The 144179-nt window shown below is 42.9% G+C and overlaps 2 protein-coding genes across 7 annotated transcripts; both read right to left on the bottom strand.

Annotated features, from left to right (window-relative positions):
* Positions 1–75662: 75662 nt before the first annotated feature.
* FUT11 (fucosyltransferase 11) lies at positions 75663–81168 on the bottom strand. The gene is made up of 3 exons (XM_063434113.1): positions 79994–81168; positions 78236–78861; positions 75663–76575 (listed from the first exon to the last, which is right to left on the bottom strand). The coding sequence occupies exons 1-3, from the start codon at positions 81155–81157 to the stop codon at positions 76428–76430; spliced, it is 1938 nt and encodes a 645-aa protein (XP_063290183.1). The 5' UTR covers positions 81158–81168; the 3' UTR covers positions 75663–76427.
* Positions 81169–87142: 5974 nt separating this feature from the next.
* SEC24C (SEC24 homolog C, COPII coat complex component) lies at positions 87143–141827 on the bottom strand. Of its 6 annotated transcripts, none has more exons than XM_063434665.1 (25): positions 141723–141827; positions 138986–139179; positions 133999–134088; positions 133521–133665; positions 132564–132730; positions 130936–131379; positions 129460–129614; positions 120307–120375; positions 116880–116991; positions 116452–116579; positions 114620–114758; positions 113571–113686; positions 112270–112394; positions 111528–111719; positions 111194–111287; positions 110993–111109; positions 109945–110115; positions 103193–103289; positions 95196–95341; positions 94865–95003; positions 93707–93825; positions 91796–91975; positions 91475–91666; positions 90263–90352; positions 87143–89280 (listed from the first exon to the last, which is right to left on the bottom strand). In XM_063434665.1, the coding sequence occupies exons 2-25, from the start codon at positions 139149–139151 to the stop codon at positions 89140–89142; spliced, it is 3534 nt and encodes a 1177-aa protein (XP_063290735.1). In that variant the 5' UTR covers positions 139152–139179; positions 141723–141827; the 3' UTR covers positions 87143–89139. The 6 variants fall into 6 exon arrangements, with proteins under 6 accessions (XP_063290735.1, XP_063290737.1, XP_063290736.1 ...); XM_063434667.1 differs by having other exon boundaries at positions 120307–120351; XM_063434666.1 differs by lacking the exon at positions 141723–141827 and adding an exon at positions 141604–141692.
* Positions 141828–144179: the final 2352 nt, after the last annotated feature.

Raw genomic sequence — 144179 nt, 5'->3', positions numbered from 1 at the left:
TACTCAATACCGATAAAACAAGCCAAGTCAGGGAAACCAGAGATCAGAATAACCAGGGAAACGCCAAGGATCAGGATACCAGGAAATCAGAATCACGGAAATAGCACTCTCAGGAAATCAGGAAACTGAAACCACGACATGGCAAAGTAATGGGAAAAGCTAGGGGTTTAAATACCCCTCTCTAGGCTATGATTGGTCAGAGGGCGACCTCTGACCCCAAAACGTGCGTGTGCGTTGACGTCGTGACGTCACGCACACGTTGGTATAATTTTCGGGGGCGGAGCTACTCTTAGGCGCGACCACGTGGTCGGCGCCATGTTTGATTCGGGCGTGATGTCCGGAAGAACGGAAGGAGCGGTTCCCGGCTCGCCGACGAGCAGGTAGGCTCGTGTTGTCGGCGTGGCCGTGCCGGTCGGGCACGGCCGTGAGGCTCGGCGGGACGGTGACCGCAACAAAATGAATAATACAGACAAATATAGTGCAGACTATCTGAATAGTACAGTGTACAGTAAGGGGGAGAACTCACATGTATCAGAGCCCTATCACCCCTGGCTCTGGGTTTGCAAAGCTCTGTTTGAAAGGGAAACGTCCCACACTGTGTAAATGTAATCTGGATGGTATATTCTCTGCTGCATTGGGAGCACGAAGATTTATCACCGGGTGGAAGTCCTCCATCTCTTTCCGGACAAGAAAGCTGTTGCTCAGGAAGGTAGGTGGGCCCTGCACCGGTTTTACCGTGCCTTTCTGTCGAAGTGCAACCATCTCCGTGTTGGTTCCACTCCTGCGCAACTACTGCACTAGGCACAACAGGAAATCAATCCAGAAATCATCTGCAGCACCCAGGAGGAGAGCTTCCCACTGTGGAAAAAAGTGAGACAACCTGCCAGCAATAGGTAAATGTGGAAAAGAGTGAGGGACTCTTACCTGAGGCATTTCTACTCTGGGAGAATGATGTACCGTGACCTCTGCAGGAACCCCTTGGGAACAATGGGTGGTGCTGGTATTGGGAGGACAATAAGGGGAAGGACTCTAAAAGGTGGGGCCTCGTGCCCCAGAAGGCAGCTAGTAAGGCTCAAATGCCAACCAGTTCTGGAGGAAATATGGTCAGTCAACCAAAAAACTTTCTTGTGTGAGAGCTGGACCTTGTCGAGTGAGGTGTAGATAGACACGTACCTGTTCAACTCCTTCATTTAAAAAGAAGACAAACTACCACAACAAGAAAACATAGTCTTAAATTAGAGGGGTAAAGGTTTAAAAATTATTTCAGGAAGTATTACTTTACAGAGAGGGTAGTGGACGCATGGAATAGCCTTCCAGCTGATGTGGTAGAGGTTAACACAGTGAGGGAGTTTAAGCCTGCGTGAGACAGGCATAAGGCAATCCTAGAGTTAAGATAAGGCCAGGGACTAATGAGAGTATTTAGAAAATTGGGCAGACTAGATGGATCGAATGGTTCTTATCTGCCGTCACATTCTATGTTTCTATCATAAATGCATCCCTGAAGAAGAGACCCTTGGGACCAGCCTTTTGCCCACACACTATGGATGGGGGGCTTGTGATGGTAGCAATTGAAAAACATTCAGTTATTCATTGTTACTTGATAACGCTGCAGCACAGCGCTCTCTGCTGACAAAATGACTATATTTACATAATGCTGGTATGCAAATTGGCGCAACCAAATACGTCGTTAAATGCATATAATGTTGCTTTTTTGATTTTTGCTGTGTTACTAATATTGTATACTTAATTATAATTGCTTGTTTTCCAATGTGCTGTATATTTATATTTTAAATGTCTGTCACCACATGTTTAAGGTCTGCTACCCAGTACAATTGAACAAACGGGTTAGGGAAGCAGGAGGGAGGAGGAAATTACATAGTGGGTGGGATGGAGATCCTGGCATCCTGGTGTTTCATTGTGCCTCTTTACCGTCTCATGTGTCTCATCGTGCTTCTTTATTGCCAACTGGATCAAATATTTTTGTTAGATATCAAAAGGGAAATTAAAATCTTTTTTCCATTACAGCATATCAGCAATTTCCTTTTTAAAGTAGCCGTGGGAAGTTGTTGGTAGCTAGCTGGTAGGGTCATAGAGCAAGGTCAACAGTTGAGGACTATTTGTGCAAAGTCTTTAAGTTCAATACATTTCAGAGTCAAAACAAACAGGAGATAAAATGTGCCCCACTCACACCAAAGTGTTAATTACATAGACGTACAACCTGGATTGATTGAATAGGAGATTCAGAGAGACCTATAATCTCCAAATAAAACATTATATTGTGTAATACCATAAGTACAAGGAAATGTGGGGAAGGGGTGGTAGCAAACTCACTAGAAGGCTGGAAGTTCAGGCATATCTCCCTTGCGTAGGGTAGCAATAAAATGTACTGTAGTTCTTCCTGGATATTTTTTCTTGTTCACTCAGATAAACAAAAAGAGAATATAGTGCAGATTGTGTAAAACGTATAACTTTATTGGTACAAATGTGCGCGTACAAGAATTCAGAAGGCAGACTGGGATAATACCGGACCAGAAGGGGGTGGGGGAAGGCCCATGCACATAGATTCAGCTTGTTGCGGCGGTGGGAAAGCGGCCATCCCTCCCAAGCCTGCCATGAGTGTCGGCCTCTGACATTTGTCGAGTGGATTATGCTCGTAATGTTGCTTGGGTGGTATCATATTGTTCCTTTCGGTGTCTTTTCTTTCTACCCCAGCCCCTCTCTGTGTCTCTTTCTCCCCAAGTTCTTTGTGTGTCTCTTTCTACCCCAGCCCCTTTCTGTTTATCTCCCACCAGTGTGTCTCTTTCTCCCCTTCCCAACTCCTCTGTGAGTATCTTTCTCTCCCAGCCCCTCTATGTCTCTCTATGTCCACTCAGCCCCTCTGGGTGTCTCTCCCAGTCCCTGTCTGTCTATTTTGCCCCTTTCCTTGCCTCTGTCTCTTTCCCCAGTCCCTCTGTGTCTCTTTGTGCCTCCCAGACCCTCTGGGTGTTTCTCTCTCAACCCCGTTCTGTCTCTATTGCCCCTTCCCCAGCGCCTCTGTGTCTCTTTTTGTCCCCCGAGCCCCTCTGGGTGTCTCCCTCTCAAGCACCGGTCTGTCTCTTGCCCCTTCCCTAGCCCCTCTGTGTCTCTTTGTGACCGTCCAGTCCCTCTGGGTGTATCTCCCCCAATCCCTCTGTCTCTTTTGCCCTTTCCCCTGTCTGTCACTTTTGCCTCTTCCCCAGCCCCTGTGGCTCTATGCCCCCTCCCAGCCCATCTGTGTTTCTTTCTCTCCACAGCCCAATTTGTATGTCTCTTTTCCCCAGCACCTTTTCTCTTTCTCCCCAAGCCGCTCTATGGCCCTTCTACTAAAACTAAACCTTGGTCCGGCGGAATTAAAAATTCTATTAATAGAAAATAAACTCATAATGTAGGACTGATGAGATATTTGCTTGCATGGCCTCACTGCAAGGTCTCCTGACATGTTGAGTTTGAGTTATATTCTTATTTAAAGGCTAGATTTAGTATTTATTTAGCTGTAAGTCATAAACTACTGGCTACTACTGTACTAAGAAATCATTAGTCCCATATGAAATCAGTAGAGAGGATACAGTTAAGGTCCCCTCGATCATTGCTACATAGAAATGTGTAAGTGTAGACTGAGTGAGTGATAGACTGGGCAGTCTGCATGCTAACACATGAAAATTCCCTACACTACACTATACAGTGCACTGTATGACATCATTCATAATGCCAACAATTATTCAATCATTTGAAACTATGGGTTGTCATGGCAACATCAATGAACACAACTCAACTTTGGCTGCCTTGTTTACAGCAGGTGTGAACATCTACAGGAATCGACTTAAAACCACGCCGGATGAAATGTCTTATGCCACCAACCAGAGAAAGCCAAAGGAAGCCTGGAGGAAGTGACCTGGAAGAACTATTTTAAAAATGGGCTAATATGCAAGAGAGATTGACTACTCAGGAAGCAGGGAAGAAAGGATTAGTAAGGTAAGGAAAGTGCATTGTGGGTATTCCCCACTGTTTTAATTAATAAAACAATGCAGACTTTCCTTACTGCTTATCATTTGGGAAATATATACATACATTTATCTATTTGTGTGTCTAAAATATGTATATAGTGTGTACATCTATATAGTGCGTATATGTTGGACACGTAATAAATATTTATTTACACTTTATTTGAAATATATACATATAAAGATATATACAATCATTATTATATGCAAGTATAGATTTTCTATGGCGCATAAAGTATATAATGTGTGTAAATGTAAAGTGTATATTTTGGATATAACATTTATAGTGTAGATTTCATACACAATGTATGTGTGTGTATATAGTGTATACTTTTTTATATCATATATATATATATATAGAGTATATAGCATTCATAATTTGTATAATTATACAGTGTATTTATATTGTGCGTTTAGCTTATTTATGTATATATAGTAGATTTGAACATTGAACCTGCTGCACTGAAGCAAAAATCATATCTCTAAACCAATAAGCATTAAATATATAAAGTATATTGAGTTTATATATATTATATTAAATGTATATAGTTATCAAATATGTAAATCTATTGTATATATTCATGTCTATATATAAATATATAGTGTGTACACAGAGTTTAAATTGTATATGTTTATTATAGACAGTATGTATTGTATATGTATGTAATCTTTATAGGGTGCGTATTAGTTCTTATTTTTTAGTGTGTTATATATATATCGTATATATTGAATATACTGAAGTTAGTTTTAAAGTGTAATTATATTATTTATGTGTATATATAGTGTGTATATTTATACAATCTATCCATGCATAATATGTATATGCGTATATATATATAGTTTACATATAGTGTATAGTTATGTATTCTATATTCCATATGTGTACATAGTGTATATAATGTATGTTTATATGTTGTATATATGCACTTCTATGTTTATTGGATATATAAATATGTATATGTATGTTTATAGTATGCCTTTGTGTATTGCCTAGTAGTGTATATAATGTATATTTATGTATTGTATATATGCACTTCTATGTTTATTGTATGTATAAGTATATATCTGTATGTTTACACATATATACAGCTTATAGTATGTATTTGTATAATGCAGAATGTATATGTATATACTGTATAGGATATATTGTATATAAGAAACAAGAGTCATACTCTAGAGTCGAAACCAATGAGCCTGGAAAACGTATATAGTGTATGTATATAGTTTTAGTTTGAATATGTATATAGTTTATGTATTGCTTTTATTATATATAGTATATTGATTTAATATATATGATGTACATATATATATATATATATATATATATATATAGTATCTATTCTGTGTATCTATGTATATTTTGTATAGTACAAGTAAAGTAAAAGTAAATACTTAATATTGTTAGGATGGGGTTGCATATAGATTCATGTACATAGAGAAAATAAAAAAGTAGATAATAGTATAGTCTGTATAGCAAATATACAAATATTTAAAATATATGTAATAACAATTTATTCCAAAAAAATATAAAAACAAATAAAAGCATCAACTGTGCAGCTGCTTACAGAATGAAAGAAAGTGAGTGTATGCTCACACAAGCTGGTATGGCAAATAGCCAAGTGCAGAAGGATGTCACCAGCGATGTTAACCCAGTCCGAACGTGGATAAGGGGTTCCAGCGGCTTGGTGCTCGTGTGTGTGCCCTCTCTGCTGCTCGGTCAGCAAACAGCTTAATCAAATGACAAACTCCCAGTGGAAAGTTTACGGGATTCAAGGTCCGCTCACAGCGTAACGTCAGTGCATCTACGCGTTTCGCCTTCCGGCTTTGTCAGGACGTCAGTGAGTATCGGCCATTGAATATTTGGGCATAATTTAAGGGCAAATTGCGTCCTACCCTTCTAATTTGATTGGACGGTTATACAGTCTCTAATTTGCATACCATGAAGCCCATAAATGTCAATGTATCGATACAATATGGATTAAAACAAATCTAAACAATTTAATAAATAAATACAGGCTACTAGATTAAAAACAACTAGACACATGCAGCCTAATAAAACAGTTATAATGAAGACATAGCTGACAATTAAAAGCTAGAAAGGAGAAGAAAAATATATAATTAGAGATATACACAGCCACAATAAACTTTTAATGAAATGCAAATGGATGGTCTATCACTGGATAAATGGCTGGTAAAAAGGTTGTAAGTGCCATATACAGTGTAACAGCTAGGGCATTAAGGAGATGGAATATAACCAATAAAATACCATAAGGAAGAATCTCTAATAATAAAATAAAAAAATAATAATAATACAAAATACACTATGGTAAAGTGGAAAAATACCATCAAACATAAAAAATACTGGTAGAAATATTCCCCCCAAAAACCCTCAAAAGATACAGACTCAAAAAATAAAAACCTAATAATATGACACTTAATCCAGAAAATGGCAGAGCTCAAAATCTTTACTGAGTTCATGTGGGATTAAAGTGTTAAATTCAAAAATATATTTAATCTCTGTCTGCCCCAGTTTATTCATATATTCATGGTTCACCTTTTGAAGGCCCATAAACTACAGAAGAGTTGGATCAGCATTGTGATGGCTCTTGAAATGAAGGGATACCTGATGCTGCTCAAATTTACGTTTGATGTTATATACATGCTCCGCTTTTCTCATGCGTAAAGGTCTGGTGGTGCGTCCAATGTAGTTAAGGCCGCATGGGCATGTGAGCATGTATACAACACCACTAGAGTGGCAAGTAATGCACTCTTTAATATTGTAGCTGTGACCATTACCTACATATTGTATAATGTGGCATCTTTTAGAGTTTGTCATTTGGCATACTTTACATCTACCACAACCAAAGAAACCTTTATATTGAGTTAAAAAATTACTTTTATTCTCCTCCCTACTTTTTAGAAGAATGCTGTTGGGTAGACCTCTATGTACAATGTTTGGTGATGATGGTAAAATCTCCTTCAATACTGGATCATTTAATAGCAAATGCCAGTGTTTCTGAATAATAATCCTAACTCTAGCATTGTAGTTACCTGAAAATTGGCAAATAAAAGGAACCAGATCGGCTTGGCTATTGGTATCTTTCGTTTAATATTTTAATAGATCCTCCCTTTCGATGTGATCTACAGAATGTAATGCCTTCTGTAAGAGGTGATCATTGTAGCCTCTTTACAGAAATTCTTTTGTGATTTTTTTTGTCCTTGGTTCATAAAGATTTCTCGTTCGTACAATTGCGTTTGAGTCTGATAAACTAACTCTTTGGAGCACTCTGTGCGAACCGCGAGCCGAGCTGGACGTGCTGTAGCTGAGCTCCGACTGGGACCGCGGGTAATCCACTAACATCGGGCGAACAACGCAATATGGGACACCCCAGAAAAGGTACCAACCCAGCTCAAACCTCCCAGAGGCAGTCCGCAGCAAAAACGGGCGTTCTCACTAAATTCTTTAAAGATAATCCGGCGAAAAACGCCGATGAAGTAGGCCCCAAAATGGCGGCGGAAGTTTTAAACGAGCAATCTCCATCCTCACCCCCATTAAGCCCAGCCAGCTCAGACACAGCTTCCACACATATCGATGCAGATCTGAGAGCTATACTGAACAACCTGCCTACAAAACAAGATATTCATGCTTTAATCCAGAAAATGGAATCCTCATTCCAAAATAAACTAGACAATATGGCGGCAGAGGTTAAAGGGGTAGAGGAAAGATTAGAATCACTTGAAGATAACCAAGACCACACACTCACCCAAGTTCAGCAGGTTCACCAGGCCCTAGAAGCACAAAATACACAGATGGCCATGATGTACAGGGCTATTGATGATATTGATAATAGGGGAAGGCGCAACAACCTGCGACTAAAAGGCATACCAGAAGTTGAAGGGGAAAACCTTCCTAAATTACTACAGGAGCTATTCAATTACTTACTCCACAAAGATCCAGCGGAGCACATTCTGTTTGATAGAGCTCATAGAGCACTGAGACCGCGAGGCCCGGCCTCTGATGCCCCAAGAGACATAATTTGCCGTTTACATTACTTTGGGACTAAAGAAGAAATACTGCGAGAACTAAGAAAAACATCCCAACCGTTACTATTCCTTGGGGCCCAAATACAAATTTACCCTGACCTTTCCTGGATGACACTACAAGCAAGACGGGTTCTTAAACCCCTGACAGACTTACTACGTGCCAGAAACATCAAGTACAGATGGGGTTTCCCCCTCTCGTTGACGGCCACGCACAACGGAACCACCGCTACCGTGACCACTGCAGAAGATATCGCCACATTTACGTCTACTTTAAACTTACCCGACGTGCAGATTCCCGATTGGTACGGCCCGATTCAAGCGCCCCATAACTAACCCCGCCCTCAGAGATCGAGATGGCAAACACCGCCAAAGAGACGTCGCAACGATCACCAACTTCCTCAGCGAAACTCACAAGGGCAACAAGCTGAACTGCACCGAAACTGACACCCGAGACAAGATTACACCAGAAGAGACCGAAAAATCATATAAACGACCAGTAAGACATTACCTATATTTTGTTTACAGACCACCATTCTGTTTATGACCGTTCAGGAAAATCAGCAAAACAGGACTCAGACATTGGTTTCACATTGTATGAGGCCCCTCCTGCCTCTTCCCAGAAGCAACAAGGACTCCAGCACAAAGGTCTCTCTAGTGACTCACAAAAGGACTTTACCACTGGGTCAACACCGAAAGACAAGTCTGTGCAACCCCAAAAGGACCTACCGACCCAAACCAGTGACTCTCACCGCCAGAATGGGATAGGTAACACACAACTTGTATTTGGGAGTACCTCCTCCTCCTCAGCACATGCTGGGAGCTGGGGTTACCTATCTACCTAGTGATTTTCCGATTGTGTTGGATTACTTTAACATGTTATTGATCAGTTCTGCCTCTGTATTCACTCTCCTACCTTCCCTCCCCTTGGCTAACCTACCATCCCCCCTCTGAACCGCTTCCCCCACCTGCTTTGACCCTCAGGGGTGACCGGGGGCTGGAGGGACCCAAAGGGGCGACCCAGGGTCCTCTCCCCCACAGCGTGCTCTTTCTCCATCCCCACCTTTCTATCATTGTATTACAACATGTATTAGAGGGATATTGAAGGGGAGCGAGTGTATGGGGGCGGGGTGGGGGTCAAGGGGAGCTACGACCAAGAGAGAGCGAGAGAGAGTGCTAATCTAGTTTGAAACCTTACACATCCCTGTATAAGTAAGCTGCTCTAAATTACCCTACGGGCCCAGAGGCCCAATTGCAGCGCATAGAATGGTCCCAATTCCTAACAGAAATACTAAGCCCGAAACACACTACCATTCATAACTAGTCAGGTGGATTACCCGCCACCATCCCTACTTCGCACACACCAACCTAGACTTCCTCCCCCACCACAGATAGACTGTGGAACCCTCTGTAGCAGCAATACAAGCCCAAGCGGTGCCTTACCTGCCTCCCTGCGCTCACCTAGCACGCAAGGGGAGAAGCCACCGGCTAAAGGGGCTTACCCATTCCTAAAACTAAAGCACTCTCATTCGCTAGCTCCAGAGTTTATCCTAAGTCTTTGTATATAGTTGGATTTAATCCGGTTTATTTTTTCTTTGTTTTTCTTATTGTTACATTGATAATTGCACCTAACCTAATTTTCTTGGAATCACCTCTCCTCACATACTAATATCTGGGCAACCGCTACCCTAACAACCCTACTACTCCACACTCTTTGAAATAGGGAGCTCTTCCCTCTCTCTGACTGTCCCACCATGGCAACTATTCAGATAACGACACTGAATGTGAGAGGACTTAACTCCCCTCTCAAAAGATCTCTGGCTCTCAGGGAACTTCACGACCTTAGAACAGATATAGCGTTTCTACAAGAAACACATTTCAAAGCAGACTCAGCCCCAACCCTACGCAATAAACATTACCCACTAGGCTACTTTAGCAATTATGAAGGTTCCAAATCAAAAGGGGTGGCCATTCTAATAAATGCACACATACCCTTCACGTACTTGTCACACCAATCAATCGCAGATGGCAGGCTCCTGATAGTCAAAGGAAAGATAGGGAACTCAGTAGTGACCCTCGCCAACCTATACCTCCCCAACATAAAACAATGCACATACACCCGCAAATACCTGGCTGCAGTAGACAAAGTCACGGAAGGGTTACTTATTTTAGGGGGAGACTTCAACATTTCAATAGACTCTGATTTGGACACAACCTCCAAATACACCAAGTACAATGCAACCTCCAGGTCCAGAATTGTCCAGCTCCTAGACGAGCATCATCTCTTTGACTGTTGGCGTGTGACACACCCCACCTCCCGAGACTATTCCTTTTTCTCAGCGGTTAAACACACATACTCAAGATTAGACATGCTTTTTCTCCAACATAGACACCTACACCTCATACAGTCCTGCGAATATGGCCCTATTACCTGGTCTGACCATGGCCCCCTCTCCATGACAATTCAGATACCAAACCTGATCTCATCAAGATCACAGTGGAAGCTTAATGACACACTACTTAATGACCCGGTCAATGTAGCCTCATTACGCGAGACAAATACAGTAAAAGGGTGGGTGGTGGAGGTGATGATAAGTCACAAAGCTAGTGTAGGCAGGCCACTGTCACGAGGTCACTCTCAACCTCTAAACATAATAAACACAATGCCTGAATATAACTCCAGACTACAGGGCGCCACAACCACTAGAGTATATATAAATGCCAAACAATGGAGAAATAACAATGGGTGGAAATCCAAACAATCCACTTTATTTTGGAACAATAAATAAAATAGTAAAATGTAGTAAAATATAACCTGCGCAATATATGCAGGAAAAAAACAATATAAAATATTAACCGCCAAATTGGCCAAGAACCCCTAAGGACAGCAGCTATAAACTCACAGAAGCCTTTAAGTGTAATAAGGTGCCAAGTGCTAAAGTGCAAACAATGCAAAGTGCTTGATGTAACTTCAAAGAATGGACACCAATACTGAACAATAAAGTGCTTACAGGAGACAGAAAAAACTGCTGTGCCGAAAATGCAGGGATCTTGTGGGTGCTCAACGCGTTTCGTCGATCTCGACTTCCTCAGGAGCTTGCTGGGTGTGCACTGGTCCTCTTCTTCTTTTAAATCTGCCGGTCCGACCGCCATTCCCCGGTTGCGCATGCGCAGATCGCGCCGTACGTGCCATCATACGTAATGACGCACGGCCGGTCGATGTGCGCATGCGCAAACCAAGCTGGAACGCAAAAACAACTTTATGTATACTTTACACAGCCGCATGACGAGCAGCCCGAATTAATCGAGCGCTCGATGTGGATGCGGTCTGAATTTACAGACCTGCCTATCATGCAATCCTTAAAAAATACACAAGATTGGCAAATTAGAGTATGCAAATAGGACCATGGGCACTGGGATTTGGCTAATGGGGCAAAAATGAAATTAAATTGATATGCAGGCGCTCTGCAAATGTATATAAAAGGAGGATCTAAACTTAAAAAAGAAAAAAATAGTGAGTACTAAAAAAGGGACATATAAAAAGGACAATCGGGTTCATTTGCATTGCTAGAAACGCAATATACAGATTACATATGTATATGAATAAGGCTAACAGAGGAATCTAATATTAACCAGATGTAACTGACACTGAGATACTTCAATATGTCAGTATGGTGTGACAAAGATACGGAGGATTTCAAAAGAGATACAAACTGTTCTAAACAAAGTTTTTTGGCATAATACATACATACATAAAACGGTAAAAGATGAACACTGGGGCATCTCTTAAAAAATAATAATGATAATAACGATTATTACATTAAAAAATGTAAGTATTTGGAGACAACATATTTAGTATTCCAAACTTTGAACCATAAAATGTAAGGATTCTAAAGCATTTCAGAAATTCCAAAAAGGAGGGAGAGATATAGATAAGGTGCACAATACATCGAGAAATAATAAAAATTGATAAAAAATGATGAAAAATGATAAATGATAAAATGACCCATATATACTGGAAAGAGAGAACAGGTAGACGATGATCTTATAGAGTCCCAAAGGTTTCCCAAGCTTGATTAACATCTCGTCCTTCACTTCGACAACCGGGACCAAATGGAGAAACAGAACACAGTGGGTTAATATAAACATAAACAACATGCCAATTTAATCAATAAAGACAAGTATATCGAGATCAGTGTTAAGGCCAGAGGGAACTGATGACTTCATTTTATAAATCCACTCGGTTTCCCTCATGGCTAGCATCTTCTCAGTATTTCCCCCTCTCCAATGTGGTATAACCAAATCGATCCCGATACATATAAAATCTTCCCAATTAAAAACATCACAAGTGGTACAGTGTTTCGGGACACTATGTTTCATATTCTTATTGTTAATTCCATAAAAATGTTCCCGTATTCTGACATGTAGTGCCCTGATGGTCCGTCCTATGTACTGAATACCACATTTGCATTGCAATAAATATACAACATTCTTACTTTGGCAATTGATAAAATGTTTGATCTTAAAAACCTCTTTTGTAACTGAGCTTCTAAATTCCGTGGTTTTACTTGTCTGAAATTTACAGGTGCTACACCTTCCACCTTTAGGTTTTTTGGATAAAAAATGGTCGTTCCCTTTCCCCTCTTTAGGTAATATGCTAGGTGCTAAAATGTTTTTCAAACTATTATTTTTCTTGTACAGCACTTTTGGTCTTGATGGTAAAACCTTTTTTAAAAACTGATCTTGTAATAGGATGGGCCAATTTTTCCTGATGGAACGTTCTATTAGATTTGCCCTACCATTATATTTAGTAAGGAAGGCAAATTCGAAATCATTCTTGTGACCTCTACTAGTCATATTTCTTTTCCCATTTCCATTTCTATTTTCATTTCTATCCTTATCTCGCAGGAGGTTATTTCTTTGGAGTCCTTCTACTTCCTGTTGTGTTCTAGATAAAAGGTCATCAGGATAATTTCTATCATAAAATTTCTTATTTAAAATCTGTACTTGTTGTTTAAAATCGTTTTGATCAGTACAGTTTTTAAAAATCCTCATGTGTTGTCCTTTTGGAATGTTCGTTAACCAGTTACGGTTGTGACAACTAGAGAATTCAATGAACCCATTCCCATCAGTGGGTTTAAAATAAGTCTTACTTTTGACTTTCCCGTCTTTCACAAATAGAGTAAGATCTAAAAAATTAATATGAGTATCATGGATCTCTTCAGTGAATTTCAACCCATATTCATTAGAATTGATAAAAGATAAAAATTCATCTAAAACACCTCTCTCTCCTTTCCAAATAATAGACGATGTTTTAATGCAAATGAACCCGATTGTCCTTTTTATATGTCCCTTTTTTAGTACTCACTATTTTTTTCTTTTTTAAGTTTAGATCCTCCTTTTATATACATTTGCAGAGCGCCTGCATATCAATTTAATTTCATTTTTGCCCCATTAGCCAAATCCCAGTGCCCATGGTCCTATTTGCATGCTCTAATTTGCCAATCTTGTGTATTTTTTAAGGATTGCATGATAGGCAGGTCTGTAAATTCAGACCGCATCCACATCGAGCACTCAATTAATTCGGGCTGCTCGTCATGCGGCTGTGTAAAGTATACATAAAGTTGTTTTTGCGTTCCAGCTTGGTTTGCGCATGCGCACATCGACCGGCCGTGCGTCATTACGTATGATGGCACGTACGGCGCGATCTGCGCATGCGCAACCGGGGAATGGCGGTCGGACCGGCAGATTTAAAAGAAGAAGAGGACCAGTGCACACCCAGCAAGCTCCTGAGGAAGTCGAGATCGACGAAACGCGTTGAGCACCCACAAGATCCCTGCATTTTCGGCACAGCAGTTTTTTCTGTCTCCTGTAAGCACTTTATTGTTCAGTATTGGTGTCCATTCTTTGAAGTTACATCAAGCACTTTGCATTGTTTGCACTTTAGCACTTGGCACCTTATTACACTTAAAGGCTTCTGTGAGTTTATAGCTGCTGTCCTTAGGGGTTCTTGGCCAATTTGGCGGTTAATATTTTATATTGTTTTTTTCCTGCATATATTGCGCAGGTTATATTTTACTACATTTTACTATTTTATTTATTGTTCCAAAATAAAGTGGATTGTTTGGATTTCCACCCATTGTTATTTCTCCATTGTTTGGCATTTATATATACTCTAGTGGTTGTGGCGCCCTGTAGTCTGGAGTTATATTCAGGCATTGTGTTCATTACGCGAGACACTTACTAAATATTTTGAGGAAAACTGTACCCCGGCAGTATCGCCCACAGTTGTGTGGGAAGCTCACAAAGCTGTAATAAGAGGACACATAATTGCCATAGCTTCCAGACAAAAGAAAGCGAGGGAGGCTCAGATTACATCCCTCACGACAGACATCAGACACCTAGAACGCACCCACAAACATCACTTGCACCTAGATACCTACAAGGAACTAACGGACAAGCGTTCCTCTCTCCAAACACTACTGAATGCAAAAATCCAGAAATCTCTCTTTTACTCCAAACATAAATACTACACCCAGAGCGGAAAGTGTGGCCGCATGTTGGCCAGGGCGATACAAAAAGAGAGGCAACAAACGTACATAACCCATATTAAAAAATCCGCTGGGACTATGACTCACCTATTACCTGACATAATGGAAGAATTCCACTCCTACTATACGAAATTATACAATCTCAGGTCCCAACCGCCAGACCCAGAGGACATCCAAAACTTTCTCACCCAGAGATTAACACAAACGATACCACCCAATGCCAGACAGGCACTGGACTCTCCACTCACACCAGAGGAATTCTCACTAATCACACGACAGTTGCCATTAGGGAAAAGTCCAGGGCCTGATGGATTCTCGGCCAAATACTTTAAAACATTTTCCGCGACCCTGAACAAGCCGTTCCTACAGGTTTTTAACTCCTTAAACCAAGGTCACACCCTACCGCGAGAAACACTTGAAGCCCATATCACACTCATTCCCAAACCAGGCAAGGATCTGACGGAATGTGGCAGCTACAGGCCCATCTCACTAATAAACGTAGACTTAAAAATCTTCACCAAGATACTGGCAGTCCGTCTCAAGCCCTACCTACAGGGACTTATCCACCCAGACCAATCAGGGTTCGTGCCGGGCCGAGAAGCCAAGAATAATACCACCAAAGTATTAAATCTCATATACCATGCAAAGATGGAAAGTGACCCGAGCCTTATCCTCACGATCGACGCCGAAAAGGCGTTCGATAGGGTGGACTGGGCCCTGTTAAAAGCTACATTGCAGGCCATGGGCTTCGGGCCCAACTGGTTAACTTGGCTCTCAGCCATTTATTCCAGACCGGGGGCTAAAATAAGAATAAATGGCCAACTCACAGACACAGTCCACATCTCCAATGGGACGAGACAAGGGTGTCCCCTTTCCCCCCTTTTGTTCATCCTAACACTAGAACCCTTCCTCCAGGGAATCAGAGACAACCCGAATATTCAAGGTATACAAATAGCGGACAAGGAGTATAAAGTACCTGCTTTTGCGGACGACCTTTTATACACAATACGAAACCCTGAAACCTCGCTCCCTCACCTGCTACAGGAAATTGACCAATATAACTTGGTGTCCAACTATAAGATGAATAGCAGCAAAAGTGAGATCTTGCCTTTAACCATCCCAGAAGAGCTAGGGGCCCGACTTAGGCAGACATACCCCTTCCACTGGCCACAGAACTCAGTCAGGTATCTAGGAATACAACTCACAAATACACTCAACAAAACATACGAACTCAACTTCCCCCCACTACTGGCTAACATTGATAGAGACTTAAAAAATTGGAACAAACCCCAATTCAGCTGGCTATGCAGAGTACACATACTAAAAATGGCCATCTTGCCGAAATTTCTATATGCACTACAAACACTGCCTATAAAAATACCAGCTGCTTTCTTTAAGACGGTAAAACACATCCTCTCCACTTTCCTTTGGGCTGGTAAACGCCCGAGAACCCAATATGCACAACTGACGAGACATAGGTTCCACGGAGGCCTAGGAGTACCGGACATAGAGACATACCACAAGGCAGTGGTCCTGTCCAGAATCTATGATTGGACTAATGCCTATAACCAGAAACAATGGGTACAAATAGAAGCGACAAGCCTAAAAGTTCACATCAACACAATACCCTGGCATGAAACGGGCCTACCATGGATTAGACAAGACCACTCAGACCACCCGACAGTAATCCCTACTCTGAAATATTGGAACACTATCAAAACACTTGAAAACATTGCCCCCTACCCCTCCCCACTATACCCAATAACTAAAAACCCATATTTTAAACCGGGCCTCTCACAACACGCCTACAGTAACTTTGGGAACCAACAAGAACAACTATATCTGAAAGATGTAACCAATAGGCAGGGAATAGTCCCACTGGCGGATCTAATTCAAACGCCCACACACACACCTATGAACTAAAGATTACACTGACAACTGACGAATGGGAACTGATATTTAAAAACACCTTTAAGTCCACTACTAACACTATTGCCCAAGAGAGTAATTATAAGCGCATCTCTAGATGGCACTTTACCCCAACCAGGTTACGCAATCTCTTCCCGAACGCATCCAACCTCTGTTGGAGATGCAAAACCGACATAGGGACTCCGGGCCATATCTGGTGGTTCTGCCCCATAATTCAAACATACTGGAGCAAACTAACCACCATAATGCAACTTATAACAAAATATGCGGTTCCGCAGTCTCCCGAGGTCCTCCTTTTCATGTTGTATCCCACCGTTCTACCAAAATCAACACGCCTCCTGCTTAACCACCTGCTTACAGCAGCAAATGCCCTAATTCCTCTCAAATGGAAGCAAACCAGACCCCCATCTATTAGGGAATGGATCACCAAGGTAGACTCCATCAGGCAGATGGTGGAACTCTCGCATTCCATAGCAGGCACATATGATGTATTTACGTACACCTGGGCACCCTGGGATACTTATATCAAGGACTCAGCACTATCCCCTCTCCACAATACTTAACCCACAGTGATAACCATGGGCGAGTTCGACGAAGGCCCTCCCGGGCAGAAGTCATCTCTTAGAGTAACGCTATTGATACCTCACTGTATGTATACCTTTCGCTATCAATACTGTACTAGTGGTGCTTAAAAGGTTAGACATTCCTTAAATATACAGCTATACACAACTGTCATTGTACCCCAGAATACTGTTTGATATAATATGTTCTGAACTGTATTGACTCATATGTTCACGTATTGTAAAGTGCAAAAATGAACAATAAAAATTTAATAATATCAAAAAAAAAAAAAAACGAACTCTTTGGTACGTTATTGAGCCACGGGCTGAAATGACAACTGGTTTTCTCAATGTAACTATTTACATCGACAGTTTTGAAGAAGGTTTTAGTTTTAATTATGTTGTCTTGCATATAAATGGACAAATCTAAAAAGTCTATTTCTGAGCTACTATATTTAACCCCTTAACACCGCAGCCAAATGTACAAGTTGTGAACGAAACAAAACGTAAACAAAACCTGGCATTTGCGCTATATGTCTGTCCAACCGTAATTCACCTCTTTCATATTAAATGCACCCCCCATTATTATATATCATTTTATTCAGGGGAAACAGGGCTTTCATTTAATATCAAATATTTAGCTATGAAACATAATTTAATATGAAAAAAATGGGAGAAAATAAGATTTTTTTTTATTTTTTTCGTTCTACATGACATTTTAACTGTCAATGTCATAATACTGTTTGCTTTTACTGCAATAAAATACACATATTTGTATTCAACAAAGTCTCACGTGTAAAACAGTACCCCCTATGTACAGGTTTTATGGTGTTTTGGGAAGTTACAGGGTCAAATATAGCGTGTTACATTTGAAATTGAAATTCGCCAGATTGGTTACGTTGCCTTTGAGACTGTATAGTAGCCCAGGAAATAAATTTACACCCATAATGGCATGCCATTTGCAATAGTAGACGACCCAAGGTATTGCAAATAAGCGATGTCCAGTCTTTTTTAGTAGCCATTTGGTCACAAACACTGGCCAAAGTTAGCGTTCGTATTTGTTTGTGTGTGAAAAATGCAAAAACCGCCAATTTTGGCCAGTGTTTGTGACTAAGTGGCTACTAAAAAAGACTGGACATACCCCATTTGCAATTCCTTTAGTTGTCTACTATTGCAAATGGTATGCCATCATAGGGGTAATTTTCATTCTTGGGCTACCATAGGGTCATAAAGGCAACGTAAGCAATCTGGCGAATTTTAATGTGAAAAAAATTAAACACAAGCATTATATTTGACGCTGTAATTTTTGAAAACACCATAAAACCTGCACATGAGGGGTACTGTTGTACTCAGGAGACTTCGCTGAACACAAATATTTGTGTTTCAAAACAGTAAAAAGTATTGCAGCAATAATATCGTCCCTGTAAGTGCTGTTTGTGCGTGAAAAATGCAAAAAACGTCACTTTTACTGGCGATATCATGGTTGTAATACATTTTACTGTTTTGAAACACTAATATTTGTGTTCAGCGAAGTCTACCGAGTAAAACAGTACCCCCCATGTACAGGTTTTATGGTGTCTTGGAAAGTTATAGGGTTAAATATAGTGCTAGCAAATTAAATTCCCTATACTTTCGGCATGGGTGGTCAGGCAGGTCCCGCTAATTGTAATTAATTAGGATACCTAATTATGTAAAATTATTACATAAATATATGTGTAGAATTAATATATGTATATATATACATATGTGTATATATACGTATATATATATATATATTTTTTTTTATATTTTTATTTATATATAGGTATATATATAGTGATATATACGTATATATTTATGTATATAGATATATATATTATTTCGTTCTACGTGTATTTTGATATAAATATATATATATTAATATCACAATACAGTTAGAACGAAATAAAACACATCTATATATTTTTTAATATTTTATTTTTAATTATTTTTTTTATTTTATTTTTTTACGTATTTACATATTTTTTTTTAATATTATTTATAAATATATATATAACAATAATTATATATATATATTTAATCAGTATCAGTCTACGTGTAATTTGATTTTAATATATATATATATATATAATTATATATATATTAATATTAAAATACACCTAGACGGTGTATGTGTGTGTATGTATATGTGTATATATATACTTAGATCATATATATAAAATATATATATATATGATCTAAGTATAATTTTTTTTTTTTACACTTTTAACATTATTTTTATTTTATTTTCAGCCAGCAGGGGGACCAACTGTCATTACAGTTGGTCCCCCTGCTGGCAATGCCTCAGCCAGCTATACCGGCCATGTGATTGTGAGGTCCTCGCAAGGACCTCACTCTCACATGACCGGGAGGGACCGGAGGAGGAAGATGTGCCGCGGGGGGGCTCCCTGGGAGTCCCCCCAACCGCCATCGCCGGCGTGGGACCGCCGGCGACCGGGTAAGTTACTAAAAACCGGAGGGCGTACTATTACGCCCTGCGGCGTTTAGAGCCGCTTTTAAAAGGACGTAATAGTACGCCCTCCGGTCTTAAGGGGTTAAAAGACAAAGTAATACCTAATCAATTGTGTTAACAAAACTAATACATTCTTGGAGTAATGTTTCTCCAACTCTCCAGATAAAAAGCAGATCATTGATGTATCTCTTATAGAGCACCAGGTTTGCTGGCCAGCTACTCCTCTCGCCCAGGCAAACTGATTCCCAGTGTGCCATGAACAAGTTGGCGTAGATGGGGGCAAACCTGGTGCCCATCGCTGTACAACATTTTTGTAGGTTGAAGCTATCATAGAACCAGAAATAAATATTGTTCAATATAAGCAATATGGCTTCCAGAACAAACTGTCTCTGTATATCTATGTGCATACTGGGTATTCTCCCAAAAATCCCAAGTTCATGCTTAATCACAGAATACAATGAAGGAACGTCTGCTGTGACCAATAAAAAATATTTTTGCCATTTAACTGTATTTAGAACTTGTAGCACATTGGTCATATCTCTTATATAGGAAGAGCAGCTCCTTACCAGTGGCTGAAGGATATGGTCAACATATTCCAACAGTCGACTTAACATGGCGTTAATGCCTGATATCATAGGTCTACCTGGCGGATTAGAAATATGTTTGTGCATCTTAGGCAGAAAGTAAAACACAGGTATCCTAGGGTGTCTTATATCCAGATATTGACGTTCCTTTTTATTTAAGATTCCTTAGGTAAAACCTTTCTCAATAAATGTTGAGAACTTCGTTTGTAAATACTTGGTGGTATCTAATAGCAATATCTGGTAGGTGGCACTGTCATCTAGAAGCCTGAAGGACTCTCCAGGGTAGAACTCACGGCTGATGATGAGAATGCCACCTCCTTTATCTGCCGGTTTGATAACTATATTGGTGTCCTTCCTTATGTTATCTAAGGCCTTACGTTCATGTACCTTAGATTTTGTTGATATTTATTCAAAGGTTTAATTAGATTAATTTCATGATTAACTACTTTCTGAAAAGCATGTCATCTAACATATGCCACTTTGGAAAAATTTGTGATCTGTCCTTAAGAGTAGTGTGCACAATAGTGGGATCTTTCAGAAAAAAACTTTTTGAGGCATAGACTTCTATTGAATTTTTGGACGTCTACAAAAAAATTGGAATTTATCGATTCCCTTTGATGGGGCAAGTTTAAGACCCTTATTAAGTAGACTGATGTGATTACTGTCTAAATTTTTATTTGATAGGTTAAAAATTCTTATCAGTTGAATGCTTGTTGTTTTTTTGCTATGCCCTCTTCTACCTGCCCTGTTACCCCTCCCTCTCTCTGTCTCATTCTTTTTGTTTGTGAGGGATGGGTGGAAAAATCCCAATTCCTCCCTCTCAGCTCTAAAAAAACATTCCTTTCTTCATTTTTTTGGGACAAAGGAGCGTATCTATTCCTCAAAGGAATCATGTTATTTCTTTCAGGGGTATTGTAATTGACCTTATTGGGTCTATTTCCATAGCATTTTTTAACCTGCCAGTTCCATGGATTCCATGGATTACGCCATTATTATGGGGGTGTTCCTCTTGCCTATTTCTATGAGTGAAATTCTCTGTTATTCTTTCTCTTTGTTTAAAGTGATTGTTAAAATTCAGGTTAACAGGTCTAGTATTTCTCCCTGTACTTTTAAAATTGTTGAATTTTTTAATGTAGGCTGTTTTAGTAGTGTAGTCATGAACATCCCTGTGTTTTACTTTCTGCCTAAGATGCACAAACACATTTCTAATCCTCCAGGTAGACCTATAATATCAGGCATTAACTCTGTGTCAAGTCGACTGTCGGAATATGTTGACCATATCCTTAAGTCATTGGTAAGGAGTTGCCCTTCCTATCTAAGAGATATATACCAATGTGCTACAAGTTCTGAATACAGTCAAAAGGCAAAAATATTTTTTAGTGGCCACAGCAGACGTTTCTTCGTTGTATACTGTGATTAAGCATGAACTTGAGATTCGCACAGTTAACAATTTTTTTGAGAATACCCAATATACAGATATTCAGACACAGTTTGTTCTGGAAGCCATATTGCTTATATTGATCAATAATTATTTCTGGTTCTATGATAGCTTCTACCTACAAAAATGTGGTACAGCGATGAGCGAGGAGAATAGAAGTAATTATTTTAAACTCAATATAAAGGTTTCTTTGTTTGTGGTAGATGTAAAGTATGCCAAATTACAAACTCTAAAATATGCCACATTATACAATATGTAGTTAATGGTCACAGCTACAATATTAAAGAGTGCATTACGTGCCACTCTAGTGGTGTTGTATACATGCTCACATGCCCGTGCGTCCTAAACTACATTGGGCGCACTACCAGACCTTTACACATGAGAATAGCGGAGCATGTATATAACATCAAACGGAAATTTGAATAGCATCAGGTATCCCTTCAATTCAAGAACCATTACAATGCCAATCCATCTCTTCTGCAGTTTATGGGCATTCAAAAGGTGAACCATGACTGGAGAGGTGGCGATTAAATGAATAAGCTGGGGCAGACAGAGATGAAATATATTTTTGAGTTTAACACTTTAATCCCACATGGACTCAATAAAGATTTTGAGCTCTGCCATTTTCTGGATTAAGTGTCATATTATTAGGTTGGTTTTTTGGGGGGTCTTTATTTTTTGAGTTTTTGGGGGGAATATTTCTACCAGTATTTTTTTATGTTTGGTAGTATTTACCACTTTACCATAGTGTATTATGTATTATTATTTATTTATTTTTTATTAGCGATTCTTCCTCATGGTATTTTATTGGTTATATTCCATCTCCTTAATGCGTTGTGGGTCTACTCGTTTCGCCTTCCGGCTTTGCCAGGACGTCAGTGAGTATAGGCCATACTTAAAAAATGTATTTACATGATATGTTTTTTAACTCACACTGTTATTTTACTTTCTAAGAGGTATAAAAAAATGTTACATATACAATTAACCTTGCTGGTGGGGAGAAATACCTACATAGTAAATAACTACTTGTGTATACAATAACATGAACTAAACATATATAGTGTTAGTTTAGTTGTGTCTTTCCTGGTTAGGAGTGAGTTTTGTCATACTGATTATTAGACAGTTGCAATATTATTATTGAAAGTGTTGCCACTACTAAAGGGATGAAAAAGGTATGGGTAGGTGTCATATTTCGCCCTGTGCGAAAAATCTTCACAGCGCCCCCCCCCCCGTCATCCATGTATGCTGTTATGTTTGTGTTGTCTGTGTATGTAATAGTACGTGTGATGACTGTGTGTGATATGTAGGCTATGTGTGATAATTGTAATGGGTATATTAACAGTGTGTGATATGCGTGTATTGGTTGTATGTGACACACACACACACAGACACACACACAGAGTCAGACGGCCATACACACACAGGAAGACATACACACACACACAAGCAGACAGTCATACACACACACACACACACACAGGCAGGCAGTCACACACACACACAGACACACACAGGCAGACATACACACACACACACAAGCAGACAGTCATACACACACACACACACACACACACACAGGCAGGCAGTCACACACACACACAGACACACACAGGCAGACAGTCAGTCATACACACACACACACACAGACAGTAATACACACAGACACACACAGAGGCAGACAGTCATATACACACACACACACACACGCAGACAGTCATACACACAGACACACACAGGCAGACAGTCATACACACAGACACACACAGGCAGACAGTCATACACACAGAGGCAGACAGTCATACACACAGAGGCAGTCATACACAGTCACACACACAGAGGCAGACAGTAATACACACAGACAAACACACAGATGCAGACAGTAACACACACAGACACACAGTGGCAGACAGTCATATACACACACACACACACGCAGACAGTCATACACACAGACACACAGAGGCAGACAGTCATACACACAGACACACAGAGGCAGACAGTCATACACACAGACACACAGAGGCAGACAGTCATACACACAGAGGCAGACAGTCATACACACAGAGGCAGACAGTCATACACACAGAGGCAGTCATGCACAGTCACACACACAGAGGGCAGACAGTAATACACACAGACAAACACACAGAGGCAGACAGTAATACACACAGACACACAGTGGCAGACAGTCATATACACACACACACACAGACACACAGAGGCAGACAGTCATACACACAGACACACACACAGAGGCAGACAGTAATACACACAGACACAGTGGCAGACAGTCATATACACACACATACAGTCATACACACACACACAGGCAGACAGTCATACATACACACACACACACAGAGACACACACAGGCAGACAGTCATACACACAGACATACAGAGGCAGACAGTCATATACACACACACACACACACACACACACATAGGCAGACAGTCATACACACAGGCAGAGAGTTACACTCACCTGACAATCACACAGTTACCTGTGGAGTTCATTGTTGAGGCAGTGCAGCTCCTGGTGACTGTTTGGTGGGGAAGCAGGGACTCCTTCCTGCTTCCCCTGCAGCCGTTTTCCGGCGCTTTTAGCTCCGCCCCCGCTGCAAATTTAAAAAAAAAAAAAAAAAAAAATTTTTTTTTTTTTTTTTTAAATCGGCTGTGCGGCCGCACGGCGCCCCCTGCTCCATGGCGCCCTGTGCGGCCGCACAGCTCGCACACCCCTAAGGCCGGCCCTGGTAGGTGTGTATTTCTAGATAAAGAAAATAGATTGAGCTAAAAAATGTTTGAAGTATGATATAATAAATGTAAATATATGTGAGATAATGTGGAATATACTAGAAATAATCTGAATACCATAGGACTAACAGGGAATTTATGAAAGATATTCATGTCTAGTATTTTCCATACATTAAAAGGCTGCCAGATCTAGGTCTTTATTTAGTCCTCCATTATAGAGAGTACCCAATCAAATTAAAAGGGTAGGATGCAATTCGCCTTTAAATTATGCCGAATTGTTCAATGGCCGATACTCACTGACAAAACCGGAAGGTGAAACGCGTAGACGCAGGACGCACTCACGTCACGATGTGGGTGGAGTTTGAATCCCGCAAACTTTTCACTGGGAGTTTGTAATTTGATTATCTGTTTGCTGACAGAGGAGCAGAGAGGGCACACACACGAGCACCATGCCGCTGGAACCCCTTATCCACGTTCGGACCGGGTGAACATCGCTGGTGACATCCTTCTGCACTTGGCTATTTGCCATACCGGCTTGTGTGAGTAGCGGTGTGTTCAAACCGCCTACGCTCACTTACTTTCATTCTCTAAGCAGCTGCACAGTTGATTTTTTTGGGGGTTTTATCTTTTTTTGGAATAAATTGTTATTACATATCTTTTAAATATTTGTATATTTGCTATACAGACTATACTATTATCTACAAAAGATAACTGGAGAATGGAACTTCTCAAGTATATATATAAACTGCGCAAAATATATATACTGCCAATAAATGGCAATTGTGATTTATTATTTTGGCTATTTTCCGAATTAAAAGTGTTTTAAGGAAAGATTCACTTAATTTTAGGTGTGGCTAGAGTGAGGTATGTGAAGGTTTTATAAAGCTGCTTCCTTTTGAGGTAGTATTCCTAAACTATCTCTATAAAATATATAACCAATGATAATGAAAAGAAAGCCCAAACATAAAAATCCTTACACATACAGTAAAAATAAACACATTTATTTGTCTTATTTTGTCATAAAAGGTAGTAAAAAGCAAATAAATATATATAAACACTAGTTCCTTACTGGAATATATTGTTTGAAATAATTGATACCTAGTTAAGAAACAATAGAATATATAGTGTGCCCACTTGTATTCTTTATGGTAAAATAAAAATGAGAGGGGGGGCATGGTCTGCAGCCGGAGCAAGATGGACGTGTCCAAGTGAAGCTCCGCTGGGACCACGAGGCCAATAGCATACTACAGCAAAGGAAAACACTTATCTTACCGAGGTAACGAGCAGGGGAGTCGATATGGACAAGCGAGCCCCGAAGAAACAGACCAAAAAGCCGACGGAGCAGGGAGCAACGGCGTCCGATATGTTTGCGGCCTCCCGCGCCTTGCGATCTAACACTCAAGATGGCGGACGGGAGAGCCCGATGGCGCCACGCTCAGCTCACAGCCCCGGCGCGGCGGTGTTCTCAGAGGTATCGGAAGCCAACACTGCACAAATCCTGGCCAAGTTAGCGGAGGTTCGGAGCTATTTGGCAGCCGAGATCACCAGGAACACCCACGAAGTTAAGGCCGAGATACAGGCCTTGGGTGTGAGGACGGCGGTGCTTGAGCAGCGAGTGGAGTCCACGGCTGTGGCCCACAATGCTGCTACGGCCCAGATTAACCGGCTTTCCACCAGAGTAGCCACGGTGGAGTCTGCCCTGGACGATCTGGGGAACAGATCCCGGAGGAATAATGTCAGGCTTCGGGGCCTACCTGAACAAGAGGGAGAGGGTCCACTGCTGGATGTGGTGACCAGGATCCTCAGGCCTCTGCTGCCCGAAGTGCCGGACCACCAATGGCACATAGAGAGAGCGCACAGAGCCCTCAGGGCGAAGCGGGCAAATGATACCCGCCCGAGGGATGTTATTATCAAATTCTTGTTTTACAGGACAAAGGAAGCCCTCATGAAGCGTAGCAGGGAAGGCCCTATCCGGTATGGTGGGGCGGAACTTACCTTATTCCAAGATTTGACTTCTGCTACCCTCCAAAAGCGGAGGCTTTGGCGCCCGGTGACTGGGCTTCTGCAGAAACATGGAGTGAAATACGCTTGGGGCTTCCCATTCCGGTTGCTGGCATTCCGGGATGGTCGCACCAAAACCCTGAACGCTGATGGAGACCCGGTGGAGTTCCTGAGGAGTCTCGGCATCCAGGATCCGGTCACGATGGCGGAGCTGCCCCCGGCTGAAGAGGCGCTCTGTCCCCTCCCTCGCGAGTGGTACGCGGCGGGAAAATGAGGCCCACGGCTGTCGGAAGGTCAAGTTCCAAGGGAAGTCGGCAGCAGGGTGATCGCGACGGCTGTAACACTTGGGGAGGGTATGTAGGATGCGTATGGGATGGAGGGTTTTGGGGCCTGGCTCACCCCAGGGAGCCCTCTTGGGGTGCTCAGCTTGGGAGCAGCCATTAGGGCTGCGCGGGAAGACCCTGGGTCTTGGCAGGGCTAGGGGGGATCTTCTCCCCTCGTTGGGTGGGCTAGGGTTGCACTATTATGCCGGTTAATTTTTATGGCATGTATTTGTTTTTTTTTTCTCCCTCTCTCTTTTTTCGAGGGCAACGGTATTGGGAGGTGTTGTTTTGTTTTTGTTTTTTTCTTTTTGTGGGCGGTGGGGTTATCGGGAGGAAGGGGAATCGGGGCCGGTTTCCACCTTTTTGCTCTACGGCCGACATGCAGTGGGTCCCGGAACTCCCGCGTAGTGCGGCATTGACTCCCCTTGGGGAAATGTATATTTTGGCATTCACGTTTGAAGGGGGGTGGGGGCGTCGGGTACCCGGATGTACTTGTATGCATTACACTGTATTTTTGTTTGTGCAGCTATGGCGCTTTAATTTGGATTGCTTCGGCGACAGTCGGATTCGGGGGGAACATGGGTGGGAGGGATACGGCTTACGTCGGGAGGGGGGGACAGCTTAAGCTTGCACCATCAGCTTGGCTCGGTCCTGAGCGGCACCCCCCACCAGGCTAGCTGGAGGGGTACAGGGGCTACTTGGTAGAATCCCTTATGGTCGGGTGGAGGGAGGGGGGGAGGGTAGACGAGGCCGGGGGCCCGGTAACTGGAGCTCTCTTTCATCCGCCCGTGGGCGGGGGGAGGGGTACCGGAATAGCTCAACTGTACTAAGGTTCCCTTCAATGGTTGGCGTAGCGCATTCCCGATCCCTCTCGCCCCTTGGCTTTCATACGACCAGCTCACTGCTAGAATATAGTACCTGGGAAAGCCCCTACACCCCGGTGGCCGTCAAACTCCTGCTCTGTTAGGTGGTTAGGCTCTCTATGTGTTTGCCCATATAGTTCTTGGGTGTGTGGAAGTGGGATTGTCTTTCATGTTCCTACCATCGCCATATTTTGTCTTGATCCCATCCCCCCTCCCCCCAGGAAGGAAAAAGGGAGAAAAAAGTATAAATAAATAAGGAGAAAAAAAAGGAAAAAAAAAACTATTTAAAAAAAAAAATAAGAAAAAATAAAAAATATAAAACGTTATAGCTATTTAGTGAACTATATTTGACAATCTGATTTTAGCTATGACGATATATGCCTAGATAACTCTTTCATGGCTGCCCTATATACTCTGCGTAGGGGCACAGGTTATAATGTGTTGTTTTTTATTTATTTATTTTTTTCTTATCAAGATTCAGATGGCACGCTAGTAAACATACTCACCGTTGCAAAAATTCTTCTGGCCCAAAACTGGAAGAGCAAAGCGATACCCACCATGGTGGCAATCATGGAGAGAATGGATGTCATCAGCTCTTATGAACGTATGGCCAGCAGAGTTCAGGGTCAGGGGGCTAAATATGACAAAGAATGGGCAAGTTGGAACCTTACGCCATAGGCCCAGCAACCAATACAATGCCCCATGCATCAGGACACACTGACCACTAACCGGATATGTCAAACTGATATGCTAGTACCCGAAGACAAGCAAAAAAAAAAAAAAATAATAATAAATAAATAAAAAATAATTTTGTTAAGGTGGGCTACCTAGCATGTGCATGCATTGAGTAGTAAGGCTAGGGACTCCAAGTCTCCACTCCAAGTTAATCCCTCTCCTCCCCCTCCCCCTTCTTCTGTTCCTGTTCCCCCCCCAAAAAATGGCCAACGCATCACCAATTGCACAAAGTCCGAGCCTCGGCAAGAAGCCGAACCAGCTCAAGAGCAGATAGCTGTCAAATTTTTGTTGGACTGCGTGTGCAGTAACCGCTTCCTGTTATATAACCTGTACCAAACGTATGACTGTAATGTCCGCATTGCCATATCGTGTAAAACCAGTGTAACCAAAACTGATTGTACTGTATGCTTATTCCTGATGTTGGCATAATAAAGATTATATATGAAAAAAAAAAAAAAAAAAAGATTCAGATGGCACTCTAGCAGTGCCTTTATTGGCTGGTCCATGTCCCTCACGTCCCAGAGATCTCTTGATATTCTGGGGGTGTCGGGACATCTACCCGAACTGCGCCTGGCGATAGGTAAGCCCAGGCGATACATGTACAAAGTGTTTGGTTTCATTCTTCTTTCTTCCTTTACACTTTTTCTGCCCTTATTCCCTACTGTTCCTTTTCCTCATATTTCTCCACTGGGGGGGGAGTCGGAGGGTGCTCAGAAAAGTTCGATAACGATCAGAGGTGTAGGACAGCTTAAATACAGAGATATCTTACAGGATAAGTCATGCCTGTGAAACTACTATCCCTTAATGTTAAAGGCCTAAATGCCCCTAAAAAGAGACGGCTCATGTTTAGGGAACTAAAACGCATGAACCCCGACATTGCCTTCCTGCAGGAGACGCACTTGTCGAGATCAGCGAAGTTCGCCCTAAAGAATCATTTATTCAGGACCACGTATGAAGCTAGAGCCCTCAATAAGAGGAATGGGGTCGCCATCCTCGTGCATCATAGATGCCCGTTGAGGGTTAGCAAGGTCAGTGCAGACCCGGGGGGGGGCGTTACGTATTAGTGTCGGGGTCCTTACATTCTCAGGCTATGCATTTCCTCAACCTATACGCTCCTAACGATCCATCCAGTGAATTCTGGACGGAGCTGACACACATAGTGCACACGCTACCACACGGCATAATTGTTGTAGGGGGGGATTTTAATGCTGCACCGTCCCCGGCGATAGATAGGGGGCCATGCAGGGGAGTCCCTCGGTCCCATAGGAGGGGGGGACAAGATAAATTATTGCACGCATTCATGCAACAGTCAGGTCTGATAGACATATGGAGGGCTCAGCATCCTGACGATATTGACTACACGTTCTATTCGTCACCACACGATACATATTCAAGAATAGACCTTTTTCTGGTAAACTCACTTGCTATTCCCAAGGTTTCGGACTCTAGAGTGGGATCCATAACCTGGTCAGATCATGCAGATGTCTCCCTTACCTTGGATAAGCTGAGCGTTGCATCCCCTTGGTCCTGGAGGCTTAATAGATCCTTACTTCAAGACCCTGTAATCGTCCATATCATTCGTAAGGAACTTAAGGAATATTTTCTCAGTGAAGCGGAGACAGGGATCTCGAAAGCCACGGTATGGGCAGCTCATAAGACTGTTATTAGGGGTGTGCTGATCAGAGAAGCGACATTGAAGAAACAACGCAAGTCTCAATTATTGACGTCATTATTGGAAGCTTTGAGAACGGCAGAACAACGGCATAAGTCAGGCCCTACACCTACTAACTTAAGGGCGGTGCAAAACATACGGCATTCGATTAGGGAAACGCTCCTGGACGACACCGCGAGAGCTATCATATGGTCCAAACGAGCCTACTATGAAAAGGCGAACAAGATGGATACATTGTTGGCAAGATCCCTTCGACCTCGGTAAAGGGGCACACATATCACGAGGATCAAAAACGCAGCGGGAGAATATCAGACGAACCCCACAGAGATAGCTAAGGTGTTTACGGAATACTATACTTTAGGCTCTACAACCACTCTACAGCTGGCACCGCGGTCACAGGACAGTAATTAGATGGGATACGGGCGTTCCTCTCTCGGGCGCATCTCCCCAAGTTAGATGTGGCTGCCTCGGCAGCCCTGGGAAATCCTGTCACAGCTGACGAAATAGATGCGGCGATTTCCGCCTTGAAAAGCAATAAGGCGCCGGGACCCGATGGCTTAGACGGAAGCTATTATAAAACCTTCCGAGAGGAACTCCTGCCTCACATGGAACCCTGGTTCAACGATTTGATGGATGGGGGGACGCCTGATAGGGATATGTCTTTAGCGAATATCGTTCTATTGCCTAAGCCAGGTAAAGACGACTCGGCCCCGGAGAATTTTCGCCCTATCTCTCTAATTAACCACGACTCCAAAATTTTTGCGAAAGTTCTAGCAGGCAGATTGAACCCAATCCTTGCAGGTCTGATACACCCGGATCAGGTGGGTTTTATACCAGGCAGACAACTGTTTGAGAACACGAGACGCAACTTAGACCTTATAGGGAGACAGGCTACGAAGGGCACCCCGTTACTGATGCTGTCACTCGATGCCGAGAAGGCTTTCGATAGGGTCAAATGGCCTTATTTATTTAATTTATTTATTTATTTAAGTCTTACACCACTTCGGCATGCCGGCCAAGTTTGTAACGACTGTTCAGGCTATGTATTTCAACGTTAGGGCACAGATTCAGATCTCAGGAGCGCGAATTATACCGTTTAATTTGAGTAACGGTACGAGACAAGGTTGCCCCCTTTCACCACTTCTGTTCGTCCTCTCGCTGGAACCCCTCCTGCAAGCTATACGGGAGGCCCCAGATATCAAAGGTGTTACCGTGGGGGACACGCAATATGTAGTTTCGGGATTCGCAGACGATGTATTGTTGACGCTCACAGACCCGAGGGCCTCCATGGAGGCTCTAACCGAGATCCTGACGGAATACGGCGAGGTAGCTGGCTATAAAGTCAATTTATGCAAATCGAGCGCGATCCCCATAGGCATGACGGAAGTTGAGGCATCGACTATAGGGAGGACTTATAATATCCGGATGGAGAGGGACCGGATCAAATACTTAGGCATCTGGTTGACGGCAGACCCCTCCCAATTATATCAGCAAAATTATATCCCGCTGATTAGACAGTTAATAAACGATATGGAGAATTGGGTTGACAAACCGATCTCATGGATCGGAAGAATACATTCAGTGAAAATGAATGTGCTGCCTAGGATACTCTTCTTATTCCAAGCTCTTCCGGTCCACCTGACTAAATCTAACTTAGGTCCGCTTCAACAGGCTATAGGCAAGTTTATCTGGCAGAACAGAAGGCATAGGGTATCTCGCAACATCCTCTATAGAGCTAGGGATCGGGGAGGCCTAGGCCTTCCAAATCTTTACTATTATTACGCGGCGGCCCAGCTGGCCGAAATCGCTTTATGGCACTCACCCCCGGACGAGAGGATGTGGGTGGATCTGGAATCCTCCATGATGGGCCCAGACATGCCCCAGTTCCTTATGTGGACCCCTAAGGAACAAAGACCTATTGATCAGGTGGTATGCCCAGCGATACGCAACTCCCTTAAGATTTGGGACTCCGCTGCCATCAAATACGGGCTGACTTCAGCCCTGTCGCCCATGACCCCATTCTTACGAAACAAAGCATTTACGCCGGGCTTGCAACCCCGAGACTTCAAAGGTATCGAAAGCACGGGGATGCAAAGACTGTGCGAAATGTATGACAACGGCTCCTTCATCACGTTCAATACGCTTCAAAGCAGAGCTTCACTGCGCCCTTTGATTATTCCTTAGGGATTTTGCTAGAGACCCCCGGGTCAAAGCGGCCGCGCTGACACAATTGACGTTTTTCAAAAAGATGTGTAAGAGGGAACAATTCCCAACTGGCCTCATTTCCTGTTTGTACTCCCATTTGAGCACACACACACTTGAATGGGGAGATCTCACATATACAGATCAGTGGGAAGCGGACCTCAAAGAAGTTTCGGAGGGTGTAGACTGGCAAGATATATGGGAGGCTGCTGCAAAATCTTCAGTGTGCGTTTCCTCTCAGGAACAATCCTATAAGACATTATTTAGGTGGTACGCCACCCCAGTGAAACTGTGCCGAATGGGTATAAACCCGACGGACCTGTGCTGGAGAGGCTGTGGTCTGAAGGGAACATATATACACATGTGGTGGGAATGCCAGGAGGCACAAACCTATTGGAAACGGATTGCTGCTTTGCAGCAAGAAGTTTTTGACAGAGAGGTAAAATTGGACCCATGGGTGTATCTGTTGTCCAGATCCATGGATGGATGGACAAAAATGGAACAAACTCTTGTCCAAAAAATAAACCTAGCGGCTAGAAGAGCCCTGGCGCAGGTGTGGCTGCAGAGGGAGACGCCTACCATAGAGATGGTAAAACAGAAAATTAAAGATACTTTCCTGATGGATAAGCTAACGGCTCAGGTCAGGGGGACACTGAAGAAATTTGATACAGTTTGGAACCCCTGGACAAATAGCACTGCGAACGTCTGAGATGGGTTGGGTGAGTTAGAGCACCCACACGCACCTCTGGGGACATCTAAGAAAAGCGGTGCACTTTATTAACTCGAACTGGCCACAGGGACAGTCGATACAGACTCATATGAAGGAAAGCGAGGACAGAATAGCAAAATATTCAAGTCACCCTTTTATCTGACAATGTTCCTCGGACTCACCCCCCCCCCCCTCCCCTACCTCCTTCTTCCCCTTTTCTAAGTCCTCGGACCTTCGGGGCACCTCCTCTATTCTATTTTTCTCTTTCAATTCTTTAATCTTTATTTTTGGGCCCGATCGCACATGTTGGAAGTACGAATGGGATGAGACAGAAGTATGGGAGAGTGTTGTGCTCTTGTACCACGCACAGTCGTACTATCCCTATTAATCTCTTTGTAACATAAGCGTGGTCATCACTTATCATTTGTTATCTGTTTACTGTTTTTATATACCATTAAAACCCAGGCGGGATATCCAAGCTTCCATTGAGCTGCGGTATATTCTGAGGATCGTAGACATACTGGCACTTAGCGGTCTCTGGATAAGGGATTTGGGCGAACCTGACTGAACTCATTTTGCTAATGTAACATATTATTGTCACAGTATTCATGCTTGTTTACTCGAACTAATAAGCTGCTGTATGTGTACTGCTTGTGATGTCTTGTGCTGGAATAAATAAAGAATTAAAAAAAAATGAGAAATAATATGTTGAAAAAGTGACAAAAACTATATGATAAACAAATATAAAAATAAATGAAAAAATAAAAAATTGAAAAAGATAAAAAGTGGCAATAAAAAATAGAAGTAGAATGAAAGTCCAACCTTCTAATAAGAAGAGAGGCTCAATGCTCTCTCGTTCCGTTGGTCTCAGATGTTGCTGTGAGGATAAGGGTGGAGGGGGGCTGGAGCAATACAATATGGACCAATTTCCACCTTGTCTGTATAGATGCAGATGGTTATGGCATGTACTAGACGTGCAATTAATTTCGGTCCGAATATGAATTCGGACGAATTTCGGACAATTCGGGCATCCAGGTACTTCCGAATGTCCGAATTGCCAAGGTCCCGAAGTTCTGAAATTACAGAATTTCCGAAGTGTTGAAGTGCCGAAGTTCCGAAGCACAGTATTGCCTAAGTACTAATATACTTACCCAGTGAAAGAAGAAGAATGTTACATTGTAAACAATTTTAAATAAAAAGTATACAAACATAGCCAGGATTCAGCTGTTTGCAACACTTACAACAATCAAGTAACATACATTCATTTAAAATGTAAGTTACTTGGCCAGTCAATGTAATGACAGGAATGAATAAGTAGATAACTCCCTAATTCCCACGGTATTAGGGAGCTATCTACTAAAAGGCTGAAAGACCTAAATTGGTCTTTCAGCCAAATTTACTAATACAAAGTAAAGATTACTTAGTATTATTAAATTATGCCCCTACTCGCTATACCGCGAGTAGGGGCATGTCTATTAAACAGTGAGCAGCCTGTGGCCTAATGTCCTCCCCCCTGGCCCTCACCCCTGAGTGGTGGGTTGGGGCCCCAATGTAAAATAATGGGGGGGACCTATTGTCCTCTTCCCTGGCTTCCACCCCTGAGCGGTGGGTGGGGGCCCTAGATCAGAATAAGGGGGGGGGGACCTAATGTCCTCCCCCTGGCCCCCACCCCTGAGCGGTGGGTGGGGGCCCTAAATTATAATAAGGGGGGGACCTAATGTCCTCCCCCCTGGCCCCCACCCCTGAGCGGCGGGTGAGGGCCCTAAATTTGAATAAGGGGGGAACCTAGTGTCCTCCCCCTGACCCCCACCCCTCAGCGGCGGGTGGGGGCCCTAAATTATAATAAGGGGGGGGACCTAATGTCCTCCCCCCTGGCCCCCACCCCTGAGCGACGGGTGGGGGCCCTAAATTGGAATAAGGGGGGGACCTAATGTCCTCCCCCCTGGCCCCCACCCCTGAGCGGCGGGTGAGGGCCCTAAATTTGAATAAGGGGTGGGGACCTAAGGTCCTCCCCCCCTGGCCCCCACCCCTGAGCGGTGGGTGGGGGCCCTAAAAACAATGTCCCCCCAGGGGAGTAGGGGTCCCCAAACCCCTAGTCACCTCTCCCCCTCAATAAAAATTATCCCCCTACCTATCCCCCTCACCCTAAAAATAATGAGGGGGGGACCTTTAACTAAGTACCTGTAAAAAAAAAAAAAAAACTTACGATTCGATGTTTTCTTTCTTCTAAAATCTTATTTTTTCAGCCCCCAAAAAGACCAAATAAAAAAACATAATAACCGACGCAATTATATATAAAAAAAAAAAAACGAGCACAAAAAATAATAATCCTTCTTCACCCATGGAGGGCTCCGCGCAGACTGAGCTCTGCAGGGCGGGGGAAGGCTTATAAAGCCTTGCCCCACCCTGCAATTAGGCTCAGAGCACTCTGATTGGTGGGTTTAAGCCATCCAATCAGAGTGCTCTGACAGGTAAATGAAGAGACTGACAGGTAAGGCTCTACATTTACCTGTCACAGCACTCTGATTGGTTGGTTTGAAATCCACCAATCAGACATTAGGTCCCCCCCCCCCTTATTAGTATTTAGGGCCCCTACCCGCCGTTGTGGGGTGCGGGCCAGGGGGGAGGACACTAGGTCCCCCCCTTATTACAATTTAGGACCCCCAGCCGCCGCTCAGGGGTGGGGGCCAGGGGGGAGGACCTTAGGTCCCCCTTATTAGTATTTAGGGCCCCCATCTGCCGCTGAGGGGTGGGGGCCAGGGGGAGGACACTAGGTCCCCCCTTATTCTTGTTTAGGGCCCCCACCCACCGCTCAGGGGTGGGGACCAGGGGGAGGACACTAGGTCCCCCCTTATTCTTGTTTAGGGCCCCCACCCACCGCTCAGGGGTGGGGGCCAGGGGGGAGGACATTAGGTCCCCCCATATTAGTATTTAGGGCCCCCACCCGCCGCTCAGGGGTGGGGGCCAGGGGGAAGGACAATAGGTCCCCCCCATCATTTTACTTTAGGGCCCCCACCCGCCGCTCAGGGTTGGAGGCCGGGGGGGCACTATTTTTTTATTTTATTTTCAACAGTGAGCAGTCACAGGCTGCTCACTGTTTACTAGACATGCCCCTACTCACGGTATAGCGAGTAGGGGCAAAATGTACTAATACTAAGTAATTTTGACTTAGTATTAGTAAATTTGGCTAAAAGACCAATTTAGGTCTTTCAGCCTTTTGGTAAATAACTCCCTAATACCGTGGGAATTAGGGAGTTATCTACCAAGCGGCTGCAAGAGAAGTTCTGAGGTGCCGAAGTCCCGAAGTTGCCAAAGTCCCGAAGTTGCCAAAGTCCCGAAGCTGCCGAATTTCCGAAGTGTCGAATTTCCGAAGTGCTGAAGTTCCGAAGTTCCGAAGTTTCCAAGTTCCGAATTGCCGAAGTCCCGAATTGCGAAAATCCTGAATTTCGGAATGCCGAGCCGAACCGAAAATTTTCCCCATGCACATGCCTAGCATGTACAGGGGATTCCTCCGTGGAAACTGATATGATGAATAGTGGAACTGCAGATATGCCGGTCCGTGTGTGGTGAAAGGGGGTCCCCCTTCACCTGTGTGTTACCGTAGCTGAGCGCGCTCGAGCGGCTGAACTGAGTACAGTGTCTCACTGTAAATCTTCATGTGAGGTCTTAGTTCGATGTTCTTCCTAATCCTATGTGTTTCGTGAGTCTGTGCTTACTTCCTCAGGGAGTATTGATGAATAGGGATAGGGATTTTCTTTTATACATTTCTGTTCTTAATTTTCATAATTATTTTTGTACAGGTGAAATGAATACCAAATTTGTAGCAATCATATTACATGTTGCAACAATTAATTAATTATACTTAAAGGAACACTATAGTCACCAGAGCAACTACAGCTTATTGAATTTGTTCTGGTGAGTAGAATCATTACCTTCAGGTTTTTTGCTGTAAACACTATCTTTTCAGAGAAAATGCAGTGTTTACATTACAGCCTAGTGATAACTTCACTGGCCACTCCTCAGATAGCCGTTAGAGATCCTTCATGGGTCATGGCTGCCTAAAATGCATCCAAACATTCAGTATCTCCTCCCTCTGCATGCAGACACTGAACTTTTCTCATAGAGATGCATTGATTCAATTCATCTCTATGAGGATATGCTGATTGGCCAGGGCTGTGTTTGAATCATGCTGGCTCTGCCCCTGATCTGCCTCCTTGTCAGTCTCAGTCAATCCTATGGAGAAGCATTGTGATTGGATCAGGCTACCACTTCTATGATGTCAGCAGACCTCTTGTTTTTCTGAGTCTAACAGCATGCAGAATTACAGCTTCAGGCTTGAATACAGTAAGATTTTGCTATATTTATGGAGGCATGAGGGGCCCAGGGGGGCTAGATGGTGGTTTTAACACTATAACATGTATTCCTGACCCTATAGTGATCCTTTAAAAAATGTATGTACATTATATGTTTTTTTAACTCACACAACTGTTTTTTGTATACAAATTTTCCTTGCCTTTTGTTATTTTACTTTCTAAGATGTATAAAAAATGTTACATATACAATTAACCTTGCTGGTGGGAAGAAATACCTACATAGTAAATAACTACTTGTGTATACAATAACATGAACTAAACATATATAGTGTTAGTTTAGTTGTGTCTTTCCTGGTTAGGAGGGAGTTTTGTCATACTGATTATTGGACAGTTGCAATATTATTCTTGAAAGTGTTGCCGCCACTAAAGGGATGAAAAAGGTTTATATAGGTAGGTGTATATTTCTAGATAAAGAAAATAGACTGAGCTAAAAAATGTGTGAACTATGATAAAATGAATGTTAATATAAATGAGATAATGTGGAATATACTGGAAATAATCAGAATACCATGGGACTAACAGGGAATTTATGAAAGATATTCATGTCTAGTATTTTCCATACATCAGAAGGCTGCCAGATCTAGGTCTTTATTTAGTCCTCCATTATAGAGAGTACCCATCTTGAAAATCCAATAGGATTCTCTTTGTCTTAAGATTTTTAACCTATCTCCACCTCTCTTTGTTGGTTGGATGGTTTCTATTCCTTTTACTGACCAACCTCTGGGGTCTCCATTATGCATTTCCAAAAAGTGTAATTGGACTCCATGATTGGTACATGTTCTTTTAACCCCTTAATGACACAACTTCAAAAATAAAAGGGAATCATGACGGAATATTTATGTCATGTGTCCTTAAGGGGTTAATTGACCTTATGTGTTCACATATTTTCATTTTCAATTTCCGGCACGTTCGACCTATGTACTGTTTGCCACAAGGGCATTCTATAGGATAAACGACATATGATGTGTTACAGTTAATGAATCCATTTGTTTCATACTGTTTTCTTTCATTGTTATGATTGCATGAGAAATACTTATTCTTTTGTTTTATGAATGAACAGGTCGTATAGTTGTTCCTTCCACATTTGTACATTCCTTTAAATGATAGATGTCTAAGTGGATTATTTTAATTATTTTCCTTGTTCTTGTATGACATACTGGTTGCTACTAAATTTTCAATTGTTGGATTTTTTTCTAAAGTATATTCTGGGTTTGGTATTGTTGATGCACATGGCTTTATCCTGAGTGATAATGGGCCAGTATTTCCATATAATTTTCTTAATATTTGCTGCTGCTGTATTGTAGGTAGTTACAAAAACTGTTAGTGGTTTATTTTCCATTATGTTGGGAGATTCTTTATTATTTTCTGCTATTGCTTTCTTTTTTTGTAGAATAGTTTCCCTATCTATTTTCCGGACTTCTTTGCATATTTGCTGTAGATCACTGTAATTGTAATGTTTTTGCACAAACTTGGTAGTCAGGTTGTTGAATTCATCCTCTAGTTCTTCAGGTCTGCTACAGTTTCTCTTAATTCACATGTATTGGCTTTTGGGAATATTTCGGCATCCAAAAAGCCATTGCAGTCAACTATTTTCTGATGGTTGCTGGTTTGGAGAATACCATTTTCATCCATAAAAAATTGAGATCTAGGAAGGTGATGTTCGTGTTGCTTGCTTCGTGAGTAATTTTCAAGTTCATGGTGTTGGAGTTGGTATGATTTACAAATCTAATAAGGTTTTCTTTTTCTCCTCGCCATATTATTATAATATCGTCAATAAAACGCTTGTAAAAAAATTAATTAATCCTAAAATGGTTTTTGTTCCAAATATATTGGTGTTCCCACCATACCATAGTTAGGTTGGCATATGAGGGAGCTAGTTTTGTCCCCATGGCTGTTCCAGTGGTTTGTAGATAGTATTTATTCTAAAAGAGAAAGTAATTATGTTCCAGGACAAAGCTGATACCCTGAGTGATTAATTCTTGTTTATCTTTATTTATTTCATTGAATAGTTCCAAAAAGTGTTGGGCTGCCTTTATTCCCACATGATGTGGGATGTTAGTGTATAGGGCAGTAACATCCAGGCTTACTAGAAGACAGTCTTGAGTCCATTCTACATTAGGAATAAGTTGTATTAGGTGGGTTGTGTCTCTGCAATATGAGTCTAGTCGTGTCACCATATGTTGTAGATAAAAATCGACATATGCTGATAGATTACTGATGAGCGACTCTATACCGGAGATGATGGGTCTACCTGGTGGTTGTTTTTGATCCTTATGGATTTTCGGTAGATGGTAAAAGTTTGCTGTCTCTGGATTTTCTTGGGACAGGAAACTAAGTTCCTCCTGTGTGATTATTCCTTTCTCCTTTGCTTCTAGAAGTAGTGAGAGTAGTTTCTTTTTGTATTCTGGAGTGGGATCTTTATTTAGGTTTTTTTAAGTAGTAGGATCGTCAAGTAATCTATATGCTTCTTTTCTATAATCCTCTATATTTTGTATGACAATTGCTCCTCCTTTATCTGCTTCTCCAATTTGAATGTTCTCATTCTTTTACAGATTTGGGAGAGCTTCCCTCTCCTTCTGTATCAAGTTTGATTTAAAGTGTTTATGTTGGGCACATAGATCTTTTATGTCTTTCAACACCAAATCACTATGTACTCGAATATAATCTCCTTGTGCGTGACTAGGATAAAATGATGATGTAGGTTTAAATTTGGAATAACTGAAATGGACAGATAAATCTGGCCTCTTAGAGTGGAAATTGTGGAATAAACAGAGATTTCTAACGTTTAATAATGAGTATCTAACAGGTGGTCTCAAATAGTAAAAGAAAGCCCCCATATAGGCTTTAAAATAAAATAGAGTAAACATAGATAGTAATATAGAAATCGATACGTACTAGGAAATCACCCAAAAGATAGCTCTTAGCAGTCTATAAATAAATTTAATAGTGCTAAGGCATTAAAACAAAATTGAAAAAATCTTCAATGATCGTTTGAACACTAAAGTGAGCCAATAATGACTTGAAAAGATTGCTCATATCGGGACTCGGTTAAAGAATCTGGTATATTGGCAACTGTGGACATGTGTAGCCTAATAAAGCTAACTCAAATACATATATATATATATATATATCTTGTGTATTTATTATATATATATATATATATATATATATATAAACAAATTCAGACACGAGCACTCGCTTGGATTTTCCAATAGTGTATTATAAAGTGTTCATCAATCTACATCAACGTTTTCAACCCTTCAGGGTCTTTATCAAGATAAACTAAGCATCTTTGCTTAGTTTATGCTTCAGAATCAAACATTTTCTGTCTTAGAACAGTTCTCTATTGAATGTTTTAGTTGATTAACAAGAATGGTGTGGTTCTCAAATATGGAAATGGTGGTTCATCATGAGTTGTAAGCATGCTTGTCATTGGTGATGACACAACACACCCCCTCTGTTGACCCACATATTTGCTTGCAGGGTCTCACAGCAGGGTCTCCTGATAGGTTGAGTTTGATTCTAATCCCAGTCTAAAAGTTATAGTTAATATTTTAGATGTAAGTAAGAGACTACTCGCTGCCACTGTACTAAGAAATACTTAGTTTGATACAGAATCAGAACAGAGGATACAGGTAGGGTCCCCTCTTTCATTTCTACATAGAAATGAGTCACTGTAGATTGAGTGAGTGATAGACAGTGCAGTCTGCATGCTGAAACATGGAGATTCACATCATAATGCCAACAATTATTCAATCATATGAAACTATGGGTTGTCATGGCAACATCAATGATCAATGGACTCATCTCTACTTTGGCTGCCTTGTTTACAGCTGGGGTCACCTACACCTACAGGAGTCAACTTAAAATCACAATTAAATGTGTGGCAGACACCCCGATGGGAAAAGGGGTTACGCCACTAGAGACGTTCTTTTCCTGTGACTGCTCACAGTAAAAAAAAAAAGGGGGGGGTCCCCCCTCCCGACTAAAGAAGGGACCTATTGCCCACCGCCCTGAGCGGCAGGTGTGGGCCCTAAAGTAAAATGATGGGAAACGGACGGACCTATTGTCCTCCCCCCCGGCCCCCACCCCTTAGCGGCGGATGGGGGCCCTAAATCAGAATAAGGGGGGGGACCTAATGTCCTCCTCCCTGGCCCTCACCCCTGAACGGTGGGTGGGGGCAATAAATACTAATAAGGGGGGGACCTAATCTCCTCCCCCCTGGCCCCCACCCCTGAGTGGCGGGTAGGGTCCCTAAATTAAAAAATAACCCCCCCTCCCCAGGTGACTAGGGGTCCCCAAAGCCCTAGTCACCCCCTCCTCCAAAAAACTAACCCCTACCTACCCCCCTCACCCTAAAAATAATGAGTGGGGGACCTTTAACTAAGTACCTTTAAAAAAAATTAAAAAATAAAACTTACCTTATCTAAAATCTTCTTTTTTCAGCCCCCAAAAAGGCCAAATAAAAAGCCATAATAACCGACGCACTTTGAAAAAAAAACCCCAAAAAACGAGCTCCAAAAAAATAATAATCCATCTTCACCCGGCGAGGGCTCCGAGCAGACTGAGCTCTGCAGGGCGGGGGAAGGCTTATAAAGTCTTGCCCCGCCCTGCAATTAGGCTCAGAGCACTCTGATTGGTGGGTTTAAGCCAACCAATCAGAGTTCTCTGACAGGTAAATGTGTGAAGCTCCCCATATATTTTTATATTGCTATTTAATTTACATTATCTGACCTACCAGTTTGTTTTTATTTTTCTCCCCAGTTGCTGATTTCAAACCAGCAAGAGGAGGTAGAGGTAGCCAACCTCACTCACCAGCGGCAGATGAAAACCCAGCGGCTGATTTCAACCCAGCAACAGGAGGTAGAGGTAGCAGGCCTCCCTCCCCATCAGCAGAGTGCAACCCAGTGAGAATAGGTAGATGTAGCTGGCCTCCCTCCCTAGCAGCAGATGAAAACCCATTGAGAGGAGGTGAAGGTAGCAAGCCTCCCTCCCCAGCGGCTGATTTCAACTCAGCAAGAGGAGGTAAAGGTATCAGGCTTCCCTCCCCAGCGGCAGAGTGCAACCCAGCGGCTAATTTCAACCCAGCAACAGGAGGTAGAGGTAGCAGGCCTCCCTCCCCAGCAGCAGATTGAAACTCAGCAATTGGTGGTAGCAGGCGTCCCTCCCCAGAGGCAGAGTGCAACCTAGGGAGAAGAGGTAGTCTGCCTTTATCCCCAGTGGCAGATTTCAAATGAGCCAGAGCAGGTAGAGGTTGCTGCTCTCCCTCCCCAGTGCAAGATGGAAACCCATTGAGAGGAGGTGAAGGTAGCAGGCCTCCCTCCCCAGAGGCAGAGTACAACCCAGGGAGAAGAGGTAGTCTGCCTTTCTCCCCAGCGGCAGATTTCAACCCAGTGGCAGATTTCAACCCAGCAACAGGAGGTAGAGGAAGCAGGCCTCCCTCCCCAGCGGCAGAGTGCAACCCAGGGAGAATAGGTAGTCAGCCTCCCTCCCAAGCAGCAAATTTCAACCGATCTAGAGGAGGTAGAGGTAGCAGGCATCCCTCCCCACAGGCAGATGAAAATCCAATGAGAGGAGGTGGAGGCAACAAGCATCCCTCCCCAGAGGCAGATTTCAACCCAGCGACAGGAGGTAGAAAGCCTCCATCCCCAGCGGCATATTGAAACTCGGCAAGTGGCGGTAGCAGGCCTCCCTTCCCAGCATCTGAGTGCAACCCAAGGAGAAGTGGTAGTCTACCTTTATCCCCAGCGGCAGATTTCAAATGTGCCAGAATAGGTAGAGGTAGCTGCTCTCCCTCTCCAGCGGCAGATTTCAACCCAGCGACAGGAGGTAGAGGTAGCAAGCCTCCTTCCTCAGCAGCTGATTTCAACCCAGCGAAAGGAGGTAGCAAGTCTCCCTCCTCATCGGCAAATTGAAACCCAGCGGGTGGAGGTAGCAGGCCTCTCACCCCAGCGGCAGAGTGCAACCCAGGGAGAATAGGTAGTCTGTCTTTCTCCCCAGCGGCAGATTTCTACTAAGTGAGACAAGGTAGAGGTAGCTGGCCTCCCTCCCTAGCAGCAGATGAAAACCCATTGAGAGGAGGTGAAGGCAGCAAGCCTCCCTCCCCAGCAGCTGATTTCAACCCAGCAAGAGGAGGTAGAGGTATCAGGCTTTCCTTACAGCGGAAGAGTGCAACCCAGCGGCTGATTTCAACCCAGCAACAGGAGGTAGAGGTAGCAGGCCTCCCTCCCCAGCGGCAGAGTGCAACCAAGGGAGCATAGATAGTCTGTCTTTCTCCCCAGCGGCAGATTTCAACCCAGCGAGACAAGCTAGCGGAAGTCGGCCTCCCTCCCAAGCAGCAAATTTCAACCGAGCTAGAGAAAGTAGAGGTAGCAGGCGTCCCTCCCCAGAGGCAGATGAAAATCCAGTGAGAGGAGGTGGAGGCAACAAGCATCCCTCCCCAGAGGCATATTTCAACCCAGCAACAGGAGCTAGAGGAAGCAGGCCTCCCTCCCCAGCGGCAGAGTACAACCCAGGGTGAATAGATAGTCTGTCTTTCTCCCCAGCGGCAGATTTCAACCCAGCGAGACTGTAACGGATCACCTGGCACCCCGACTGGGTACCTCCGTTGATGGATGCTCCTAGCACTTCTTGAGGATTCCAAGCACTCTAGCCGACAACAGAACCACCGCAGGACGAACCTCTCTTCCTTCCAGAGCGAAGCAGGAACGAGCTCTTAAAAGAGCTTAGGAGTGATTATAGCAAGGGAATATGCAGAGCATAGCAATCCCTTGTAGCAGATTCCCCCAATAAGAGACAGGACTCCAAATTGAGGGTGAAGTAGAACTGACAAAATCTTTATTTTACTTGGGACTAGCCCATTTGGTCATTACATTAACATTGCTGTGAAAACTCAATAAAATTACAAACAGTCAAATCATAGCAGGCAACATTCAGTGACTTATTATAACATAATTACATATTTATAAATAGGTGGGGAAGACCATAATTAACACAAATGTCTCTCCTGCATGCAGAATTAGCGATATGCAAATCTACCCGAATATGCAAATTACCAGTCTTGCTATTCAGGTAGTGCATATTACTGTTGCTACCAACAGAGGGCACTACACAAGCTCCATAGCCAAATCCACCTAAGGGGTAGCAATCCTCAGCAGTACAGGAGAGCAGGCAATACATCTCAGGGGCCATAGTCACATGGCAGGAGGCTGGCAATCAGTCTTCTCCAATGCCCAGTGGCAAGGCTGGTACCGCCACATTTCTCCCCTTTTCCAAACAGACTAACAGGGTATCTGACCTCCTGCCGGTCAGTGCCCTGGTAAGTCCAGCAACCCACCCACAAAGCACAAACAGTAATACAGCCTACCCACAATACATGGTTACTACACCTGGGTAAAAGATTAGCTCGTCCATGTCCAGGTGCCTCAACAAGGCTGTGTGGGGTACTGATAGGCTGCCTTGGTGGGTTGCTGAGTGCCAGCGCTACCACGGGAGTAGCCTGGTTGGAGCCATGCTGAAAAGAAGAGTTGGTAGGCTCCTCTCTCGGGATCTGGGGCTGCTGCTGGAGGGGGAGACCGACTGTCTCCCCTTTGGTTACATAGTCCTGCTGCTGGTGGACAGGACCGACTGTCCCTACCCCTAGTGGTGCATGTGCAGAGACCACGGTCCCATCTGCACTGTTGTGGAGCTTACTGTCTCCCCTTGGTGGGTTAAGCTGCTGCTGGGGAGAGGGGGTAACAAGCTCCTCTCCCATACATACTTTCAGCTGCTGGGGAGAGGGGGTAAAAAGCTCCTCTCCCATACATACTTTCAGCCGCTGGGGAGAGAGACTAACTGTCTCCTCTCCTAATGACACACACTGCTGCTGGGGAGGAAGGACGACACCTTCAGCTCCCTGTAACACACACTGCCGCTGGGGAGGAAGGACTGCACCTTCGGCTCCCTGAGACTCACTGGACTGCTGGGGAGAGGGACCAACTGTCTCCTCTCCTAAGGACACACACTGCCGCTTGGGAGGAAGGACTGCACCTTCGGCTCCCTGAGACTCACTGGACTGCTGGGAAGAGGGACCAACTGTCTCCTCTCCTAAGGACACACACTGCCGCTGGGGAGGAAGGACGGCACCTTCAGCTCCCTGGGATACATACTGCCGCTGGGGATCTGGGCCGACTGCCCAGCATCCCTGTAGGGCCGGTAGAGAGACCTCGGTCCCATCTCCACCTGCCAGCTGGGTGTCTTCCCAGGACAAGTCAATAAGATCTTCCATCTCTGGTGCTGGTTGGGACATATGTGGTACAGTACCAAGGTCCCCTGATAACAGGCTTGGTTGCTGGGGAGGAAGAACTAAACTCAATGCTTCCGGTGGCATACAGTCAATAAGCCCCATCATGTCAGAGACAGGCGGCGTTATACATTGGAATAGGCAAACATAATCCTGTTCTAGTTCCCACTCCCGGTTGGCAAGAAAAGATAGATCTGGCTGAATGGCATTGATCTCCGTAAGGTCCCAGTTGTCTGCCCGCTCAGCTCGGATGGACCAGAAGCGAGCAATGTCGGTGTCTCCGAACCAGAGACTAGTTTCAATAGTATCCCACAACAAACCAGGGCCATCGTAGTCTTCCCCCTCAATACACTTGTACTCGATCAGCCATGGGTAGAGGTGGTAAGCATGCCACCGCAGGGCCCGATAGGAATCATCCAGCCACACCTCAGTCTCAACTAGCGTCTCCAGTTCGCTTACCCATTCCTCTGAGGGCTGGTTTCCCAATAATGGCATCCGCAGCTCTAGTTGTTCTGCTTGGCGCTGGTTAGTGGTCAGGATTTCCTCGAACCGGAAGGGTCGAATTTCGTCGATGTCCTCCTTCCAGAGATCGGTACGAAGCGCCACCCTCCACTCTGTCTCTTTTTCCTCTGGGATAGGATACTCCATACTGCGCATCACATCCTGTAGTCGCTGCTGGAGCCTGGCATCAAAGGGAGATACTGCACGGCCTTCCATCTCTGAAGTAGTGCTGGTTTTCCCAAGGCTAGGAAGCCATCCCACCGCTGCCACCAATGTAACGGATCACCTGGCACCCCGACTGGGTACCTCCGTTGATGGATGCTCCTAGCACTTCTTGAGGATTCCAAGCACTCTAGCCGACAACAGAACCACCGCAGGACGAACCTCTCTTCCTTCCAGAGCGAAGCAGGAACGAGCTCTTAAAAGAGCTTAGGAGTGATTATAGCAAGGGAATATGCAGAGCATAGCAATCCCTTGTAGCAGATTCCCCCAATAAGAGACAGGACTCCAAATTGAGGGTGAAGTAGAACTGACAAAATCTTTATTTTACTTGGGACTAGCCCATTTGGTCATTACATTAACATTGCTGTGAAAACTCAATAAAATTACAAACAGTCAAATCATAGCAGGCAACATTCAGTGACTTATTATAACATAATTACATATTTATAAATAGGTGGGGAAGACCATAATTAACACAAATGTCTCTCCTGCATGCAGAATTAGCGATATGCAAATCTACCCGAATATGCAAATTACCAGTCTTGCTATTCAGGTAGTGCATATTACTGTTGCTACCAACAGAGGGCACTACACAAGCTCCATAGCCAAATCCACCTAAGGGGTAGCAATCCTCAGCAGTACAGGAGAGCAGGCAATACATCTCAGGGGCCATAGTCACATGGCAGGAGGCTGGCAATCAGTCTTCTCCAATGCCCAGTGGCAAGGCTGGTACCGCCACAGAGACAAGCTAGCGGAAGCCGGCCTCCCTCCCAAGCAGCAGATTTCAACCCAGTGACAGGAGGTAGAGGTAGCAGGCCTACCTCCACAGCGGCAGAGTGCAACCCAGGGAGAATAGGTAGTCTGTCTTTCTCCCCAGCTGCAGATTTCAACCCAGTGAGACAAGGTAGCGGAAGTCGGCCTCCCTCCCAAGCAGCAAATTTCAACCGAGCTAGAGGAGGTAGAGGTAGCAGGCCTCCCTCCCCAGCGACAGAGTGCAACCTAGGGAGAAGAGGTAGTCTGCCTTTCTTCCCAGCGGCAGATTTCAACCCAGTGGCAGATTTCAACCCAGCAACAGGAGGTAGAGGAAGCAGGCCTCCCTCCCCAGCGGCAGAGTACAACCCAGGGAGAATAGAAAGTCTGTCTTTCTCCCCAGCGTCAGATTTCAACCCAGCGAGACAAGCTAGCGGAAGCCGGCCTCCCTCCCAAGCAGCAAATTTCAACCGAGCTAGAGGAGGTAGAGGTAGCAGGCCTCCCTCCCCAGCGACAGAGTGCAACCCAGGGAGAATAGGTAGAGGTAGCTGGCCTCCCTCCGTAGCAGCAGATGAAAACCCATTGAGAGGAGGTGAAGGTAGCAAGCCTCCCTCCCCAGCGGCGGATTTCAACCCAGCAAGAGGAGGTAGAGGTATCAGGCTACTCTACCCAGCGGCAGAGTGCAAACCAGCGGCTAATTTCAACCCAGCAACATTAGGTAGAGGTAGCAGGCCTCCCTCCCAGCGGCAGATTGAAACTCAGCAATTGGCGGTAGCAGGCGTCCCTCCCCAGAGGCAGAGTGCAACCTAGGGAGAAGAGGTAGTCTGCCTTTCTTCCCAGCGGCATATTTCAACCCAATGGCAGATTTCAACCCAGCAACAGGAGGTAGAGGAAGCAGGCCTCCCTCCCCAGCGGCAGAGTACAACCCAGGGAGAATAGAAAGTCTGTCTTTCTCCCCAGCGGCAGATTTCAACCCAGCGAGACAAGCTAACGGAAGCCGGCCTCCCTCCCAAGCAGCAAATTTCAACCGAGCTAGAGGAGGTAGAGGTAGCAGGCGTCCCTCCCCAGAGGCAGATGAAAATCCAATGAGAGGAGGTGGAGGCAACAAGCATCCCTCTCCAGAGGCAGATTTCAACCCAGCGACAGGAGGTAGCAAGCCTCCATCCCCAGCGGCAGATTGAAACTCGGCAAGTGGCGGTAGCAGGCCTCCCTTCCCAGCATCAGAGTGCAACCCAAGGAGAAGTGGTAGTCTACCTTTATCACCAGCGGCAGATTTCAAATGAGCCAGAGGAGGTAGAGGTAGCTGCTTTCCCTCCCCAGTGGAAGATGGAAACCCATTGAGAGGAGGTGAAGGTAGCAGGCCTCCCTCCCCAGCGGCAGAGTACAACCCAGGGAGAAGTGGTAGTCTACCTTTGTCCCCAGCGGCAGATTTCAAATGAGCCAGAGTAGGTAGAGGTAGCTGCTCTCCCTCCTCATCGGCAAATTGAAACCCAGCGGGTGGAGGTAGCAGGCCTCTCACCCCAGAGGCAGAGTGCAACCCAGGGAGAATAGGTACTCTGTCTTTCTCCCCAGTGGCAGATTTCTACTAAGTGAGACAAGGTAGAGGTAGCTGGCCTCCCTCCCTAGCAGTAGAGGAAAACCCATTGAGAGGAGGTGAAGGCAGCAAGCCTCCCTCCCCAGCAGCTGATTTCAACCCAGCAAGAGGAGGTAGATGTAGCAGGCTTTCCTCCCCAGCGGCAGAGTGCAACCCAGCGGCTGATTTCAACTCAGCAACAGGAGGTAGAGGTAGCAGGCGTCCCTCCCCAGAGGCAGATGAAAATCCAGTGAGAGGAGGTGGAAGCAACAAGCATCCCTCCCCAGAGGCAGATTTCAACCCAGTGACAGGAGGTAGCAAGCCTCCTTCCCCAGCGGCAGATTGAAACTCGGCAAGTGGCGGTAGCAGGCCTCCCTTCCCAGCATCTGAGTGCAACCCAAGGAGAAGTGGTAGTCTACCTTTATCCCCAGCGGCATATTTCAAATGAGCCAGAGGAGGTAGAGGTAGCTGCTTTCCCTCCCCAGTGGAAGATGGAAACCCATTGAGAGGAGGTGAAGGTAGCAGGCCTCCCTCCCCAGCGGCAGAGTACAACCCAGGGAGAAGAGGTAGTCTGCCTTTCTCCCCAGCAGCATATTTCAACCAAGCTGCATATTTCAACCCAGCAACAGGAGGTAGAAGAAGCAGGCCTCCCTCCCCAGCGGCAGAGTACAACCCAGGGAGAATAGATAGTCTGTCTTTCTCCCCAGCGGCAGATTTCAACCCAGCGAGACAAGCTAGCGGAAGCCAGCCTCCCTCCCAAGCAGCAGATTTCAACCCAGCGACAGGAGGTAGAGGTAGCAGGCCTCCCTCCCCAGCGGCAGAGTGCAACCCAGGGAGAATAGGTAGAGGTAGCTGGCCTCCCTCCCTAGCAGCAGATGAAAACCCATTGAGAGGAGGTAGAGGTAGCAGGCCTCCCTCCCCAGTGGCAGAGTGCAACCTAGGGAGAAGAGGTAGTCTGTCTTTCTCCCCAGCGGCAGATTTCAACCCAATGGCAGATTTCAACCCAGCAACAGGAGGTAGAGGAAGCAGGCCTCCCTCCCCAGCGGCAGAGTACAACCCAGGGAGAATAGAAAGTCTGTCTTTCTCCCCAGCGGCAGATTTCAACTCAGCGAGACATGCTAGCGGAAGCCGGCCTCCCTCCCAAGCAGCAAATTTCAACCGAGCTAGAGGAGGTAGAGGTAGCAGGCGTCCCTCCCCAGAGGCAGATGAAAATCCAGTGAGAGGAGGTGGAGGCAACAAGCATCCCTCCCCAGAGGCAGATTTCAACCTAGCGACAGGAGGTAGCAAGCCTCCATCCTCAGCGGCAGATTGAAACTCGGCAAGTGGCGGTAGCAGGCCTCCCTTCCCAGCATCAGAGTGCAACCCAAGGAGAAGTGGTAGTCTACCTTTATCCCCAGCGGCATATTTCAAATGAGCCAGAGGAGGTAGAGGTAGCTTCTCTCCCTCCCCAGTGGAAGATGGAAACCCATTGAGTGGAGGTGAAGGTAGCAGGCCTCCCTCCCCAGAGGCACAGTACAACCCAGGGAGAAGAGGTAGTCTGCCTTTCTCCCCAGCGGCATATTTCAACCCAGCGGCATATTTCAACCCAGCAACAGGAGGTAGAGGAAGCAGGCCTCCCTCCCCAGCGGCAGAGTGCAACCCAGGGAGAATAGGTAGTCTGTCTTTCTCCCCAGTGGCAGATTTCTACTTAGTCAGACAAGGTAGAGGTAGCTGGCCTCCCTCCCTAGCAGCAGATGAAAACCCATTGAGAGGAGGTGAAGGCAGCAAGCCTCCCTCCCCAGCAGCTGATTTCAACCCAGCAAGAGGAGGTAGAGGTATCAGGCTTTCCTCCCCAGCGGCAGAGTGCAACCCAGCGGCTGATTTCAACCCAGCAACAGGAGGTAGAGGTAGCAGGCGTCCCTCCCCAGAGGCAGATGAAAATCCAGTGAGAGGAGGTGGAGGCAACAAGCATCCCTCCCCAGAGGCAGATTTCAACCCAGTGACAGGAGGTAGCAAGCCTCCATCTCCAGCGGCAGATTGAAACTCGGCAAGTGGCGGTAGCAGGCCTCCCTTCCCAGCATCTGAGTGCAACCCAAGGAGAAGTGGTAGTCTACCTTTATCCCCAGCGGCATATTTCAAATGAGCCAGAGGAGGTAGAGGTAGCTGCTTTCCCTCCCCAGTGGAAGATGGAAACCCATTGAGAGGAGGTGAAGGTAGCAGGCCTCCCTCCCCAGCGGCAGAGTACAACCCAGGGAGAAGAGGTAGTCTGCCTTTCTCCCCAGCGGCATATTTCAACCCAGCGGCACATTTCAACCCAGCAACAGGAGGTAGAGGAAGCAGGCCTCCCTCCCCAGCGGCAGAGTGCAACCCAGGGAGAATATGTAGTCTGTCTTTCTCCCCAGCGGCAGATTTCAACCCAGCGAGACAAGCTAGCGGAAGCCGGCCTCCCTCCCAAGCAGCAGATTTCAACCCAGCGACAGGAGGTAGAGGTAGCAGGCCTCCCTCCCCAGCGGCAGAGTGCAACCCAGGGAGAATAGGTAGTCTGTCTTTCTCCCCTGCGGCAGATTTCAACCCAGCGAGAGAAGGAGCGGAAGTCGGCCTCCCTCCCAAGCAGCAAATTTCAACCGAGCTAGAGGAGGTAGAGGTAGCAGGCGTCCCTCCCCAGAGGCAGATGAAAATCCAATGAGAGGAGGTGGAGGCAACAAGCATCCCTCCCCAGAGGCAGATTTCAACCCAGCGAGACAAGCTAGCGGAAGCCGGCCTCCATCCCAAGCAGCAAATTTCAACCGAGCTAGAGGAGGTAGAGGTAGCAGGCGTCCCTCCCCAGAGGCAGATGAAAATCCAGTGAGAGGAGGTGGAGGCAACAAGCATCCCTCCCCAGAGGCAGATTTCAACCTAGCGACAGGAGGTAGCAAGCCTCCATCCTCAGCGGCAGATTGAAACTCGGCAAGTGGCGGTAGCAGGCCTCCCTTCCCAGCATCAAAGTGCAACCCAAGGAGAAGTGGTAGTCTACCTTTATCCCCAGCGGCAGATTTCAAATGAGCCAGAGTATGTAGAGGTAACTGCTTTCCCTCCCCAGTGGAAGATGGAAACCCATTGAGATGAGGTGAAGGTAGCAGGCCTCCCTCCCCAGCGGCAGAGTACAACCCAGGGAGAAGTGGTAGTCTACCTTTGTCCCCAGCGGCAGGTTTTAAATGAGCCAGAGTAGGTAGAGGTAGCTGATCTCCCTCCTCATCGGCAAATTGAAACCCAGCAGGTGGAGGTAGCAGGCCTCTCACCCCAGCGGCAGAGTGCAACCCAGGGAGAATAGGTAGTCTGTCTTTCTCCCCAGTGGCAGATTTCTACTAAGTGAGACAAGGTAGAGGTAGCTGGCCTCCCTCCCTAGCAGCAGATGAAAACCCATTGAGAGGAGGTGAAGGCAGCAAGCCTCCCTCCCCAGCAGCTGATTTCAACCCAGCAAGAGGAGGTAGAGGTATCAGGCTTTCCTCCCCAGCGGCAGGGTGCAACCCAGCGGCTGATTTCAACCCGATTGAAACTCGGCAAGTGGCAGTAGCAGGCCTCCCTTCCCAGCATCTGAGTGCAACCCAAGGAGAAGTGGTAGTCTACCTTTATCCCCAGCGACATATTTCAAATGAGCCAGAGGAGGAAGAGGTAGCTGCTTTCCCTCCCCAGTGGAAGATGGAAACCCATTGAGAGGAGGTGAAGGTAGCAGGCCTCCCTCCCCAGCGGCAGAGTACAACCCAGGGAGAAGAGGTAGTCTGCCTTTCTCCCCAGCAGCATATTTCAACCCAGCGGCATATTTCAACCCAGCAACAGGAGGTAGAGGAAGCAGGCCGCCCTCCCCAGCGGCAGAGTACAACCCAGGGAGAATAGATAGTCTGTCTTTCTCCGCAGCGGCAGATTTCAACCCAGCGAGACAAGCTAGCGGAAGCCGGCCTCCCTCCCAAGCAGCAGATTTCAACCCAGCGACAGGAGGTAGAGGTAGCAGGCCTCCCTCCCCAGCGGCAGAGTGCAACCCAGGGAGAATAGGTAGAGGTAGCTGGCCTCCCTCCCTAGCAGCAGATGAAAACCCATTGAGAGGAGGTGAAGGTAGCAAGTCTCCCTCCCCAGCGGCGGATTTCAACCCAGCAAGAGGAGGTAGAGGTAGCAGGCTTCCCTCCCCAGTGGCAGAGTTCAAACCAGCGGCTAATTTCAACCCAGCAACAGGAGGTAGAGGTAGCAGGCCTCCCTCCCCAGTGGCAGAGTGCAACCTAGGGAGAAGAGGTAGTCTGCATTTCTTCCCAGCGGCAGATTTCAACCCAGTGGCAGATTTCAACCCAGCAACAGGAGGTAGAGGAAGCAGGCCTCCCTCCCCAGCGGCAGAGTACAACCCAGGGAGAATAGATAGTCTGTCTTTCTCCCCAGCGGCAGATTTCAACCCAGCGAGACAAGCTAGCGGAAGCCGGCCTCCCTCCCAAGCAGCAGATTTCAACCCAGCGACAGGAGGTAGAGGTAGCAGGCCTCCCTCCCCAGCGGCAGAGTGCAACCCAGGGAGAATAGGTAGAGGTAGCTGGCCTCCCTCCCTAGCAGCAGATGAAAACCCATTGAGAGGAGGTAGAGGTAGCAGGCCTCCCTCCCCAGTGGCAGAGTGCAACCTAGGGAGAAGAGGTAGTCTGTCTTTCTCCCCAGCGGCAGATTTCAACCCAGTGGCAGATTTCAACCCAGCAACAGGAGGTAGAGGAAGCAGGCCTCCCTCCCCAGCGGCAGAGTATAACCCAGGGAGAATAGATAGTCTGTCTTTCTCCCCAGCGGCAGATTTCAACCCAGCGAGACAAGCTAGCGGAAGCCGGCCTCCCTCCCAAGCAGCAAATTTCAACCGAGCTAGAGGAGGTAGAGGTAGCAGGCGTCCCTCCCCAGAGGCAGATGAAAATCCAGTGAGAGGAGGTGGAGGCCACAAGCATCCCTCCCCAGAGGCAGATTTCAACCTAGCGACAGGAGGTAGCAAGCCTCCATCCTCAGCGGCAGATTGAAACTCGGCAAGTGGCGGTAGCAGGCCTCCCTTCCCAGCATCAGAGTGCAACCCAAGGAGAAGTGGTAGTCTACCTTTATCCCCAGCGGCAGATTTCAAATGAGCCAGAGGAGGTAGAGGTAGCTTCTCTCCCTCCCCAGTGGAAGATGGAAACCCATTGAGTGGAGGTGAAGGTAGCAGGCCTCCCTCCCCAGAGGCAGAGTACAACCCAGGGAGAAGAGGTAGTCTGCCTTTCTCCCCAGCGACAGATTTCAACCCAGCAACAGGAGGTAGAGGTAGCAGGCCTACCTCCCCAGCAGCAGAGTGCCACCCAGGGAGAATAGGTAGTCTACCCTTATCCCCAGCGGCAGATTTCAAATGAGCCAGAGGAGGTAGAGGTAGCTGCTCTCCCTCCCCAGTGGAAGATGGAAACCCATTGAGAGGAGGTGAAGGTAGCAGGCCTCCCTCCCCAGCGGCAGAGTACAACCCAGGGAGAAGAGGTAGTCTGCCTTTCTCCCCAGCGGCATATTTCAACCCAGCGGCATATTTCAACCCAGCAACAGGAGGTAGAGGAAGCAGGCCTCCCTCCCCAGCGGCAGAGTGCAACCCAGGGAGAATAGTTAGTCTGTCTTTCTCCCCAGTGGCAGATTTCTACTTAGTCAGACAAGGTAGAGGTAGCTGGCCTCCCTCCCTAGCAGCAGATGAAAACCCATTGAGAGGAGGTTAAGGCAGCAAGCCTCCCTCCCCAGCAGCTGATTTCAACCCAGCAAGAGGAGGTAGAGGTATCAGGCTTTCCTCCCCAGCGGCAGAGTGCAACCCAGCGGCTGATTTCAACCCAGCAACAGGAGGTAGAGGTAGCAGGCGTCCCTCCCCAGAGGCAGATGAAAATCCAGTGAGAGGAGGTGGAGGCAACAAGCATCCCTCCCCAGAGGCAGATTTCAACCCAGTGACAGGAGGTAGCAAGCCTCCATCCCCAGCGGCAGATTGAAACTCGGCAAGTGGCGGTAGCAGGCCTCCCTTCCCAGCATCTGAGTGCAACCCAAGGAGAAGTGGTAGTCTACCTTTATCCCCAGCGGCATATTTCAAATGAGCCAGAGGAGGTAGAGGTAGCTGCTTTCCCTCCCCAGTGGAAGATGGAAACCCATTGAGAGGAGGTGAAGGTAGCAGGCCTCCCTCCCCAGCGGCAGAGTACAACCCAGGGAGAAGAGGTAGTCTGCCTTTCTCCCCAGCGGCATATTTCAACCCAGCGGCACATTTCAACCCAGCAACAGGAGGTAGAGGAAGCAGGCCTCCCTCCCCAGCGGCAGAGTGCAACCCAGGGAGAATATGTAGTCTGTCTTTCTCCCCAGCGGCAGATTTCAACCCAGCGAGACAAGCTAGCGGAAGCCGGCCTCCCTCCCAAGCAGCAGATTTCAACCCAGCGACAGGAGGTAGAGGTAGCAGGCCTCCCTCCCCAGCGGCAGAGTGCAACCCAGGGAGAATAGGTAGTCTGTCTTTCTCCCCTGCGGCAGATTTCAACCCAGCGAGAGAAGGAGCGGAAGTCGGCCTCCCTCCCAAGCAGCAAATTTCAACCGAGCTAGAGGAGGTAGAGGTAGCAGGCGTCCCTCCCCAGAGGCAGATGAAAATCCAATGAGAGGAGGTGGAGGCAACAAGCATCCCTCCCCAGAGGCAGATTTCAACCCAGCGAGACAAGCTAGCGGAAGCCGGCCTCCATCCCAAGCAGCAAATTTCAACCGAGCTAGAGGAGGTAGAGGTAGCAGGCGTCCCTCCCCAGAGGCAGATGAAAATCCAGTGAGAGGAGGTGGAGGCAACAAGCATCCCTCCCAAGAGGCAGATTTCAACCTAGCGACAGGAGGTAGCAAGCCTCCATCCTCAGCGGCAGATTGAAACTCGGCAAGTGGCGGTAGCAGGCCTCCCTTCCCAGCATCAAAGTGCAACCCAAGGAGAAGTGGTAGTCTACCTTTATCCCCAGCGGCAGATTTCAAATGAGCCAGAGTATGTAGAGGTAACTGCTTTCCCTCCCCAGTGGAAGATGGAAACCCATTGAGATGAGGTGAAGGTAGCAGGCCTCCCTCCCCAGCGGCAGAGTACAACCCAGGGAGAAGTGGTAGTCTACCTTTGTCCCCAGCGGCAGATTTTAAATGAGCCAGAGTAGGTAGAGGTAGCTGCTCTCCCTCCTCATCGGCAAATTGAAACCCAGCAGGTGGAGGTAGCAGGCCTCTCACCCCAGCGGCAGAGTGCAACCCAGGGAGAATAGGTAGTCTGTCTTTCTCCCCAGTGGCAGATTTCTACTAAGTGAGACAAGGTAGAGGTAGCTGGCCTCCCTCCCTAGCAGCAGATGAAAACCCATTGAGAGGAGGTGAAGGCAGCAAGCCTCGCTCCCCAGCAGCTGATTTCAACTCAGCAAGAGGAGGTAGAGGTATCAGGCTTTCCTCCCCAGCGGCAGAGTGCAACCCAGCGGCTGATTTCAACCCGATTGAAACTCAGCAAGTGGCAGTAGCAGGCCTCCCTTCCCAGCATCTGAGTGCAACCCAAGGAGAAGTGGTAGTCTACCTTTATCCCCAGCGGCATATTTCAAATGAGCCAGAGGAGGTAGAGGTAGCTTCTCTCCCTCCCCAGTGGAAGATGAAAACCCATTGAGAGGAGGTGAAGGTAGCAGGCCTCCCTCCCCAGAGGCAGAGTACAACCCAGGGAGAAGAGGTAGTCTGCCTTTCTCCCCAGCGGCAGAGTACAACCCAGGGAGAAGAGGTAGTCTGCCTTTCTCCCCAGCGGCATATTTCAACCCAGCGGCATATTTCAACCCAGCAACATGAGGTAGAGGAAGAAGGCCTCCCTCCCCAGCGGCAGAGTACAACCCAGGGAGAATAGGTAGTCTGCCTTTCTCCCCAGCGGCAGAGTACAACCCAGGGAGAAGAGGTAGTCTGTCTTTCTCCCCAGCGGCAGATTTCAACCCAGCGAGACAAGCTAGCGGAAGCCGGCCTCCCTCCCAAGCAGCAGATTTCAACCCAGCGACAGGAGGTAGAGGTAGCAGGCCTCCCTCCCCAGCGGCAGAGTGCAACCCAGGGAGAATAGGTAGTCTGTCTTTCTCCCCAGTGGCAGATTTCAACCCAGCGTGAGAAGAAGCGGAAGTCGGCCTCCCTCCCAAGCAGCAAATTTCAACCGAGCTAGAGGAGGTAGAGGTAGCAGGCCTCCCTCCCCAGCGGCAGATTTCCACCCAGCGATAGGAGGTAGCAAGCCTCCCTCCAAAGTGGCAGATTGAAGCTTAGTGAGTGGTACTAGCAGGCCTCCCTCCCCAGCATCAGAGTGCAACCCAAGGAGAAGTGGTAGTCTACCTTTATCCCCAGCGGCAGATTTCAAATGAGCCAGAGGAGGTAGAGGTAGCTGCTTTCCCTCCCCAGTGGAAGATGGAAACCCATTGAGAGGAGGTGAAGGTAGCAGGCCTCCCTGACCAGCGGCAGAGTACAACCCAGGGAGAAGTGGTAGTCTACCTTTGTCCCCAGCGGCAGATTTCAAATGAGCCAGAGTAGGTAGAGGTAGCTGCTCTCCCTCCTCATCGGCAAATTGAAACCCAGCAGGTGGAGGTAGCAGGCCTCTCACCCCAGCGGCAGAGTGCAACCCAGGGAGAATAGGTAGTCTGTCTTTCTCCCCAGTGGCAGATTTCTACTAAGTGAGACAAGGTAGAGGTAGCTGGCCTCCCTCCCTAGCAGCAGATGAAAACCCATTGAGAGGAGGTGAAGGCACCAAGCCTCCCTCCCCAGCAGCTGATTTCAACCCAGCAAGAGGAGGTAGAGGTATCAGGCTTTCCAACCCCAGCGGCAGAGTGCAACCCAGCGGCTGATTTCAACCCAGCAACAGGAGGTAGAGGTAGCAGGCCTCCATCCCCAGCAGCAGAGTGCAACCCAGGAAGAATAGGTAGTCTGTCTTTCTCTCCAGCGGCAGATTTCAACCCAGCGAGACAAGGTAGCAGAAGCCGGCCTCCCTCCCAAGCATCAAATTTCAACCCAGCGACAGGAGGTTGAGGTAGCAAGCCTCTCTCCCCAGCGGCAGATGGAAATCCAGTGAGAGGAGGTGAAGGCAACAAGCATCCCTCCCCAGAGGCATATTTCAACCCAGCAACAGGAGGTAGAGGAAGCAGGCCTCCCTCCCCAGCAGCAGAGTACAACCCAGGGAGAATAGATAGTCTGTCTTTCTCCCCAGCGGCAGATTTCAACCGAGCGAGACAAGCTAGCGGAAGCCGGCCTCCCTCCCAAGCAGCAGATTTCAACCCAGTGACAGGAGGTAGAGGTAGCAGGCCTCCCTCCCCAGCGGCAGAGTGCAACCCAGGGAGGTAGTCTGTCTTTCTCCCCAGCGGCAGATTTCAACCCAGCGAAACAAGGAAGCGGAAGTCGGCCTCCCTCCCAAGCAGCAAATTTCAACCAAGCTAGAGGAGGTAGAGGTAGCAGGCGTCCCTCCCCAGAGGCAGATGAAAATCCAGTGAGAGGAGGTGGAGGCAACAAGCATCCCTCCCCAGAGGATGATTTCAACCCAGCGACAGGAGGTAGCAAGCCTCCATCCCCAGTGGCAGATTGAAACTCGGCAAGTGGCGGTAGCAGGCCTCCCTTCCCAGCATCAGAGTGCAACCCAAGGAGAAGTGGTAGTCTACCTTTATCCCCAGCGGCAGATTTCAAATGAGCCAGAGGAGGTAGAGGTAGCTGCTCTCCCTCCCCAGAGGCAGAGTGCAACCCAGCGACTGGAGGTAGAGGTAGCAAGCCTCCCTCCTCATCGGCAAATTGAAACCCAGCGGGTGGAGGTAGCAGGCCTCTCACCCCAGCGGCAGAGTGCAACCCAGGGAGAGTAGGTAGTCTGTCTTTCTCCCCAGCGGCAGATTTCTACTAAGTGAGACAAGGTAGAGGTAGCTGGCCTCCCTCCCTAGCAGCAGATGAAAACCCATTGAGAGGAGGTGAAGGCAGCAAGCCTCTCTCCCCAGCAACTGATTTCAACCCAGCAAGAGGAGGTAGAGGTATCAGACTTTCCTCCCCAGCGGCAGAGTGCAACCCAGTGGCTGATTTCAACCCAGCAACAGGAGGTAGAGGTAGCAGGCCTCCATCCCCAGCGGCAGAGTGCAACCCAGGGAGAATAGGTAGTCTGTCTTTCTCCCCAGCGGCAGATTTCAACCCAGCGAGACAAGGTAGCAGAAGCCGGCCTCCCTCCCAAGCAGCAGATGAAACCCAGTGAGAGGAGGCAGAGGTAGCATGCCTCCCTCCCCAGCGGCAGATTAAAACTCAGCGAGTGGCGGTAGCAGGCATCCCTCCCCAGAGGCAGATGAAAATCCAGCGAGCAGAGGTGGAGGCAAGAAGCATACCTCCCAAGTGGCTGATTTTAACCCAACAATAGGAGGTAGAAGTAGCAAGCCTCCCTCCCCAGCGGCAGATTGAAACTCGGTGAGTGGCGGTAGCAGGCCTCCCTCCCCATCATCAGAGTGCAACCCAGGGAGAAGTGGTAGTCCACATTTGTCCCCAGCGGCAGATTTCAAATGAGCCAGAGTAGGTAGAGGTAGCTGCTCTCCCTCTCCAGCGGCAGATTTCAACCCAGTGACATGGGGCAGAGGTAGCAGGCCTCCCTCCCCAGCAGCAGAGTGTAACCCAGTGAGAGGAGCTAGAAGTAGGAAGTTTACCTCCACATAGGCAAATTGAAACCCAGCGAGTGGAGATAACGAGCCTCCCTCCCCAGCGGCAGAGTGTAACCTAGGGGGAAGATTTGTCTTTCTCCCCAGCAGCAGATTTCAACCCAGCGAGACAAGGTAGAGGTAGCCGGCCTCACTCCCAAGCAGCAGATGAAACCAAGCGAGACGAGGTAGAGGTAGCTACCCTCCCTCCCCAGCGGCACTTTGTTGAAACTCAGCGAGTGGTGGTAGGAAGCCTCCCTCCCCAGCATTAGAGTGCAACCCAGGGAGAATAGGTAGTCTGTCTTTCTCTCCAGCAAGACGTGATAGAGAAGTCGGCCTTTCTCCCCAGTGGCAGAGTACAACCCAGGGAGAAGAGGTAGTCTGCCTTTCTCCCCAGCGGCAGAGTGCAACCCAGCGGCTGATTTCAACCCAGCAACAGGAGGTAGAGGTAGCAGGCCTCCCTCCCCAGCGGCAGAGTGCAACTCAGGGAGAAGTGGTAGTCTACCTTTGTCCCCAGTGGCAGATTTCAAATGAGCCAGAGTAGGTAGAGGTAGCTGCTCCAGCTGCAGATTTCAACCCAGCAACAGGAGGTAGAGGTAGCAAGTCTCCCTCCTCACTGGCAATTTGAAACCCAGCGGGTGGAGATAACGAGCCTCCCTCCCCAGCGGCAGAGTGTAACCCAGGGGGAAGATTTGTCTTTCTCCCCAGCAGCAGATTTAAACCCAGCGAGACAATGTAGAGGTAGCCGGCCTCACTCTCAAGCAGCAGATGAAACCAAGTAAGACGAGGTAGAGGTAGCAACCCTCCCTCCCCAGCGGCACATTGTTGAAACTCAGCGAGTGGTGGTAGGAAGCCTCCCTCCCTAGCATTAGAGTGCAACCCAGGGAGATTAGGTAGTCTGTCTTTCTCTCCAGCAAGACGTGGTAGAGAAGTCGGCCTTTCTCCCCAGTGGCAGATATAAACCCATTGAGAGGAGGTGAAAGTAGCAGGCGTCCCTCCCCAGAGGCAGAGTGCAACCTAGGGAGAAGAGGTAGTCTGCCTTTCTTCCCAGCTGCAGATTTCAACCCAGTGGCAGATTTCAACCCAGCAACAGGAGGTAGAGGAAGCAGGCCTCCCTCCCCAGCGGCAGAGTATAACCCAGGGAGAATAGATAGTCTGTCTTTCTCCTCAGCGGCAGATTTCAACCCAGTGAGACAAGGTAGCGGAAGCCGGCCTCCCTCCCAAGCAGCAGATTTCAACTGAGCTAGAGGAGGTAGAGGTAGCAAGCCTCCCTCCCCAGCGGCAGATGGAAATCCAGTGAGAGGAGGTGGAGGCAACAAGCATCCCTCCCCAGAGGCAGATTTCCACCCAGAGATAGGAGGTAGCAAGCCTCCCTCCCCAGTGGCAGATTGAAGCTTAGTGAGTGGTAGTAGCAGGCCTCCCTCCCCAGCATCAGAGTGCAACCCAAGGAGAGAGAAGTGGTAGTCTACCTTTATCCCCAGCGGCAGATTTCAAATGAGCCAGAGGAGGTAGAGGTAGCTGCTCTCCCTCCCCAGTGGAAGATGGAAACCCATTAAGAGGAGGTGAAGGTAGCAGGCCTCCCTTCCAGCGGCAGAGTACAACCCAGGGAGAAGAGGTAGTCTGCCTTTCTCACCAGTCGCAGATTTCAACCCAGTGGCAGATTTCAAATGAGCCAGAGTAGGTAGAGGTAGCTGCTCCAGCTGCAGATTTCAACCCAGCAACAGGAGGTAGAGGTAGCAAGTCTCCCTCCTCATTGGCAATTTGAAACCCAGCGGGTGGAGGTACAAGGCCTCTCACCCCAGCGGCAGAGTGCAACCCAGGGAGAATAGGTAGTCTGTCTTTCTCCCCAGCGGCAAATTTCTACTAAGTGAGACAAGGTAGAGGTAGCTGGCCTCCCTCCCTAGCAGCAGATGAAAACCCATTGAGAGGAGGTGAAGGCAGCAAGCCTCCCTCCCAGCAGCTGATTTCAACCCAGCAAGAGGAGGTAGATGTATCAGGCTTTCCTCCCCAGCGGCAGAGTGCAACCCAGCGGCTGATTTCAACCCAGCAACAGGAGGTAGAGGTAGCAGGCCTCCATGCCCAGCGGCAGAGTACAACCCAAGGAGAATAGGTAGCAGAAGCCGGCCTCCCTCCCAAGCAGCAGATGAAAACCCAGTGAGAGGAGGCAGAGGTAGCAAGCCTCCCTCCCCAGCGGCAGATTGAAACTCGGCGAGTGGCAGTAGCAGGCCTCCTTCCCCAGCATCAGAGTGCAACCCAGGGAGAAGTGGTAGTTTACCTTTGTCCCCAGCGGCAGATTTCAAATGAGCCAGAGTAGGTAGAGGTAGCTGCTCTCCCTCTCCAGCGGCAGATTTCAACCCAGTGACATGAGGCAGAGGTAGCAGGCCTCCCTCCCCAGCAGCAGAGTGTAACCCAGCGAGAGGAGCTAGAGGTAGGAAGTTTACCTCTACATAGGCAAATTGAAACCCAGCGAGTGGAGATAACGAGCCTCCCTCCCCAGCGGCAGAGTGTAACCCAGGGGGAAGATTTGTCTTTCTCCCCAGCAGCAGATTTAAACCCAGCGAGACAAGGTAGAGGTAGCCGGCCTCACTCCCAAGCAGCAGATGAAACCAAGTAAGACGATGTAGAGGTAGCAACCCTCCCTCCCCAGCGGCACTTTGTTGAAACTCAGCGAGTGATGGTAGGAAGCCTCCCTCCCCAGCATTAGAGTGCAACCCAGGGAGATTAGGTAGTCTGTCTTTCTCTCCAGCAAGACGTGGTAGAGAAGTCGGCCTTTCTCCCCAGTGGCAGATATAAACCCATTGAGAGGAGGTGAAAGTAGCAGGCGTCCCTCCCTAGAGGCAGAGTGCAACCTAGGGAGAAGAGGTAGTCTGCCTTTCTTCCCAGCTGCAGATTTCAACCCAGTGGCAGATTTCAACCCAGCAACAGGAGGTAGAGGAAGCAGGCCTCCCTCTCCAGCGGCAGAGTACAACCCAGGGAGAATAGATAGTCTGTCTTTCTCCTCAGCGGCAGATTTCAACCCAGTGAGACAAGGTAGCGGAAGCCGGCCTCCCTCCCAAGCAGCAGATTTCAACTGAGCTAGAGGAGGTAGAGGTAGCAAGCCTCCCTCCCCAGCGGCAGATGGAAATCCAGTGAGAGGAGGTGGAGGCAACAAGCATCCCTCCCCAGAGGCAGATTTCCACCCAGCGATAGGAGGTAGCAAGCCTCCCTCCAAAGTGGCAGATTGAAGCTTAGTGAGTGGTAGTAGCAGGCCTCCCTCCCCAGCATCAGAGTGCAACCCAAGGAGAAGTGGTAGTCTACCTTTATCCCCAGCGGCAGATTTCAAATGAGCCAGAGGAGGTAGAGGTAGCTGCTCTCCCTCCCCAGTGGAAGATGGAAACCCATTAAGAGGAGGTGAAGGTAGCAGGCCTCCCTTCCAGCGGCAGAGGTAGTCTGCCTTTCTCACCAGTCGCAGATTTCAACCCAGCGGCAGATTTCAACCCAGCGACAGGTGGTAGAGGTAGCACACCTCCCTCCCCAGCGGCAGAGTGCAACCCAGGGAGAATAGGTAGTCTGTCTTTCTCCCCAGCGGCAGAGTGCAACCCAGCGAGACAAGGTAGCGGAAGCTGGCCTCCCTCCCAAGCAGCAGATTTCAACCGAGCGACAGGAGGTAGAGATAGCAGGCCTCCCTCCCCAGCAGCAGGTTGAAACTCAGGGAGTGGCAGTAGCAGGCCTCCCTCCCCAGCGTCAGAGTGCAACCCAGGCAGAAGAGGTAGTCTGCCTTTCTCCCCAGCGGCAGAGTGCAACCCAGCGAGACAAGGTAGCGGAAGCTGGCCTCCCTCCCAAGCAGCAGATTTCAACCGAGCGACAGGAGGTAGAGATAGCAGGCCTCCCTCCCCAGCAGCAGGTTGAAACTCAGGGAGTGGCAGTAGCAGGCCTCCCTCCCCAGCGTCAGAGTGCAACCCAGGCAGAAGAGGTAGTCTGCCTTTCTCCCCGTGGCAGATTTGAACCCAGCGAGACAAGGTAGCGGAAGCTGGCCTCCCTCCCAAGCAGCAGATTTCAACCGAGCGACAGGAGGTAGAGATAGCAGGCCTCCCTCCCCAGCAGCAGGTTGAAACTCAGGGAGTGGCAGTAGCAGGCCTCCCTCCCCAGCGTCAGAGTGCAACCTAGGCAGAAGAGGTAGTCTGCCTTTCTCCCCGTGGCAGATTTGAACCCAGCAAGAGGTAGATGTAGCAGGCCTCCCTCCCCAGCGACAGAGTGTAATCCAGTGACAGGAGGTAGCAGGCGTCCCTCCCCAGAGGCAGATGAAAATCCAGTGAAAGGAGGTGGAGGCAACAAGCATTCCTCCCTAGCGGCTGATTTTAACCCAGCAAAAGGAGGTAGAAGTAGCAGCCCCCCCCCCCCCCCCCCCCCCCCGGTATATTGAAACTCGGCGAGTGGCCTTAGCAGGCTTCCTCCCCAGCATCAGAGTGCAACCCAGGGAAAAGTTGTAGTCTACCTTTCTCCCCAGCGGCAGATTTCAGATGAGCCAGAGGAGGTAGAGGTAGCTGCTCTTGCTCTCCAGTGGCAGATTTCAACCCAGCGACAGGAGGTAGAGGTAGCAGGCCTCTCTCCCCAGCGGCAGATTTCAACCCAGCGACAGGAGATAGAGGTAGCAGGCCTCCCTCCCTCCCAGAGTGTAACCCAGGCAGAAGAGGTAGTCTGCCTTTCTACCCAGAGGCAGATTTCAACCCACCGACAGGAGGTAGAGGTGCAAGTTTCCCTCCCCATCGGCAAATTGAAACCCAGCGAGTGGAGGTAGCAGGCCTCCCTCCCCAGCGGTGGAGTGCAACCCAGCGAGAATAGGTAGTCTGTCTTTCTCCCCAGCTGCAGATTTCATCCCAGCAAGACAAGGTAGAGGAAGCCTTTCTCCCCAGTGGCATATGAAAGCCCATTGAGAGGAGGTGAAGGTAGCAGTCCCAGGGAGAAGAGTTATCCTGCATTTCAAATGAGCCAGAGGACATAGAGGTGGCCACCCTCACTCTCCAGTGGCTGATTTCAACCCAGCGACAGGAAGTAGAGGTAGCAAGCCTCCCTCCCCAGCGGCATACTGGCGACCCATTCTAGATCTTACATAGTTTGCTCATTAAAGGGTCATACTAGTACCATAACACCATCGGATCATAACTTTTGATACAGAGCAAGAGGGGCTATTAATGTGTCTCATTGAAGCAGTTATAGTGTCTTCTGTGTTCTTTCAAGTCCACAATGGTACCATGAAAGCTCCAGAATCTGCTCTTTAGTAGTCTAAAAACACTCAATATGGTATTGGACTGAGTTTGTGGATTTCAATGAAGTGGTACTAGGTCTCACCTGTCCATAGTCTCCTACAAATAAAGAAAGACAGTAATGTTCATAATGAAAATGCATCATGCATTTTAAAAAAACAATTCTAAATGTTATTTATATGAATGTAGAAATTTAATAAAAAATATTTGCTCTAAATTCTGGTCTCTGGTAAGTGCATTACTAAAAACGAGATACAGGTGCAGGTACAGAGTTATGTGCTGAGAGCTGATACTGGAACAGGAGGTGGCTGCAAATATTCCTTGTAATTTGCCAATCTTGCTTTCGAACGAGCAAAAGCCACGGAAATGTAGCACATAGCAGTTACGCCATGGAAGGATTTGCTATGTGGAGGTGGTTGAGGGCTTATTTTAGTCTCTGTCAACCATCAGATCCCCAATGCCATCTCTGTCACGTCTGAAGGACTTGTATTCATTTTACTGCACACTGTAAGTCAAGCTGTATAGTTCGTACCATACATTTAAAAAAAAAAAAAAAACATATTACAGAAATGTCTTATTTAATCCATTATGATGGATTTGAGTGATTGGTTAATTGAAGGAAACGGGCTTCCTCATCCTTGGTGTTTTAGAAGAAAGTGGCATAAAGAGAGACGTAATATAAACTAAAGCAATCCAATACTGAGATCTGTTGGCCTATGTCCTTCTGCTTCCTGGAAAACAGCAGAAACGTTTTAATAACAGAAAATTCCAGTAAGATAAAGGACTATCATGACATATAGAAAATGCTCACGCACAAAAATAAACAAAGGTGCCTTTACTTCTTTAAAAGCCTGTAATGATATATATTTAATACATTAATTGACAGAGACTCGACTACTAAGCATTCCTCTTTCTGTCTAACTCTAGCTCTCTAGACCTCTCTGAATTTCTAGCTCTCCATTTTCTGATCTAATCTTTAGTAGTGTGCCTGCTATGACAACTTTGATTTTTAGTAAATGTTGCTGCTGTTATGAAACATATTAGTTACTCCTGACTCACTGTTAGCTCTCAGCACCTAGTGTACACCGAGTTAGAGGAGGAGGATACTGATAAACTCTTGCTAGCTTTTCAGTTGGCAATATGATTATCAAAAGTGGTAAAATGGAGGCAAGAAGTTGCTGATGTGGCTAACAGAAACAGCAAGTCCTCAGAGTCACAGCACCAGCCTGCAGGGTTAAGTTTCACAACTTTCAGGTAGTCACAGCATGATTGTCTTTGGTCTCAGCTACAGACTGAATAAGCACTTAAAGGACCACTATAGTGCCAGGAAAGCAAACTCGTTTTCCTGGCACTACAGTGCCCTGAGGGTGCCCCCACCCTCAGGGTCCCACTCCCGCCAGGCTGAAGGGGGAGGAAGGGGGTTAAACACTCACCTTTCTCTAGCGCCGGGCTCCCTCGGTGCTGGGGACTCTCCTCCTCCTTCGGTCGTCATCGGCTGAATGCGCATGTGCGGCAAGAGCCGCGCGCGCATTCAGACAGTCCATAGGAAAGCATTCTCAATGCTTTCCTATGGACGCTGGCGTCTTCTCACTGTGAAAATCACAGTGAGAAGCATGGAAGCGCCTCTAGCGGCTGTCAATGAGACAGCCACTAGAGGCTGGATTAACCCTAATTCTCAGAAACTGCTATGTTTACAGCTGCAGGATTAACCCTATAGGGACCTGGCACCCAGAACACTTCATTGAGCTGAAGTGGTCTGGGTGCCTATAGTGGTCCTTTAAAAGAAGGTGGTGGGCACTGGGCAGTTGAAAACTTACATATGGAATGAGCAGTAGGACTTATTACAACTATTAGTGACAGGCAGAACAGGGCTGTCAGAATTGTCTTCCATTTTCCCTAACTTTCCTTGTTTTCTCTGTGATTCCCTGGCTATATCTATCACATGTATATGTATATTACACATTTTAATAAATTGCCTTACTTAATCAGGCTGATACTGTGGCTGTTGGGGAGAGAATAAAACATTTCACACTTATATTTGGCAGAAGCCAGGAGATGTTACTGATGTTCCCTCTCTGTGCTACATCCAAGATGGCTGCTTGCTTCTCTCTCACAGACACTGCAATGATGCCTCCTAGATAGAGAGGCTTTATCTAAGAGCATGCCTCCACTTTTGGACAGCTTACTGTACTGCACAAATTGCAACTCAATTGGAGGTCACTAAAATTATTGATTAAAGGACACTAGGCATGTGCAGAACCTGCATAAATTGGACAGATCTCAGATCTGTCCTGTTTTGTAACATGAAAGTGACAGTTAAAGTAACATGAAAGTGACAGTTAAATTCTTTCATTATTTTGGTCACATTAAAGTGAGCTAAAACCCAATAAGTGTAACACCTATAAAGTGGTGGAGCGTTAAAAAAATGGGGATTTCTTACCCTCCTCAAATACATAGCTACATAGGCTGAAAAGAGACATGTGTCCATCAATTTCAGCCTTCCTCACATTTGGTTTTTGCTGTTGATCCAAAAGAAGGCAAAGAAACCCATTTTGAAGCACTTTCTAATTTTGCAACAAACTAGGAAAAAAACTCCCTCTTGACCCCAGAATGGCAGTCAGATTTATCCTTGGATCAAGAAGCTATTACCCTACAGTTGAAAAATTATACAATTGAATATTCTGTTTTGCAAGTATGTATCTAGTTGCTGTTTAAACATATGTATGGACTCTGATGAAAAAAACACTTCTTCAGGCTGTGAATTCCACATCCTTATTGTTCTTACAATAAAAAAAACCTTTCCTTTGCCTTAGATGAAATCTTCTTTCTTCCAGTCTAAACGCTTGACCTTGTGTCCTTCGTAAAGTCCGGTTTGTGAATAGATTTCCACACAATGGTTTGTATTGGCCCCGGATATATTTGTATAATGTTATCGTATCCCCTCTGAGGCGACGTTTTTCTAAACTAAAGAGGTTTAAATTTGTTAACCTTTCTTCATAGCTAAAATGTTCCATTCATTTTATTAATTTTGTAGCCCGCCTCTGCACTCTTTCTAGTGCCGTAATGTCCTTCTTTAGAACAGGTGCCCCCATCCGCCCGGGCTTTAAGCCCGCTGTGCCTGAGGGCAATACAATAATGTCTTGGAAGTCAGGAGGGGTGGCATATACAAGAGAAAAAAAGAGAGAATATTGTGCAGATCGTAAAATTCTTGAATATTATAAAATGGAGGTAACTGGATGCACTCACCTGTATTGGAGCCTACAATCATTAAGGCTCACTATCCATGTAGTTATGCTTTTGAAGGTAGAATCACACCTTTCTTACTGCAAGTTGATCCAATTCAGAGAGAGAACAGAAATAGAGAAATAATGTCTGAGAATCACAGATTTGCTGACTTTAGCTAGTGCCCAGGATAACAAGCTTCTTCAGTCAGCCATTATTAAATCCATTATTATTATTAAGTTTCACCAGCTTTCACAGACGTCTCCACCAATTTATAGTGGTGGAAACAAAAACCTGCAATTATTATAACTACGTTGCTGATAGAATGGCACATATTAAAAAAAATAGTTGGGTGTAAAAATTAGTCTGAAAAGTGTCAGCACATCTTGATAAATCTCTTCCTACATTTCAACAGAGAATAGGGTTAGCAAATCATGAGAGAAGTATACCTGCTGGACCCAGACCACCATACTTTTAAATAAGGTAATAGAATTAACACTGTGAGTCAAGTGTAGTGGATCCAGCAGCTAGTTCACTAAAAAAAGGCTATTTGTTAGACTGTCACTAGTGTTGACATATATTCGGATACAAATAGATCAAGTAATTCAGGATAAATAGCAGCACTTATATATATATATGGTGTGTGTGTCTTTGAATCTGCTAGAGACAGAATCAGTACACACCAAATGCTATACTTTGTGTGGAAAAGATTTAAACCACTTAATGTATAGGAAAACAGTATGAGGAACTGCTTCCTATGTTGTAATGGAATAAATGTATGGTATCACAGTAATATATGGTATATACGTCTTTAAATCTGTAAAGACAGAATAAATGGAGTACGTACCAGATGTTATACTTTGTAGTACAAAGATATGAACCTTATAGGATAGAAATACAGTATATAAAACTGTCTTCTATAATGCAGTAAAATCAGTATCGTATGAAGACACTTAAATCCAATAAATTGTTATTCCGAGTTTGCCACAGGGACCGGTTAGGATTGATATAGATAGTTTGTTGCTGTAAAAAGAGTCTCTATCTGTCGGCCGTTCGTGAGGTTGGCGTGCGTCCCAGACCTCACTCTGAGTGATGCACGCTGCTGGCCGATCGGTCCCCAGATCTAGGAGTGTTCTTTTCTCGGTAGAAGTAAAAACCTTGTTGCTGGCTCTGAAGTCTGCGTCCGTATCCTGCTTGCTGTGTTGTAGTCTAACGCGTTTCGTGGGTGTCAGCCCCACTTCATCAGAGACGGGATGAATCTTTTATATCCTAAACCTCAATGTACTGTTCTCTAGGTGTAATCATAGTCATGCTATCCATATTAGTATCTAAGATCCGTTATAAAACCAGATACTATGCCTCAATTTATGCGCACAATTTATTATGACTGCATAGTATAGTTTTAGGTATCCGTAACTGAAATCATCTTACCATCTCTGTATAAGTGCACACTGTTACTTTCATGGACATTTTTATAATTTTTATAATGTGTATTGATTTCCATATGTTTTACAGACATTCCTAATGTTCTTAATGTTTTCATAATATGTACAGATTTCTGTAGATATATTTTGTAGATATTCCTAATGTTCTTAATGTTTCTAACGTTTTTAATATCTGTATTTGTAAACTTCATTGATGGATTTGTACACCAAAACAATGTATTTGAGTCTTTATTTGTACATCATAATTAACAATTTAGTGTACCATTCCCTGAAGTAATGATCATACAAAAGTATTGTAACTCATTTATAATCAGTCAGAAGTGTATTTAAATCACTGTGGATCAATTAATCTTTATCCCGTCTCTGATGAAGTGGGGCTGACACCCACGAAATGCGTTAGACTACAACACAGCAAGCAGGATACGGACGCAGACTTCAGAGCCAGCAACGAGGTTTTTACTTCCACCGAGAAAAGAACACTCCTAGATCTGGGAACCGATCGGCCAGCAGCGTGCATCACTCAGAGTGAGGTCTGGGACGCACGCCAACCTCACGAACGGCCGACAGATAGAGACTCTTTTTACAGCAACAAACTATCTATATCAATCCTAACCGGTCCCTGTGGCAAACTCGGAATAACAACTACATAATTGCTGGTAACAATCTTGCAAACCGTTCCTGACTTATAGTTCTATATCTTTTTACATTTTAGTATTTTTAATGTTTTGACACAGTCATTTTGCCTAATAAATTTTGTATTAATTTTTATCCATCATCCTTAATTTATTGGATTTAAGTGTCTTCATACGATACTGATTTTACTGCATTATAGAATACAGTTTTATATACTGTATTTCTATCTTATAAGGTTTATATCTTTGTACTACAAAGTATAACATCTGGTACGTACTCCATTTATTCTGTCTTTACAGATTTAAAGACGTATATACCATATATTACTGTGATACCATACATTTATTCCATTACAACATAGGAAGCAGTTCCTCATACTGTTTTCCTATACATTAAGTGGTTTAAATCTTTTCCACACAAAGTATAGCATTTGGTGTGTATCAAACCGATTCTGTCTCTAGCAGATTTAAAGACACACACACCATATATATAAGTGCTGCTATTTATCCTGAATTACTTGATCTATTTGTATCCGAATATATGTCAACACTACTGACATTCTAACAAATAGCCTTTTTTTTAGTGAACTAGCTCCTGGATCCACTACACTTGACTCACGGTGTTAATTCTATTACTTTATCTTTCTAGACAGATTTTTGGTGAAATTTCTGCCTATATCCAGTTTTGAGCAATTCACTATAAGTCAGACTCCCTCATCCCTGTGTGTTGCATTAGGCATACCAGACTAATCTAATTCATACTTTTCAATAAGATCGCTCTTTAAAGGTTAATTTTCTATCTACAGATTTCTGTCTCAGAAGTTAAAGCGTTACTGTTTATCAAAAATTGAATAATTGGCTTTGGTGCTAAAATAATTAGATGATTGGATCAAATACCAGACAGTCTCTTTGGTGCCCTGACATCATCCATACCTATAAATACCGTATTTATCGGCGTATAACACGCACTTTTTTCCCCTAAAAATAGGGGGGAAATCGTGGGTGCGTGTTATACGCCGATATCCAATAATTACTTACCTGTCTTGAAGCGTGGGCCGGTGTTCAGCGCGCACCGCGGTACTGGCACTAAAATTTCAGGTTCCGGTTCCTGGCGGGACTGAAAGGAAGTGTGCACACTATTGTGTGCACACTTCCTTTCAGTCCCGCCGGTACTGGAACTTCAATTTCAGGTTCCGGTTTCCGGCGGGACTGAAAGGAAGTGTGCACACTTGTGCACACTTCCTTTCAGTCCCGCCGGAAACCGGAACCTGAAATTGAAGTTCCTGTACCGCGGTGCGCGCTGTGAAGCCGGCCCACGCTTGAAGACAGGTAAGTAATTATGGGACAAGGGTAAGCACACTAGGGGACACTATGGGAGGGGAGGGGGGGAGAATACTATGGGTGGGGAGGGGAGGGGGGAGAATACTATGGGTGGGGAGGGGAGGGGGGGAGAATACTATGGGTGGGGAGGGGAGGGGGGGAGAATACTATGGGTGGGGAGGGGAGGGGGGGAGAATACTATGGGTGGGGAGGGGAGGGGAGGGGGGAGAATACTATGGGAGGGGAGGGGAGGGGAGGGGGGGAGAATACGAGGGGAGGGGGGAGAATACTATGGGAGGGGAGGGGGGAGAATACTATGGGAGGGGAGGGGAGGGGGGGAGAATACTATGGGAGGGGAGGGGAGGGGGGGAGAATACTATGGGATGGGAGGGGAGGGGGGGAGAATACTATGGGAGGGGAGGGGGGGAGAATACTATGGGAGGGGATGGGGGAGAATACTATGGGAGGGGAGGGGGGAGAATACTATGGGAGGGGAGGGGGGAGAATACTATGGGAGGGGAGGGGGGGAGAATACTATGGGAGGGAAGGGGGGAGAATACTATGGGATAGGAGGGGAGAGGGGGGAGAATACTATGGGAGGGGAGGGGAGGGGGGAGAATACTATGGGAGGGGAGGGGGGAGAATACTATGAGAGGGGAGGGGTGGGGGGAGAATACTATGGGAGGGGAGGGGGGAGAATACTATGGAAGGGAAGGGGAGGGGGGAGAATACTATGGAAGGGAAGGGGAGGGGGGAGAATACTATGGGAGGGGGTGGAGAATACTATGGAAAGGGGGGGATGACACTATGGGATGGGGGCGGGATACTATGGGAGGGGGGGGAAATTTCCTGGAATTTCCTTCTAAAAATGAGGTGCGTGTTATACGCCGGTGCGTGTTATACGCCAATAAATACGGTATCTAAATAGATGCTAGAGAAGAATTGTAAGTCACTGCAGTCGATAAATGCCACAATGCTTCAGTCAGTTAAATACCATCGTACAATTTTGTGAAAACAGAGAAGGGATCATAGCAAATACAAAGATGTGGTTGTCGGAATCTAAATATGCAGCTTGAGCTCTCTACATTTATTTAAACTCATTAAGAATCAAATGTTATATTTTGACATTGCCACACTCTGCAGGGGGTTAAAAGGAACACTCTAAGTACAAAAACACTCTCCTCCTCATTTGCAATATGTCCCCTGACTTTGCCAGGAGTCACCTAAATTTTAAATTGAATTGTAAAATCCTTAAAGGCACCCTAAAGTCACCAGAACAGTCGCAAAGACGGCCACTAGAGATGCTTCCTGGGTCAGTGCACTGCCGTTAAGCGTCTCTGAGCATTCCAGCATTAGCATTCAATGCATCTCTATGAGGAGATGCTGATTGGCCAGCTGGTGTTTGGCTCTGCCTCCAGCCTACCTTCTTGGCTGAGATCATCAGAATTGAAAATCTCAGCCAATCCAATGCTTTTTCCATAGGACAAATAAAAAATTCAAATATACTTAATTAGGGGGTGGATTGGCCCATATGATTGTCTAGTGTAACCGGACAGGGAGGGGGTAACCCTCAAAGTATAATGTACAGACGGAGAGAATTCTGTCCTAGAGATGAAAACACAATATAGAAATATTGGTATCAAAAAGACATTCTTAATTATGGCACACAGATGCGGTGTGCTATGAAGGTGAAAGTTAAAAATTGATACTTTAATAAATTGGGAAAACACGTTCCTATCGTAAACTGTCACCAATTCATAGGTACAGTATATCCTGGCTGGCTCTTAGCTAGCAATCGGAATTACTGACATTAGAAAATAGAGGCGTATACATAGGAAGTGCCTTCAAGGGCACTAATAACAGTAAAGGAAGAATATTAGAGATGTTGCCAATGCGTAAAATAAGCTATGGCAAAAGTAGCCAGGTGGTTAGAAATGAAGACCATCGGTCGGTCAGTTATTCCACACTGCTTAACGCTGAACTGGGTGCCCCAATACCTTGGTCGGTAACTCAGAAAGGTATACTTGCTGAGGTTTCCACGGGGGCAATCCAGTATTTAGTATTTGTGGTCAGAGTGCAGAATAATGTCGGAGAACCCGATGCGCGTTTCGCCCTGTCTAGCTACTTTTGCCAAAGCTTATTTTACGCATTGGCAACATCTCTAATATTCTTCCTTTACTGTTATTAGTGCCCTTGAAGGCACTTTTCCTTTCTTTTTCTCTATAACTATTTCAATTAGAAAAAGCTGACGTTAACAACTGGGCTACCCGTTCAGACGATATAGCGGTATACAAGCGACGAACACCTAACCAATTATACTAATACTTCCTATACTAACATCTGCACTGCTCGTCAAGATTAGCAGCAAGGCAGCGGTAACACTTTGTCTGACAGACTATATACCGACTATTTCTAGTAAGCTATTCCGTCTCACATACCTAAGCACGGCATAACACCACTTACAGCTATCTGTAAAATGTAAAAAAAGAAGCCGCAGAGAGCAGTGCTCCCTGCCACTTCCTAAGCCCCCCCCCATGTCCACCCACACTCTATGGGGGTCAAATGACCCCCATATTAGCATAAGGGAGATTAAAATCTCCCAAATGCCCCTACTCACTATGCCACGAGTAGGGGCATGTCTACTAAACATGCTGTGCAATTTCACTCATAACCCTCTGATGGGTTGAAAAGGGTTTGAAAGCAACCAGAGTGTTCCAAAGAATTTTCCCACGCTGTGTAAAATGACTCAGAGCATTCTGATTGGTTGGATTCCAACCCAACAAGAGTGCTGTGACAAGTAAATGTAGAGACTTACCTGTCAGTAAATTGGTTGGCTTAAACCAACCAATCAGAGCGCTCTGAGCCTAATTGCAGGGCCTGGGAAGGCTTTATAAGCCTTTCTCCACCCTGCAGAGCTTATTCTGCACCGTGCCACTGTGAAGAAGGAATATTATTCCTTACCCACGTATATTGGTATACTGTGATGTAGTAGTAGACTTAACAAGATTTGTCCATATTGTGTAAATTAAAAAAATATTTTATTTTTCTGTATCTGCACTGTTTGTTCTCTGGTATTTTGCCAATAAGCAGCAGTCTGTTGTTAATGATCACAGATGACAGGAACATTAAGCTTAATGGTCTATTGAGACCCAGGCATCCCACAGTGAATAATTGATTCAAAGGAAAAAAAAAACCTTAAATGAACAGAATGTATTTCAGGGATTCTGTGATTGCGTTTATTGGAAGCCAATATAAATAAAATAAAAAAAATACAGGAATGACATATATGTTTGCTCATACTTATCACATTTGTGGTCAACATATAAAGTTCAATATAAATAGTTCACTCAACCATAAAAGGGACATATGACATTGTTCTAGGTCTTTGGAGCACCATTTGCCTATTCCTTATAGAAGTTAAATTATCTTTAGCAAAAGCTAAAATGCAAGAAACCTGTATTTCTTGTTCCAAGTGTTGCAATTTTTGCTCCGCTTGATGGAATGCAGATGGTAAGAGCCATGGCTTGCCATAAGGTGAACAGAATAATTGGCAGCACCGTTTAGCAGCAAAATGTTTAGATGGCAATAAACTTTCACTTCTTCCACATAACGTTTAAAAGGAAAATCCCAACACTCTCTCCCTGAGTAATGTCATTTAAATCATCCTTGGTTGATGGAGATACGTTTACGGACTCAAGATCACTCTGCTTTTCTTAGTGTGTTCTAAGGCGCTAATGGCACCCCAAGCAATTAGAGCGGTCAGCGCAATGTGAACGCGCTACTGAAGAAAGCAGAGTTATGTTCAGTTAAAGGGACACTATAGTCACCAGAATAACTACAGCTTAATGTAGTTGTTGGTGAGTATAATAGCTCCCTTCAGGCATTTTCATGTAAACACTGCCTTTTCAGACAAAAGGCAGTGTTTGCATTGCCCCTAGGGACACCTCCAAGTGGCCACTCCTTAGATGATTCAATGCATCTCTGTGAGGAGGTCCTGATTGGCCAAAGTGGCATTTGGACCCACCCCCATGCCGATTTTAGCCGGTAGGGAAAGCTTTAGATTGGATAAAAATCGTCCATTTTGATGTTGTCACAAAGGGGGCAGAGCAAGTGCCGGCAGACCCGGCACTGAAAATAAGGTGAGTTTTAAACTTGTATAGGGGAGCTAAGGGGTGGCAAGCCACTTAAATGGTGGGTTAAACACTATAGGGTCAGGAATAGATGTTTGTGTTCCTGACCCTATAGTGATCCTTTAAGTTGGGCTGAGGATTACTTCAAATTGAGGTGCTCAGGAAAAGAATGCTGAGAGAGCTCAAAGTTTTCCTTTAACAGTGGAGTAACAATACACATACAGCACATTTTCCTGGTGATCTAGCAGAGGAAGCAAGGAATACGAGCCTCTGGTAGAGAGTCCTATTTCCTGATCCTATCAGGACTCAATTTTCACTGGACTACCAGCTATTGGAGACAAGAAATTCATCCCTGACAAGTAGAAAAAAAACTCTTGGTGAATGTGTTATGGACCTTCCAGACTTGCAGCATCAAGTAACTTTTAAGTCTGTCCAGTGGATTTACTTTGTTACAGAGATACGTAAGGTTACATTCCACCACCCTCACTTAGTGTGAAAGAGGTCTAAGTTACTTATCCATATTTTTTGTTTTTCCTTATTGATCCCCATGGACTAGAAGCCAGGCATCTCACCCCTTCCAATGTATATAATGCTTTGTTAAAGGGACATTATAGTCACCATAACCACTACAGCTTTATGTAGTTATTCTGGTGTGTATAGCATGTCTCTGCAGCCTTAGCAGTGTAAGTACTGCCTCTTCATAGAAAAGGCAGTGTTTACATTGCTGCTTAGTTACACCTCTACTGGCATTCACGCAGACAACTACAAGAGGTGCTTCCAGTGTCAGTGTTGCACATTGTGCAGCACTGATGTTCATCGTCTCCATACCCTGCATGGAGGCGCTGAATGTTACCCCATAGAGATGCATTGATGCATATAGTGTCAGTATTACATGTTTGTTTATAGTGTTCTAATAACTGCAGGCTGAAGTTAATCTTTTGTTTCACTCATACTATGAAAAATGATTTTAGCTGTACCAGGTCATAAAAAAATAAATACAAAATGTCAAAGCTGAAACGTGCTAGTTGTTTTACAAAGGCTGAGCTCTTCGGTTCAAAGTTCTTGCTTAAAGCACATCTTCATATAGTAAATGAAATCTTGAACATGGTGAATATGGTATAAACCATATCTGCACAAGTCACATATAATGGCTTTCCTTCCAAGTAATCATGAATGAGGTCAGAAATTGGTTTTGAAATTTTTGGCACTATAAAAAAGTTTTTTTGGCATAAAAATACACATGTATTGTGAGTTCAGTGGTTCATGCTTCTTTTTATATACATCTCATGCATAAAGTCCCAAAACCTGTCATTGTTTTTTTCCTTTCGATGAATCATTGCTGTTAGTGCTTCTCCTTGGTCTAAGCTCTGCCAATAATCTTGGAGCCACATTTGCTTCCAGCTGCAAAACACAAATAAAACCATAATATAAAAAGAAATCTAGTCAATTATAGGTTTAAATGGACACTATCGACACTGTAACGGCTTTATCTCATTGAAGTGGTTATAGTACCTGGAGTTCCTTGGCGCTGTCCTTCCATTCAGTGTTAAACCTTTAATGTTTTAATGCTAAACGAGAGTCCCCAGCAGCCCATCCCCCTCATGTTCCTTGGGCTAAGGAGGAATCATTTGTCGGAGCAGCAATTCGTTCCTGTGATTGGCTGACTGTGTCAGCTGACGGCTCTAAGCCTATCACGGCTCTCATTCATGGTATAAACTGGAATGGATAGAAGGAAGTGTGTGACCTCTGCATTGGCCATACCTCCAGAAGGGGCCAGTCTGTGCATGTCCAAGGACTGTATTTAGTTTTAAATTGCTTGAAAATTGTATCACACTGAGTGAAGAAACAGTGCTAAGGGGACTCCAGGCATTATATTTAATTCAATGAGATGAAATGGTCATAATGCCTACAGTGCCACTTTAACCCCTTAAGGACCAAACTTCTGGAATAAAATGGAATCATGACGTGTCACACACGTCATGTGTCCTTAAGGGGTTAAGCAAGAGTTTTTTTACTAATGTCAAACACTGGGGTCTATTTAAGAAAGTAATAATTATCTATTTCTGCATGGGTTTATACGGACTACAAATCCAAACATTTTTCACAGTAGTTAACATTATTATTTAACAATTTTGTTGCTGAACAAGTCAAAACTGTGTCCGGATTTTAGCCTGTTTGAATGCTACCAGACAGCCGAAATGCAGGCCAAGATTTTAAATGACCAAACTATTTACCCACTGGCAACTATAGTAACAAATATTTAAAAAGGACCATCATTGACACAAGGGTTAGGTGTATGGTGGCAGGCCAGTGCTTGCAATGTCATGCATCCTATTTTCCCAAACCTGGTAGAAATTACTGAAGCATCTGATGGGAAATACTGCTACGTGTTTTTTGTGCCAGTACAAACTATTCCGATGTTCGTCTTACATATGGCTGATGTGATGTCAGTTTAGTCAGTATGTGTTGCTAAATGCTTTTTTTTATTAGAAGACTGGTTAAATTGGTTTACAGTTTATGAGTTCCTACACATATAGAGAGTAACCCCTCTGTTGTTGAAATTGTAAATCTATCACCGGAAATATCAATGGTACATTGGTACCCAACCTGGAACAAGAGTTGTATGTTATCTAATGTCAGCTCTGTGCATGCTTGGCATCTGTTTTCGGCACACGCAGCTTGCTGGCAACAGACAGCCAATAGAGACATGCTGCACATGTCAACCCTTCAGCCCACTTCCTTGACATCCATCTATCTCAAGAGAGGGGTAGTGAGGCCAATGAAGGAATGTTAGTCTCTTAGTAGAACTTGGCCTTGGAACTGGTAGGTAGGTGAGTTTAAGCTATTTTTATTTTTCGGGGGGATGGGGGAGTTTGGGTTATTCTGCCCAAAAACAATGTTTTCTTAAAACCCTGATTTTTGATTGTAGTAAAATTTAAATGTGAAGCAGGAAAACTGTAGAAAAAACAATTTAAGATAAAAAAAACCTTGTTTGGTTGGATCAATTTATGTTAGACCCCCCTCCCCCCATAAAAAAACAGATGAAGAAAAAAAAGAATACCTGTCCGTCTCTGGAAGGTCTTCGGCCGCCCCAAGACCAGGGACTGGCATAGGACAGGCCATATGAGTGTTATCAGCAATGTGTGGCTCTGGTGGTGGACTTTTCCCACGTGTTTTCTTATTCATCCTTTCTGCTGTGATTCTAGCATTCTCTTTGTCACAGACAAAGCACTCAAAGCCATTGAGGTAATTGGGTACGGTCATGTCGTTCACTCCCCACTCTCTCTGTTCCATACTTTCTATCAAGAAGGTGTTGGTTATCCCTCCAGATTTCTTGTAGTCTAAAAACTTAAGATACTCTTCATCATTCTGGTCGAGAAAAAGGATGAATTCTGCAAGTTCTTTTGGAGTAGCAAAGTCATCAATCACTATAAGTGAATGGTTGTTGGGCATCCAGTCTCTCACAGAAGGTGAGCCCCGATAAATTGGAACTGCTCCCAAATGCATTGGGCGCCATAGTTTCTCTGTCATGTAGTCAGTACATATAGCATTCTCCATAGCCAAGTGAAACTTATACCTGGCTGTATACACCATGAATTCTGGGTCTTCAGTTGTGGCAGTGGAAGTGTCCTCGAGTCTCTTGTTCGGAAACTGACGGTTGTTCAAGCACTGGCCATATGAATCAATCTAGATAACAATAAAAAATAAGTATAACCAGGTCAAAGTGTGTTGTTTATAGAACTACCATATAATATTTTTGGACAATTTGACAGAATGACATATACGTCTATCAGCATGTGTAATAAGACTGGATGATTCTTGATATAGAAATAAATGATGAAAATATTAAACTTCATGTTCCTCTGAATATCAAGCCAGACTACATGGTCCCAAAAGGTTATTCCAAAACTTTTTAAATATATCTCATTTTCACTTTCAATGCCCTGTTGGGAATTAGCAGCTAGTTCCTTCCCTGAAAAAACAAGAATAAAGTTACCTGGAATTCAGAGATGGGCAAAGCTCCCGGCGGTGGTTCCAACCCCATTGTTGAAGTCACAGCCTCCCTTGCAAGGTCCAATCAAATGCTTCTCACAGAGAAGCATTTGATTGGGCCGTTCTTCCTGGCTCAGAGTGCATGCTTGCACTCTGAGGTGGGAAGGGAATAGAGGGACAAGGTGAAGGTGAGCTTTCATGCTAAATTCAAAAAACTGCAGAATACTAAACGGACGGTTGGCAGATAGAAAGGGAGGGGACATTAAAACTTCTCCTTGCAAATGTGCTGCCTGCAAGGGAGAATTTCACTACGTCTATTTTTGCACAGGATTGATATTAATCAACCTGGAACAGAGTTCAGGGCTACCTAAGTCATGTGTAACTAGCCCCCAGCACAAAAGTGCTACACATACCGACTTCTACCACCATGACCACTTCTAAAAGCAGAAGTGGTCATGGTGGTTGGAGTAACCCTTTAATAAGCAGCAGGATGATTGGTTATGAGAACATATCCACAAGGGCTAATCATCACAACTGAGATTGAGGGTTACTTAAAGGAGTCCTAAGAAATAATAAACTACATTTTATGAACTGAGGCAATGCCTGTGTTTTTAATGTTAAATCAAAGGGATTTATGCAGTTTAAGATGTTGATAGGACATACCTCTAAAAGCTGCACACTGTGTTAATTTACTATAAAAGGATTTAAAGTAACTATTTAGTAAGCATGTTCTAATGTAGTTCAGGCGGTGAGCTTTAGATATATTTCTCTTGGTCAAAGAAAGACTACGAATAATTGACAAAACAATTACATTTAGCTTATTTACCTGCAAGTATCTCATTAATTCTTCCACATATCGGTCTCTGTCTGAAGGGACATCACAGTGCGACTGCATGTACAGCACAGGAGCATAGCCATTCTCACGCCACCTATTTTTCTCTTCTAAAGGAATGGCTGGATTCGACAAGTAATCAATGGTGGGCAGCCATTGCAAGGTGAGAGGATAATCAGATTCCCGCCTGAAGGTGGCAGTGTAATTAAACAGCCTTATTCCAGGCAAATGTGACAGGACATAGTTATTCATTGGAGATTCTTCATGAAACAATGCCCAAGTCTGATGGGGCAGCCTGGGTAGAGGTGCTTCGTAAGCCCTGAAGTCTGTTCCATAAAAGATAATGGATTTAGTCCTCTTGTGAAGTTTCACACTCTTGCTTTTTGTCACCATGCAAGAGCTGTGTGGACAGTCAATCCTCTCAGTATGCCCTGGGAAATGGGGGAAAAGGTTTTCACTCCACCACAAAAGAATGGGTAACTCTTTATTGCTTCTTGTGTCACTATTGCCTGGACCCCTGTACGAGTCTGCAATTATTGCCCCCATATCAGCAGCAGAAAACACACTGGAGGGCTGAAATGATGACTGGTCCCACTGATCAGAGGACAGTACCAAATTATCTTCCAGGAAAAAATGGGATTCCACTGAGCTGCTGTCCTGACCATAACTATGGATGTCAGGATCCCTGGGTTGGATGCTTTCTTCTACACTTGGATCTGGCCAGGCTGCTACAGCTGCTTGCTGGTTTACAGCTTCTTTATAGTCTGTAATTGGTGCCAGTGGATCCCACTCTGCCATAACAGAGACTGGAAACAACATACACAAGATGATACAGACTAAAACAAAATAACCAAGACAAGAACATCTAGTCCTATGGGAAAGTGGCTGCAGGGAAGTTCTAACCACAGAATCATGTAATACAGTGTTTGATGCTGTAGCTGTGAGGAGTATCTTACAACTCTCACCATGCAGTGTGTGTAATGCACAGTTATACAGAGTACTGGTCCCAACATTCCATGTACAGCCAGCACAGTTTGCCATTCTTCTTGTTGTTATGGTGATTTTATTTGTAATGAACTCACTGGTGCTGATCAGCCGCTCTCCCGCAGGCAGAGATGGATACAATGTATCCCAACAGGATGTGGCATGCTGGAGCATCTGCTGGCACTGCTTCCTGCTTGTGTGGCTGGGAAGGGATAGAACGTCATAGACATACTTTTTTTTTTAAACAAACTTTATTGGCAAAGACAAATCAGTCATTTGCTATAAAGAAACAAAAAGTGCAGATACAATAGATTTTATTTACTACAGAATGTTGTAGAGCACGTTTGCATTAATAGAAAGGGCGGTATGGGTTGTGCTTCTATTAATGTAAACAAATTCTACTTTTAAACACTCACAGGGCCATTCACAAAAGTGAGAATTGTAGAAGTACATTTCAATTTAATGACAAAGTAACTGAACTGAACATGACTGACTTGGTGAATTAATCCAGTTGGCTATTTCAAATTTACTTTGGATTCCATTTCCACAGTTCTCACCCCGCCAGCCTGAATCCCCCCTCCCTCTTATCTGGTTTGTAGAAAGACTTGCAGGATTATTCTGAAAACTCAAATAGCAGGAATTCATGATAACAAGCTATGACTACAGCAGATTTGGGGATTTGTTTTGTTTGTTTTCTCCCAGATCAGCTTTTTTGGCCTGAATTTTGAATTTTCATAATAAATCGGCAAAAAAATGTTGCATTTATTGAATATCCCTGTTGGAAACACACAATGAGAGAAGGTGAAAACGATATGACTGCATCTCTGTTTACCATAGTGTAATCCTTGGAATAATTATTTAATCCTGGGAATTATTAAAAAACATTTTCCCAGTGATGTTTTAAAGTCCACAGGGATTTCTGGATGAAATGTGAATAGCCCAAACACATGCCTGATGCCATTTCTACAATGTAACAACTGTGATTGTCTTGATTTGATACATTAGCAAACATTTTTCATGTCCTGTTAGAGTGTCTTCAGGTCTCATCATAGGCTGCCCTGCTACTATAGCTACCTGTAAACATCTAAGTGCTATACAGGTTACAATGCCTTTTAGATTTAAAGACACATTTCAAGCACTAAAACAACTAAAGCCAGCTGCAGTGGTTACGGTGCCAGGAGTGCCCCGGTGCCATCAGAGTATAATCGTCAAACTGTTTCAGCATAATTTGACAGTTACCTGGGTGCCCATTCTTTCTCCACAGAGCTGGAACAGCTGCGTGTCCCTTTTGTTCAATACATAAACAGATTCAACTCACTGCCGGAGTCTCTCAACTAAATGATGAACACATATATTGACATCCATTAGTCTCACAAGACTGCAGAGTGGGTGCTCAAGGGGACCCAAGTAAATATCAAAGGGTGCTACAACAGTTAGACAGATTACACAGGTAAAGTGCCAGAGCACACATGGCATCATAACTAGTGTTCTAAGATCTACCATGTTTTCAGGGACATATGTCTGTAAGTCAGTATGAATGTATGTCTGCATATTATTATGAACGTATGTCTGTGTGTATGTGTATATGGATGTCTGTATGCATGTATGTCTGTATATATGCATGTATGTCAGTCTGAATGTATGTCAGTCTGAATGTATGTATGTATGTATGCCTGTATGCCATTATGAATGTATGTCTGTGTATGTCTGTATCCCATAATCAATGTATGTGTGTATGGATGTCAGTATCTGTATGTCTGTCAGTATGTCTGCATGTATGTGTGTGTATGTATGTCGGTGTCTGTATGTATGTGTCTTTATGTCCTTGTGCATGTGTGTCTGTATGTATGTTAGGATGTTTCTTTCTGTCACTATGTATGCCTGTGTGTATGTCCCAGTATGTGTGTGTCAGTATGTATGCCTGTATGCATGTATGTCTGTTTCAGTATGTGTGTCTGTTAGTATGTATCTGTGTCCTTTTGTATCAGTGTGTGTGTGTGTGTGTGTGTGTTTGTGTCTGTGTCCCTGTGGGCGGTATTTGGAGGCGGACCCAGTGCAGTGGCGGATTCCACACTGCGGATTCCCCCCCCGAAAAAAATGACGGTCTCCCTCTCCCCTGCCAGCACATGCAGGTTCTAGCCCTGCAATGTGCCTGCGGACCGGAGGGGAGATCAGAGATCTCTCTCCCCGGTCCGCAGGCACTATGCTGGCAGCCGGTGGGAGGAGGGAGAGAGGCCCCGGAGCTCAGCCTGCAGCTCCTCCGGGTCCTCCTCTTGCGAGCTTGGAGCGTTGCCGGGGTTACCACGGAAACGCTCTAAATCTCGCGAGAGTGAACTCTAGCCCTGGAGCTACGGGCTAGAGTTCACTCTCCCCACTGGAACCACCAATGAATCCCACTGGGACCACCAGGGATCAAGAAATGTCCCCCCCTCCTCCCAGTAAAGGTAAGAATGGAGGGGGGACATAATTAATATTTATTTTAATTAAATAAATGTAAAAAAAAAAAGCATATTATAAAAAAAAGCCCCCCATGCCTTATAACACTCTCACACCCTACACACACATTGCCCCTCCCACACACACATACACTGCAACTGTCACACACATACTGACATACACATACACTGCCCCCCTAACATACACTGCCGCCCTTACTCACACACTGCAACCTTCACACACTGTCCCCCTCACACACACACACACACACACACATTGCACCACTGCTCCTATGCCCTGTGACAGCCCCATTTCCCAGCAGACCTCAGGTAAGTTGTCAAACTGTTCTTAAACGGTTTGACTACTTACTCTGGGAGGGGGTCCCGGCACTATTGGCACCATAACCACTACACTGAGCTGTAGTGGTTATTGTGTCTGGATTATTTAGTTAAATAATCTACAAGTGCCCCTCCCGAGATCAGGCTCTGGATCCGCCACTGACCCAGTGGGCATATTTGGAGGCGGGCCCCAGACCCTGAGCTGAGTTAGGGGCCCCAAAATTTCTGGTGGCGGCCCTGCATATGTATCCCATATACATATTGATGTGCAACACACGAAAGTGTTGCCCTGTGGTGTATAAGATTAAAGGAACACTATAAGGTCAGGAATACAAATGTGTATTGCTAATCGTATAGTATTAAAACCAAACTTCCCTTATTTCCAGCATCAAGCGGGTCTGCCACCGCTGGCCCCGCCCCAATCCACCTCAATCCACATCAGAATTGACAATCTCCGCTGAGATCGGAAAGGTGGTGTGGCCAAACACCAGCTTGGCCAATCAGCATCACTTCTTAGAGATGCATTAAATCAATGCATCTCTATGGGGAAAGTTTAGCATCTCCATGGGGTGCATGGAGACACTGAATGTCAGTACTGCACACTGAGCAGCACTGCCCCAGAAAAACCTCTAGTAGCCATCTGAGGAGTGTCTATCTGAAAAGGCAGGATTTACAGCAAAAAGGCTGCAGGGACATACTATACTCATCAGAACAACTACATTAAGCTGTATAGCACCACTTCAAGTAGTTTTGCAATGAAGAATTCTGCAGAATAAGCATTATACATACTGCAGATAAACCTTTTTCATGCATTTTCATAAATGACAAAATTATGTGTGTCCCTGAAAACATGGTGGATCTTGTAACCCAAACTATAAAAGAAGGCTATAATGGTTAGAGTGTTTTTATATTAACTCATTAGCATGTAAATATTAATTTGTTTAGTACTATTGGACTGTCTTGGAAATAAACTGTAAGAAGCTTCTCAATCATTGCTATTAAAACTTTTAACAATATTTATAGTCACGTGTGATTTACTTAGGAAAACAAGTGTTAAATATCCCAAAATGTGTGACTTTATATCCTTTAATACAACACGGTAATTGAAGAATGTAGTAGTGTTTTTAAAAGGGACTCGCTAATGTTTGAGTCAAATGTATCATACAGCAGAGGGAAGTCAGTGCTAGCCTCAACCTTCACTACTCCCTTCTTAACTCTTAGAAGTCTACTTAACCCCTTAAGGACCAAACTTCTGGAATAAAAGGGAATCATGACATGTCACACATGTCATGTGTCCTTAAGGGGTTAAAGGGATTCTCCAATGCTAGAGAATCCTGGAGTGCCCCCCATACCATGTCGCTCAAGAGGTTAAAACCCCTTCAGCTACTTACCTGAATCCAGTGCGACGTCCTTCGGCGCTGGGTCAGGCACCGCCTACGCTCCTCCTCTGCCAACAGGCGAGAACTTATGTGCATGCGCGGCAATGGCCACATGCGCATTAGACCTCTCCACAGGAAAGCACTATTTAATGCTTTTCTATGGGGAAAATCTGACGCTGGAGGTCTGTGAGGACGTCCAGCGTCCGATAACAGACCAAAAGTCCGTTACGAATCCGGAAGCGCCCCCTGTGGCTGTCTTTTAGACAGCCACAAAGTTCAGTCTTAGAGCTGCAATGTAAACCTTGCACTAAGTACTAAAGGGACACTGCACTCAGACTACTTCAATTAGATGAAATGGTCTGGGTGCCTAGTGTCCCTTTAATGGAACACTATAGGATCAGAAATACAAACACAATTTAGCCCCCCTTAAATAAAAGTAAAAACTCACTTTTATTCCAGTTCCGTGCAGGTCCACCAGATCTGGCCACCCTTGATCTGCCATCTTGGCTGACATCAGAATTGATCATCTTAGCCAACCCGATGCTTTCTCTTAGGAGATTGGCAATTCTGATCATCTCAGCCAAGGAAGTGGGGCGGAGCCACACATCAACCTGGCCACTCAGCATCTCGTCTTAGAGATGCATTACATCAGTGCATCTCTATGGGGAATGTTCAGCTGCTCCATGCAAAACGTGGAGATGTTGAATGTCAGTGCTGCACAACATGAAGCACTGTCCGTCTGAATGACCACTACTGGATGAGGTGTCCCAAGGCAGCAATTTAAGCACTCCCTTTTCTACGAAAAGGCAGTGTTTACATTAACATGCCTGCAGGGACTGGCTATACTCACCAGAACAACTGCATTAAGCTGTAGCTGTTCTGGTGACTATAATCTCTTTAAAGACTACAATGTCAAATAGCAGATTAAATTTAATGTTGAAAAATGCAAAGTTATGCAGTTCAGCATTAAGAATACACAAGCAACGTATACCCTTAATGGAAGCGAATTAGGGATAACACACGAAAAGTACTTGTGTTATAGACAACAAACTACGCAACAATGTGCAATGTCAATCAGCAGTGTCCAAGACCAGTAAGGTATTGTCATGCATGAAAAAAGGCATTCATTCTCAAGACGAGAATATAATTGTGCCTCTTTATAAATCACTGGTAAGACCACATATTGAATATGCTGTGCAATTTTAGACACCTGTTCTAAAGAAGGATATTATGGCACTAGAAAAAATGCAGAGACGGGCTACAAAATTAATAAAAGGAATGGAACATATCAGCTATGAAGAAAGGTTAACAAATTTAAACCTATTTAGTTTAAAAAACGTCACCTGAGAGGGGATATGATAACATTATACAAATATATTCGGGGCCAATACAAACCATTTTGTCGAAATCTATTCACAAACCGGACTTTACATAGGACACGAGTCCATGCGTTTAGACTGGAAGAAAGAAGATTTCATCTAAGGCAAATTAAAGGTTTTTTTACTGTAAGAATAATAAGGATGTGGAATTCTCTGCCTGAAGAAGTGGTTTTATCAGAGTCCATACAGATGTTTAAACAGCTACTAGATGCATACTTGCAAAAACAGAATATTCAAGGATATAATCTTTCAATGTAGGGTAATAACTGCTTGATCCGAATATATATCTGACTGCCATTCTGAGGTCAAGAAGGAATTTTTTTCCTAGCTTGTTGCAAAATTGGAAGTGCCTCAAACTGGGTTTTTTTGCCTTATTTTGGATCAACAGCAAAAAAACAAATGTGAGGAAGGCTGAACTTGATGGACGCAAGTCTCTTTTTAGCTCTGTAACTATGTAATGTATTTCAGATGAGATTATTTTTCCTCAAAGATTACCTAATTAGTTCACATATCTTAATAGATTGCAAATGATAGTTAAACTTTCCACAGCACACATATTGCCTGAACAAAATGCAACATACAAGGTTGGTAGGGAAGACTAGGAAGGTTTTCAGTGTTCACAAACAATTCACTTAAATACATATGAATTTATTTAATTTATTTCTTTACAAATTAAAAGTTGCATTGGCAAAACACACAAATGAAGAAAAGACTGGAATATATATATGTATATAATTTATAATTTCCCCTCTTTAAAATCAACATGACAGTTAATACTAAACATTAGTATACATCGGCTGCCAAGGTCTGATTATCCAGAGGCATCTATGAATTTTTATTGACTATTAACGGGATGAAAAAGAAATAAAAATACTGACAGTAAACTACAAGTTATTTCCCATGGTGCATAAACGAATAAGCAGATTCCTGAAGAAGGTTCTCCCATCTGAGTCAGCAGTCGTCTCAGAGCTCATTGTCCTTCTCTTTCTCGACAAAGTGACATTAGAAGGGCAGAGGCATAAGAAAAACATATCTAACAGTAGTATTTACTAAAGTGAGAATTCAAAGTGATTTATAAATTTAAGGCCAGAGTAGCTGAACTGAAAGTATAGCCGACAGAGAATTTCTCCAGTTCGCTACTTTTACGTTACATTTGAAAATTGCTTTGAACTCTTACTTTGGTATAGAAGCCTGTAAGAGTACAATAATGGTACCTTAAGGAAAACACACAGTAATTATGACTAAATGAGCTTTAAGCTTGGTCGATCCACTGCAGTATTCAGAATGTACACAAGGTCGCTCTCACTCGAAATCTCTTCCCGTTTAAGTTAGATGATGGCATGTCTAAATTCTTTCCTGTGCATATTGCAAAATATCTTGTGTTAAATAAAAGTTCAGCTTTTTCATGAATTGCCTGCTGGTCCCAATCCTTCCATAGCTACATAGTGATAGAAAGAAACAAAACACCCAAAGACAATTAAATCTACGTAAAGCATCTTATTTTTAGGTATGTCACTTTAGTGGTTTTGACCTGTTCTGTGTTTGAGCATAATATTGTCCCTCACCTTAAAGTCCTTGCTGTTGGATGAGTAAAAACCTTGATCTATATAAGAATAAAAACTCCTTTCAGAATGTTTTATGACTTTCTGCATTCCACCTTCTCTTCTGATGCCTGTATTTAAATGTGATAATAAATTAACTAAATTATTTGTGCATCAGAATCTATTTACTACATAGTGTATATAGTGCTAAACTCCAGATTGCTGATAAATGCAAGTTAAATTATTTACAGCAGAAGTCATGACAAGTCAGAGAGTGCCTGAATGAAAGCTCAGATGTTAAAGTGAAAGGCTCCATTAGTAAACAGGTCTTACAAATAAATGATTTAAAATCCAGAACATTAAAGCAGGATGATTTAATTTTGTATAGAAAAATAAAATATTGCCAAAAGCCATCTTTAGAGTGGGAACAAATAAGGGTTAAGTACGTTTCGATCAGAACATAATCTTCAGTTCTAATATAGGAAACCCCCTGGAGATTTTCCCCTCCATTATGTAGGTGATGGTATGATGATTCCTTAAATAGGTAGGCTTAAAACCTTATGACAAGGTTAAAAAAAAAAAAAAAAAGTGGAAGGAACAAAACACTCAATACACCCAGTAACGGCTTCAAAATCTTAATTGATTTAAAAGGAATTCATCATAGGTTATTGGAAATATTTGATCTTTGTATATAATGTCCAAGCAAGTTAATTTCTTTTCCAACAAGCATCACTCATTCTTTCAATAATGGACCATCGCACGTAGGCATCAACCAGTGTATGTCAACGATTTCTTCCGAGCAGAGAATCTACTACATTCATTTCAACAAAACTAGCAACCAGAATTCTTCTACGAGCCTCTTCACAGCTCGATAAAGGAGAGATTTAACCCATTGATTGGATTTGTCTTCCTAAAATATTTTAGGGGAATTCTCTCTGTGGGGATTTATTTCTAAGAAAGAAAGAAGAAAAATTGCATTTATTTGTGGGAGTCCTGGTTGCAGTAGCAGAGTTAAAAAGACCAAGGTGGTTAAGTAAAACTTCTCAAATGTCACTGAGGAAGTGCACCACCAACTCTTTATCTCTAACTCAAAAGTTGCCGGATTTCCTTGTGCATGTGACAGAGGAAGTCTACATATGAAGCTCCTCCATTGAGGTTCTTGTCTTCCACCAGCAGGCGCTTGAAGAGCATCTCCAACTTGTCATCTTGTTTAACAATCAGCAGCTGACAAGAAATTGAGAGATTCAATTAGCAAAATAATGTTTATATTTATAAATATTTAGAAGTAGTGTTATGTACTCAATATGGCAAATGTTAAACTATGTCAATCAGTAAATTAGCCCGATGCAGGTCTCATGGGTTTTAGTAAAGTCAATAAACTTTTTTGTGTTATACAATGTGTGGTATCATTGTATACTCTCCACCAATCTAGGCTCCTACATGCCATTTTCAAAACAACAAGCTTGGGAATTGGGAAGCAATAGATACATAACCAACAGGAATAATAGTTTTCATACTCTGCTGATTTTGCATATATCGGTCATGTGTTTGGGAATTTCAACCTTCCAAAATGGTTAAATAAAGGGGGAGAGGGAGAGAGGGAGAGAGAGAAAAAGAGAAAGAGAGAAAGAGAGAGAAAGAGAGAGAGAAAAAGAAAATCCAAGAACTTTAACCACTTCTATAAAGGTTATGATGCTAGGAGGTAAAGAGGCAATAGTTTTTTTCAAGTGATTTGACTGAACCGGAGTATGCTCCAACACCCAAAGCCCACATCCTTAGCTTGTGGGTCATACTGAGGAAATCCAAGTGTTTGTACAGCATGAGTATGTAGTGATATAGAAGGATTTGGTTATACTGAATTACCACAGTTTTTTCAAGGTTTCAAAATATTGCCCACTCATTCAGCGCCACTAAACTGACAAGTCAAGGACAATCTGATTGCAATGATTAGGCGTGGCCAAAGTCTCTTATACAAAAACGCTAACCTCCCCTCATTGCATATTATACTTCTAAAAGGAAATGTCCTAATTACAATGTATCGTGTTGCGGGATGTGTTTTTGGTACTGGAGAATCCTCCATTTTTTTTGGCCAAAAATAGCTTGACAGAAACCTGGAGGAACTGAACTAATATTTCCTAACGTCATCACTACTAGAATATACTGTAGAAGCATTGATGCGTGATAAGTCCCTTTGCTCGTGCCTTACCTTCATGTATCGTGGCCTTTGTGCTCTGAATGTTGTGATAATTGCATGCATTTTTCTAGAAATTGGATTATCGAGATTTGGTAGAGTATTCTGTGAAAAAAAAAAAAAAAACAATGAAAGCACATTAAAAACAATAATTAGACACACCCCTCATTTTCAAGACAGACATCTGTAGCAGTGGAAATAAATACCACTACTGCAATAACAGATTACGCAGTGCATTTTATTCTTAACTTTTCCCACACTTTACATCTACTCTGCACAACGTGTTGCTTCCCCCAGTATCTGCAGCACACACAGGGTTTTTCACTAATCACTAGATTTTCTACGGATGGTAGATGGAATGGGTTTCCATGGGGGAGCAACTGCATGCAAGTCTCAAATCACCAAGTACAATGCCAAGCGCTGGTGTAAAGCACGTCGCCACTGAACTCTGGAGCAGTGGAAAAGTGTTCTGTGGTGTGGCGAATCACACGTCTTTGTTTGGAAGTCTGAGGTGCAAGTCTGGGTTTGACGAAGGCCAGGAGAATGTTACCAACCTGACTGCAGTGTGCTAATTTGCAGTGGTTGTCCCTTACTTCCGGTGAAGGGGAATTTCAATGCTTCAGCATTTCGGACAATACTATGCTTCCAACGTTGTGAGAACAGTTTGGGGAAGGCCCCTTTTTATTTCAGCATGACTGTGCCCAGTACAAAAAGCAACATCCATGAAGAAAGGGTTGGATGAGATTGGTGTGGAAGAACTTAACTGGACCTTAACCCCATCTAACACCTTTGGAATGAACAGGAAAGGAGATTGCGAGCCAGGCCTTCTTGTCCAACATCAGTATCTGACCTCACAAATGCTCTACTGGATGAATGGGAAAATATTCCTGCAGAAACACTATAGGGTACCCACCCGCCGCCAATTTGTAGGGGCCGTTTTTTAGTTTAGTCAGTTTGCTTACAAAATCCAGAACTTGTAAAATATAGCATGGATTTTGCAGTCTGAATAGCCATGTATGCAGACAGATGGTTTTGCCTCATTCGGTATGTGGCAATTTAGAATTGAATTACTAATCCCATCAGTCTTTCAGACTACAAATGCCAACTAACCCTAACTTCTACTTGTAACAGACAACAGACAACCCCTCCTTTTGTCAGCTACAATTGCCACATCCCAACACAAACCTACGCCAATACATACACAAATTAAGTCTAACATGCACCTACCAGGTTACAGTCGATCTGGCTGAAAGAGGACACACCAAAGAGGTTCTGGATCAGGGGCTGCTGCACGTTTGCCCCAACCCATACAAACAGGTTCAATCCATTCTCCAGCAAGTACACTTCGCCTTTGGAAAGACGTTCTTCTGATGAACGGATAGCTACGGACAAGGAGTCACTGTCTGGGTCCAATTTGGACTATTTAAACAAGGGAAAAAAAATAAATAAAAATCATACATGTATGAGATTGGATTAAACCTAGAGTACATGAAACTAATGTGTTGTATATCCGAAGTAAGAGAACTGCAGCTAGAATGAAATACTTACCAATGGCAATAGCCTAGGATAGAAGAAGACATTTGAATCCGCAACATCCATAGATAAGATAAGCTGCCGGATGTAAGCTCGATCATCAACAGACACCTCAGGCCCAGGCTGCAGTACATCACTTTTAAGCACACAGTTCAAATAAACAGGAAGTAGCTTCATGCATTCTGGGAGTATGAGCTGCCACAGAGAATAGAAACATAATAAGAAACTATTTTCTACAAAGGTTTAACCCCTTAAGGGCACATGACATGTGTGACATGTCATGATTCCCTTTTATTTCCGAAGTTTGGTCCTTAAGGGGTTAAAATGGAGCAAATGCGTATCTGTTTTTTCTCAACACAGGTGGAAGAATCAGTCAGCAGTCATTTCAAAGGGTGTTCTAAAAGAAGTCCTCTCAGCATGTCTGAATATTATACTGACATACATATTTAAAATATAAATGTATACACATATACACAGTCGATACAGATAATCTGTGAACTTTCAGGCTGATAGCTGGTAACTTACCGATACTCTGTACATTTACCATTTAAAAAAAAGAAAATTCTACACAAATCTACTGTTAAATTAACATGTTTATTATGATTTATTTTTTTTGAAAATTTTTGTTTATAAAGTGGTAAATTCACAAAATATGCATGGCAGTCCGATGTTTTCAAGAATATTTATTGTTCCTCTCCCTTCCCCTTAGTATATCCTGATGAAAGTCCCATAAAGGGACTGAAACGTCGATCCCATGTTTTAACCTTGCTAATAAAAGAAGATTTCTAGTGAAGACCGCGAGCGCTGCCATTTCTACTATATACATATATATATTTATTTATTTTTAACATATATAGCGGAGAAGAGGAATTACATAAAATAATTATTCACAAGACGTATTAACCCCTTAAGGACCAATGACGAAAATAAGCATCATAAATAGACTTGGAGATTATATTTGTAATGAATTGCAATTCGTACGAATTTTCACCAATTAAGTGATCGTATGAATTCCTGATTTTCCAACCATCATAAAGACTAATTAACGAAACAAACATCTTGCTCAATTGGCGACCATGTTTGTTTTGATTCGGGATTCCAAATATGGCGCAATTTTTTTTTTATAATATGATTGATGTTTAGGGGACAGTCACTAAGTGTTTATTTTATTCACATATCAAGTGAGATTTAGAAGGAATTTTTTTTTTTTTTTTTTAAATGAGCAGTAAAATAAACAAAATCTACATTTTTCTTGATCTGCACTTGATCTGTGAACCAAATGGCAGAAAAATACATCTGTGTACTGAAAATATATAAATAATAATTATGTATATATTTTGCAGTAAACTGTTTGACTAATTTTACTGAATTATTTTATCAAAAATGTCTTATTTCATACAATGTGGTTCATCCGAAATATATATATATATATTTTTTTACCAAGCACAAGTCTAATCATAACAAACTAGCCTTTGAAATTACCTATATAAAAATGGAATGCCTCACTCATATTTAACAAATACAAGGCTTTAGAGCTGCAAATGCAAAACAAGCAGTACATACGGTTCAGACAGTTATACTTAAAAGGTTATGAATGAGACCCACTTAAGATGTGTAAAATATATTAATTCATTTAGGCATAACTTTCATTTATAGATTTATAAGTTGAGGAAAACTATGTTGCATGAACAGATTTGATGTCCCACAATTCTGGATTCTCTGGCAATTTGCCACAATTCATAATTGCGTAAATATTCCCCGTTGCTTGTACTTCTAGTAGTAGTCTAGATCACCCAATAAACCATCAATGCATCTCTGTAAGAATTTATGACCTGTGTCTGCCCACAGATTTTACGCACTTGAAACTTAAATACTTCTTTCGGTCTACCAGGAGAAAACGTTAAATGGGTGGTTTGGTGTGGTTACCTGGCCAGCAGATGAAGGGCTTGCACAGTTCTTCCTATAGCAGGCTAATATTTGTGCACACTGATTGATCAGTGTGTCACGGACAGTCTTTGTTGGAGAACTCAGTACTCCACGATAAGCTGCAAAACAGGTTAGATAGCATTCAATAACAGTAATCTTTTAACCAGTCTATTCAATGCTCTATTCAAAAATGACACTATAGTCACCAGAACAACTACAGCTTATAGCATTTGTTCTGGGGTTTAGAATCATTCCCTTCAGCATTTTTTTAGTAAACACTGTTTTAAAAAAAAAAAAAAAAAAAAAAATGCAGTGTTTACATTACAGCCTAGGGATACCTCCACTGGCCACTCCTCAGAATGCTACTAGAGGTGCTTCTTATGGCAGTGCTGCACTCCCATTCAGTGTCTCCTCCCTCTGCATGGAGACACTGAACTTTCCTCATAGAGATGCGGATTGGTCAGGGCTGTACTAGGGTTTTGCTGGCTCGGTCCCTGATCTGTCTCCTTGACAAGCTCAGCCAATCAAATGCTTTCCTATGAAAAAGCATTGTGATTGGCTCAGGTCACCACTTCTGATTATGTCAGCCAAGAATCAGGGACAGAGTCAGCAGCAGCAGACTGGAATAAAGGTAAGATGTTACTATATTTACGGTGGCCAGGGAGGCTAGATGGTGTTTTTAACCTGACCCTATAGTGTTCCTTTAAATCAAATGTGCACACAATATTCTGTATACAATTACAGGGGAAAAATGTTGGTAAAATAATGCTACAACATCCTGTTTTTTCATCTGCATTTTCTTCACATTTACACTGCAACATCATGGAATCTGCTATCAATTGCAATCCCTTAGATTGGCAGCACACACATGGCCTACAATGTTATTATAACAAGCCTGCCACCCTGTGTGTGAACTATTGCCAGCTATGGAAACACTGAGAAACTGCTTTACACCATGGGTAATCATAGGAACGCCTTTTGAAACCCAAAGCTAGGGTGTCGCTAAATATTTACTTAAATATGGATTAGGGTACAAAAGTAAGCAACACATAGAGAATCTCCCCCCCCTCCCCCTCCCCACAAATTTACAGAAAATTAAGTATAGTTATCGTGACACCGATAAATCTCCCCTTCATATATCCAAGCATAAACACTTACCAAATTTGGCAAAGTAGTTGATAAGTGTGTCAGTCTCGCAGTTTCTGTAGAGATCTGCCAGCTGTGCACAGCAACTCAAGGCCATGTTGTGAATTCTGAGTCTACGCTCACCTCCACAGCTGGTATACAACACAGCACACTAACAGGGAAGAGAAATGTATTGCTTTTACACAATAGCTATACAAAATACACAAATAGCTATACAAAATATAGAGCATCATTAAGATAAATATGGATTTAGACAAAACACTATTCATTCAAAGCCAAATACTATAAAAGATATTATTCACCCTAAAAAAAACTGAACTTAAAATCTGTTAAAATATTCTACCTGTAGAAGTGCCCCCGTGTCTTCATTTAGTTTATCATCATGTTTAAACTCCACAGTTACAGTTTTGTCACAATCCAATCCAGCAAGCTCTACATCTGTGGTGTTGCTCATGTAGAAAGCACCGAAGAAGTCTGTTGCACGAATGCCTAAAAGAAAATATTACACTCTCGCTTATTGGGAAGAACAACTTTATTTTCTAAACAGATTATTGTACACTATATAGCTGTGGCAGTTATACACACACACACCACAATTTGTGAACTCCCAGAAAAAGAGAAAAGGGTATATGATTATAAGGACACTTGAGTGGCTTGACATTTAGAATTGTCAGACATTCATTCAACTGGATAGTGAAACTGGTATCAGCTAAGGTCAATGGAACTCTAAAAGACTGAACCATGTCAGTGTTGGTTTGTCTGCCAACGGGAAGTGATTCATGCAAATAGACCCTTGTTGTGATGGAAGCACGGAGAAGAACATTTCTCACAAAACCTTTTTTAACCCCTGAAGGACCGGACTTTTTTTGCGATGTTGTACATTTGCGACCAGGCATCTTTTTGACACTTTTGTGGTGTTTGTGTTTAGCCGCTCTCTCATTTACTGTTCCCATACAAATTATATATTGTTTTATTCAGGACAAAAGGGGCTTTCTTTACATACCATTATTTATATAATCTCATGTAATTTAATTTTTAAAAAAAATGAAAAAATATGATGAAAAATTGAAAAAAAAAAATACACGTTTTTTGAATTTTATGTGAAAAATCTTTTACTCATCTACAAAAGCGAATGAAAAAAACTGCTAAATAGATTCAAAATGTTGTCCTGAGTTCAAAAATACCCAGTGTTTACATGTTTTTTGCTATTTTTTTTGCATGTTATAGGGCTATAAGTACAAGTAGGATATTGCGGTTTCAAAACATACATTTTTAAAATGTATCAATAGTGACATTGTAACACTATTATCTGTCATAAATTGCTAAATAACACCCCACATGTACATATTTTTTTAAAAGTAGACAACCCAGGGTATTCAATATGGGGTATGTCCAGACTTTTTTAGTAGCCACTTAGTCGCAAACACTGGCCAAAGTTAGCGTTCATATTTGTTTGTGTGTGAAAAAAGTAAAAAACTAAATTGAACGCTAATTTTGGCCAGTGTTTGTGACTAAGCGGTTACTAAAAAAGACTGGACATACCCCATTTGCAATACCTTGGGTTGTCTTCTTTTGCAAATGGTATGCCATCATGGGGGTAATTCTCATTCCTGGGCTACCATACGCTCTCAAAGGCAAAGTAACCAACCTGGCCATTTTCAATGTAGAAATATTTGACCCTGTAACTTTCAAAAACGCTATAAAACCTGTACATGGGGGGGGAGGGGGGGGGGGGTCCTGTTCTACTCAGGAGACTTTGCTGAACACAAATATTACAAATAGTGTGTCAAAACTGGAAAATGTATCACAACAATTATATCATCAGTACAAGTGCTGTTTGTGTGTGAAAAATGCAAAAAAAGTCACTTTCACTGACAATATCATCGCTGTGATATGTTTTACTGTTTTGAATCACTAATATTTGTGTTCAGCGAAGTCTCCCGAGTAAAACAGTACCCCCCATGTACAGGTTTTAGGGTGTCGTAGAAAGTTACAGGGTAAAATACAGTGATAGCAAATTTACATTCTCTGGACTTTTGGCCTGGGTTGGCAGGCAGGTCCCTTAAATTGCAATCAATAAAATTACTTAATTATGTAAAAATATTACATAAATACGCACGTAGAATTTAAATATATATGCATATTTATATATTTGAAGTCTACGTGTATATTTATATAATTATTTATGTAATTTTGTATATGGACATATGAATAGTTCACATTCTTTTTATTTATTTATATATACATAGGTGTATATATACAATTTCATTCTAAGTGTATTTTGATATATATATATATTAATATCAAAATACAGTTAGAATAAAATTTCGTATAGATATATAATTTTTTTTTAATTTATTATTTTTTTTTTTTTTTTTTTTTTTTTTTTTTTTTTTTAATTCTTTATTTTGGTTGTGCACGGAATGACCAGACAGCCGGCATGCGCCACAACAGCGACATCCGGTAGAATAGGCAAACAATGGTATTACACGTTATGGCATCTAAAATTCAGGCACATTTTTTATAATATTTAAATGATCTCTAATACAACAGTTAAGGTTCACGTTTGGTTTGAAATATGGTAACATAATGCACGTCATGGAGACCTGGTTAGAGAAGAGACATATGAGGAAAACATGGTTTGTGCATGAGAATGTACACAGATTATTAAGTGTTAATAAAATAAGCTGAACAGGATAGTAGTACTCATTACTAGTGTAGAGTGAGATGCACGCTGTAGTCTAAAAGTGTGTAACATATTGATTATTAGGCTATGCTCGTCTGTGAGATAATAAGGACCTGTAAATTAACAGAAACTGCACAGGTAGTTTACAGTGAGTATGTATAAGTGCCACTTGCCTGTGATTGTTTGAATAAGAGAGGCAGAAGTACACATTATGCATAAAAACAGAAAAGCATGTAAATATAAGCTTGGATTAACCACTGGGTGGGAATCATGTATGTTTTAACGTTGGATTAGCAGTAAGCCGTTATCACCATCAAGCAAGCAGCAGGGAAGTTGGCTAGCACTCAACAGATGCCTATAGGTAAAGAAACCCAGTTTTCCCCGCAGGTAGTCTCTATTATGGGGCTCCCCTTTTGGGCCCGGACCCTGTGACAGTCCATGTGGCATGTTCCAGAATGGGATCCCTGTTTTCGGCAGGGAATAGCCCCTGCGGGTTGCCTTGCTTGCTCACCCGGTTTCCATATCGGCTGGCCCCTGGGTCAGGACTTTCTCGTTGGTTCTGAGGTGTGTGGGAGCGCTGTATAGGAGTGCGGATGCGATGGGGTAACTTGCGTGGTGTGTGGCGTCGTACCGCAGTGCAGTTCCCTTCTCGGGGGTCCATCGGCGAGCATGTCGCCTCGCTGTGTGCCATTTGGGCCGAGTAGCTGTCGCTTCGTCCTTCTTCCCATTCGTGGTAAGTATGTTGAGCCGTGAGGTGTTTTTTCCATGCTTGTGCTTTCAAATCTTCTCGAAGTTGCAGGGTTTGGTGCTTGGCGGCCATCTTGGGCCCGACATGCGGTCTGCAGTACGGGCGGGAGATATCAGGGTGCAGGCTTGTTTGGGTCTCGTGGGTGTAGACCGGGATCACCCCCCCGGTCCAGAGGGGGGGGAACGGGGCCGGCATCCCCACGGGTCCGACTCTAAGCCCGGAACAGTAGGCGGCAGGGCAGCGGCCGTCCGCCCCACTCGCCTCTGGAGTAGGCCTTAAGAGAGTCGGGCAGGATTCCTCCTCCAGGGGACTGTAGCCTGTTGGGCCAGCCTCACCCTGGATCCCAGGGCTCTCTGCCCGTCCAGGGCCACCACTGCCGGCCAGTTTTGCGCCAAATTTCGTGGAAAAGTCGCTGTTTCTCATATTATGCTGCAGGAGCTGATCTCGCATGCGACCAGCCAGCTCGGCGGTCCGGCCCCGCCCCCATTTTTAATTTTTTTTATTTAATTAAAATTATTTATTATTCGTATTTTATAATAATATACATATACAATATATATAGTTATATATATATTATATATATGCGTGTGTAAATTAATTATAAGTGTATTTTTATATTAATATATTTACATATTAATATAAAAATACACTTAGCATGACATTATATATATGATATATAGACATATATTATATAGGTATAATATATGTCTATATATCATATATATACACATATATAATAATAAAAATTTTTTTATTAACTTTCACTTTAAATTTTTTTTTGATTTTACAGTTGCAGGGAGACTGCCTGTCAGCACAGACAGTCCCCCTGCAGGCAGAGACTAGGACACCTATTGTGACCATGTGGTCGCCCTCTTGGGCGATCACATGGCCACAGGGGTCCTAAACCGCCATGGGGAGACTGTCTGGGCTGCAGGCAGTCTCCCCACACCGGGAGCACCGCCGATCGCCGCCGGGGGAACGACAGCGATCGGGTAAGTACATTGGACGGTTAGGACCGTCACCGGTCGGCAACGCAAAAATGCCGATGACGGTCCTGAACCGTCCCTCCGTCCTTAAGGGGTTAATCAAATCAAACTTTAATTTGTTTACATCAGGAACACGTGACTGTATGAGTGCAATTTCTTAGATTAACATGAAAGAAATGTGTAGCTCCCTAAAGAAAGTACAATGTGCACATGGACCTGGGAAAACTAATAAGATCAAACAAGTTTGCATTTTAATGTTCATATAACGTTATTCTTACTGGGATTATAGTATCTTGATAGGACATCAAATAAAATTCCTTAAAGGGACACTCCTGACCCCTATAGCACTTTAATTTGCTGAAAAGGTTTGTGTGAAGAGTGTCCCATTTTTTTATTTTGGAAGCAATGCAGATTTCAATAGAAATTGACACTTTTATAAATTAAACTGGTTACATCCCTCTGGATTTTCAAGTAGACAACAGGTCTTGTTACTTCCTGGTTTGGTTAGCATATTTACACTGAACTCACGAGGCAGCAATTGTTCAGAGCACCTGCCTTGCAAAGACTTCTCATTGTGCTGCATTGGTGAAGTCTGTGATTGGGCAGTCACAGAAAGTCTGGACGGTTTAGAAGGGGAGAGTAGCATGTAAGAGAGCTGCAGTTTTTTTTAGATGAAAAATGTATGATTAAATAAATGCAAGTTTTAATTTATTTTGTATTTGGGCAGTGGAGTGTCCTTTTAATAAAACACAGGGTGTTTCATTTGATCACACTGCTATGTTCAACTTGATTATCTCTGTAAAATGTTAAGACTGAGTCTTTAGTAGAGATATAGAATTTTCAGAAATTCCATAGGGGAGGGATTGCATCAAATCAGAACATTAGTAAGAATCAAGCCATTTAAGTTACGAAGATAAACTAATGGAGTTAAAATATGGTTACATTTTCAGAACTTAGAGTAATTTGCTGCTTACCTTTAAATTAATGCCTAAGAGGACAGAAAAACCTCAAACAACTATACTAATAAGGTGGAGCCCACAAGCAAAACAAACAAACCGTTTCCCCTGCAGTTCACCTACAGACAGAAATGCAGATTTGTCTTATTTGAGAATTGTACCCTCAGTATTTGAATTGTATTCCAGGATTTACATTGAGACTTTTATAAAAGTCTTCATTGTATATAGATTGTAGAAATGTTGGAGGTTAAAATGTATAAACACCATAAATAATTGTAAAATTATTATTATTATTATTATTATTATCCCTAGGGGCACATGAATTTACAGTAAAAAACGTCTTTAATTGCCAGTCTAAGGGCCTTATCTATCTACTCTCCTGCTCATGTAAAAAACTCTATGTGGGAAAAACGTCCCGGTTGTTTAAACTCAGGATACGAGAACATGTTAACTCTGTTAACCCCAAAAGACTAATTGACACTCCAGTCTCTAAACATCTGAAATTATACCACGGCGGTTCATCTGAAGGGATCAGATTCAGTGGTATTGAAAGGGTTACATTGGGACCAAGAGGGGGTGACCTGGATAAGAAGCTACTCCAAAGGGAAAGCTTCTGGATTTATAAGCTTAAAACTGTCACCCTCTGGTCTAAATGAGGGTTTCTCATATACACCCTTCATTGTAGACCATTGACACCCCTTTGGGAGACATATTACTCGGAAATGTCTCTGCTCCTTGTACACTATTTGTGTACGTACTTATCTTGAGAGATAGTAATTGATCTGATACACTTGTATATTTGTAAATATAGCGTGGGTTTCGTTTCACAATGTGCATATTTTAGTTTAATTATATTTCTTTATTATTATTCTTATTTTTTATCTTATTTCATCACTATTACTTTATTATCTCGACATGAATACCGTAATATGACCATTAAAGGCATCTATACATGTGTACTGACATCTATACAACATCCCCCAGTGTCTTTTGTTAAAAAAATACTGTGGGATACATCTTTATTTGGCAGCTGAACTATAATCTGTTGCTTAGACATTTGTATAAAGCTCATGCAGTGAGGATGTTATATAGGCTGGATTTATCACTTTAAATTATACTTTCTTGCCTGTATTCCAAATAAAATAAAAATAAAAACTCCATCATACTGATTGTGCATCGAGGTGGATGTACTGTTAATGCACCAATACATATGTACACTTATCTACATCTAGTTCTCTATATATAGGTACTCATCTTTACATGTTCCTACTGTTTATAATATCAGTAGGAGATCATGTATTACAGGGTCCCTCAGACATAATATTTATGTATACTTATCTACATCTTGTTCTCCATATATATGTACTATTAGCATTTCTACATGTTCCTACTGTCTAGAATATCAGTAGGAGACCATGCATTACAGGGTCACCTAGACATACTATTTTTGGGAGCAAGACTGGCTAAAGATTATTTGTGGAAGGGGACTTATTTGTAGGCATCTATCTACATATAGTGACACTTTCGGCTTATGCCGATATCGGCATATTCTTTAACCCCGCCCAGTTGTCATCGGGGGCCCGCCCACGTGAGGATGATGGGCGGAGCCGAGTGATGATGACGAGTGGGTCCCGCCTAGATGGGGAAGTGCCGGTTACGTCACGTGATGCGTGACGTGGCGGGTCACGTGACCGGCCCCGGACTCCTCCCCTACACTCACCACGTGATTCGTGGTTTGATGCGATCGCAGTTTGTTAGGCTGAATATCACGGACAGCTGGTGATATACACACCCCCACATCCTATTGGTCACAAGGTATTCATGTCTCCTGGCAGTTTGGGTATTTAAGAGGCTTTCCATCAGTTATATGTTGGCCCCTGACAAAGGTGCATCTCCTCAGCACCGAAACGTACGTTGGGCGTTTTTCTGCACTGGTCACTGGTGTCTGTAGCACCATGATCACTATTTAATTGGATTTAATTTCTTTCTTTTCTGTCCTATGCCTGTCTAGTTAGTTTTACAGGGAGAGAGGCTTTAATTTAAACTATCAGTCTGATTTTGACTGATTTGCTATTTCTATACCAATTTTCATCTCTCTCTCTGTTTTGGAGATAGCTCATTTTTGAGCCACTAATTTACCTATATATAATTTTTCTAACATTGACATCCCATGGGGTGTATAGATTATGGAAATTCAGATACTCAGATGTTTGTCACTCATATCCCTATAGCAGATCACAATAAAGCTTATCATTAGGGTGCAGTGAGGATATCTACCTAATTATCTCCGTTTCTATACTACTCTAGGGTGGCATAGGACTGTAGGATCACTTGTAAATACTTTATTTGTTTGGGGTCTCTGACCATATTATTTGAATAGCCAGGTTTTGTACGTAGACTTAACCGCGCTATAGATATTATTCCAGAATATGCAGAGAGTCTCACTTACATATTGAGACTATTTGCACATCTCATTGTTTTTGTTGCTTCTATTTGGGGTCAAGCCCCTTTGAGACATCTGGAGTCTCATATCGGTACTCCTGTCTCTGTGTAACCCCTTGTACTACTGCCCCCTTCTGGGAGACCTTGGGGTAGTGTGTACAAGGGCTACACAGTGACATAGAACTTTATGTTCTTTTTTTTTTCTTTTCTAAAATTACTTATTGCATGCTCAATTTAAAGGGACAGTATGATCACCAGAACAACTACAGCTTAATGTAGTTGTTCTGGTGTCTGTACCTGCAGGCATTTCAGAGAAAAGGCAGTGTTTATTGCCATTAGGGTTTCCTCCACTCAGCCTTCCCATGTCAAGTATTTACTACATAGGGCAAAACTATGGAAGTAGAAAAAAAAACAAAAAAAAAACCAATCTGCCGACAGATTATTGTACCAATGTAAACATTCAAATGCAAAAAATGTTATACAAAATATTGATGTCACATTCCCTTTAAAATTTTAACTTACCAGTGCTGGTTCTAACTCTCATGACTGCATCAAAGCCAATTTCTTTTTGCACATCCCTGCGCAGGTCGTTTAAGAATCGCTCCTTATCAGTTTCAGGCTGTAGATGAAATTGAAAATAAAAATTGACTAGGATGAATTAAAATATACAATATGATAAATAATTCCACTGAAAATATTGTTGACACTCATTTCAGAACAGGTATAGCAGCTTAATAAGAAAGTGTGACCATAAACTCCCCGCTAACTCCAGATCTCACACCAGCATTTTCCATAAAAACAGTAATTTTACTTACCGTAAATTCCTTTTTTCTTAGTATAGTGGCAGTACTTACAAGTGGGATGTTCCTTAGGATTCTGGACAAGAAGCTCCCCCTTCTTTAGAATTTAAATGCTGTGCTCCGCCTGCTGCCTCCATATAAGCTGTAACTCAGAGACACTCACCAGTAATACAAAAGAACCAAAACGGAGACCGAATGATGCATAGAATTTAATCCATTTGAAAGCGGAGGGAAAGCCAGTACTGCCACTATACTAAGAAAAAAGGAATTTACGGTAAGTAAAATTACTGTTTTTCCCTTCGTATAGTGGCAGTACTTACAAGTGGGATATAGCAAGACCCCTGCAAACAACAAAGGGTGGGAACTCAGCAGGCCACAGCTTGTAGCACCTTACGCCCAAAGCAGCTTCAGATGATGAGAATACGTCCAGCCTACAATGCTTGATAAAAGTATGTAAGGAAGACCAAGCAGCAGCTTTGCAGATGTCTGCAGGTGAGGCGGCTGCTCTTTCAGCCCAGGAGGTCGTCATAGCTCTAGAGGCACGAGCCTTTAAAGGGAAACTAAGGGGAATCCCTTTGGATTGATAAGCCAACCTGATTGTATACGTTAGCCATCAGGCCAAAGAGGGCCCTGAGACAGCACAACCCCTGTTAGCGCCATGAAAGAATACACATAGATCTAAGGATCTAATCCCTGAGTCATCTGAAGACAGATTTTCAGGGATCTTCTAACATCTAGGAGATGTCACATTCTTTCCAGATCCGACGTAGGAAAATGATAAAACCCCGGTAGGACAATAGGTTGGTAATCGCAGCACCAGAAAAAACCTTAGGCAAAAAAGAAGGCTTGGTGTGCAGGACCACCCAGTCGCGATGAAAAAGGTGAATTCCGGAGAGAAAGAGAGAGCTCGGATCACACCTACTCAACTAGCAGAGGCGATAGGCACCCGGAAAACCATCTTGAAAGTAAGAAACTTGATAGGAACCTCCAGTAAATGTTCAAATGGTGGTTCACAAAGGGCTCGAAGCACCAGACAGATCCCAAGTAGGGAAAGGTACTACTTAGGAGGCCTCTTAAACCTTATGGACTTAAGAAATCTTAGAAAAAGCAGGTTTGAGGCAAAGCCCCGAACCAGGAAGTGATTTAGAGCTGAAATCTGGCCTCTGAGCGTAAAACTCCCAGGCCGGCTTCAAACCCATCTTGCAAAAAAGAAAGACTTTCCGGGATAGAGGCTTTGGCCGGATCCAACCTCGAAGTGAACACCAGGTTCTGAACTTCATCCAAACTCTGAAATAGATTTACGAAGTGGACCAGCGGACAGAAGACAGCAACACATCACATAAAGGTCAGAGAGACCATGGCTCACATTCTCCAATATTTGAGAAGAGACTGGAGATGCCAACGTGAGATTGTCAAGTTTTCCACTTCCGAAAACCAACTCCTGTTCGGCCAGAAGGGCAGGACTGCCAATTACTTGCCTTCTTCATCTTACTTATGAACAATCCGTGGTATAAGAGCGACAGGAGGGAAAACATAAGCCATGTCGAAGGTCCAAGGTATCGATAGACCGTCTAGGACAACTGGGTACTCTCCTGAATGGAGAGAAGCAAAACATTGAACTTTCCTGTATCTCCTTGTGGCAAACAGGTCTATCTCCGGCCTGCCGAAGCGTGAACCCAGCGCCAAAAAATTTAGCTTGACAGTGCCCAGTCTGCCTGGGACCAAAGTCTACGGCTGAGGCCGTCTGAACTAATTTTAGAGACCCTCTGACCTGGGTAGCTGATATAGCGAGAAGATTCGCTTGAGCCCAAGACATATGAGGTAGCAGAGCTTTTGAAGAGCTTTTACCTTCGTGCCACCCTGGCGAAAAAAACCACTGTAGTGGCGTCGTCCGACTGAATCCTCATTGCCTGATTTGTGATGGCTGAACGGAAGGAAACCAGTGCCTTCCAAACCGCATTAATCCCTGAAACTTCAGGAAGCGCCTGACTCCACTCTGTTCCAAGACCCTGACGGAACTGAGAAGCTAGATGGGCGCCCCAACCCATCTGGGAGGCATATGTGGATATCATAAACCATTGTTTCTGAGCAAACGATAGGCCCTTTGGGATTTTGCTTCTGTTTTTCCACCAGTTCAGGAGTCCTTTCACCCTTTTGGATAGGTGGAAGGGAGAGTCTAGATCTCCCTGTTTTCGTGTCCATTGGGAAAGGATGTCCCATTGCAATGGTATTGCTTCTGCCTTTGCCCAAGCCACTGCTGGGATTGCAGAAGCGAGGAGGCCTAGAACCTCATAGCATCTCTGATTGAACTTAGGTTTTTATGCAGCTTTGATACGGCTTTTAAAATCCTCAATTGTTTCACTAATGGTAGAAAAAGAGAGAGGGACTGTGAATTTCCTCTAAGACCCAAGAACTCTAGACTTCGTGACGCCGTCAGCTTGGATTTTTCCAGGTTCAGGATCCAACCGTGATCTCTTAAAACCTTCATTGTAATCGTGAGATGAAGATTTAGCAGTTGTCTTTATTGGGCCTTCAGGAACCAAACGTCCAGGTATGGAACAATCGAGATACCTTTCAGACGTAAAACCACTGCTATGGATGCCAGGATTTCCGTAAAAGCTCGAAGAGCTGAGGACAGGCCAAAGGGAAGAGTTTAAATGTAAATGGAGAATCCTTCGCTTTCTTGAAACAAGAATGCTTGGGCACTTCCGGATTTGAACCCGGGACCTCTCGCACCTGAAGCGAGAATCATACCACTAGACCAACAAGCCAGTGTTGCTAGAACCGCAAACCTGAGAAACTTCCGGGAAGATTCTGAAACCGGTACATGGAGATAAGCATATTTAAACCAACTCTGCCATGTAATCTCCCTTTGTAAAATGTGTGTCAAAAGACAAAAAACGTTCCATACGGAACTTCTGTCATGGTAAGCAGGTGTTTACCAGTTTCCATCTGGTTTTTGAACCAGAAAAAAAGGCGTGAGTAAACTCCCTGAAATACCCAACGTTTGGGTACCTCTCTACCACATTTCTTAAAGAAAAAGAGAATTTGTTTACTCTTGATGGATAGCTTGACAGTAGGAAGGATGGACGTGGTTTCGATGAAACTTTATTCTGTAACCTTCTGAAATGGTTCTTGTAATCCACCTATGAAGCACTCTTTCCTAGTCTTGGGTGAAGAACCGAAGGCGTCCTCCCATTCTTATGGCGTCAAAACTTCCTCTTTTGTCATGCCTGTTGGATTCCTGTCAAGACCACTGGCTGTTTATTTGAGGTACATAGTTGGTCTCCCATACAAGTACTAACCAGGCCCGAGTCTGGATGGCTTCTGAGATCTGACGAGATCAGGGATTTTCAGGCTGGTATGGCCATAGGCCATCATGCTTTTGAAACCTGCAAAACCGCCCTGGTAACGAAAGGACCTCTGACCCTTGTACTGAAAACTTTAATATCCCTGGGTTCTTGAATCCAGAGGCAGGGCTTTCTTCGTATCAGACATCTGTCTAACAATGTCTTCCAAAGGAGTGCCAAAAAAAAAATAAAAATTTTTTTTTTTTTTTTTTTTTGTTCCTTTCAAAGGGTAATTCACATAAGGATGCCTTAGACGCAGAGTCAGCTGTCCATGTTCGTAGCCAAAGAGCTCTTCTGGCTACTGACGACAAACCCATAATCCTCGCTGAACATCCACTTAGGAAGATCTTCCCATTTTTCTCCAGACTGTAGCTTGACTTGAACGTACGTCTTTCAAGATTCTTTCATTCTCTATGATGGAGATCCAAGATTTAAGGAGACATTGGGAAACCTTTAACCTTACCCTTGGTAGGTTCAGTTTCTTGTACCGCCGTCGTCACTTCTTTAATACATTTCTTCAGCTCTTCTGGTGGAAACCCCTCCTCCACACTTGAAGCCAGGCTGGAAATATCCGAAGGCGAAGAGACGTCAGACACAGAAGGAGATCTATTCCTCCTACGCTGTGTGGGCAGTTTCTCCTTATCTGGAGACATAGGACTTATTCTAGAAGCATGCATAAAAACAAAAGGTGAAAAAAAAGGAGAGTTCAATAGTTAAACCTCACCTTAAATCACCTAAGATCCGTGTAGGAGGGCAGGTGACACGGAGAACCAGAACTGTACACCCACCCTTGGGGTCAGGAAGGTCCTGCACAGCCATGTATCCAAATTTTAAATTTGGCGCCAAACACCGTTTCGCGCATGCTCAGTAGCGTGATTCTGTGTTTGGTGGAACGCAAAGCCTCCCGGGCGTGCGTTCCACCGCTGTGCGCATGCGTAATGAGCAATGAAGGAGAACCGCCTGGGAACTCCGTCAGAAAAAACCACAAAAGACAGTACCCGGTCACGTTCCGTAACGCGAACCCGGAAGTACTGTTGCCGCTCAGTTCCCGCCCGGGAAACTATCGGGCACTCACCTCCCGGTCAGCAACCTGTGCTGAACGCACCAAATCTCCACCTGCACTGTGGGGGAACCTGTCCGTCCCGTTGCCGGGACAAGAAGAACTGGGGAGTGTCTCTGAGTTACAGCTTATATGGAGGCAGCAGGCGGAGCACAGCATTTAAATTCTAAAGAAGGGGGAGCTTCTTGTCCAGAATCCTAAGGAACATCCCACTTGTAAGTACTGCCACTATACGAAGGGAAAACCTAAGCTTTTCCAGAAACATGACTGGAAGCATACCACTGTTTTACTGCAAACGTACAAAATAAAAATGCCAAGCGTGCACTTTAATGAGCACTGAATCCTATATACACTGCTGCCACGGTAAAACAAAAATGGTTTGTCACCAAATCAGAAAAATGTAAAGGTTGGAGGGTACAAAATCAACTTTTGTAGATTTACTAGCAAGCAAAATAAATTATTATTTCAAAATGTATAAAAAAAACTTCTTTGACAATCTTTTCCTTGAGCTCAGCTGAGACAAAAATGTATGTAGGGAGAACCAAACAACCCTTACATACATGTATCGAAGAACATTAGAAACATTATGAAAGGATACGAAAAACATAATGTGTCTTCATTTTAAATTACATCACAAGAATAATCCACATGACTTGACTTTTCACGCTCTACAAACGGTTTTTACTATTTGGAGAGGAGGAGATATGGCAAACAATTTGGGACAGGCAGAAATTAAGTGGATTTTTAATTTAAATACATTGAGTCCATGTGGACTCAATGTAGATTTTGAATGTCATTTCTTATAAAAAAAACACACATATACATATATATATATATATATATATATATACATATATATATATATATATATATATATATATATATATATATCTCAATTTTTAAATTTTCTAAATTTCTTAAGTATAGATATCCACATTTTCTTTTTTTGGCATATTATCCACTTTGTTTTGAGCCCACCATCTGCCATATTTACACTAATTTTAAATGTGTATGTACATGCCAGCACTAGATTTAGGAGGTAATTAATTTTTATTTTACATGTATGGACTACTCTTTTAGATTTTTTTCCTGCTTTTTTAGAAAAATATACCCAATACATTACTGCTAACTTTTTAAATAAATAACTATATATTTATCTGTTTTATTACATATACAAATATGTGCTATTCCCCCTCCCCCCTTTTATGTTCATTAATTTAAATATTAAAGTTACATATCATTTTTAATATCAATTTATTGGCCTTATACCTTACTTCCTTGAGTTGGAGAACGGGGGAAATGTCACTCCTTATCTAGCAATGTGTGCAAAAACATGTAGCCAGTATTCTATGGGCTCCAGGTAAAGATGAGCAAGATCTCTATACCTATATACCCATTCAGTACTATTACAGAGGTATATTTCACCATTATATGCTCCCTTTGTGTTTTATTTTCTCTATGCCCCCCCAGAAGGGCACAACACGTGTACATTTAGAGCCACACCATTAAAAAGACTCTAGATAGTGTGTGTGTGTGTGTGTGTATATATATATATATATATATATATATATACACATATACATACATACACACACACACACACACACACCACAAGCTATGTGACCTTTTGTACTCTGTTGCAGTATTGCATATTTTTTTCTGCTTCTTTTATATGTATAGGAGAACATATTACCCCCCCATTTGTATATACGGGTAAGTTGACTTATTTGCAAGCGCTGCACTCGCACTTTGATGTTTTTTGGGTGGTGATTTATCACCTAAACATTGCAGTATTTGTTTCAGCTGAGACTATACTGCACCAATTTAATAAGTTTAATTCACTTCACTTTTTATTAATTTGATTTATTGTGTCACTATAAGTTTCCATCGTATTAACTAAATAACTATTTCTCCTCAACACATGTGACTTTCCATAAATATTTCATACATACACATATATATCCATATTCATACCGCGTATATCAATTTGGTTACTTTTTTTTCATGAAGTCAACGTCTAGTATTGAAAAATAAATAAACCATGTTTAATATTTAGACACTCACCTGGAAAAATGCATATTTGTAGACTGAGCCTCCAGTCTGGTAAGGCACCACACCAAGTGTGGCCACATCTAGAAACTGATTGGGAAACAAGAACAAGTCCACACAGCACCCTTGGGCCACGCACTCCTGAGCCAAAGAATTGTAGAAATTTGTCTGAGGCTGGAATAATGTCTGTGAGAATGGAGACATGTCACTAAGTGGATTCATTTAAAAGAAAACATAGGCCCTCTAAAGGTTACTTCTAAGGTACCGTGATAAAAATCCAGTTAGCAACAAGCATGAATGCCTATAGCAGTACATAAAATAAGCTTATAATTTCAAATACATTTATTTACACAGCAGCATTTTGCAGGGAATCGATCCACTACCTCTGAACCTCACGCAAGGCAGGACAACACTTCTCAGTTAATCAATACCTCTTCTTCCATGGATGACTAAGTGAGCATGCACACACTAACTCATACTTGACAAATTCTTATAGTGGTCACTGTAGAGCTGATATCACATGCAGGTTGCAGCCAAACAAAATCTCATTATTTGTAAGAAATTAATAAGAACTACTTGGATATTTAGTAGAAGCTGGTCATGTGTACAACCGTTTCCAATTCATTTTTCTTTTTCAAAGAAAATTGTGCATGATCAACAATACAGATTCCAGTTTAAATGTTAGTATTACCCAGCTCAATGACATTAAAGTTGACTGCACGGTAATATTCTTGACCGTTGTGCAGGTTCTTAGATTGCCCTTTAACAAAAATAATGTCCCTCTCCTACATACATTTCCTAGATTTTGTTATAAACCTATTAAATAAAAGATCAACAATTAATGAAATACACGTGGTTTGGTTCTATATATTAATCTATGGTTCTATATATTAATCTAAAACAATATAAAGAAAAAAAAAAAGATGAAATGGGAAAATAAAGACATTCATTGATTTTATTTTGGTTCTTCACCATATTTCAATGCAAGTCTTATCGATAAGTATATAGTAGATGTTTATTGATAAGTAAACAGTACATGTAATTGATCATTTGTGCTTCTTACCTTTTCCTTGTCTGTATTAACTAGCTTTTTGTCATCCCTATTCTTAAGTTTTCCTGGAGCTTCAGCAATGGGAAGAGTGGTGTGAAAAACAAAGAGCTTTCCTGCACAATCTGCTGCCTACGAAAACACACGTTGCAAAAGTCATCAACTAAGCAAAGCTCGAAAAAGAAAGTTCCATACACTGCTTATATCGCAACTTACCTTTAATGCTTCCAAACCGGCTTGTACAACGGGGGCAAACACAGTCTCTGTTTCTCTCGTATCAGCAAACAGTTCAGGAATCTGGTCGAGCAAACTGTACAAAGCACAAAATAGACCGTGTTCATTTAATCCATTCTGCTTTGTAGTACTAGGGTTTTCTTGCATAAAGAGGTGTGTGTATTATTTATAATAAATATATATATATATATATATATATAATATAAATAGACATAAGATGAAAGAACAAAAAGATTTAAATAGATTATAAAACATTTTAATGTCACTTTTCCTTTAAAGTGCTGAAATCAACCAACAACATTGATAAGAAATGTACCTTAAGATAACCGTTCTAGACTCATTCACATTCACAAGAAATCCATCCAGAAGGGGAACAAACATGTCTGCCACATCGGACACAACCATCATCTGTGGCTGGGCCAGGGAGCTCTTCACATTATAGAAGTGGAGTACTTTATTATAAGTCACGAATCCCACCCGGACCACAGACTCTTCCATGTTTCCTTCCCTGTGGAAAAACAAAAGAAGGGTTGAATCGACTCAGGTCCAACATTAAACCCATTTTATCGTAATATAATTTGAAAAATGTTCACCTGATATGGAGAAGGGTTAATTCAAAATGTTGTTTGAAATGTGCAAATATTTTAGAATATATCATTATACTATATGATCTATTTTTGCTTACGGTAGGGTAGCTTTGCTCCCCATTTTTATGAATGGGGAGCTACTGATTGGTTCAAGTAATCAGTTGATGATCTAAGCCAATCAGTTGTGCCCCTAGCCGGCAGCACTTCGCTCTTACAGAAACTCAGTTGAAGAAGCTGGATGCTGCAGGGGAAAGGGAGATCCGGCACTGAAAAACAACCTTTGGGGTTGGGGTTCACCCTGGTACCACATAATCTCAATTAAGTTGTTATGGTGTACAAACTATTCTTGGGGATAGAGAGACCTCTAGTTGAGTAACTTTATGGTTAATGCCAGAGTGTATTATATAAAAAAAAAAACAACAAAAAACCCACAGCAGCTTATTTTAGAACAGATACACTACTCACGCTCACCTGGGAAGGTAGTCGATAAGTTGCTTGAGCTCCTCACAGACCAGGGCAACCAACCCACTCTTCACAGCATTGTAAGACACATCAATCATGAAGATGAAGGCCGGAGGGTTTGGAAACTTGTTATTCTGACAATAAAATAAAAAGACAGATACCATCAACTTTAACACAAGTAATTAGACATATGTGCAGTATATTGAGGCATTCAGTAAATGCCACCAAAAACGGAACTTCCCTGTTTAAAATATGTTTTCATATATTTCATATTAGTACCCTTATTTGTTTTAGCACCCAAAAATATTTACATGTTCTAATAGATTTAAACCATCTCATGCATTTTAAATAAATAAGTAAATGGGTATTCTGTTGCATGCAATATATTGGAACACACTGTAAGAAAAAAAGAGATTCATACTGTCTAACGTCAATAGGGGAAAAATCAAAACAAAGCCGCAAAATAAATGTCCTAAATGTGTCATTGTAGATATGTTACAATTCCTTATGCTTGTGGTTCCCAATACATAGGTATAAACACTAAATAATGTAATACAAGTTATATGAAATACAGCACATCAGCCAATTTCTCAAAATTTCACAGATTTGCAGAGAAAATGTTCAACTGCAACGGGGAGGAAGGGATGAATGTAAAAGATTAAGTTGACAAAGAAACCAGGATTATGAACTTAAATTCTATTTTGATATTTTGAAGTGAAAGAGTTTTAAAATTAACATTTTTATGAGCTATATGTATTGCGCAACAAGTATGATTATGTTTAGTATGTATGTTGTCTGTACAGCATGTCTGACAGTAATTACATTTTGGCCATAAATCTACTATAAAAGTGGAAATGTAGTCTGAAGAGTGAAGCTCATAAAACATCCATAGTGTTTACCAGTGTAATGCAAAGTAGTGCATATCATTCCAATAGTTTCATATGTAGCTTCTTCTTAAGAACATGCTAGTTAACACTACACCTTGGTATAATATTGAGACTGAAATGCACTGCTCCATATACTGTATAACAGTTGCATTGGTCCTACAAAGAGTGTGGTTTTAAATATCTAGACTGTTTCTTGAATTTTGCATTTATTCAATAAGCACATTATGGCAAGCACAGTATTATTCTTTCACTTTATTCATATGGAGGACATCGAATTACTTTTGTAGAATTGCAAGAAGGTCCAGAGATCATATACAAGTTGTATGAAAAATGTCAAAATTGGGCAATGGAATGTTTTATGAAAAGCAACCCATTTATTTTATGTTGCTATAATAAACAGGATTAAGTTGAAAGCCAATTTACCTTACAGTAGTCAACTGTTGCTACAAATTCATACGACCCCATAGACAGCTCTGGCCTGTCATAGGAGTCCACTCTCTTCCCTGTGTGATCCAAGTGCTGGAAGTAATGTGGAGGAACTAGATAGATTAAAAAAAAACAAAAAAAAAAAAAACGTAAAAGTCAGTATAACAAAACCAAACCCCCTCCACCCCCCCAAAAAAAGAGGCAACTCTGCTGTCTACATTCACTGGAATTATCTATAAAAACGCTGTTTCACAGGCTGAGGGCTTTCAACGTTTTGCAGGAAATTAACCGCAGAACTATTTTTGAATTATTTTTTTTCCTTCCACAAAAATACAAAAAATTAGGTCTTCATATTCAGATATCATTGGCCCATCTTTAGATTTCAGATAGCTTAAAGGAACACTATAGTCACCAAAACAACTAAAGCTTATTGTATTTGTTCTGGTGAGTATAATCATTTTCTTAAAGCCTTTTACAGTAAACACTGTCTTTTCAGAGATAATGCAGTGTTTACATTACAGCCTAGGGATACCACTGGCCACTCCTCAGATGGCTACTAGAGGTGCTTCCTGGGGCAGTACTGCCCACTGTGCTGTACTGCCATTCAGTGTCTCTGCATGCAGACACTGAACTTTCCTCCTAGAGATGCACTGATTCAATGCATTTCTATGAGGAGATGCTAATTGGCCAGGGCTGTGTTTGACTTGCGCTGGCTCTGCCCCTGATCTGCATCCTTGACAGTCTCAGCCAATCCTATGGGGAAGCATTGTTATTGGCTCACAGAATCACTTCTGATGATGTCAGCAGGCAGATCAAGGGCAGAGCAGGCAGCTGCAGACTGTAATAAAAGTAAGATTTTACTATATTTAGGGAGGCAAAGGGGGCCCATGGGGGCTAGATAAAGGTTTTAACACTAAAAAGTCAGGAATGCATGTTTGAGTTCCTAACCCTATATAGTGTTCCTTTAAGCAACTAATCTGTAACTGCTTGAAAGTATTTGTAACACGTTACATTGAAAAGAATAAGAGAATATTTAAAACTTTTACCATCTGTGACACAACTGCAGAAGCAGCACTGGAATCTTCGGCCTCCCTCAATGAACTGCATAAAAGGGCACATATAGGCCTTGCATCTGTTGCAACGAACAGGCCCTGTCTCTCCGTGATCGACCACACAGGGGGGAGCCTTTAAGAATGAATAGAAAGTCAGCTTTCAGTCAGACATTGGCATATATAATCTCTAGCATACACATAGAGGAATATGTTAATGTTAAAACTACATTTTTTTTTTTTACATGTTCCTTTTTTGTTAACATCACTGCCCAAGTGCAATTATTTTTAAAAATGCCTGTTTTTCAGGCAAAGTCATCAGTTGTGATTACGTTTGTCCAATGTAAAGAAGCATTTGATGTTTTCAGCTTCATCTTGCTGTGCTTGAAGATGCCAAATGTGAAGACATTTGAAATTCCAAGGTCGGAAGGCAGAAGGGTATCTAGTTCCTGTCTGACAGGTGTGACAAATGCAAATAATGCTCTGAGAAACTGCAATGTTTAAAATTGTCCAAGTAAAGCAGTGGTTTCCAAACCAGTCCTCAAGGCATGCATACAAGTCCAGGATGTAGGGATTACAGTTTTCTCTCTGAAAAACACCTTAAACACAACTGGGTAATGCCTAATTCCTGGGCTGATAGGCATGCCTTGATGACTGGTTTGGAAACTACAGAAGTAAAGGGGTAGCATCAATGCATGTATCAATCCAGTACATTTTACAGTAGTTTGGGTGGTTAAAGTGTCCCTTTAAGTAACGTAAACAAGGTGGACAGGGTCCCATTATAAGCAGCAAGTCTATGATGGGCATGTAACATTATCATTGCTGTGCCGCTTTCATAGTTTACTCATGCTGAGTTGGATACAAGGAGAATAACTACAGATGATTATAAACATTATTAGTCATTTCTCAACAAGTACCACTAATCATGACAAGTAGCAGCAGCAACACACACAAAGTGTGTGTAGTTAATACAGACTTGATCAGTTAGTATAACGATCGATGTAGATTTGAGAATACGTTAGATAATTACATTCGCTAGATAATTACATTCTTTTGCAGAATACCCTTTGATTAATTTTGTAAACTAAAGCTGTTTAGCAGGTTTAAAACAGGATATTCTCCTGCAATCATAGCAATAATTTTTGCCACTTCCCATCAACAACATTCAGATATTAGGGATCTTACAAGTAAATCCGAACATGATACTAAGATGTGTAATGCTGTTGTGTAAAAACGTAATTCTTCCACGGAGTCTATTCAACATAAAAAGTACACCATAAGAAACAATATGGTAATTTTCTTCCTTCTATAGGCTACCTTTTGATACATATAACACGGTTTCCAGGCATCACATTCTGATAAGGTAACAAACTATCAAAATATGATACCGAATTCTTAAACATTTAGTATTAGATCAATTTATATAACACCGTTGACACATGTACACTGAGCAGCTGAGTATCCAACTCCATTTTATCCTCCAAGTGTCAAAGCATAGCGCCACAGAGTCTCAGATTACCCCAACAGCTGAATGAATTAATGGCCACCCGCTCTACCTAGCCGTAATTCAGTCCAGATTTAGAGGAAATATATAGCACAGAACTAAGGATTCACTTAAAATATTGGTGTAGTGAACAGAAAATGCAACAGTCTGACGAGAGAATACGAGGCAAAAATGGAAAGTGTCAGTCAAGTAGTAAAGTACAGGTTAGGTCTTTAAAAACAAAGAAATTATATTAAAACAAATAAACACTAGAAAAAAAAATCATTATGTTCTTACTACAGTAAATAATTGTAACAAATGAAAACATTCAGCGATATACCATTACCTCTTCAGATGGTAATGTTGCCAAAGGTTTAATAACGGCAGCCAGCGGAACCTGAGACTGCTTTGCCATGTCCGAACTGGCAGGGAAATTGTAGGATGTGCATCGTATGTAGCGTGGACTTGCATTGCCTGTTATAAGTAGAGAAGGTTGCAATTAACTAAATCAAATAAAAAAAATTGTAGCCAAAGCAACTGCAGCAGTTAATCTGTACTTATGAATGAAATACATTGAAATAATGCAGCTATTCATTTACAACTCTAGCGTAAAATAAAGGAAATAAAAAAAAAACTTTTACATATGTGATTATATATATATATATATATATATATATATATATATATATATATATATATATATATATATATATAAATATACATACATAAATTGAACTGCATGTTCTCATTATAACAGAAATAAATGAAACATACCTTGATCTCGGACTACAAAGTTAGTGGTTACGAGTGGTGGAACTTGCCCCTTGAGGCCAGTGACAAAAGGCTCAGAACTTCTGTTAGCCCGATCATCTTCTATGACTTGAATCTACAACACAGGAGAAAGGTAATATAGAATATGTTGCACAAAATAAAGTCAAGGCCTAAATGTTTGGGAAGCTCTTACAAATGTCTAAACTGCAAATGTTATATAGAGGAGGCTTCTAAACTGGTGTTTCTAGAAGTTAGATGCCCTGAATTTCACTATGCTCTGAAAATATCCCTGCTCATACAACGTAAAACGTTTTTACTTATATAATGTGCGAAAGGAAATGATTGATGCAGAAGGGACATGGAGATGTGCTTCTTCACTAAAATAAAGGTATGCTTTCGGTCAATCCGTATGGTCCATTCTACCAAGATTTCAGAAGGAGTTCAAGCAGAACAAAAAGGATTTCATACATATGGGAAAATGGCAAGTTACCACCTGCAAATAAAAACGGATTACAGATAAAGACATGTTTGAATATGCATGCAAACTGTAAAAATGGATTCCGTTAAAAGTCTTTAAGGCTTTGGCCAATGGAGCAGGCGTAACAGTTAATCACCATGTTTGTACAAAACAGAAGTTTCAGGTCTCAGTGTCTTGCACACTGTACAATGTTCTCTTTGCTGCAAGCCAGGATACAAGGGCAGGTCACTGAATTCTTGCAAACAAATTTGCAACATTAAAAACTTGGATTCAAAATTGACCAAAGCAGCAAAGATGACACATTGTGCAGCACTGACCCAGGAAGCACCTCTAGTGACTGTCTGAGGAGTGACCACTATATCTGTTACTATGGAGCAATGTAAACATTGCTTTTTGTGTGTTTACCGCAAAAGGACCAACTATAATCACCAGAACAAACTACAATAAGCTTTAGGTGTTTTGGTGACAATAGTGTCCCTTTCAACAGCAGAAAAAAAACAAAAAAACAAAAAACAAAAAGAAAGAAAAGTCTAATCCACAGGCAGGTAAATTGTCAAAACTTTATTAAAAGGATTTAGCCACTTACATTGGGAGGGTGCCAGGGACCCATAGGACCATAACCACTACAGAGGGCTGCAGTGGTTATGGTGCTTGAAGTGTTCCTTTAGTATAAATGTATTATTTTATGATACAGTAGGTTTTCTGATAGCAAGCTTCTGATAGCTTTGCCAACATAAAACAAGTATGCTGTAGCATTAAGTTGTAACACTAGTTAACATTTAAAGGGACACTCCACTGTTCAAATACAAATTGGGGGAATATCTAAAAGCAGCTTGCAAAATCTGCAGTTCTTTTGTCTGCAGTCTTTCCAAACACTCCCCTACCAACCCAGCCCAGACTTTCTGTAGCTGTCCAATCACAGATTTCCTAATGCAGGTCAATGAGATGCTCGGACAATTGATGCCTCCACTGAGCTAACCAAAATAGGAAGTAACAGGACTGATTGCTTGTAAGCCATGAGTTGTAACCAGATTAAATGCATTTAAAAATAAAAAAAGTGTCAATTTCTAATGAAATCTACATTCAAAATTGGACACTCTTCACACAAAGCTTTTCAGCAAAAAAAGTGCTTTAGGGGTCTGGATTGCCCCTTCAAGGTACCTTTGCACATAGTCCAAACAATATTTAATAATCACTCTATACTAATATACTTCATAAGCAATAAATTAAACCTTACTGTATGCATAAAAATCCATGTCATTCATCAGCATATACTGATCTTTAACACGTAAAGGAACATTTAAAAAAGATAAACTTTATTCTGTGATCATATAATGAAACATACATTGTGGCCTCAAATACAGGCTAGCGCTCCACAAAGCCCTTTACCAATATTACATTTTGACATTAAACAGAAAGGGACAATTTCCTTTTAATAAATAAATTGCAATCCATCAAGGTACCCAAGTCAATAATTCACTGGTAGGTCTTTGGTGGTAAAGAGGTTAAAGCAGATGTGTTTAGGAATCAAACAAATAAATCCACAACAGACTAGAGGAAAGTGCTCGTTTAGTGTGCTAAACCAGAGTTTCTCAACCTTCGTCAGCATAAATACAACTGGTAATAGACTCAACTAAGCACATCCCGTATAAATTTACTCAGCATGTAGTTTTATTAGCTACAATTTCCTATTTAATTAAATCAACTACAGTTACCCTGTGCACCACAGGTTGAGGAACCCTGAAATATAGGAATGAGGGATAAGTGAGAAAAGTAACACCAAACTTATGTAAAAAGATTTAAATATCAAAGTCAGCTTGTCATCATAAAACAAACTGGCATGATACAGGATGGCTTTGGTGTTAATTACAACATATTTGCTAAATCATTAAAATGTTTTTTTTTTTATTAATTTTTTTAAAATATAGTTGTGTATCTTAAATTCAACTTGCATAAATTAAAAATAAAATCATGCAAATGAAAGAGTTCCTCCCAGTATCATGACCATTCCTCTGGTTTAAAGTGGATATGGTGCCTGGACTCTGTATGCGCAGCATTTCAATATCAAACACTGCACATACGGATATATCTACTACCTACGGTAGTAGAGTGTTGCACACTCGTATATTTTAACACTGGAGCTCTGTGGTCCGCTAACCTCCAAAGCACATCCAAAAGTGAAGAGCCGTAGGCTGCACAGCATAGGGTGAATAATCAAAATAGGTTTATTGTGGTACAAAGGACAAAACAGAGAACCACCCTACTCCCAAAAACTTGAACCCAGCTGTTGAAAACATTGCTATGTTGCTGTGTTACAGGAAAGGCAATGTTTTCATTGCTGGGTTAACCTACCTCTAGTAGCGGTCATACTGACAGCCACGAGAGGTGTTTCCATGAAATCAGATGGTCTATCACACTTTGGGAGTGTTGTCAACTAAACAATGAATATGGCACTATGGCATACACATTTGTGTATGAAATCAAATTTGAGATTAAAATGACACACATACACAAAAAAAAAAAAAAAAAAAAAAGGAAAGTTGGAAGTCATTCTGACCTGCATGGGTGACTTTGCCACGTTTACTGTAATAGCAGCTAATTAAGCTGAGCGAACACTCAAACTAGAAATGACCAACTTTTATAAAAAGTATCTTAGCAATAGAATGTTCACAGCAGCACTGGTTGAATATAGATAACTGGATAGTGAAAATGTGCTATAGTTAGTGCCAATTCAAAAGAAAGGTTATGTTCTGGTAGACTATTGCTGCTGCGTAAACATAGTGTCAACCCAGATGGTACTGACTTAACATACACGTGTGAAGGAATGGAGATATTAGTAGTGGGAAAAGGGCTGCATGCGTTAATAAATCAGGTGTTTACATGCACAAGACAGCATGAAAGGGGTTCACTTTCAATCACGAGACAAGGGAAAGACAGACATGAGCCACTTACTGGACTAGGAATTGCATCTGGGTCTATTCTGTGTCTTGATTTCTGCTGGGGTTGCAGTTCATTAAGTTGCTTTAGTATTTATAAAGAAGAGAATAAACGATGCCACAAAATAGCAAAGAGAAAGAAGATTAAAGTATAACAAAACAAACAAGAGGTAATATTGTTATTTCCAGTAGCAGTAAATGTTCAAATTGTGGTCAATTTGAGTACATTGTTGGCCAGTCATGCAACATGTTAATTGCACAGCTACACAATGTGTATTTTGTATATGTAGTGACCTAAAATCACCAAGGGTCTGTTCTCTAAAGGTTGAACTGCAATTAGCTGATGAACAACGTGCACAATATAACAAAAATACCAAAGAAATGTGCAACTTCAATAAACACAAACACGGACATAAACTTAAAGTTGCACTCCAAGCAACTACCACAACAGCCCACCCCACCTAAGCAGCACTAAGAAAGAGGAATTAACACTGTTAATTGTTGGATGGTTGGGTTGTTGGATGATAATTGGGACAGGACTGGAAGAAGGTGTGTGTATGTTTGTGGAGGCGGCTTGTGATGTTCCATCACTTGCTTGTGTGAGGATAGGCTACTGGTGGTGTGGCCGGTTTCTAAGGAGGGTACTACTTGTGGGGTTGTGTATATTGGGACAGGCTGCTTGTAGGGTTGCATTTGTAAGATTTTGGGTGTATGGATGGGGCGATTCCTAGTGTAATGTGTGTGTGCGCACGCACATCTAAATAACTCCTGTGTTTGGAAAGAAGCAGTAGTGTGTTTTAGGGGTGAAAGGGACTATAGGGTGTGTTAGGGAATGGGGCTGTAGTGTGTGTTGGGGGGTGGGGGGAGGGGGGGTAATGGGACTGTAGTTTGTGTGTGGGGAAATTAGGGCTATAGTGTATGTGTGTTGGGGAAACAGGACTGTTGTGTGTATTAGTGTGTGTTGGAGGAGTGGTAAGGGCTATAGTACCAATTTCATGTGTTGCACCCAAGGACTGTGATGGCTAACATGTCAACACAGATGTTTCCCATCTTACTTTTTTAGAAGCGTTTGTTCCCAGCAGTGACATCGCTGCACTACAGCCTACAGCTCCCAGCAATTGCTGTGACATGGACGCTGGTAACACTATGGGGGTGGACAGGAAGTTTGTGGGGTGCAGACCGGTCTTTTGAGAAATTATTTTTCTATATGGAACGGTGTTTCAAGCGGAAACAGAACTTCTTACAACACAAGCAACCACTGGTGAGGGATGTCTTTCCACCAGAAGTGCCGCTCCCCTCCTGCCTGCCTCCCTGAGGCCATGGCCTTCATGCCTAATGGCAAATCCGCCAGTCTCCCATTGACCTGATCAATCATTGACGCTCAGTTTGGATAATGCCTACGTTTTAAATATGCATGGTCAATGTGGTCTCTGGGGAGAGCCTGAGTTTATGTTAAAATCTTCCTGAAAATAAACTGAGGGACGTAACCAGACACAACAGGCAATATAACCATTACACAGGGATGTGGTGTTCATATTGCTCAGAACATCCCTATAAAACCAAGTCACATAGAAATTAACTAGAACTGCAATTAAATTAATTGCAACCATGATATTTAGATAGCTTCACTCTGCTGCCTATTGTCATGAGCCTCTGACTGCAAAAACAAGTACTGTGACAGACTTTGGAAGATGAAAGAATATTTTACATATTCCCTCCCTACCTCCCCCCCCCCAAAAAAAAATAAAAATAAAACACCAAGTCACAACAAATATATATTAATATAGCATTAAGTTCTGTAGTTCCTGAACCCCCAGATGAATATTGCATTAATCTACAAGAGTGAGAATTCCACTGTGCTATATCTTACTGGTAGTATACTGGACCATTGGATTTGGCAGCTCTTGGCTACCCATTTTAAAAAGACACCATTTTAAAGACCAATGAACAAAGGAAAGAATAGAGGCTATCTACATGCCTCCTGTCACATTTATCTAAAAACCCATTGTACAGTTCTGCAGAATTTGTTGGCGCTATATAAATAATAATCATTAACTATTAGCTGAAAGTTCCTCCTGGATATTAGTAAACAGGTAAAATTCTTATCACCCAACGAGTGGCTTGGCTCTCTAGATTAACACATTACAATCATCGCATCTCTGACGACCACTCAATTATCTATAGCCTTTCAACTCTTGCCCCTCCTCAACCGTAGAGTTTAGTGAACAGACCCATAAATAAGTAAAATTAATATAGAACAGACCACTGAAATATAAAAAATGCAACACAAAACATTTAACATATTGGCATTCTAACGACACACACCAAAAAAAAAAAAAAACTATAAAAAAAAAATTGTAAATCCCCAAGTGTTTAGTGCTCCAAAACAACCTGTTTACCAAGCATACACTGATCAGCACACAGCATTAAAACCAGTGACAGGTGAAGTGAATAACATTATATCATTAGAATGGCACCTGTCAAGGGGTTGGATTTACTATGCAGCAAGTGAACAGTCAGTTTTTGAATTTCACGGGCTGGAAGAATGAAAAAATTGGCAAGCAAAAATATCCGAGTGACTTTGACAAGGGCTAAATAGTGTTAGCTAGACAGGTTAGATCATCTTCACAGCAAGTCTTGTGGCGTGTTCCCGGTATGCAGTGGCTAGTTATCTACCAACACTGGTGCAAGAAAGGACAACCAGGCTCACTGATGCACATGGAAAGTGAAGGCTAGCCCGTCTTGTCCGATCACACAGAAGAGCTACTGTAGCTCAAATTTCTGGAAAACATAATGCTGGCCATTGTAGAAAGGTTCAGAACACAGTGCATTGCAGTTTGCTGCGTAGCCACAGAACAGTCAGAGTGCCCATGGAGCAATGAAAGAAGGCTGCCTGTTTTGACGAATCATTTTCTTTTGGATCAGGTGGATGGCCGGGTGCATGTGCATCGTTTACCTTAGGAAGAAATGGCAGCAGGATGCACTAGGGGAAGAAGGCGGGCCAGCGGTGACAGCGTTATGCTCTGCACAATGCTCTGCTGGCATTCATGTGGATGTTACTTTGAAATGTAGCACCTACCTAGTGATTGTTGCCAACCGTTCACCCCTTCATCGCAATGATGTTCCCTGATGGCAGTGGTCTCTTTCAGCAGGATAATGCACCCTGCCACACTGCAAAAATTGTTCAGGAATGGTTTGAGTAACAAGGCAAAAAGTTCAAGGTGTTGCCTTGGCCTTACAAATTTCCCAGATCTCAGTCCGATTACGCATATGTGAGATGTGCTGGAACAACAAATCCAATCCATGGAGGCCCCACCTGACAACTTGGAGGATTTAAAGGATTTTCTGCTAATGTCTTGGTGCCAGATACCACAAGACACAATAAGTGGCCTAAATGCATCAGAGCTGCTTTAGCAGCACGAGGGGGAGCTACACAATATTAGGCAGGTGGTTTTATCGTTGTGGCTGATGTGAGTGTGACCTAATCATTTCCTACTACTAACCGTTGTGAAATTAGAACCAACTCAATATATTCTATTTGTAGGTCCTAATCCCAAAAGTATAATCCCCTGAATCACAAATGTGTTTCCTTCATACAAGGGAAAAAAAATAATAATACACTATATGTACCATAATGTTACTTTAGCAGCTGTAAACCATTAGCTACTTGCACAAAGCAGATCTTGCAGGCTAGACCCAATTAAAAGTGCAAGACAGTATATTGCCAAGTAATGTTATGACAAGCACCAAAAACAAAATACAAAAATCTAAATTTTTCAGCAAGGGTACATTACAGGAATCCCTTTCAGGCAATCATACTTTACATTATCTAAGATTAGTAACAACCAAAAGTGAATGCCAAGGTGAGGCTAGAGAGATTCTAAATTAAAGTTTCATAATGAAACACATATGTATCAATACTATCTTAATACAGTTATACAGGTGCCCAGTTAGGACGTACCAGACAATGTGTGTACTTTTTTGGCTTCAGCTTTCAATATATCCATTGACTAAATGACAAATCACAACTATGAAAATCTCTACTTTAAATTGCACATCTGGGATTACAAATAAATCAGAGCACATAATTAAGTAGAATAATCACATTCTCTAATATGCATTAGTTGGTATTGCCAAAGTATGCATGTAGAACTTCCTCATTTTAGTAATGCGTATTTAATACTTAAACACAGAGGGGTCTACTGGGCTCAGTAATTTTTTTTTTGGCAAATTAGAATTACAAAGGCAGTCCCCCCCCCCCCCCACCAGACTATAAGAAGCAGACTTCGAACTTACAGTAAGGATGCAGCATAGCGCTAGCTCTCCAAACTGGACAAGACACAAAAATAAATAATTATGCAACTGCACACCATTGATCCTTAAAAATTACTTTGAATCACAAAGATTAAAAATAAATGTAGTCGAAAGGTAGATAATCCCTATAGCATACAGTATACGGTCATTGAGGTCTATAGTTCATAAGAAAAACAACCTCATATATTTACATATTGTAGTCATATGCAGAAATTAATTAGGTCAAAATTAAAGCAAATAAAGCAAGTCTGCTTCTAAATGTTACCTTTTTATATTATTAGGATATATAAAAATGTGAGACAAGGTACAGATTAATTAATTAGAAGAAGTACAATGATGTGTAATTTGTAAATATTCAGATTCTTTCTAATTGGCTTTGATTTTAGATTCACTTACCATTAACAGGGCGAAAAACAGAAATTTTTACTTACCGTAAATTATTTTTTTCTTAATATGGTGGCAGTCACATATGGGTTTTGCTCCTCCCTGTGGACAAGACTTTTAACAAGCTTATTAAAAAGGATCCTCCCCCTTTGGGTATAAAGGCTCAGACCGCAAAACCTACCCCAGTACGTGACAAGTAAAGAAATCAGACAAATCCAATATCCAATGCAAAATTACTTTAATAAAGAGGGAGGGTTATAATACTGCCACCATATTAAGAAAAAAAGAATTTACGGTAAGTAAAAATTTCTGTTTTTTCTGTCATATGGTGGCAGTCACATATGGGATATAGCAAGAATCCCTCTGGGCGGGACCTATGCCACGACGGCTTGTAACACCTTACGCCCAAAGGCAGCTTCAGAGGCAGAGAAAATGTCTAGCCGGTAGTGCTTGATAAAGGTGTTGTAAGATGACCAGCATGCTGCCTTGCAAATGATTTCTGGAGATGCAAGTGCTCTTTCTGCCCATGAGGTAGCCATAGCTCGAGTAGAATGGGCCTTGATAGCAGCAGGCGACTGAAGACCTGAGGAAGAATATGCCAAATCGATAGCCTGAATAAGCCAACGAGATAAAGTACCACGGGAAGATACCTTACCCTTTAAGTGACCCTGAAAATTAACAAACAGGTGATCCGACACTCTGAATTCCTTTGTTCTGTTTAAATATATACGTAACGCTCTTCTTACGTCCAACTTTTGCCATCTGTGTTCTTGAAGGGATGAGGGCGCACTAAAAAAGGAAGGTAAAATAATAGGTTGATTCACATTCTTTGAAGATAAAACCTTAGGAAGAAAAGATGGTCTCGGGTAAAGAACCACCTTGTCCTCATGGAAAATAGTGAATTCGTCTGAGGAGGATAGGGCGTGAAGTTCTCCCACTCTTTTGGCTGAGGTGATGGCCACCAGAAACAAAACCTTAAGAGATAAAATTTGTAAAGGAACTTCCTCCAAAGGTTCAAACGGGGTAGCACTAAGGGCTTGAAGGACTAGGGCTAAGTCCCATGATGGAAACACTGATCGTTTAGGAGGCCTCCTGAGGCTGATAGACCTAAAAAACCTTCTGATAAAAACATTTGCTGCCAGATCCTTTAGAAGAAAAAAATTCAAAGCAGATATTTGGACCTTGAGAGTTGAGACTCCCAGGCCAGCGTCAAAGCCTTCTTGTAAAAACTGAAGAATGTTATCAATTGATGGTTGTAAGATCGGAAACCGGTGATCCCTACACCAGTGCAGAAACTTGGACCAAATTCTAAAGTATATCCTAGAAGTCGATACTCTAGTGGCGCGGAGTAAGACAGCTATTCTCTCATCCTGTAATCCCTTGTTTCGAAGGATCAGCCTTGCAGTAGCCAAGCCGTCAATCTGAACATCTCTAGTACCTTCAAGGGTAGGTTCCTGTTCACAATGAGATGAGCTGACACTGGAAGTTCCCAATAGCTGATGGTCATCTCTTTTAGGGCGGCAAACCAGGCTCTGTTTGGCCAATAAGGGATTATTGCCAATATCCTTGCCCTGTCTGTTCGTATCTTGAGGAGAACCTTTGGGATCAGGGGCAGAGGTGGGAAGATGTAAGCCAGCTGAAAATCCCACCTTATTGATAGAGCGTCTATCCAACTGGGTCGATCCGTTCTGAATAGGGAGGCGAAGTGGTAAACCTTCTTGTTTGATCTTCTTGCCATCAAATCTACTTCTGGTGCGTCGAATTTCACAGTTAGGATTCTGAATACGTCCGGGTTTAGCGACCATTCCTCTTGGTCCCACTTTCCCCTGCTCAAATCGTCGGCTATAACATTGTCGCTGCCTCTTATGTAGACCGCCGTAATGTCTTCCAGATTTCTCTGCGCCCATTCCATAACGGCTGTACAAAGACTGTAAAGCCTTCTCGCTCTGGTTCCTCCCTGTCGATTGATATAAGAGACTACCGTACGATTGTCTGACTGTATCTTGACCGCTCTTTGAAGTAACCAAGGTCTGAGGTGATGAAGAGCATACAGAACCGCCAACAATTCTTTGAAATTTGTGGATTCCTCTGCTTCTTTGGAAGACCATTTTCCTTGGAACATGGTGGAACCCAAGTGGGCTCCCCAACCTGAGTTTGAAGCGTCTGTGGTGACTATCAGCCAGACCTTTGGTAGAAAGGACAAGCCTTTTAACAGGCACTCTGAGGTTATCCACCAATCTAGCTGCTTTTTCACCTGAGGGGACAGTAGGAATCTTTCGTCTAGATCTTCCTCCTTCTTTGACCAAGACGTCAGGATGTTCCACTGTAAAGGTCTGACCTTTGATCTTGCTCATTTGACTGCGGGAAAAGTGGCCGTAAGAAGCCCTAACACACTCATGGCCTCTCTGAATGAACAACTTTTCATTCTCTGGAGGTTGGAAATCGATCTTCGGATCTTTATTCTCTTCCGTCTGGGCAGAAAAATAGACATGGTGGTTGAATCGATCTTGAACCCGAGAAACTCTATTACTCTTGTTGGAATGCAAACTGATTTTTTTAGATTCAAAATCCAACCATGGTCCTGAAGAAACTTTATAGTGATCCGCAGATCCTCGTGCAGTTGATCTTCGGTATGTGCCACCAGTAGCCAGTCGTCTAAATATGGGACAATAGAAACACCCTTTTCCCTTAAATGAGCAGTTAGAGGAGACAGGATTTTGGTAAAGATTCTTGGAGCGGAGGACAGACCAAAAGGTAGAGCCCTGAACTGGAAATGAACGGTGTGACTTCTTCTTCTTATTGCAAATCTTAGATATTTCCTTGAAGTAGTGGCTATCGGAACATGTAGATAGGCATCCTTTAAGTCGATTTTTACCATAACGTCTCCGTTTTGCAATAGGGGAAAAATTGATGCGATTGATTCCATACGGAATCTGTGATAAGGGATAAACTGATTTATCCTCTTCAGATCCAGAATGGGCCGAAATGAGTGGTCTGGTTTTGGAACGAGAAACAGTCTTGAATAGACTCCTCGAAATTCCCGTTTCTGTGGCACTCGTTCTATTACCTTTTGTGAAGAAGCATCCTGGTCTGACAATCTAGAGCTCGAGATTTCTTTCTGGACTGGTAGGATGAAAGTAGAAACCTTGATCTTGGCTTTTCCAGAAAAACAATCTTGTGTCCCTTTCGGATAATCCTTAGAACCCAAGGATCCTTTGTGGTCTGTTCCCATGTCGGTAAAAAATATTGGAGTCGTCCTCCTACACCTCTGGCGTCAAAAACGCTTCCCTTTGTCTCTGAAGCTTCTCTTGACTTCGTTACTCTGTTCAAATTTTCGTTTTTTTTCTTTTCTTTGAAAATAGTGTGGTCTTTCCTGAAAGGGTCGTCTACCCCTGGATTGATAATTCCTGTAGCCTGCTCTCCAGGAAATTTTTCGATCCTGAGGAAGTGCCTTCTTGGTTTCAGACATCTGACGTATGATTTCCTCTAAGGGAGCGCACCCGGAAGCTTAGGTGGAACGCAAACACCACCCGGGCGTGCGTTCCACCGCTGTGCGCTTGCTCAGAGCGAGCTCCGCCTCCCGGAAGTATTTGCCGGAAACTTTCTCGGCATAAATTACAGACCTCAGTATGCTCCGTAACGATTAAGAAAACGGAGCATGGGCCACTCAGCTTACCACCCGGGCAGCTCTCGGACCGGATCCCCCAGACAGCAACCTGTGTGTCTCACCAACGACGAAGTCCTGTCCATCCCTATCGGGACAAGAAAGAAGACTGGGGTAGGTTTTGCGGTCTGAGCCTTTATACCCAAAGGGGGAGGATCCTTTTTAATAAGCTTGTTAAAAGTCTTGTCCACAGGGAGGAGCAAAACCCATATGTGACTGCCACCATATGACAGAAAAAAAAGAAATGAGAAGTTTAGAAGTCTCTTAAGGGTTATGTATACACACGGTTTATGTGTATCTGCAATAATTATTCAGTAAAATAAAAAGCTTAAATGTGACGTCTGCATTACTAAGCATCAGTAACTAGCAAAATGTGCTCCTGGACATTTACCTGAATGTACAGATATAAAGGTAAGATATGAATTAGTAAGTGTATTTATAGCATGTACAGAAATAAAGCAGGCCACTCAACAGTTCTGCATTTGGCAGATCAGTTTGGGTCCTGTCCCGCATCTGGGGACAACAGGGAACTGCTCCCAAACAGCGCATCATTACATGCGCATGCACTGTACAGCCGTAGAATAAAGCCGTGAGCAATTCAGCAATGCTTCCTGCATGGTCCTGAAGCTTGGAGGGTAGCCAGACAGCCTGTCAAGTTGACGGGCTGGCCCCTTTGCCACGGGCTCCACACACTACATCCCAATGGCATATCTCCCATTGTAAGGAGGTACGGTAAAGGTAAAATATTATGAATTAGTAGGTGTATCTGCATCAATGCCAAATCCACATATAAAAAGCAACACTTACAGGACTAGGAATGGAATCTGGGTCCAACCTCTTCTGAGCAGGGGGTGGTGGGCCTTGAGGGGCCTGTGGAGGGCCAGGCTGACTTCCATAGTTAGGGGCACGTGGATAATTTCCAGGAAAACCTGGCTGTGGTCCCCGAACTTGTCCGAAAGAGCCTGAGAAAATGTAGAAAGCTCATTAAAAAAAATAAAAAATAGGCATAAATAGTAAACAGGTATACAGAAAATAAAAATAAACATTCTATAATTGTCTTAAGGCTGGCTCTTAGACAATGACACATATGATTTGACTGTTACTGGATTGACATTGAAACTTCACGTGTCTGTTGAAATTGAAAACCGAACTGCAAAACTTAGTTCTTAATATCGAACTTGAAATAAATCTCAGTTAGTCACAGCTTGACAATTTTAGACTACATTTTGCTATAATTATGTGTTTAGTGAATAAACTTCATAGTACCTTTTTTCCACCAGCAACGTAGCATTGTTTGTGTCCCCCTTCTATAAAAATGTGTAGAGGTCTAAAGAAGGATCTATTTGTGGGAACAGGCTTATTTACATTCATAGCAACATTATTTACTGTAGACGCCATAGTTCTCCTGTGCATTAGGAGATCCTTGTCCTTCACAGAAAAGTAAAACTAACATATTTTGCTAAATGTAGTCTAGTGTAAATTATATTACCCTTGAGCAGTGTGTCACTGAGCTAATTATCCAAAAGAATGGGTCATCAAGCTAACATGTGTAGATAATGTGGATAAGAACCACTGATAATTTTGAGAAATACCATCTCAATTAAGGGCTGCAGCAATTTTACACTGTTCATTTTATTTTACAGAGACTTTTTTTTAATTGAATTTTACTCTTAAGCACACTGCATTAACCCTTTGAGTGTATGCTGATTTACAATTCGATTGAGTCTCACTTAGAACACTAGTTTCTGCTTTATGTTGTTGACAGGTTCTCTGAACTGTACAGCTTTATGATCTTTGAAGGGGAGGATTTTTACATCATATTTTAATGCATTAAAAACACAAATCACTAAAATTAGAGGGTCAATTGTTGACCACTGTTTCTCTTTAACATTGTAATTCTGAGATCACATGTTATAAAACAGAGACATTTTTAATTCCTAATTCCTTTAAAAACAGATATTTTAATACTTTAGCTTTTAGTTTTCTCATGCCAGTAAAAACAGATGCATAAAATATTTACGTTGACCTACCCATATTGAGATGGGCACCTACTCAAAGAGTGAAGCCTGAGATACCCCAGGTCTACATTGTTCAAAAAAAGAAGAAATCACCTAAAAAAAAAAAAAACAACATGGTCCATTTAAACCTATGCTGTAAAGTACCTTCCTATCAGTCATAGCCCTCGAGGACTGCAGAACAATTATATGTTTTTGGTGTCTACAATGTATACAAGAAGTGCAAACCTGGGTTCTAAGCACATATGCAACTGTTTCATTGGCATACCATTCTGCTGGAGAGGAAATCCTCCTTGACCAGGAGGCATAGGAGGTGGACCTTGAGGAGCTCCAGGCATAGTTGTCTGTGAATGAGATGGGGCTTGATTCGGTGGAGCTAATGGAGGGCCTGACATATGCTGTCCTGGCAATGGGGGACCTTGCATCGACATTTGAGAGCTTCCAGAAACATGAGTAGGATAACTTAAAGTTGGACCAGAAGAAGATTGGGGAGGGGCAAAGCCTTGTGTCTGTGGTGATGGAAGGCGCTGTGGTGGTGGAGGGCCAGCAAAATGTTGCGCTGGTGGTGGTTGAACTTGTGGAAGGCTCGTCGGGGGCATTCCTTGTGAAAGGTTCATTGGAGGAGAACCTTGGTTGTTTGAGTAAGGTGTGTAAACACTTGACGCTGTGGCAGGATAACTTCCTGAGGACGGTGGAAGAGGGCTTTGAGCTCCTGTGAAAAGGCAATATTCCATTAGTGCTTATAGTTTACCAAAATTCTTCAAAGGATCAGTAACGCTTTAACAGAAGTGGATTTTATATAAAATAGCACGAGACAAATACTAATTGTACACAACTGTGGCACACCTATTAATCATGACTTGCTGAAAGCACCAAGCAAGATAAGCCCATAAAAGTCAGCTCCTAATGCACACTTAAAATGGGAATTGTTAATCTTTTTTTTAAATTCTACTTCAACTGTCAATTGTCGGCACAGAGGTCTGTGACAACAAATGACTGGCAGAGCAAGGCAGAACTATCCTACATAACGGAACCAGGAGTGATTTACCCAAGAATTTGTACCAGGTGCACAGTCACACTGGAGGCAACCATTATGAAACAATTAAATATATAATTGTTAAAGGGAAATTACAGGGTAAAAATTATTTCAACACTTTTTAGTGGGACTGCCTGTAGAAGACAAAGCACCCAAACAAAATCTTCTCATTCTAGTTTATGGTGTCTGATCTTATCTGATAAGCGTTTACTCTCCCAAGAGCAGTATCACTGATGAGTGGAACCACTTTAAAACAGATAGCCATACTGTGACTGATAGCCTTGATCACCTTAGGTTACGTTGAGTCACAGCAGGGCGTCAGTCCAAAGCTTGAAAAAAAATTGCTACAGATAACTGCATGATTGACGGCTCTGAGTGGCTGTCTTAGACCTGCTAAGATTTTTAGAAAACCACTGTAGATCTAAAAGGTGTGGGTAGCTACAAAGGGCTTGATCCACCATCACATTGGCATCATGCAAAGTTGCAATGGTGCTTATAATGAGACTTTAATGTCTAAACACAAACATTAAAAACTTACTTCTTTAGGAAAGCATATCAATTAAATTGTCAACAGCTTTCCCTCCATGCACCCCAATTCCTCTCCTGCAACAGTCATCAAAACAAAACCCTAAGCCCACAGTGAATACTATCCAAGTAACCTACTTGTCTACCCTACCCTTACCTTTTGTGCCACTATACCCGCTCCCTCTAGCCTGGAAGCTCATTTAGCAGGGCCCTCAACACCCTCTGTTCCTGTGTGTCCAACTCATCTGGTTACAAATACGTGTCTGTTAGTCCACCCATTGTACAGTGCTACGGAACTTGTTGGCACTTTATTAAAAATATTAATATACACTTACCATAACCAACTCCTGTTGGGGGGGCTGCTGTTTGTGCACTGCTTATGTGCATTCCCATCATTTGGTTGGTGAGTTGCTGTGCAGTAGTCGAGGATGGAGTATATTGCTGGAAAGTAGCTGCCTGTGGAAAGGATCCTGGTTGCATGTAGGGCTGGGACATTGGGGGTCTGAAATAAGGACATAATAAGTCACCATGTGAAGAATGAATATGTTAAACAAAAAATTAATTGAGGTACTGTGGGAAAAATATTAAGATTCCCCAAGGATTCCATTTGACTATTTATACATATGTGACTAGAATATTAATAGCTAACTTTCACACTCCATATTTGCAAACTACATTTCCCGAGATGCTCAGACGTTTTGCAGGTGTAAGCTTAGGCTAAGTTGGACTTAAATTAGCACAAGCTAATACACGTAATGTTAATGTGTGGCTTTTTGGTGCTGTCATTTTCTGAGAGACAAACAAAAAAAGTAACTTTAAGAAGGGAAGAAAACATCCGTATACCTGTACTGCACATAATTCTAACATACCCTTTTCTTGACAGTTTTCTTTAGGGTTAAAATAAATGGCACGACAAGCAAGAACTAACGAGGCCTCCAGGCACTATGACCAATTCAAAGAGATGAAATAGTTATGGTGACTACAGTGTCCATTTAATATCTCACTCAAGTGACAGAAAAGCACTGCCCTTTAGAATGTCCGACAACATGATGCACTGAATGGGTTCTAATCAAATCAACTCCACAAAAAAAAAAGGAGAAACATTTTCTAAAACATCTTGTATTCTCTTTTATTGAAGTTGTGCTTTCCCAAATTAAAAAATGTTTTTATATCAATATGTGAGGTTTATTTATATACATTTTTGAGCATTTATACAAACTATTAAAACATGGCTTCCCCTTCCTTCTTTGTACAGTTTCCACAATTTTGATCAGGAATAAGAAAATACATACCTTTGCATCTGATTGACAGATGATGCAGGTGCAGGCCCATTCTGCACATCACCCTGCCCGAATTGATTGTACAGAATCTGTTCTGGATGAAGAGGAGTTCCTGCTGCCGTTGATGTCCCCGACGTTGGTGGAGATCTTATGGGACCTGATGGTATATTGTAAACAGATTACAGTTGTGAGAGAGCTGCAGATGTGCTTATTGTCTAATCAACAATATATCCCCTTGGTGCTCCCTGATTACCATCTTCACTTTCAAGGCATAAATAATTCTACAAGCGTGAGAGGAGTCCAATGAGCTTTCATAAGTTCTAACAGATCACAGCTATGCATCTCACTGATCTGGCATTAAGTTATGCGCATGGAAATCACCGAAAAACACGTCAATAGTGAACCTGGTGCTAAAATTCTCCAGAACTGGATGGTTAATTAAGTTCTCTTAATAAAATCGATATGAATGACAAAGTATATAAGCATTTACCTATATAATCAGAAGAAACAGAAGGAGAAGTGCCAGAGTTGAAAATATCAGGAGACCCTTTTAGAGGGAACCCTGAATTAGGATGGAAACCTGGAAATACAAATAGGAAGAAATATAGAGGGGAAAAAAAGGGGGGGGGGGTGAGAAAGGGAAAAGATGCATCAGCAACGAAAAAGAAAAATCACGCTTCAAGATTTGATTTAAGAAGCTTCCTAGTAGATTGTATATGCTGTCTAACTGCATTATTATAAATACTTCTAATGTAATTAAGTAAACTATTTGTGAATGGTCTACAACACAAAATATACAGTTCCTCCTGAGACTTTTAATGCATGTCAGACAGCCATACGACTTGATGAATAGGAGAGCAACTGGATGCCTTAGATAGAAAGAAAAAATAAAATATTGTCTGCCATTTTTAATTTATTATATATATATATATATATATATATATATATATATATATATGAAAAATAATACAATAATACGTAAAAATATAGTTGGATATGAATGTAACAGAGCTAGGTAATTATCATCTCACTTTTGTAAAATAATGGAGTGTGAGGTGCTTCAACAGGGCTTGACAAATTTGCTTTGACTATAGGAGCCAGCTAAAAAACGTTAGGGTCAAGACAAAATTACAATTCTTAAAGGGACACTATAGTTACCAGATCCATTAGTGCTTAATGTAGTGGTTCTGGTGTCTAAAGCCTGTCCCTGCAGGCATTTCAATGTAAACAATACTTTTCAGAGAAAATCCAGTGTTTACATTGCTACCTAGCAGAACCTCTAGTGGCAGTCACTCCCTCTATCTCAGTGCTGCACAGTGTGTAGCACCTATGTTCAGTGTCTCAATGCCCTGCATGGAGACGCTGAACGCTCCACATAGAGATGCATTGATCTCTACAAGGAGAAGCTGTTTGGGGCAATAGCCTCCCAATGCTTTTCTATGGAAAAGCATTGGACTGGCTGAGATCATCAAGCGTGATTATCTCAGCCATGGAGGTGGGGACAGCTGCTGCATGATCAGCTCGGCGTGGAAAAAAAAGTGAGTTAAAAACACATTTCCCATTCGATCAGAAGGGGGACAGTCACCTAAACACACTCACTGACAAACACACACATTGCCTTACACATAAAATTGTTTTAATTCTATATCAGTCCCCCCAGCCTCCCTACCTTTGGGAGAGCTGGAGTGGATCCTTTCCCTGGATTCCAGTGTGGCTGCTGTCATCTTCAAGCACTTATGACTCTCATTCACTGTTTAGTGATTCCAGGGCCAGAGTGACATCATATTCTGGCTCCTGGATTCACTGCAGGCCACGCAAGGGGACAGAGCAAGAAGAGAAGGAAGAGTACAGCTCCCTTTGCTGCCTCCTTTATGCACAGCCGCCTGCCTTTGTTACTTAGCAATGCTACCAACACTGTGTGTGCATTTTTGCACTGTCCTTATAACACACAGGCATTCAAAACTTAAACTGAGAATTGTGGGAGGGTGTGTAAATTATTTAGAGGCAGGGAAAATTCAGGGACCCACCCACTTCATGACAACATGATGGGCTCAGTGATTATAGACAACTCTGAATATGTTACTATTAACAAATAACTAATGCAGGTTCACTGTTGGTAAATTTAGTTGTTCTGCAATTTTAGTTGTTATGAAGCAATGGAAAAATAAAAAATGGAACAAAATTTCTGACAAACTGCAAAGTACAGATTTACATCCAAAACAGTGAGTTGACAGAGATATGCTTAAGCTGCATTCTGGCTTTTAATCCTTTACTCTTCACTCCAAAGTGAGAGCTTTATAAAAATTCTCTAGATGCATACATTTCAACTGTAATGTAAACATTTCACAAATTTAAAAGGTGTTAATTCAACAATTTGAACAAAGCATATTTTATACCAGGGCTTACAATTTCAAGCCTGATGCTACTAGCCAGGCATTAAATATTACTTACCACTGCATTCCTGAAAAGTCCATGGCACACTAACTAGCTACATTTTCATTAGTTAATGGCTACTAGAAAATTTGAGTCCTGTTCTACAACCAATGATTTTTGTTTAATGTAATGCCAATTTAACTCCATATAGCAAGAAAACAAAAACAAATAGTACAAAGTACTACTTTTTATAGTTATCTGAGACACCAATATGAAATAAATAATAAATACAAATACCAGAGCTATCCTAATAGAGGGTGCTGATCGGTAATCATTAAACAGACTGACTGCTGACACAAGGCTTCCTGAATAGGGTATTTAATTTGTTTTGGACGATTCATTTGGACCAAACTAAACATGTGGTTCTGCTTATATAAATGCATTCTATTAGTCCATTCTCTGCTTCTTGAGAGTGGTAATGTGCATATTTTTTATTATTTTTATGGTATTAGTTATTTCATTTCTTAAGTAATCGTAAATGAAGTTATCAAATACCAAATCATCATATGTTTTGTTTAATTTCTCTTTCACTCTCTATCCTTATCCGCTTTATTTCTGTTTCATTCTTTTATTTATCTTAAGACTATTACAATTTTATTAAACAATCAAATACATAACAAACTAACAAACATACAAACATTTACTCGGTTCAAGAAAAAAAAAAAATCCCTTATCGGGCTCGAGAGAGGGGGCTCAAACGTTTCCTTAAACAGATGTAAACCATGCGGTTAAAAAAGAAAAAAAAAGAAAGGGAAAATCCACTATGAAAAGAACAGGTAGTGTGGGAAACCTACTTATTCAGGGTCCAATTTTTTTAATCCATTTATCCCAGTATGTGTAGTGATGGCCATTATTTGGTACCAAATTAGTAATTGCCCTTTCCATCTAGTAATGTGCATAATTATCTTACATGGCATGTGTGTGAATGCACAAATTGGGAGATTTATCAAACAGGGTTATTTACTAAATTGAGCTAAATTTGTCAGCTATGCTTTTTTGTTTGGATACTCTGGCTATAGTTTTAAATTTTACTTTAAATTCTCACGTTGGTAAATAACCCTGAAAGTATTCTATTCTGAATAAATTGCAAAAATGTAAACGAGGGGGGGGTCACAAGAATGATCAGCTCCTGCAATCTTTTAAACATTAAGCCTCTAAATCTAAGAATATCGACCTAAAAGCAGACCGACAGCAATGGTCCTTGGTGCAAAGGGGGCACAGGATCCAGGGAGAGGCTGGCTCCTCGAGCTTCAGTCCCCTGGAGGAGGAATCTTCGATGCCCCAGTTGGGGCCTACTCCGGCGGTGAGTGGGGCGGACGGCCGCTGCTCCACTATCCTGCCTAACAATGCCTGACCTGAGGCCCAAACCTGAGTTGGACCGGTGGGGGTGATCCCGGTCCTCACACTGGGACCCCGACCGCTGCAACACAAACAAGGCCCAGCAACGATACCAACCTGATCGGCGGCCTGGGCACCTTGTCCAAGATGGCGGATGCCATGTGCGCTGAAGGTAGAGGGAAGGAAAGTTTTCTCCCCGCGCACAAGACTGACAGCAAAGTTACCAGGTACCAGCTGACCAGAAAAATCATCAGCAGCTAGCCACCGGCACGCATTATAGCGCCTTAGCAGGCCAGAAGACAGCGAAGAGAAGGAGGCAAAGCAAGCCACCACTCGCTCCGCAGTAAAGGCATGCGACACTCTGCAGACAAAATCCTACCTTTCAGCCGAGACAGGGAAATGGTCCCCATGCAAAGAGCTGTACACCCCTACCGGACTGCCAGACAACTCTCTCCAGCCAGCCCTGACAGAGCCACGACGCACCCCTGACAGACGGCTTGCAGCAGGATCATGTGAAGCACACAGAGGAAACTGGCTGAATAGAGACTCATGTGGACGTTTTGCCTAGGTGCCCCGCCGAGACAAGCCCGCGCAGTATGGGTAATACACAGGCGAGATCCAGCTCCCACGGTAAGCCACCCTTGTTGCGCATGCTTGAGCTTGGCCACAAGGGTGAATATTTTATGTTGTTATCTCCCACAGCTAAGCTACAGTTATATCCCTAAATCTTCTACTTTTATCAGTAACCAGACATGATAGAGAGCTCTGTTCTGATGTCTATATTAGTATAAAATGATGCAATCTGCAAAAAGTTAGGCACCTGCAGAATATTGTTAAATCCTTACTGTGAAAGCCAATCTAAGGGAATGTATTCATGTTATATCACTGCACCAATGTATTTTATTTTTCTATACAATTATATGACCAGCACTAATACTGAATATCTTCAGATTATATAACTAAACACTGTACCTAACATGCTTCATGCCTTTAGCTTGTTTAAAAATATAAAATTGTGCATCTATCTTCGATAACCCCAAATGTTGAGCTGAACTTCAATGATCCCACGCAGACCACACGCAGGCAAACAAGGTCTTACTTAATGTACCTGTATGGCTGATGCTCTCTGTTGTACCATCCACCAGGGCTACTAATTTACTTACGATACCTACTATGTTTATGTTTTTCAGCCACATTATTATAATCTACTCAGGTCGCCTATATCTAAAATGACTGCTTGGTTTACTCGTATGTTATGTTATGTTATGTTTAACTGCTTAACTAACTACAATACCTTAAATATAAAAATTCTTGCTAACACCACAAATGATGCAAAGTAATGTCTTTAACAGTTTTCAATGCTACTCAACATGTATCATTAAATGTACAACAACCCTCGCATTCGCTGTTGTGGTGATGCAGGATCCACTGTAACTTTATGCACGAGCAAAAATAAAGAATTAAAAAAAAAAAAAATGTAAACGAGGAGGAGCCTTCAATGGTGATTCCTGCAGTTAGTACTTTAGACAAGTCTTTAAGAACTTTGATAAACCTCTCCCAATGTGTCCTATTCCAGCTTTTGATTAGAGATGTCATGTGTGCAAAGATATAAATAAAATGTACTGCCTGTACAGCAGAAATTTCACTCATATCTACATAGAAATAATAAGTGAAACTTATAGCCAACAAATTAGATTTTTGCATACCTTGTGGAGGGGCCTGTTGTGGATACCCCTGCACTGGCCCATTGTACCCTGGATATTGATGTCCTCCAGGCATTGTTTGACCCCCGTAGACAGGCTGTTGGTATCCTCCAGGTTGAGGATGCATGTAAGGAGTAGCTGCTTGGTGAGGTTGCTGGTTTACGTTCATCTTGTGTACATCCCCAGACTGGCCTATCCTGTAAAGAAGAAAACAGTCATGTAAGACCATACATTACATCTATGTTAACCTACTTTGTAGTAGAGCAGCTTGACTTAAAGGGACACTCCAGACCCCCAAAGCACTTTAGCGTGCTGAAAAACTGTGTGTGAAGAGTGTGTCCTATTTTTTTTTCTTTTTTGAAAAAGTGCAGATTTCAATAGAAATTGACACTTTTATAAGTTCATCATTTACATCCCCTCTCCCCCACTGGATAACAGGTCCTGGTTTGGTTAGCTTACTTGCACTGAACTCAAGAGGCAGCAACTGCCCAGAGCATTTGCTTTACAAAAGACTTGTCATTGAGCTGCATTGGGAAATCTTTGATTGAACAGTCATATAAAGTCTGGGCGGGGTTGGAAGGGGAGGGCTTGCAAAGGCTGCAGATAAGAGTATTTTAGTTTTTGCAAGCTGTTTTTTTAGATATAATGAAAAAAATGCATAATTAAATGCATGCAAACGTTCATTGGGAGTATATTTACTAAACAGTGAATTTTATTTTGTATTTGGGCAGGGGAGTGTCCCTTTAAAGATAATGTGTGTTTTTTAAAGTGAATATGTTATACTGACATAACAATGATTATGGTATAATGGCCATTGTTTAAAAAGAACTATGCATTACTGTTGCATATATAATTGTATGGTTTAGTCCACAGAACAGGGTTCTTAATGGTCTTACATTCCAAAATGTTAAGACCAATTATACACATATACAGTACACACAATGGGATAGGTAATTTCTAGACACCTTTTTGGATCTTTTAATAACGTATTATGGTGGTAACCATGCGATCACTGAAAACAAAAATCAGGATTGCAAGCACTCTACTTTTGCTAAAGCTTATTTTTCATTATCAGCTCAATATCAATATTACTTTTGCAGTAGAGTGCATATGTTTTATAGCACCTGTTACTCCTTACAGACCTGTAACAAACAGACTCATGCCTTTACCTGTGGAAAACTACACACATATTGGTCTACTGTACCTCAATATTATCCATAGCCAATTAATAAATTTTATATTATATGCCAGATTAATGTAGGCTTTTAACAGACAAAGCAACTAATGCTAGCTTCCTGGTAACGAAGATAGGAATTATTTTCTAAAATTGACAACTTAAGAACTAGAAAACATTGCCTTCAAGAAAAATAAAACCTGTTTGACAGAAAATGCTATTAACATAACAGGATAAATGGATGTTTAACATGCTGGTAGTGGACATGGTATGCAAGTAAACATCGTACAAAAAAAACAAACAAAAGTACTATGAACAGTTAAATAGTACTGCATGATATTTTACGATATCTTATCTCAGCTCCATAAACATGAATGTACTATGATGCATTTTAATGGACGTGAGCCTTGATTGCTGATAATCATGGTAAAATATCTAATTATTTCAGTTGTTCTTCTGAAATAAGTCCAAAGTTCCGCAACTACTTGATTAAAAGGACATGGACACAAATTTTCAAACACACACAAAAAATAAATATATGGAAATCCTTGCAGATCACATACACAGCTAAACTCCACGCCCCTTTAACAATATGTAATCTGTACAGTAAATATTTAGCTCCCTCACTATTATAATTTAAACCAAACGTCAGGTATCACTGTTTTCAACTCTGCCATCATAAACTGACCTAATATAGATATACTTCATAACAAAATAAAAAAACGATGAAAAGAGGGCAAGCAAATACCCCAAAAAATCAGCTCCTAATAAATACTAAGCTCCAACACTATTATAATTAAAACCACACATCACGTATCACTAATTTCCAACTCTACTGCTACGAACTGACCTAATATAGCTATACTTCATAATACACAAAATAAAAACATGAAGAAAAGAGGGCAAATACCCCAAAATATCAGCTCCTGATAAATACTAAGCTCCCACACGATTATAATTAAAACCGAACATCACGTATCACTAATTTCCAACTCTGCTGCTACGAACTGACGTAATATAGCTATACTTCATAATACACAAAACAAAAACACGAAGAAAAGAGGGCAAATACCCCAAAATATCAGCTCCTGATACTGCACCACTACTAACTAATATATAGTGATAACAAAAGGTGTCTTTACATTCTCCCTTTCCTTATTTGGGTATAAGGTTAATCTTTCTAATAAGCCATACATACAGGCTTTATACATATATTTAAAGGGCTAAAAATAAATAAACAAACAAGCCTACTCCTAGACAGAGCCATAAAACAAACACCCTGCAATATAGATTAAAATAAAGTTCTGATTTCCCATAGCCCCCCTGTGAATGCAGTGTTGTGTTTGGTGGCTCAGAGAGGCCAGGCCTGCAGGGTTACAGGGTTACTGGGCCCTATGCAGTGACAGGGAGGGCCTGGCAGGGTTGACATCCCCTGGGCATGGCCTACCCGGGCAATGAATGGCAGCCAGGGGCTGGGCAGGCTCCTGGGACAGCTCTCACACCCGGTAAGGACGAGGCTGTGTCCGTGCTCCCCGGTGTCAGTCCCCCCGGAACATCGGTACTCACCACCTCCCGTTCCGGTCTGCGCTTTCACTCCCTGCCTTCACTTTCCTGTTCGCTTCCCGAAAAGCGTCGGCTCTAGTTCCTAGCGGAAATGACGTAGCCCCTCAGCCACTCAGGAGGTCAGCTTGTCAGGCGCTGCCACGTTCGCATTCCGCCCAGGACAGGGAAAAGTGCCTCAAAGATCGTGGTGCGCAAGCGCAGCATCCGGGGAACTGGGAATTGGAGCTGCACATGCGCAGTGTCGACCTGTGAAGCCTGGGCTGTCATTTTTTAATTGGCAAATTCATTTAAAAAATATATATTTTTTTTTTTAAAGGTTTCTTTTAAACATGTGCACAAAGTAAAGAACTGAGGTGACCAGAGTGCAAAACAAAGACACAGGTGGTTAAGTCTCAGAATCAGCATACAAACTGAATAAAGTAATGGATGATTGCTCTTGCAAGGAATAAACATACCTGAATCATAAAATCTTCCGCATTTTAAAATGCTTGGGGAAAAGATCCTGTTCTCTTAATAATACATAGTTGTCCAAGAGACCGGTGAGATAGTTTTGGTCCCTTTGTTATTTTCCGTTATATATAATGTTTGCGCTTCTGCAGATATAAGAGAATAGGGCAAATACAGAAGTGGCGTTGATGGCTGCGCTAAATAAATACATACATTTCCCTCCTAATATGAGAAAGAAAAGCAGATAAGGGGTATATAAATAGGGTTACCAGATACACCATGTTTTCAGGGACGCATATAATGTTGTCATACCCTTTAACTCCAAGCAGTATAACCACTACAACTCTCTAACCATAGTAGAACCACTTCAGCTATGGTCCAGGAATGGTCCAAAAAACATATTTTCTATTAGAAAAATTTGATTGGACCATGAAGAGGGAAGAAGTGATGTGGAGTGACGTTGGTGAGGCATGGAAACACTTGAAAAGAATTTCCCCTAGCATTGGATTCAAGGTAAGTTTTTACTTTATTTACAGTGTTTGGTGTTGTAAAAGTGGGGTAGTTAATAGTGATAAATATGGCAGTAAAAATATAAAAAATAATAGTAAAAAAGGGGTCAAGTCCTGGGGGAAAAAGTTTGGGAACTCACCCAAGATCCACCCCCCACCCCCACCCAAAAGCATCTTCACCTGTGTACCTCTTAACCTGCCTTTTGTTTCTTATCCCTTTTTTTTAAAAAATGTTTTACCCCTTTAGTGTATCTTATCCCCTATTTTCCCCATTGTGTGTCTTACACCTCCCTTGTGTATCTCTTACAAACCCCCTTTGTGTGTCTTACTCCCCCCAACCCCTTTGTGTGTCTCCTCTCCCAGCCCCTTTGTGTCTTTTACTCTTACCAGCTCCTTTGTGTGTTTCTCTTTTACCACCAGCCCGTCTATCTTCCCCAGATCTTCTGTGTCTCTTTTTCCTCTTCTCCAGCCCCTCTGTGTCTCTTTCACCCCAGCCCATTTGTATTTCCAGCCCCAGGCCCTTCTGTGTGTCATTTTAATCCCCAGCCATTGTTTGAACTTTCTCACCCCCAGCCCCACCTGTGTGTCTTTCTTCCTCCTCATGTGCCGCGGTGTATGTTTCTCCCCACTCCGGCCCCCTGTGTGCCACCCTCCCCTCAATGTCCTCCCCTTACCTGTCTATTAGGGCCCCCCATCCCCTTTAATGTTCTTCTCACTTCTCTTTTAGGGCCCCCCTTAATGTTCCTCTCCCCTCCCTCTTTTTTAGTGTACTTTCCCCCGTCAAATAGTGTTCTTTCCCATTCCCCCCCCTCCGCTCCCAATAGTGTTCTTTCCCCACCTACCCATAGAGTTTTTTTCTCCCCTCCCCCATAGTGTTCCCCCCCTCCCCTGTCCCATAGTGTTCTCCCCTCATCCCATAGTGTTCTTTCCCCCCTCCCCTGTCCCATAGTGTTCTTTCACCCCTCGTCCCATAGTGTTCTTTTCCCCCTCACCTGTCCCACCATGGTAGTAAGGTCTGATCCTTTGACTATCCATGTGTCAGGGTACCTGAGGTCTCTACCTCCGAGAGAGGTAGAGACTTAGACGTTTATCCGTCCGGACGCCATGTTTCTCCTGTTCCTCGCGGTCGACCCGTTCACATAAACGCCGGCCGCGAGGGAGTTACTTCCTTATGTAGCATGGTGCCCGGAGACCGACGTCATGACGCCAATCCGGAACGACCTGTCACTCAATCCGTTGGAGACCAATCAGGACTCGTCGGAGGCGTGTCTATCCTCTCTAGCCAGGGTATTTAAACATACTTCGCCCTGTTGCTCATTGCCCTGTCGTGGTTCTAGCCTGTCTAGTCACAGAGTGCTCTGGTGTTTTTCAGTTATCCTTTTGGTTACGACCCGGCTTGTTTGACTTACTCTGTTTACCTCTGTTATCCTTGACCCGGCTTGTTACTCGCTTACCTGTCCTCTCGTTCCCTCGACCTCGGCTTGTCTCTGACCATTCTCTATAC

Source organism: Pelobates fuscus, chromosome 10 (genome assembly GCF_036172605.1).
Source record: "Pelobates fuscus isolate aPelFus1 chromosome 10, aPelFus1.pri, whole genome shotgun sequence".
Taxonomy (NCBI): Eukaryota; Metazoa; Chordata; class Amphibia; order Anura; family Pelobatidae; genus Pelobates; species Pelobates fuscus.
This window is presented reverse-complemented; position numbering and strand designations above follow the sequence as displayed.

What these genes read in the sequence shown, in the direction of transcription:
- FUT11 (XM_063434113.1), bottom strand. Translation starts at nt 81,157, where the DNA reads ATGCTCCAGCATGCCACATCCTGTTGGGATACATTGTATCCATCTCTG. An exon ending in AATTAATGAGATACTTGCAG is followed by an intron (nt 78,862 to 79,993) that starts GTAAATAAGCTA and finishes ATTGTTATCTAG; the next exon opens with ATTGATTCATATGGCCAGTG. An exon ending in GACCTTCCAGAGACGGACAG is followed by an intron (nt 76,576 to 78,235) that starts GTATTCTTTTTT and finishes TGTGTTTTGCAG; the next exon opens with CTGGAAGCAAATGTGGCTCC.
- SEC24C (XM_063434665.1), bottom strand. Translation starts at nt 139,151, where the DNA reads ATGAACGTAAACCAGCAACCTCACCAAGCAGCTACTCCTTACATGCAT. An exon ending in ACACGGGGGCACTTCTACAG is followed by an intron (nt 95,004 to 95,195) that starts GTAGAATATTTT and finishes CTTCCCTGTTAG; the next exon opens with TGTGCTGTGTTGTATACCAG. An exon ending in GCCCTTCATCTGCTGGCCAG is followed by an intron (nt 91,976 to 93,706) that starts GTAACCACACCA and finishes TCTCTGTGGCAG; the next exon opens with CTCATACTCCCAGAATGCAT.